Source organism: Scyliorhinus torazame, chromosome 14 (genome assembly GCF_047496885.1).
Source record: "Scyliorhinus torazame isolate Kashiwa2021f chromosome 14, sScyTor2.1, whole genome shotgun sequence".
Taxonomy (NCBI): Eukaryota; Metazoa; Chordata; class Chondrichthyes; order Carcharhiniformes; family Scyliorhinidae; genus Scyliorhinus; species Scyliorhinus torazame.
In genome coordinates this window covers 212,780,952-212,902,847 of record NC_092720.1, presented here as the reverse complement: position 1 = coordinate 212,902,847, position 121,896 = coordinate 212,780,952, and the positions used below count along the sequence as shown (strand labels likewise).

General features: G+C 53.7%; 1 protein-coding gene across 1 annotated transcript; it reads left to right on the top strand.

Annotated features, from left to right (window-relative positions):
* The first annotated feature begins 2,418 nt into the window (after positions 1–2,418).
* On the top strand, positions 2,419–105,789 carry LOC140390472 (butyrophilin subfamily 1 member A1-like). Its single transcript, XM_072475626.1, has 9 exons — positions 2,419–2,810; positions 14,345–14,432; positions 17,556–17,906; positions 19,901–20,185; positions 25,179–25,298; positions 26,791–26,823; positions 29,930–29,956; positions 100,794–100,820; positions 102,965–105,789. The coding sequence occupies exons 2-9, from the start codon at positions 14,375–14,377 to the stop codon at positions 103,486–103,488; spliced, it is 1,425 nt and encodes a 474-aa protein (XP_072331727.1). The 5' UTR covers positions 2,419–2,810; positions 14,345–14,374; the 3' UTR covers positions 103,489–105,789.
* The last annotated feature ends 16,107 nt before the right edge of the window (positions 105,790–121,896 follow it).

Sequence of the window (121,896 nt, the reverse complement as noted above, 5' to 3'; positions counted from 1 at the left end):
CTTGGCAGATACCCTCTGGAGGGCCTGGAACCAGGGGGCCCTGGCCAACTTACCGGTGTCACTGGCATGGCTGTGCCACCCTGTTCTGCCCACTGCTCTTGGGATGCACCGGTGTCAGGAGGGGGGGGGGGGGGGGGGCGTGAGTCGGTAGAAATGGAGACTGCCGTAGTCAGGCCCCAGGTTGGCCTCCAGCGCTCCTCCCTGAGGGTCCACTTGGGCCCTCGGGGACTCTATGGAATGGAAGGGCAACTGGAGTGAGCTGCAGAGGCCTCTGAGTCATCTGGCACGTCCAGTCCTGGAGTTTCCCATTACCTGCACCATGGTGTTGAGGCCCTGAGCGATGCTCCTCAGTGACTGGGCCTTGCTCTGCAGAGCCTCAGGACTGACCATCTGTCTGGGACACACCCCTCAGTGACTGGGCCCTGCTCTGCAGAGCCTCAGGACTGACCATCTGTCTGGGACACACCCCTCAGTGACTGGGCCCTGCTCTGCAGAGCCTCAGCAATGACCATCTGTCTGGGACACACCCCTCAGTGACTGGGCCCTGCTCTGCAGAGCCTTAGCAATGGCCATCTGTCTGGGACACACCCCTCAGTGACTGGGCCCTGCTCTGCAGAGCCTTAGCAATGGCCATCTGTCTGGGACACACCCCTCAGTGACTGGGCCCTGCTCTGCAGAGCCTCAGCAATGGCCATCTGTCTGGGACACACCCCTCAGTGACTGGGCCCTGCTCTGCAGAGCCTTAGCAATGACCATCTGTCTGGGACACCCCCCTCGGTGACTGGGACATTTTTTTGAAGTTCTCAGCTATGGCCGTCACGGGCTGAGCCATTCCTCGGACCCACCAATCAAGACTCGGACGTCGTGCTGTAGGTTTTCCGCTGTGGTTGCTGCCCGAGCAGTGTTGGCCACAGTGCAGTCAGCATCATCTCCTGTGCCTGAAGCCTTTGGGACTCCTCCAATCGGCCTTGCAGTTGCCGGAATGTCGCTGCCGCCCCCTCCTGAATCTCAGCCGTGACCTATCATCTGCATCAGCTCTGGGAGAAGCTGGTCCAGAGGCTCAACATCTGGCTGGGAGACAGCTGTGTCCCGGCATCCAGCAGACCTCTGACTGCTGTCTGCCTTGGATGTTCTTGCCTCCACCTGATGTCCATCAGCAACTGTGTGGTGCTCACCAGATTGTGCCTCAGAAGCCTGTCCACGAATGTCGCCCACGGAGGTGTGTGTCTCTGCGCTGGGGGAGGTGGGGTGATAGCTGTGACGCCTCGCCGATGCTCTCCTCGGAGCTCTCCTCCGAGGTGTTCTCTTGGGTGGCGGAGGGGGATACAACTCCGGATGACCCGGCCTCATCAGATGGTGATCGTGCGAGACAATGTACATGTGGTCAGTGAGAAGGATCATTTTGTCTGACAGGAACAACTCACTTGAGACAGGCCATATGGGTGCAGAGGCAGCCTCTCTGGGGCAGGCCGACCTAGCTGTCAGTGACTGTTCTCTCCTCGGGTAACCCTGCGATTTCCACCGCCTGTTCTTCAGGGGGGGTGAGGACTCGAATTTCTGGGATTCCTCCCCCCTGTCTTGGCCCTTTCCCATTAATTATAGTCTCTCTTCTCCTGCGGAGACAACGAGAGGGCAATGTGAACCACACACTAGATGGATCGGGGGGTCTATAGCAGGTGGCATGTGTGGGCACTGGACGTGGCAATGAAGAGGTTTTGTTGGTGGGTGCCGGGGGTTCTGAGGAAGCACAGAGATTGGATGTGAGGAGGGTGTATGGTGTCAGCCAGTCGATTGGGGGGGAGTTTGGGAATTTGAGGTGTGCCAGGATGAACCAATGCCAGGAGCGATGTGGTAACTTCCCCTTGCAGCTCGTTGGAGATCGTTGGTCTTCTGATATTGGACGTGGGTCCTCCTGGTCATGCTGCCCACAATGACAGCCGCTGCCTCCCAGACGGCACTGCTGACCCTGCTGCAGCTCTCTGACCCCCCTTGGGGGAATAGGGTGCCCCGCCTCTCATCCACAGGGTCGAGAAGCCTCAGGAGGTCAGCATCCCCAAAGTGAGGCGCAGGTCTGTGCGCTGCCATGCTGTGTGTGACTGGGAGTGAATGGTGAGGGGGCGTTTAAAAGCAGCCCCGCCCCTGTTAGCGGCAAGCCGCTGAGTACCAGTCGGGTGAATCGGGCGAGGGAGCCAGTAATGTTGAGAATCTCGTGGGGGCTCATTTTTGGCACAAAGTGCGGTTGAATCCTGGCCACGATCTCGCCAACGCAGCCACCGCGAAACTCCTCGGCAAACACGCCCAAAACAGACTTTGAGTTTGCTGAATCGAGCCCTTAGAATCAAACAAAATAAACCAATTCTTCACACAGTGTTGTGAGGCTGTGAGATTGTGAGGCTGTGAGATTGTGAGGCAGGGTCAGTGATTGAGGGAGAATGTTCTGGAATTCTGCACACCTGCTTCTCAGCCTCTTACCCAATCCAGATCTCAGTGCAAAGTGTGGAATTCAAATAGCCCCGAAAATAATGATGGTGCCGCCGTGAAATATATTCAACAACCTTCACTTTGCGAATGAAATCCTTGTTTTGAGGCGACACAGAGTGAATAGTCCGGGGATTATTATGAAATAGTGATTGATGTGCGATTACAGACTGGGTCCAAACCAGGACCCATCCCTCAATTCAGGAAGTCAGTGAAAAGCGAAAGTGAAAGTTTCCAGGGCGGGACGAGCTGTTGTCGGGAACATTTTTCCTCTTCACAGATCTGTTGGGAAAAGGCGGAAAGTCTTGGATCAGGTTGTGGGAAAGTCCGAGGTGAGTCCCAAATCTTTATTTTGGGGAGGGTTTATTTCCTGTGGGATTGGGTGTTTTTTATTCAGGCTGAAAGGTGCCGATCAAATGGAAGGAATTGAAGTGGGAGCGGCTGCAGGTTGTCCAGGGAGAAACTTTCCAAACTGTGCAGTGCTGGAGAGAGGAAGTGGCTCCTCTCAGGAGAAGGGAGCGGGAGCCAGAGGAGATTTCCAACCTGAAACCGTCAGAGTCAAACCCGCGACCAGAGAGAGAGACGGAGATGAAAAGGAGGAACAGAGTCTTGTGACGGTCATTCCATTAAACTTGACACATTTCTATTTCTAATAACCCAACCCTGTCGGTAGTTGTGGCGCCTCCTTTCTGGAAACAAATCTTTAATTTCAGAGTTTCTCTTGTGCTAAAACCTCCGATTCTTCTTCTTCCATATTAAAAAATATTTATTTCCGGGATGTGGGCTGGGTAGACCAGCATTTATGCCCAACCCTAGTTGCCCTTCAGAAGGTGGTGGTGAGCTGTCTTCTTGAAGCCGCTGCAGCACCTGAGGTGTAGGTACACCCACCATGCTGTGAGAGAGGGAATTCCAGGATTTTTACTCCGCGGCGGTGAAGGAGCGGCGATATATTTCAGAGTCGGGTAGTGAGTGGCTTGGAGGGGAACCTCCAGGTCGTGGGGTTCCCAGGTATCTGCTGTCCTTCTAACTGGTAATGGCCGTGTGATTGGAATATGCTGTCTAAGGACCTTGGTGAGTCACTGCACTGCATCTTGTAGATGGTACACACGGCTGACACTGTTTGTTGGTCATAGATCATAGAATTTACAGTGCAGAAGGAGGCCATTCGGCCCATCGAGTTTGCACCGACTCTTGGAAAGAGCACCCTACCCAAGGTCAACACCTCCACCCTACCCCATAACCCAGTAACCCCATCCAACACTAAGGGCAATTTTGGACACTAAGGGCAATTTATCCTGGCCAATCCACCTAACCTGCACATCTTTGAACTGTGGGAGGAAACCGGAGCACCCGGAGGAAACCCACGCACACACTGGGAGGATGTGCAGACTCCGCACAGACAGTGCGACCCAGACCGTGACCCAAGCCGGAATCGAACCTGGGACCCTGGAGCTGTGAAGCAATTGTGCTATCCACAATGCTACCGTGCTGCTGGTGGTGGACGGTTTGAATGTTTGTGGAAGGAGGAGCAATCAGTGCTGCTTTTTCCTGGATGGTGTTGAGCTTCTTGAATGTTATTGGAGCTGCACTCATCCAGGCAAGTGGAGAGTATTCCATTACACTCCTGACTTGTGCCTTGTAGATGGTGGACAGGCTTTGGAGGGTCAGCAGATGGAATTACTTGCTGTAGGATTCCTAGTCTTTGACCAGTCTTTGGGCGCACGGTAGCACAGTGGTTAGCATGGTTGCTTCACAGCGCCAAGGTCCCAGGTTCGATTCCTGACTTGGGTCACTGTCTGTGCGGAGACTGCATGTTCTCCCCGTGTGTGCGTGGGTTTCCTCCGGGTGCTCCGGTTTCCTCCCACAGTCCAAAGATGTGCGGGTTAGGTGGGTTGGCCATGCTAAATTGCCCTTAGTGTCCAAAAAAGGTTAGGTTGGGTTACGGGGATAGGGTGGAGGTGTGGGGCTTAAGCGGGGTGCTCTTTCCAAGGGCTGGTGCAGACTCGATGGGCCGAATGGCCTTCATTGTAAATAAATTCTAATTCTATGTTCAGTGTTGATGTGGCTAGTCAAGCTCAATTTCAAATTCAGGAATAAACGAATGACTAGGGTAAGAGTAGGGCCAGTCAAGGACAGTAGTGGGAAGTTGTGCTTGGAGTCCGAGGAGATAGGAGAGGTGCTAAATGAATATTTTTCGTCAGTATTCACACAGGAAAAAGACAACGTTGTCGAGGAGAATACTGAGATTCAGGCTACTAGACTAGAAGGGCTTGAGTTTAATAAGGAGGAAGTGTTAGCAATTCTGGAAAGTGTGAAAATAGATAAGTCCCCTGGGCCGGATGGGATTTATCCTAGGATTCTCTGGGAAGCTAGGGAGGAGATTGCTGAGCCTTTGGCTTTGATCTTTAAGTCATCTTTGTCTACAGGAATAGTGCCAGAAGACTGGAGGATAGCAAATGTTGTCCCCTTGTTCAAGAAGGGGAGTAGAGAACCCCGGTAACTATAGACCAGTGAGTCTTACTTCTGTTGTGAACAAAATCTTGGAAAGGTTTATAAGAGATAGGATGTATAATCATCTGGAAAGGAATAATTTGATTAGAGATAGTCAACACGGTTTTGTGAAGGGTAGGTCGTGCCTCACAAACCTTATTGAGTTCTTTGATAAAGTGACCAAACAGGTGGATGAGGGTAAAGCAGTTGATGTGGGAGTTGCCACCCAGGTTGAGAGGGGTGTTCAGAGGGCGTACGGTGTGTTAGCTTTTATTGGTAGAGGGATTGAGTTTCGGAGCCTTGAGGTCATGTTGCAGCTGTACAAAACTCTGGTGCGGCCGCATTTGGAGTATTGCTTGCAATTCTGGTCGCCGCATTATAGGAAGGATGTGGAAGCATTGGAAAGGGTGCAGAGGAGATTTACCAGAATGTTGCCTGGTATGGAGGGAAGATCTTATGAGGAAAGGCTGAGGGACTTGAGGCTGTTTTCGTTAGAGAGAAGAAGGTTAAGAGGTGACTTAATTGAGGCATACAAGATGATCAGAGGATTGGATAGGGTGGACAGCGAGGGCCTTTTTCCTCAGATGGTGATGTCTTGCACGAGGGGACATAGTTTTAAATTGAGGGGAGATAGATATAGGACAGATGTCAGAGGTAGGTTCTTTACTCAGAGAGTAGTAAGGGCGTGGAATGCCCTGCCTGCAACAGTAGTGGACTTGCCAACACTAAGGACATTCAAATGGTCATTGGATAGACATATGGACGATAAGGGAATAGTGTAGATGGGCTTTAGAGTGGTTTCACAGGTCGGCGCAACATCGAGGGCCGAAGGGATTATACTGCGCTGTAATGTTCTATGTTCTAATTTCTGATCAATGGTAACCACAGGATGTTAATTGTGGGAGATTCAGCGATGGTAATGCCATTGAATGTCAAGGGTGATGGTTAGATCCTCTCTTGTTGGAGATGGTCGTTGCCTGGTACTTGTGTGACGTAACTTGCTACTTGTCAGCCCCGGGCCTGGAGATTGTCCAGGGCTTGTTGCATTTAAACATGGACTGCTTCCTTTTTTGAGGCGTTGTGAATGTTGCTGAACTTGCATAGTCATCTGCGAATATCCGACTTCTGAACTTATGATGGAAAGGAGGTCATAAATGAAGCAGCTGAAGATGGTTGGGCCTAGGACACTACCCTGAAAAACACCTGTTGATTCACCTCCCAAAACATGACCACCTTTCTTTTTTTTCGCTATATCTCCATCCAGTGGAATATTTCATCATAGAATTTACAGTGCAGAAGGAGGCCATTCGGCCCATCGAGTCTGCACCGGCTCTTGGAAAGAGCACCCTACCCAAGGTCAACACCTCCACCCTAACCCAGTAACCTCACCTAACACTAAGGGCAATTTTGGACACTAAGGGCAATTTATCATGGCCAATCCACCTAACCTGCACATCTTTGGACTGTGGGAGGAAACCGGAGCACCCGGAGGAAACCCACGCACACACGGGGAGGATGTGCAGACTCCGCACAGACAGTGACCCAAGCCGGAATCGAACCTGGCACCCTGGAGCTGTGAAGCAATTGTGCTATCCACAATGCTACCGTGCTGCCCAGATTCCCATTGACTTCAGTTTAGCGAGGGTTCATTGATGCCATACTCAGTCAAATGTTGCCTTGATGTTAAGAGCAGTTACTCTTACCTATGGTTCTGAAAACCTCTCACTTTGAACAAACGTTTGCTCAAGTTGACGTGACATCTCTTGAGGCGTTCGTTCACCTCAGCTTCTTATATCCTTGTGCTGTTAATTTTTTTAAAACATATTTCTCGTGTGACAAAATATATCCAAGAATCATAAAGCCAGCAAGGTGAAAACAGAATTCTATCAATCTGGAGAATGTTTTCAGAATTATTGAATACATTCATACATTTGGTCATAAAATGGTTACATTTGTTTTACATGTCACCAGACACTTGGTAGAAGTGACACAAAGCCTGTTTAACAATGATATGTTCCGGACTTCCGGTGGCATCATGTAGGAGGAGGTTGCACGTTGGATATCTCCCGCCAGAGTCCTCAGCCTTTGGCCCTTTTCACCTGATCTTTGGGGAAGAATTTGGACACAAACTCGTCCCAATTGAGATTTGGTTGTTAAAAGATGTCTAAGATCCAAAGAAAGACTATTAGGAAGAAAGGCGTGAACGCTAGCCCACCGGCAGAGTCGAGCTCAGTGCGGAGTGCATTGGGAGGGAAGATGGCAGGGGCAAGCTGACTGGTTGGGGCTGCTCCTAACACAGTGGATACGTTGGCAGAGGTGACTGGTGGCTGAATTTGAATGGATCCTGGGATTATATTCATTGGAGTTTAGGAGGTTGAGGGGAGATCTAATAGAAACTTACAAGATAATGAATGGCTTAGATAGGGTGGATGTAGGGAAGTTGTTTCCATTAGCAGGGGAGACTAGGACCCGGGGGCACAGCCTTAGAATAAAAGGGAGTCACTTTAGAACAGAAATGAGGAGAAATTTCTTCAGCCAGAGAGTGGTGGGTCTGTGGAATTCATTGCCACAGAGGGCGGTGGAGGCCGGGAAGTTGAGTGTCTTTAAGACAGAAGTTGATAAATTCTTGATTTCTCGAGGAATTAAGGGCTATGGAGAGAGAGGGGGTAAATGGAGTTGAAATCAGCCATGATTGAATGGTGGAGTGGACTCGATGGGCCGAATGGCCTTACTTCCGCTCCTATGTCTTATGGTCTTATGGCAGTTCAGCAAACACTTTGAAAGGCATGGGAGGGAAATGCTGGAGACTCTCACGCAGTCGGTGGAAGACTCACTGGCCCCGATAAAGGAGGCACTTGGAAGGAGGTTGAAGATGGTGCGGGAGCCTCATGAGGTGTTGAAGGGGGTGGAAGAAGCACTGTCAAGGCACAGTGACCAGATTGCCTTGCTGGAAGTAGAGCTAGTGAGGGTGGAGGACAGGAATAAGGGCCTCACCGCAAAGGTCGAGGAAAATAGATCATGGCGGTGGAACCTAAGGATCGTGGGGCTGCCTGAGGGGGTGGAGTGCCTGAGCCTCCCTCTGTCTTTTTGATGATGTTTGCGAAACTGATCGGGGTGGAGGACGATGCCCCTCTTCGAGGTGGATAGAGCCCATCGGTCGCTCCGGCCGAATCCATGGTCAAATGAGCCACCAAAAGTCTGATGAGTCTGTTTTCACAGCTACCAGATGAAGGAGAAGGCTCTGAAATGGGCCAAGCAGAATCGGGAAGTGAGGTGGGAAGGCAGTGGTATTTGAAGACCAAGATGTTAGGGTGGAGCTGGCGAGAAGGCAGCACTTTATAAGAGCGGAGTGGTCTGCCTGGCAAAGCTGAGGGTCACACAGAACTCCGGGATCACTTCTTTCAGATGGCGCAAGGGGCTGAGGCGTCGTGAAAGCTGAAGGCTTTGGACTGAACTAGGGAGGCAGTGGTATTGTGACTAAACTAATAATCCAGACACCCAATGCAAGCTCTGGGGACCCAGGTTCAAATCCCACATGGCAAATGGTGACATTTGATTAAATATCTAGAATGGCCCATTGTTGTTAAAAACCCATCTGCTTCACAAATTTCCTTTAGGGGCGGCATGGTGGCATAGTGGTTAGCACTGCTGCTCACAGCACCAGGGATCTGGGTTAAATTCCGGCCTTGGGTCACTCTGTGGTGTTTGCTCTTTCTCCCCATGTCATCGTGGGTTTCCTCCGGGTGCTCCGGTTTCCTCCCACAGTCCAAAGATGTGCAGGTTAGGTGGATTGGCCATGATAAATTGCCCCGTAGTGTTCAGGGATGTGTAGATTAGGTTAAGGGGTTACTGGAATAGGGTGGGGAAGTGGGCTGAGGTGAAGTGTTCTTTCAGAGGGTCGGTGCAGACTCAATGGGCTGAATGGCCTCCTGTCCTGTTGGGATGCTATGGATGGTGGAAGAGGGACTGTTGTTCGGGATGGGTGTGTTTGGGGATATTGTTGTAATAGGGGGATATTGTTTCTGGTGTCCCTTATTCTCTTTGTACATAGTTATTATCAATTCAAAATATGTTTGGGGTTTGTTCTTTTTGCTTTGGTTATTTCTCTCCTTTCTTTGAGGTTCCATGGGTTTGTGAGGATGTCTGGAAGCGGAAAGGGGATTAGCAGTTGCTGGGGTGGTGTGGGGGTCGGAGTTGTTTCATTACTTTGAGGTGGATGGAGTGGGTGTGAAGCATTTGTTTTTCCTTTGTTGTAAATTTGGGGGAGGGGGGCTTTGGCGGGAGTGGAGGTTACGGGAGCGACCTTGTGAGCAAACTGCCATTCGCTAGTAAATGGGGTGGGGAGAGGGGATGCAGCCAGTTGAACCTGTTCAGGTGGGTTTCAACATGCCGAGGTGGTGTTAATGGTGGGGGGATGGGTTAGCAGAGAAAGGTGCTGTTTGAAAGGAAGTGGTTGGGGGCTTTCTGGGGAAGGGGAGGGGGTGGGAAGGCTGACAGTGACTGGGATCTGTGTTTTGTCCCATTCGAAGGTGTGGGGGGTGGGTGGCATCTTAGGTGTGCGCTAGTTTTTGGAGATTGGTGTGGGGGTGGGAGCATCCAAAAAAACAAATGTTAAGTTACGGGGATAAGGTAGATACATGGGCTTCAGTAGGGTGTAAGGGCCAGTGCAGACTCGATGGGCTGAATGGCTTCCTTCTGCACTGTAAATTCTATGGTGGTGATAGGAGTGTCGGGACTTTGCGAGGATGGTCTTCCCGTCTTTGCCGGTAGTGCCACTATTGCCGCTGTTGGAAAGGGTCCAGATACTTGAGGGGACGGAGGAAGGGAGTACGTCGGGACTTTCCGGGAGGATCCTGGCGGAGGATACATAGAACATAGAACGTTACAGCGCAGTACAGGCCCTTCGGCCCTCAATGTTGCGCCGACCTGTGAAACCACTCTAAAGCCCCTCTACACTATTCCCTTATCGTCCATATGTCTATCCAATGACCATTTGAATGCCCTTAGTGTTGGCGAGTCCACTACTGTTGCAGGCAGGGCATTCCACACCCTTACTACTCTCTGAGTAAAGAACCTACCTGTGACTCCCCTCTATCTCCCCTCAATTTAAAGCTATGTCCCCTCATGCTAGACATCACCATCCGAGAAAAAGGCTCTCGCTGTCCACCCTATCTAATCCTCTGATCATCTTGTATGCCTCCATTAAGTCACCTCTTCACCTTCTTCTCTCTAACGAAAACAGCCTCAATTCCCTCAGCCTTCCCTCATAAGATCTTCCCTCCATACCAGGCAACATTCTGGTAAATCTCCTCTGCACCCTTTCCAATGCTTCCATATCCTTCCTATAATGCTGCGACCAGAATTGCACGCAATACTCCAAATGCGGCCGCACCAGAGTTTTGTACAGCTGCAACATGACCTCATGGCTCCGAAACTCAATCCCTCTACCAATAAAAGCTAACACACCATACGCCTTCTTAACAACCCTCTCAACCTGGGTGGCAACTTTCAGGGATCTATGTACATGGACACCGAGATCTCTCTGCTCATCCACACTACCAAGAATCTTACCATTAGCCCAGTACTCTGTCTTCCTGTTATTCCTTCCAAAATGAATCACCTCACACTTTTCTTCATTAAACTCCATTTGCCACCTCTCAGCCCAGCGCTGCAGCTTATCTATGTCCCTCTGTAACTTGTAACATCCTTCCGCACTGTCCACAACTCCACCGAGTTTAGTGTCATCTGCAAATTTACTCACCCATCCTTCTACGCTCCTCCAGGTCATTTATAAAACTGACAAACAGCAGTGGCCCCAAAACAGATCCTTGTGGTACACCACTGGACATCAACCACCTCCCTTTGTCTTCTTCCAGCTAGCCAATTTCTGATCCAAACTGCTAAATGACCCTGAATCCCATGCCTCCGTATTTTCTGCAGTAGCCTACTGTGGGGAACCTTATCAAACGCTTTACTGAAATCCATATACACCACATCAACTACTTTACCCTCATCCACCTGTTTGGTCACCTTCTCAAAGAACTCAATAAGGTTTGTGAGGCACGACCTGCCCTTCACAAAACAGTGTTGACTATATCTAATCAAATTATTCCTTTCCAGATGATTATACATCCTATCTCTCTAACTGAAGGTTCCCTAACTGAACCCTCACATCTCATCTTTACATAAGCCTCCTTCTTCCTCTTGACAAGTGTTTCGACTGCTTTAGTAATCCATGGTTCCCTCGCTCGACCACTTCCTCCCTGCCTGACAGGTACATACTTATCAAGGACACGCAGTAGCTGTTCCTCGAACAAGCTCCACATTTCCATTGTGCCCATCCCCTGCAGTTTTCCTCTCCATCCGATGCATCCTAAGCCTTGCCTCATCGCATCATAATTGCCTTTCCCCCAGATATAACTCTTGCCCTGCGGTATATACCTATCCCTTTCCATCACTAAAGTAAACGTAATCGAATTGTGGTCACTATCACCAAAGTGCTCACCGACATCCAAATCTAACACCTGTCCTGGTTCATTACCCAGTACCAAATCCAATATGGCCTCGCCTCTCGTTGGCCTATCTACATACTGTGTCAGGAAACCCTCCTGCACACATTGGACAAAAACGGACCCATCTCAAGTACTCGAACTATAGCGTTCCCAGTCAATATTTGGGAAATTAAAGTCCCCCATAACAACTACCCAGTTACTTTCGCTCCTATCCAGAATCATCTTTGCAATCCTTTCCTCTACATCTCTGGAACTTTTCGGAGGCCTATAGAAAACCCCTAACAGGGTGACCTCTCCTTTCCTGTTTCTAACCTCAGCCCATACTACCTCAGTAGACGAGTCCTCATCAAACGTCCTTTCTACCACCGTAATACTGTCCTTGACTAACAATGCCACCCCTCCCCTTCCCTGAGCTTACTGAAATATCTAAACCCCGGCACCTGCAACAACCATTCCTGTCCCTGCTCTATCCATGTCTCGGAAATGGCCACAACATCGAAGTCCCAGGTACCAACCCATGCCGCAAGTTCACCCACCTTATTCCGGATGCTCCTGGCATTGAAGAAGACACACTTTAAACCACCTTCCTGCCTGCCGGTACACTCCTGCAACTTTGAAACCTTACTCATGATCTCACTACTCTCAACCTCCTGTATACTGGAGCTACAATTCAGGTTCCCAATCCCCTGCTGAACTAGTTGAAACCCTCCCGAAGAGCATTAGCAAATTTCCCCCCCAGGATATTGGTACCCCTCTGGTCCAGGTGTAGACCATCTCATTTGTAGAGGTCCCACTGACGCCAGAATGAGCCCCAATTATCCAGAAATCTGAGACCCTCCCTCCTGCACCATCCCTGTAGCTACGTGTTCAACTCCTCTCTCCCTATTCCTCGTCTCGTTGGCATGGGTAACAACCCAGAGATAATAACTCTGTTTGTCCTAGATCTAAGTTTCCACCCTAGCTCCCTGAATTCCTGCCTTACATCCCTATCCCTTTTCCTACCTATGTCGTTGGTACCTATGTGGACCACGATTTGGGGCTGCTCCCCCTCCCCCTTAAGGATCCTGAAAACACGATCCGAGACATCACGATCCCTGGCATCTGGGAGGCAACACACCAACCGTGAGTCTCTCTCGTTCCCACAGAATCTCCTATCTATCCCCCTAACTATGGAGTCTCCAATGACTAATGCTCTACTCCTCTCCCCCCTTCCCTTCTGAGCAACAGGGACAGACTCTGTGCCAGAGACCTGTACCCCATGGCTTACCCCTGGTAAGCCCCCCCCCCCCCAACAGTATCCAAAGCGGTATACTTGTTACTAAGGGGAACGACCACAGGGGATCCCTGTACTGACTGCTTCCTCCCAGCCCCTCTCACCGTCACCCATCTATCTTTATTCTTTGGAGTAACTACATCCCTGAAGCTTCTATCTATGACCACCTCTGCCTCCCGAATGATCCGAAGTTCATCCAGCTCCAGTTCCCTAACACGGTTTCTGAGGAGCTGGAGATGGGTGCACTTCCCATATATGAAATCAGCAGGGACACTGACGTCATCCCTCACCTCAAACATTCTACAGCATCCCTTAAGGGGATTAAGGCCAAGTGGGAGGAGTTGGGGTGTAATTGGCGGTGGGGGTGTGGTGTGAATCCCTCCAAAGGGTGAACGCCACTACTTTGTGTGAGACTTTGGACTTATGCAGTTAAAGGTGGTACACCAGGCACATTTAACAAGGTCTAGGCTGAAGTGGCTGTTTGAGGGAGTGGAGGATTAGTGTGAGTGCTGTTGGAGGAGGGGGTCAGGCAAACCATTGCATATGTTCTGGGCGTGTCCTGAGCTGGTGAGATTCTGGATCTCCTCCTTCAGCACCATGTTGGCGATTCTACAATTGAATTGGAGCCCAGTCCCTCGGGTGTGTATTTGGGGTGTCAGACCTGCCGGAGCTGCAGACGGGAGCCAAGGGGATGGCGGGGGGGAATGTCTTAGCCTTCGCCTCTCTGGTCACACACAAATGGGCTCTGTTGGAGTGGAGGTCAGCTTCTCCACCCAGCGCCTCAGTATGGCTGGGGGATCTTATGGAGTTTTTATACCTTGAGAATGTACAGCATAAGGGTTACAATTGAAGGGTTCTACAAAAGATGGCAGCGTCTTATTTTGTACTTTGAAGAGCTTGTCACCGTCAGCAGTTGGGAGGGACAGGGCTCTTGGGGGCGACGGAGGGGGGGGGGGGGGAATTATAATTTTTTGTTTGTTATCTTGTTTTATCATTTTGTAGTTATCAAAAAATGTTCAATTTTTTTTTTAAAATGGTATGTTACACGTAGAATCATAGAATCCCTATAATGCAGAAGGAGGCCATTTGGCCCATCGATCTGCACCAACCCTCCGGAAGAGCACACTAACCTAGGCCCACTACCCCACCCTATCCCCATAACCTGACCTAACCTTTGGACACTAGGGGCTGGATTCTTCGGCCGTGCCCACCACAAGATCGCCATGGACGGGATGGGGACTATGTAAAGGCCCGTTGACTCAGGCTGGAATTTCTGGTCGCCGGCCGGCGCGGATAAAGAATCCCGCCCTCGGGGGCAATTTAGCATGGTCATTCCATCTAACCCGCATCTGTTGAATGTGGGAGGAAACCGGAGAGTCCGGAGGAAATCGAAGCAGCACAGGTGAGATTTTGAGATTTTTAACAGCACAGAAAGATGCCCTTCGGCCCATCCTGTCTGTGCCAGCCATCAGGCACCTATCTATTCTAATCCAGTTCGCCAGCACTTGGTCCTTAGTCTTCTGCACTCTGGCGTTTCAAGTGCTCATCTAAAGCCAGAGCTATATTGATTTTCTATGTTTCTACGTTTCAGGGATGTTTATTGTGCTAAAATCTCACAAAGATGGAAATAATAGACCTCATTGTGCTTTTTCTCTTTGGGATGCCACTGTCCATACATGGTAAGGAACATTAACATTTATGAATATAATTATGCTTATAGATAATATGCAATAAACAACATTGCATTTTGGCTGTGTAGGTGGAACTGTGTCTCTAACATCTAATTATTAAATTATTAGGGGCTGTTTAGCACAGGGCTAAATCGCTGGCTTTGAAAGCAGACCAAGGCAGGCCAGCAGCACGGTTTAATTCCCGTACCAGCCTCCCCGAACAGGCGCCAGAATGTGGCGACTAGGGGCGTTTCACAGTCACTTCATTTGAAGCCTACTTGTGACAATAAGCAAGTTTCATTTCATTTTATTTCATTGAAGTTAGCACCAGCTATTGGAGAATTTAGCTGTTGTTTGGTCAGTTGGTTAACTGTGGAAAAACACCCAACAGCCTCAGGCTGCAAACTAGAAAGGCAATTCAGCAACAGCCTGCATTGCAAGGTTCTCGTTCAGGTATAATAAATGCAGAGTGTATCCTGTTTCAAGATACTTTACCTGTAAGGAGAGGGAGGAGTGACGAGGGTTAGACTGGTGAGAATATTAGTGTTTCATACACTGAAAATGACTCCTAGGAAGGGTTGATGAGTATGTATTATGTTCCATTTAGAGAGCTGTCCCCATCATATTGATCACTGATAAGGCTGGATCTCATCATTTTGTTATCACTCTCCACCCACACTCCCCTTTCACATCCCGACTCTATCCCCTTCTCTATCTGTCTCTCGGGGCTGCGGATGGGACGGTGGGGAAACTATTCACCAACAACAGCACATTGCAAATCTCACCTGCCAAGTCTTTGGCCATCCGGTCATCACCACAGATACTGAGTTGCTCAATCACACCTTCAGCTTTGGTGCCGCAGTTATTACATGATGATAAAATCATAACCCTCTCTTTCACCCTTCCCCTTAGGCTGGTACTGATCTTCACTCTGTTAATGCGGCACGGTGATTAGCACTGTTGCTTCACAGTGCCAGGGTCCCAGGTTCGATTCCGGCTTGGGTCACTGTCTGTGCTGAGTCTGCACACTCTCCCCGTGTCTGCGTGGGTTTCCTCCGGGTGCTCCGGTTTTCTCCTACAATTCCCGAAAGATGAAATGAATGAAAATCGCTTATTGTCACAAGTAGGCTTCAAATGAAGTTACTGTGAAAAGCCCCTAGTCGCCACATTCCGGCGCCTGTTCGGGGAGGCTGGTACAGGAATTGAACCCGCGCTGCTGGCCTGCCTTGGTCTGCTTTAAAAGCCAGCGATTTAGCCCAGTGTGCTGTTTAGCCCAGTGTGCTTGTCAGGTGAATTGACATTCTGAATTCTCCCTCAATGTACCCGAACAGTACGCCGGAGCGTGGTGACTCAGGAATTTCACAGTAACTTAATTGCAGTGTTAATGTAAGCCTACTTGTGACACTAATAAAGATTATTATTATAATCCAGACTTGAATGGATATGGTGGACAATTGGTTTAAACTTTCACCATCAGATCCAGCCAGAGCACATTAAACACCATTGGATCCTGCTGTTGTCTGCTGAAACTGCTCAACATTTCAGGATCATCCTCGAAGGCAAAGATAACCCCAAACCTATTTTCTCTACTTCAAACCACCTCTGCTGCTCGTGTCCTTCCTTACTCTGAGGCCTGTTCGCCTATCAGCCGTGTGCCCCCTGACCTACACTGGCTCTCCATTAAGTGAATGCTTGATTTTAAAATTCTCGCCCCGGTTATCAAATCCCTCCATGGCCTCACCATCTAGGTCATTTCCTCTAGCCCCACAATCCTCTGAGATATCTGCGTGCATTAATCATGGCTTTTTTATTTATTTAATTATTTTTCTTTTTTTCCAATTAAGGGGCAATTTAACATGGCCAATCCACCTACTCTGCACATCATTTTGGGTTGGGAGTGAGATCTACGCAGATTTGGGGAGAATGTGCAAACTCCACAAGGACAGTGACCTGGGGCTGGGATCGGCAGCGTGAGGCAGCAGTGCTAACCACTACACCACTGTGTTGCTCCCATATTCCCGATTTATAATTGCTCTCCCATTAGTGGCTTTCTGTGATCTAGGTTTCAAACTCTAGAACTCCTTCCTAAATCACTCCAATTTGCACCTTTTTTTCATAGAATTTCTACGGTGCAGAAGGAGGCCATTCAGCCCATTGAGTCTGGGCAAATCCTCCAAAAGAGCACTCCCCTGCATCCCCACAACCCTATAATCTACGCTGTTTTGGACACTAAGGGCAATTTAGCATGGCCAATCCACCTAACCTGTACATCTTTGGACTGTGGGAGGAAACCGGAGCACCCGGAGGAAACCCACGCACACACGGGGAGAATGTGCAAACTCCATAACAGATAGTCAACCAAGGTTGGAAGCGTACCCGGGTCCCTGACGCTGTGAGGCAGCAGTGCCAACCACTGTGCCACTGTTCCGCCCCATTCCTTTCAGACATTTCTTAAAATCCTCTTTGCCCAATCTTCTGGCCATCTTCCAATATCTTCTAATATGGCTCTGTGCCTAATTGTTTACTTAATGTCACCATGGTGTCTTTATCTCATTAAACTTACAACAAGGGAAATGGTGGCACAGTGGTAATGTCACTGGACTAGTAATCCAGAGGTCCAGGCTAATGTTCTGGGGCGCACAGGTTCAAATCCCATTATGGCAGCTGGGAAGTAATACATTGGTCCATGAAACCTTGTTAATTGTGATAAAACCCCATCTGGTACATTAATGTCCTTTAGGGAAGGAAATCTGCCATCCTTACCTGGTCTGGCCTACATGTGACTCCAGACTCATTGATTGATTCTTAATTGCGGGTGTGGCAAGCCACTGTGGCCGTTAGGATAGGCAGCGATGCCACATCGCAGAATAAATAATAAAAAACATAAACAAAAGTTGTTTCTGTACAGAATCTAAACAGCCATTTGTCAACAATCTAAGTTAGTCATTGGTCCGACAATCCTTATTTCAATTCAGCACAAAATCTAGGTTGACACAATGCATTTAATTCTCTATTCAAATTGGGCAGCTTTGTTTATAGCTGTTTGAGAAGGGATGGTAACAACAATTTTTTTAAGTTTAATATTTAAGACACTGGGAGTTGAAGTAATTTCATTGGATCATAATTCCACAGGTAAATTCACAGTTAATGGGCCAAGTCATCCTGTTGTGGCCATTGTGGGCGAAGATGTTCTACTAGAATGTTGGCTTAAGCCAGAAATGTCTGTCGTCCGCAACGTGGTGGTGCGATGGCTTAAATCAAACCTGGGTTCAGCAGTACACACGTACAGAAATAGGGAAGATAACACTGCTGATCAGGATCTCAATTACAGAGGACGGACTGAACTGTTTAAAGATGAATTGACCAAAGGAAACATTTCTCTTAGAATTAAGAACACAAGGGTGCAGGATGAAGGGAAGTACATATGTTCAGCTGACGGTGAAACAGATTTTAAAGAAACTACGATTGAGCTGAAGCTTGGAGGTTAGTGAACACACCTGCTTAAAAATGACTAACATGGGAAAATAACCTACTTTTTAAAAACTGTTTTTTGGTCAAAATTCAAGTGTTTTCTTTTTGAACAAAGATCTTCACTCCCTCTTCCAATGTTTGTGCACTGGTACATTTCATTCAGAAAATACTCTCAGCCCAGATTGCTTCAATGAGAATGTTCAAAAGGACCCAAACCAAGGGAAGTTCAAGTTAAGTTTATCATTCTTTAATTGAAGAGAAAACTGAGGTTTTATTGGTATGAAGTTAAAGTAAGGCCATCAGAAAATAATTCCTGACAATCATTGCTGGTTGTATCCTAGTGCGTTTGGAAAATGAAGATTGAGGAAGTAAGATAGTTGCTTTCAATGCTGCCCACGAATATGGCTAGTCGCCCGGATATCTAATCTTCATGTTTTGTTCATTACTGTTTACCTGTTTTTAACCTTTAAAGACAGAATTAGCTACACTGTTTGCGTTTTGCCCCACAAGCCGACTAATGAAATAATTGAGGAGGAGATTCCTCCTTTTCTGTTTTGGCAAAGAGTCATCCAGACTGGAAACGTTAGCTCCCTTCTCTCGCCACAGATGCTGTCAGACCTGCTGAGATTGTCCAGATTTTCTGTTTTAGTTTCAGATTCCAGCATCTGCAGTAATTTGCTTTTATTTTTATCCTTCTTTTGCACTTGTTGTTCGTTTTTTTGTCAGCTAATTGCACAATGCTGGTTGGAAGGGTGCCTCATCAGGCAAGTGTGATCATTGCAAAGTTGGCACTGGTGATGTTGGTGTTATTTAAACATTTGACATGAGAATGATCGTCGCTGATCCAAATATCCACAGCATTAGGCAACATCACTGCACCTTCCAGAGCCCCACAATCCCGAAGGAAGTGCTTAATGTTTCCTTCAAGAAACCAACACAGCCGGAAGAGAGAGAATCAACTGGATCTTGCAGTGAGTGGAGCAGAACCACCTGACCACACATTTCTGTGTGGCGTCCAACTGCTTTACTCCAATTTTAGAGATATTGGTCTCTCAGAAGGTAGTGAATTGTCTCTTTGTTTCACTTTGACTTCGCAGTGAAATGATGCTTCACCCATTGAACCTGCATGTCCTGTATGTTGGTACAGAGCGAGTATGCTTCTTTACCAGGTGTGCACCCATTTCAATGCCATTGATGTTAGAAACTGTGTGCTGCCTGATAGGGGTTTCAACTGCATGAAGTTTGATCTTGGAATCATAGAATCATAGAATTTACAGTGCAGAAGGAGGCCATTTGGCCCATTGAGTCTGCACCGGCTCTTGGAAAGAGCACCCCACTTAAGCCCACACCTCCACCCCATCCCTGTAACCCAGTAAGTCCACCTAACCTTTTTGGACACGAAGGGCAATTTATCATGGCCAATCCACCTAACCTGCACATCTTTGGACTGTGAGAGTGTACCGGAGCACCCGGAGGAAACCCGCGCACACACGGGGAGAATGTGCAGACTCCGCACAGTCAATTCCAACTTCACTCGGTGCGATGGTGGGATTTGAACCCGGGTACTCTGGGCATTGTCCCAAGTCTCTGCATTACTAGACAAGTGACAACGCCATTACGCCAAGGCTTCCCCCAGATAAGCATGTATCATTATTGGAAAAGTTGCAAGACCTGGTTCAGGTTTTCACATTGGGGGGTTTTCACAGTAACTTCATTGCAGTGTTAATGTAAGCCTACTTGTGACAATCAAGATCATTTAAAAAACAAATTAAATCCTATGCTGCCTGCTGCTCTTTAATGTGAATGAAGGTTGGAGCCAGCCAATTGATACAATCAGATGAGAATCAATTGCTTTTGTATCTTCAGTGTTTTCTTTCTGCTTTCTGGGTGCACCCAGTTACGTCACAAAAAATGATCCCATTATATCACTACCGCAAGATAATATTTTCCATAGGTTAGAGTGTGTTAATAACAAATGTTATTCTTAAATATATGTATTGTTGCAGGTTTGGGACGTGAGCATTGGGTCCAGATAGAAGGATATCAGAAAAATGGAATCCAGCTCGTGTGTGAATCTAATGGATGGTTCCCTGAGCCGGAGCTGCTGTGGACTAGTGGAAATGGACAGGATCTCACTGCACAGTCTGAAATAAGATTCCAGGAGGACTCGAAAGGTCTTGTAACTGTACAGAGCAATGTTGCTGTAATGAGAGATTCATCAAACAGGTTCAAGTGCCTCATACAAAACAAACTGTTGCGAAAAGAACAAGAAGCAACTATCCAGATATCAGGTCTGTAAGTTATAAAATAAGGGAATAGTGATTGATTTATAATTTCAGTAATGCCATAAAGCAAACTGGGATTAAGGTATTTGTAATGACTTAGGCCAGGCCTTTGAGATTGGCCAATTAGAATATGAGTTCCCTGATTAGTGGTGCAATCAGGGAACCCCTTTCTCTGTATATAAAAGGGAGTGTCAGATCCTCTGCACTCACGGTTTAGACAGCAAGCTGAAAGCACATGGTTGCTTGGCTGTTGGTTTTGTAAATAAAAGGAATTCTGGTGAAGGGACTTCTGCCTCCGTGAACTTATTACAGTGGCGACGAGGAAAACGGAACGACCTGAAGGAACTTGCTCGTCAGCAGCCGCCACATATTGAGGGTAAGCCACTGACAGGCAAAATGCCTTTATTCGGGAAGTTGGACTCTTTTGACCCTGCAGTGGAAGACTGGGCCCAATATGTCGAGGGGATGAAGTACTTCTTTAGAGCAAACGATATAATTCCGGATGAAAAGCAACGGGTCATTCTGCTGACCGCGTGTGGGCCAGCAGCCTTTGCCATTATGCGCAGTCTCACTTTTCCGGAGGCACCGGACACACAGACTTTCCAGGAATTGACAGATTTAGTAAAAGAGTACTATGGCCCTAAATCACCTCGGATCCTGCGAAGGTACCGGTTTTACTCAGCATTCCGAGACACTGGGGAGTCAGTTACAAACTTTTTAACAAGATTAAGGTGATTAGCAGAGGCTTGCGAATTTGGCCTGACGCTAAATGAGATGCTCCGACACCGGTTGGTATACGGAATAAACAATTTAGCAATACAGAAACATCTGTTAGCAGAGGCCGAGCTGGATTGCAGACTAGCATTGCAGCTGGCTTTGTCCTTAGAAAAAGCGTCAAGCGGAGCGCATGAGTTACAGGGTACTCCGATGGAGGTAGACGCCCATACCAGTGAAACTGAGTTAAAGGACTACCACTGGGGGATAGGCAACTGCATAGCCACCCTCAGGAACGACTTGGATACTAAGTTACCCAGGCCCACTCACAGAGCCGCTCCCAAGAAAGGGAAAATTAGGTCCAGACAGATGGCAGCCCCTGCAGCTTTTCACCCGGCAAAATATTGTAGTTGTTGCCAGAGATCGGAGCCAGAAAGGAGAAATAGAAGCCGGAAACCAACATCTTGGAGAAGGAGACGTAGGCCGGGGTACAGGAGAATGCACACCCTAGCAGCCCCACCTACCTCCGACGAGGAACAACTAAATTATGTAACGATGGTTAAATCAAAACCAATTAAATTATCCATAAGGTTGAATGGACATCCCACACTGATGGAAGTCGACACGGGAGCAGCCGTATCAGTGATAGGGGAAACAGTATGTAATAAAATTCGCACTGCACTCCAACCCTTATCCCTAACCAGGAACTCGGCAAAACTGAGGACATACACTGGGGAACCACTGAGGGTGTTGGGAACAACACGTGTACCTGTGGCTTATGGAGAGCAACTGGTTGGGCTGCCTTTAATGGTAGTGAAGGGTGCGGGACCAAGCTTATTGGGCCAAAACTGGCTAAAAGAGATCCATCTGGATTGGGTAAACAATCCTGTGCAGATACCCAGAGGTTTTCCGAGAAGGGCTCGGAACAATAAAGGGAGCAAAGGCGACATTGCATGTAGATCCGGAGGCAGTCCCAAAATTCTACAAGGCCCGACCAGTACCCTTCGCATTAAGGCAGAAAGTCAATACGGAAATCAAAAGATTGGAGCGTGAGGGAATAATAAAAACCGGTCCAGTATGCAGAATGGGCGGCATCCGTGGTGCCTATCCTTAAGCCGGACGGCTCGGTCCGCCTTTGTCAAGATTTCAAACAAACAATTAATCGTTACTCCAACTGGACAAATACCCAATTCCCCAGATTGAGGATTTGTATGCAAAGCTGGCTGGAGGACTCCTATTCTCAAAGCTGGATATGAGCCACGCATATCTACAGCTGAAGCTGGACGAAGAGTCGCAATAAATTCTCAATGATAAACACCCTGAAGGGCCTTTTTCAGTATACAAGGTTACCCTTCAGGGTATCGACAGCCTGTGCGATATTCCAGAGAACAATAGAGAATATATTACAAGGGCTACCACAAGTCTCCATTTACCTGGACATCGTCCTCATTATGGGAAAAACAAAGGCAGAACACCTGCAAAACCTGGAGAAAGTCCTTGGGAGGTTTTCAGCAGCAGGTGTTCGTCTGAAGCACGGTAGCATGGTGGTTAGCACAATTGCTTGGTACACTGTGCGGAGTCTGCACATTCTCCCCGTGTGTGCGTGGGTTTCCTCCGGGTGCTCCGGTTTTCTCCCACAGTCCAAAGATGTGCAGGTTAGGTGGATTGGCCTTGATAAATTGCCCTTAGTGTTCAAAATTGCCCTTAGTGTTGGCTGGGGTTACTGGGTTATGGGGATAGGGTGGAGATGTGGGCTTGGGTAGGGTGCTCTTCCAAAGAGCCGGTGCTGACTCGATGGGACGAATGGCCTCCTTCTGCACTGTAAATTCTATCTATCTATAAAGAGGGAGAAATGTCTTTTTCTAGCACCTCCAGTAGCTTATCTGGGGTACAAGGTTGATAAATCAAGTTTACACCCTTTGAAGGATCGGGTAAGAGCGATTAAAGATGCCCCGGCCCCCACCACAATCCAGGAGTTAAGGTCATTTTTAGGACTGGTGATATACAATGGAAAGTTCATGCAGAACAGGACTTCCATCCTAGACCCCTTACACCAATTACTAAAAAAGGGGCAAGCCTGGGAGTGGTCCCCCTACCAAGACAGGGCTTTCAAGAAGATCAAAGAACAGTTCTCCTCAGAAAATGTCTTGGCGCACTGGCCCCAGGAAAGAGTTGGTGCTCACTTGCGACACATCTCCATATGGCGTTGCTGCAGTTCTGGCACACAGGGCAAAACGGACAGGAACGGCCTATAGCATTCGCTTCCAGGACGTTTACAGAACGGAAGAATGCCGAAATTGAAAAGGAAGGACTGGCTGTGATCTTCGCGGTGAAGAAATTTCACCAGTATTTGTACGGGTCACCACAGTCACAGACCACAAGCCATTGCTGGGTTTTTTTGAAAGAAGACAAAGCGGTGCCACCAATAGCTTCGGCCCGGATCCAACGCTGGGCCCTACTACTGACGGCGTGCCAGTATCAACTGGAGCATTGGCCGGGAACCTGGGTGCCAAACGCCGATGCACTAAGCTGGCTGCCATTACCGGACGCCACGCCGTTAGTACCCAGAACAGAGGAAACGGTAATGACGTTACATTCTCTGGACACCCTTCCAGTGGCCGCACAAAACATTTGTTTGTGGACCCGGTTTTATCAAAAATAAAACACATGGTGCTAACAGGTGAGATGGAAAGACCGGTCCACACTGGAGCAGGAGAGAGTGGATCACTGTGGAAGACGGGATACTGCTTTGGAAGGATTTCTGCCATTCGGGTTTCCTCCCACAAGTCCCAAAAGATGTGCTATTAGGTCACTTGGACATTCTGAATTCTCCCTCTGTGTACCAGAACAGGCGCCAGAATGTGGCAACTAGGGAATTTTCACAGTAATATCATTGCAGTGTTCATGTAAGCCTGCTTGTGACAATAAACAGGAGGAAGTCCACGCAGATACGGAGAAAACGTGCAGACTCCGCACAGACAGTGACCCAAGCCGGGAATCGAACCTGGGACCCTGGCACTGTGAAGAAACAGTGCTAACCATTGTGCTACCATGTTGTTGCTATTCCTTCCTGGAATGAGCAGGAAGCAGCTGCAGGCCTGTGGAATATTGGGCAACCAATCGCTGCTGACCAACTTGGAAGTGGCTCTCGGGGATTGGGTGGCAAGTGGACTATCTCGGGTAAGGGAGGCCTAAACATTCCTGTGGGGCCTGGACGAGCACTGCAGCTTCTCCTGGCCCCAGAAAGATGAGTAAATAACTTAGCCATCAGAATCTCTTCACACCCCGTCCTCGACATTCTGACTTGATTCAGTTTGACTTCCCAAGTTTAAAATTGCAGTCTGGGCCCAATAATGCTTTCCAACCCTCATCCACTTATTTAAAGAAGCCAATTTTGGGAGGGTGGATTAGCTGTGGGAAGTCTGCGCAGAAATCAGGGGCGGGATTTTCCGACCCCCCCCGCCGGGTCGGGGAATCGGCGGGGGGGCGTCGTGAATCCCGCCCCCGCCGGCCGCCAAATTCTCCGGCACCGGAGATTCGATGGGGGCAGGAATCGCGCCGCGCCGATTGGCGGGCCCCCCTGCGATTCTCCGGCCCGCGATGGGCCGAAGTCCCGCTGCTGTAATGCCGGTCCCGCCGGCGTGAATTAAACCACCTCCCTTACCGGCGGGACCAGGCGGCGTGAGCGGGCTCCGGGGTCCTGGGGGGGGCGCGGGGTGAGCTGGCCCCGGAGGGTGCCCCCACGGTGGCCTGGCCCGCGATCGGGGCCCATCGATCCGCTGGCGGGCCTGTGCCGTGGGGGCACTCTTTCCCCTCCGCGTCGGCCATAGCCTCCGCGATGGCCGACGTGGAGGTGAAACCCCCCTGCGAATGCATGGGGATGACGTCAGCAGCCGCTGATGCTCCCGCGCATGGCGGACTTACACCGGCCGGCGGAGTCCCTTGGGCCCCGACTGGTGTGGCGCCAAAGGCCTTCCACGCCAGCCGGCGGGACGGCAACCACTCCGGCGCGGGCCTAGCACCTAAAGGTGCGGAGAAATCCGCATCTTTGGGGTGGCCCGACGCCGGAGTGGCTCACGCCACTCCATTACGCCGGGACTCCCCGTCCCGCCGAGTAGGGGAGGATCCCGCCGCAGATTAGTGGAATGCCTACTCAACTGGTTAAAAACTCTAGCATAACCCAGAGGCTAGAAACCTCTGGTTAATATCAGGCATTCGATAAGAATGATTGCTATGGAATATATTGGAAGTAATATTATCTAATTCAACAACATTTACTTTGCAGACGATTTCTTCCCAACTGTCTCAGGCTGGCTGGTGTTTTTATCTGTGATACTCTGTCTTCTAATAGCAACTTTTACTGCTGGGATTGTTTGGATTGGGAAAAAATACAGATATGCCAAAGGTATGGTCTCCGCTTCAGTGACAATGGTGAATACAGGTCCGGATTTAACGTGTGGTAACAGAGACAGCGTTTTAATGTTAAAGTCGGATGAACAGTTTGTGTTTGTGTTCATATCTTTTAATAATTTAGACATTTTATTTTTTGATCGGGGGGGCGGGAGAGACTGTTGTCCCACAAAGAGCCAGTGGCTTTCCCAAGTGATCAGGTTATTTTAATGTTTCATGGAGATAACTTTGCTTTTAATTTTGTTTAATATTTTTTTTTCCAATTTAGCGTGGGTAATCCACCTAAACTGCACATCTTTTGGGGGGTTGTGGGGTGAGACCCACACAGACACAGGGAGAATGTGCAAACTCCATCGAACCCGGGTCCTCAGTGCTGTGAGGCAGCAGTGCTAACCACTGTGCCGCCCATTTGCTCAATATCTTCAACAGTATTTTGTTCAATTTGCTCTTCCATCTAATCCTCTCCAGTGTTATGATCCCAGCTATGTTATTAGTGGACAAGTCCGATCCCAGAATAGAACCTGGCTTGACAGATCATAATTTTTTTTTTAAACGGTAGAAGGTACTTACTGAAATAGATTCACAGGAGTCTGCTCTGTTCTTTTCAGCATTTAATAAACAAGAACCATTAATTATATTACACTGGACAACAAGAAAAAAATTATGCAAATTCATGCTATCCCTTTATCTTAGCAATATCCTCACAGACTCAGCACCCATTCAGAAGTCAAACCTCTATTTCAACACCACAGGTAGAATTCATTTCAGTTGACAAGCGGTTTATTTTCCAGTAAACTTCTGAACATTCACTAGAAATCCTTCCACAATTGGTGCCTTCCTTGAGATATCCAGAAAATGAGCTCTAAATTTCTTATTACTTTCATAACGAGTTCCTCAATTTCCAACGAGAGAATCTGAGACCATTGTCACTGTGGTACACACTATAAATCTGAACTAAAAACTGCTGTCCTTGTCTCTCCCTGCATACCCTGTTGCTCGGCAACAGCACAGTTTTTTCTACTTTGTGTTTTTGTTCACTTCTCTAAAATTCTAATGCCTTGGTAACCTATCTCTTCACTTCAAGAATCATAAAACCTAATTTAAAATGAATGGATACAAACAGAACCCCAGACTTTCTGGCTTCATGTCACAAAACTCCAAACTGAAATCAAGCCCAGTTTTCACCTTTGTTCAACACATACATCAAAAAATTAAACTTAAAGCTATATCTTGTTCCTAACACCCACAGATACACATATAACATAGTTCCTAACACCAGAAAGAAAGCAATTAACAGTGTAGCACCACATGCACTGTAGTACAGTCTATCATTTAAACACTTCAAGGTGATAGATGCGGATGAATGGTATTCTGGAGAAAACGCTGATGATGGTTTTTCTCAAATTAAATGAATACCATTATTTGCGTTAGTAAGCAAAAGCATGTCTGTTTGATATCAACTGAACTGTTTATTATATTTATTCCAGGTCTTGAAGTCGACAAATCTGTCAAACAATTTGGTAAGGTTTTAACATTTAAATATCCACAATGCAGCAACGTTGGGCGTGGGAATTAACATGTACAGGAGGGCATAGTTATACTACTAAATGAAGACTAAAAAACTGACTCTTTAATATCAGTTTGTACATTTCACCATATGAGCAGTATATTTGCATCTCCTTCCAGTGTTTGACATAAATAAAATAAGAGCCTGGATTCTCTGGTCCCCCAATCGCATGTTTCTCGGCGGTGCGGCACTCGCCTGTGGCGGGATTCTCCCTTCCCACTGATTATCAATGGGATTTTCTATTGAAGCCCCCCCATGAATCCCTTCTCCGGCCAAGTTTTAAAGCACATGAATAACTTCTATTAGCTACGTTATATCAACCTATATCTCTCACATCTTTGAATATTAGCACACACTGTTATTACAATTATGTACATTATTTCCATTTTCAACTCCTGTACCAGAGGCAGATCAGACCCATTCCAACCCAGCCTCAACCCACCCCCCACATTCCCCTTCTCTGCATCTCGCCTTCCCTCCCCACATTGAGACCCCCACACTCAGTGTAAAATCTTTACCTTATGTTTTAGGGAGCATTTAAGGACAGGTGGGTGGTGGGAAGGCAGGCAAAATGGCATGGACAGTGTGCCTGATGTCGTCCTGATGCTAAGTCATTTGGCCATTGGCCAGATCGGTGGCAGATGGCTCACCGACCTGGCACTGTTCTGAAGGGATTTGGCTCACAAAGGGACTTGCCAGTGGCAATGGCTACCCCTGCCCCCACCCCTCACCAGGGCCTGCCAGGCTGGCCCATAGATCCCACTTAGCTGGCTGTGATGGTGCATATTCATTGATTGCATAGTGGTATTGTCACTGGACAAGTAATCAAGAGGCTGTGGGGACCTGGGGGACCCGTTCAAATCCCACCAGGACAGATGGTGAAGTTTGAATTCAATAAAAATCCAGAATTTAAAAAGAAGTTTGTCAAGCCACTCATTTCAAGGACAATTCGGGATGGGTAATAAATGCCGGCCCAGACAGATGCCCACATCCCATGAAAGAATAACGAAACTGTGCTGCTGACGATCAGTTTGGGCTGACAGCACGTGGGAATGGCTGTTGTGCTTCATTGGACTGCTCCCTGTAAAATGCAGCCCCCAGGTCGAGCTGCTTGCTGAAGTGGGGCTGTCTCCCCTGCCTTCAGCCCTGAAACATCCCAGCTATTGTCCAATATAATAGTGAGCCGTTTGGAGTCTAAAGCTGAAATTGCATGAGGGAAATGCGGAGAAAGAAAATCAACCAGGGTTCGCCCTGTGAATGTCATTCAGTGAAACCTGATGGCCTCGGTGGCTGAATCATCTGGTGCTATTTGTCGAAACTCATGAATGAAGAATGACCTCTTGAGCAAAAGACGATAGGGCAACCCTTTAATATACACAGGGAGACAAGAAGGGAGAAAATGGAAAGAGTAAATCACGTGACTAATAGGTTTTATAATTGCTTGCAAGTATATAATAACAGTGATTTTTTTTCAGTTGTTTGCTTATCTTATGAGGGTTACATAAAGAACAATCTTGTGTTTATCTAGTGTCTTTCTCGTTTCAGAAAGCATTTTTTCTGAAGGGCAGTAACTGTTGTAAAGTAGGAAATACAGGAGCCAAATTGTGTACAGCAATCACCCCAGAAACAGCCACGAGATTCATGAGCAACTAAATGTCACTGTCATGTTGGTTGAGGGACAAACCATGACCAAGACTCGAGGAAAACACCTCTTGTCATTGGACCTTCACCCACCTGACAGACCTCAGTTTAATATCTCACCTGAAAGATGGCATCTCAAAAGGTGCAGCACTCCCTCAATACTGCACTGGGAGTCATCTGTGAAAGTGCAGCACTCCCTCAATACTGCAGTGGGAGTCATCCGTGAAAGTGCAGCACTCCCTCAGTACTGCACTGGGAGTCATCCGTGAAAGTGCAGCACTCCCTCAGTACTGCACTGGGAGTTATCCGTGAAAGTGCAGCACTTCCTCAGTACTGCACTGGGAGTCATCTGTGAAAGTGCAGCACTCCCTCAGTACTGCACTGGGAGTCATCCGTGAAAGTGCAGCACTCCCTCAGTACTGCACTGGGAGTCATCTGTGAAAGTGCAGCACTCCCTCAATACTGCACTGGGAGTCATCCGTGAAAGTGCAGCACTCCCTCAGTACTGCACTGGGAGTCATCTGTGAAAGTGCAGCACTCCCTCAATACTGCACTGGGAGTCATCCGTGAAAGTGCAGCACTCCCTCAGTACTGCACTGGGAGTCATCCGTGAAAGTGCAGCACTCCCTCAGTACTGCACTGGGAGTCATCTGTGAAAGTGCAGCACTCCCTCAGTACTGCACTGGGAGTCATCTGTGAAAGTGCAGCACTCCCTCAGTACTGCACTGGGAGTCATCTGTGAAAGTGCAGCACTCCCTCAGTACTGCAGTGGGAGTTATCCGTGAAAGTGCAGCACTCCCTCAGTACTGCACTGGGAGTCATCCGTGAAAGTGCAGCACTCCCTCAGTACTGCACTGGGAGTCATCTGTGAAAGTGCAGCACTCCCTCAGTACTGCACTGGGAGTCATCTGTGAAAGTGCAGCACTCCCTCAGTACTGCACTGGGAGTCATCTGTGAAAGTGCAGCACTCCCTCAGTACTGCACTGGGAGTCATCTGTGAAAGTGCAGCACTCCCTCAGTACTGCACTGGGAGTCATCTGTGAAAGTGCAGCACTCCCTCAGTACTGCAGTGGGAGTTATCCGTGAAAGTGCAGCACTCCCTCAGTACTGCACTGGGAGTCATCCGTGAAAGTGCAGCACTCCCTCAGTACTGCACTGGGAGTCATCTGTGAAAGTGCAGCACTTCCTCAGTACTGCACTGGGAGTATCAGCTTGGACTATGCCCTCAAGTCCTTAGATGAGGACCTACAACCTCTGATTTGGAGGTGAGAGAGATACAGCTGAAATCAAGGCTCATACCTATGTGTTAAAATGTCATTGTTCAAACCATTTCAAATATGGAGAGCTTGCCAATATTTTAATGTTTGCGGTGATAAAATTAATCAAATGTATTTATCATATTTCTTTTATTTTTTTAGATGAGTGGAAAGTTCTTATTGAATCAGGTAGGACATCCTTTTTTACGTAAACAGCTACTGTATATGAATATACTGAGCAGGTTCCAGCATTAGTTGTAATCACCAATGCATCTGCAACAATAACAACAATAATCTGATGTGAAATAGAGGGATGGATTTTCAGTCAGGTTAGAGTTTGGATCAGAGGCGGGCAAGCCCATAATTTGGCACCAGTCATCGTGGCATTTCTCTGCCATGACCCTGATCCCGAGCCATCTTCAAACAGGCCAAGCCAGGACCAGATTGGCTGTGCACCGTCAAGCGGTAGCTAGGCAATTATTAGCAAACTGATTTAATTAAGGATCCTATTAATGAAAATTGCAGTGTTCAGCACCATTCACGACTCTTCAGGCACTGAACAGTCCATGTCCAAATGCAGCAAGGCCTGGACACTATCCAGGCTTGGGCAGTTACATTTGCACCACACAAGTGTCAGACATTGACCATCTTCAATAAGAGAGAATCAAAGTATCGCCCATGACATTCAATGGCATTACCCTCAATGAAGCCCCTACTATCAATGTTTCCATAGATCAGAGACTAAATTGGACTAACCAGATGGATATTGTGGCTACCAGGGCAGGTCAGAGGCTAGGAATTCTGGGGGTATCTCTCCTCCTGACTCCCACCACCACTTACAAGGTACAAGTCAGGAGTGTGATCGAATACTCCCCACTTGGCTGATGAATGCAGCCCCAACAACAGTCAAGAAGCTTGATGTTGTCCAGGTCAAAGCAGCCTGCTTGATTGCTCCCCTTCCACAAACATTCAAACCTTCCACCACCGATGAAAAGTAGCAGCCATGTGTACAATCGACAGGGTGCACTGCAGGAACTTGTCAGGGCTCCTGAGGCAGCACTTGCCAATCTAGAAAGACAAGGGCAGCGGATACCTGGGAACACCACCACTTGGACATCACATCCAAGTCACTCACCACCCTGACTTGGAAATATATTGGCGTTCCTTCACTATCGCTGGGTCAACATCCTGGAACTCCCTCCCTAACAGCACTGTGGGTGTACCTGCACCTCAGGGGCTGCAGCGGTTCAAGACGGCAGCTCACCACCACCTTCTCAAGGGCAATTAGGGATGGGAAACAAATGCTGGCCTCACCAGCGAAACCTTCATCCCATAAAAAATATATTTTTTAAAAGGCCTCAGTCCTGTAGCAATGCGATTAATCTGGAGCATGTTAACGGGGAACTGGCACGGTGCAGCCCATGATTCTTCCTGTGAACCCATCGTACTGCTAGGAAACAGGTGTGACTTTTGGCTGTCCCACAAAGGGGGTGCCCCTCCAGGGTCACATCCAGACAGCTGTGGCCATTTAAAACGTTAAAAATTGGCCGCCTTCACCATCTCCACCTCCAGTGGACCTGCCAATCTGTGTCTGCTGTCGGGCCTCCCATTGGCCCTCTGGCTTTGTGATCTCGCCCAGGGTGGCAAACCTGCTCGCTGCTTTTTCAAAATCATGGTGGGTGTGTCGAGAACACCATGCCACTCGGGACCTGGAACTCGCACCCATGTTGGGTACTTATCCCCTGAATGAAACTTCAACCCAGAGAGTCAGACGTTGCTGCAGCCGGACTTGGTGAGAATTCTCCTGAACCTTGCACCTCAAATATGCTTCACCCACAAAAGTTACTGAAGATGCCAACTGATAACAGTAAAAGGAGGGACTTCCGGTTGCGGTGATGCCTTGCTAGCCGCACGTTTCGGCGGCTCAAGCTCCGACGGACCTTCGGGCTCTTTTAAGTGCCCCAACGGGAAATATTTTGACGACGCAACCCGGTGTGGGGTGAGTGAGAAGGGAGTCCCCCCCCCCCCCCCCCCCCCAAACGAAGGAGGAAAAAACCGGCGGTGGCGGCTGCAGCGCGAGGAATCGTCGACCAAAGAGACAGAAAGGGAGAAGCACAAGATGGCGGCGGAGAAAGCGCAGGCGACATGGGGGCCTGAGCAGGATGAATTTTTGAGACGGTGCGTGGAGCTGCTGAAGAGGGAGGTGCTGACCCCGATGCTACAGGCAATTGAGGGGCTCAAGGAGACACAAAAGACCCAGGAGACAGAGCTCCGCGTGGTGGAGCAGAAGGTGACAGATAATGAGGACGAGATCCTGGGCATGGCGGTTAAGACACAGACGCACGAGGCACTTCATAAAAAGTGTACTGAAAGGATCGAGGCCCTAGAAAACGGAGCGCGAAGGAAGAACCTTCGGATACTGGGTCTTCCTGAGGGTGTGGAAGGAGTGGACTGTGGAGCTTTTGCAAGTACGATGCTGAGCTCACTGATAGGTGCTGAGGCCCCTGCGGGCCCCTTGGAGGTGGAGCGGGCACATCGGATCCCAGCGAGAAGACCAAAAGCGGGAGAACCACCCAGGGCGATAATCGTGCGATTTCACCGCCTTAAGGATAGAGAAGAGGTCCTGAGATGGGCTAAAAAGGTGCGGAGTAGCAGATGGGAGAATGCAGTGGTACGGGTGTACCAGGATTGGAGTGCGGAGATGGCGAGAAGGAGGGCGAGCTTTAACCGAGCCAAAGAGGTGTTGCATAAAAGGAAGGTGAAGTTCGGGATGCTGCAGCCGGCAAGACCATGGGTCACGTATCAGGAGAGACACCATTATTTCGAGACGGCGGAGGAAGCATGGACCTTTTATCAAAGAGGAGAAATTGGATCGGAACTGAGGGACTGATGCTGCAGGAAATGTTATTGTCAATGTTATGGTTGAAGTTAATTGAGAAGTAAATTGGGAAGGGGGGAGACATTGGGAAATGTGGGCGCCGGTGAGGGGGGAAAGACGGGACATAGTTGGAGAATGGGGAGGGGGAGGGGAAAGGGAGCTGCGCCATAAGAGGCGGGTCAGGTAAAGGGATGTTCCCGCGCCAGAAAGAATATGGCGGGAAGACAGGCGCAAGGCGTGTGGGGGGGGGGGGGGGAACTGGGTTGCTGCTGCGGAAATCCAAAAGGAAATGGCTAAAGAGTGGGTGGACGGGGATGGTATGCGACGCTGGGGGAGCGAGTGGGAGCGCGGAGGCGGGATATGGGACTGGCCTAGAGAAGGTAATGGCTAGTCGACACGGGAGGGGGCAGGTAGCCCCCTAGTGAGGCTGATCATGTGGAACGTGAGAGGCCTGAACGGACCGATAAAAAGGGCCCGAGTGCTGGCGCATTTGAAAGGACTAAGGGCAGACGTGGTTATGCTCCAAGAGACGCACCTAAAGGTGGCGGACCAAGTTAGGTTAAGGAAAGGATGGGTGGGACAGGTGTTCCACTCAGGACTAGACGCAAAGAACAGAGGGGTGGCCATTTTGGTGGGGAAACGGGTAGCATTTGAAGCAAAGAACATCGTAGCAGATAGCGGACGTAGATATGTAATGGTGAGTGGCAGGCTGGAGGGAATGGAGGTTGTGTTGGTTAATGTGTATGCCCCAAACTGGGACGATGCGGGATTTATGAGACGGATGCTGGGGCGTATACCGGACCTGGAGGTAGGAAACTTGATTTTAGGAGGGGACTTTAATACTGTGCTGGACCCGGGGCTAGATAGATCCAGCTCAAGGACCGGAAGAAGGCCGGCAGCGGCCAAGGTACTTAAGGAGTTTATGGACCAAATGGGGGGAGTGGATCCATGGCGATTTCTTAGACCTAGGGCTAGGGAGTTCTCCTTCTTCTCCCATGTCCATAAAGTGTACTCCCGGATAGATTTTTTTGTTTTGGGAAGGTCGTTGATCTCTAGGGTGGAAGAAGCTGAGTATTCAGCCATAGCGGTTTCGGACCATGCCCCACATTGGGTGGACCTGGTATTAGGAGAGGAAAGGGAGCAGAGAGCACTCTGGCGATTAGATGTGGGATTGATGGCGGATGAGGGAGTGTGTGCAAGAGGGCGGGGGTGTATTGAGAGATACCTGGAGGTCAATGACGACGGCGAGGTCCCTGTGGGAGTGGTATGGGAAGAACTAAAAGCGGTGGTCAGAGGAGAGCTGATCTCCATTGGGGCCCACAAAAGGAAAACAGAGGCCAAGGAAAGGGAAAGATTACTGGGGGAGATTTTAAGGGTGGATAAGGAATTTGCAGAGACCCCGGAGGAGGGACTGTACAGGGAGAGGAGACGACTCCAGACGGAGTTTGACCTTCTGACCACCAGAAAGGCGGAGGTACTGTGGAGGAAGGCACAGGGGAGGAGGTATGAATATGGGGAAAAGGCTAGTCGCCTGTTGGCTCATCAATTGCGAAAGAGGACAGCAGCGAGGGAGATAGGAGGAATTAGAGACGAAAAGAGAGACACGGTGCGAAGAGCAGGAAAGATAAATGAGGTGTTCAAGACCTTCTGTGAGGGACTGTATAGGTCTCAACCCCCAGAGGGAGAGGAGGGGATGCGGCAGTTCCTGGACCAATTGAGGTTCCCGAAAGTGGAGGAGCAGGAGGTGGTAGGCCTGGGGGCACCGATTGGGGTGGACGAGGTTATTAAGGGACTGGGAAGCATGCAAGCAGGGAAGGCTCCGGGACCAGATGGGTTCCCGGTGGAATATTACAGAAAATATGTGGATTTGTTGGCCCCGTTGATGGTGAGGACGTTCAATGAGGCCAGGGAAGGAGGGACTTTACCCCCGACGATGTCGGAGGCGACGATATCGCTAATTTTGAAGAGGGATAAAGATCCGTTGCAGTGCGGGTCCTATAGACCTATTTCATTATTGAACGTGGACGCCAAATTGTTGGCAAAGGTACTGGCATCGAGGATAGAGGACTGTGTCCCGTGGGTGGTGCACGAAGACCAGACAGGGTTCGTAAAAGGGAGACAACTGAATGTTAACGTGCGACGACTATCAGGGGTGATAATGATGCCCCCAGTGGAGGGGGAGGCAGAGATAGTGGCGGCAATGGATGCAGAGAAGGCATTTGATAGGGTGGAGTGGGTGTATTTATGGGAAGTGTTAAGGAGGTTTGGGTTCGGGAACGGGTTTATTAGCTGGGTTAAACTTCTTTATGGGGCTCCAACGGCAAGTGTAGTTACGGGTCGACAAAGATCGGAGTATTTCCGACTATATAGGGGAACAAGACCGGGATGCCCGCTGTCTCCATTGTTGTTCGCGTTGGCAATTGAACCTCTGGCCATGGCGTTGAGAGACTCCAGGAAATGGAGAGGGGTGATTAGAGGGGGAGAAGAACACCGAGTCTCGTTATACGCAGATGACCTATTGTTATACGTGTCGGACCCAGCGGGGGGATGATAGAGGTTATGCGAATGTTGAGGGAGTTCGGGGATTTCTCGGGGTATAGGCTAAACATGGGGAAGAGTGAATTATTTGTGATACATCCAGGGGACCAGAGTAGAGAGATAGAAGGCCTGCCTCTAAGGAAAGTGGAAAGAAACTTCCGATACCTGGGGATTCAGATTGCTAGGAGCTGGGGAACCTTGCACAGACTTAATCTGACACGGCTGGTAGAACAAATGGAGGAGGACTTCAAGAGGTGGGACATGCAGCCTCTGTCGCTGGTGGGCAGGGTGCAAGCAATTAAGATGATGGTCCTCCCGAGGTTCTTATTTGGATTTCAATGTCTCCCTATACTAATCACTAAGACCTTTTTTAATAAAATAGACAGGAGCATCACGAGCTTCGTGTGGGCAGGGAAAGTTCCGAGAGTAAGGAGGGGGTTCCTTCAGCGTAGTAGGGACAGAGGAGGATTGGCACTACCGAACTTGGGCGATTACTATTGGGCCGCCAATGTGGCAATGATACGTAAATGGATGATGGAGGGTGAGGGAGTGGCGTGGAAAAGACTGGAGAGAAAGTCCTGTAAAGGGACGAGTTTTGAGGCGCTGGTGACGGCGCCGCTACCGTTCTCGCCAAAAAAGTTTACCACGAACCCGGTGGTGGCGGCAACATTGAATATCTGGGGACAATGGAGGCGACAGAGAGGGGTGTGGGGTGCCCTGGTGGGGTCCCCAATTAGGAACAACCATAGGTTCGCCCCAGGAAGAATGGATGGAGGATTTCAGAGCTGGCACCAGTTGGGAATTAGGAGGGTGGGAGATTTATTTATAGATGGGACTTTTGCGAGCTTGAGAGCATTGGAGGAAAAGTATAAGTTGCCCCGGGGAAATTTCTTGAGATATATGCAGGTGAGGGCGTTTACTAGACAACAGATGAGGGAATTTCCGTTGCTCCCGACACGGGATTCAGGACAGAGTGCTTTCAGGGGTGTGGGTCGGAGAGGGCAAGGTGTCAGAGATATACCGAGAGATGAGGGAAGAGGGGGAGGAGTTGGTGGGCGAACTAAAAGGAAAGTGGGAAGAAGAACTAGGGGAGGAGATAGAGGAGGGTATGTGGGCTGATGCCCTAAGCAGGGTAAATTCCTCTTCCTCATGCGCCAGGCTTAGCCTGATTCAATTTAAGGTGCTACATAGAGCACACATAACGGGAGCAAGATTGAGCAGGTTCTTTGGAGTGGAGGACAAAAGTGGGAGGTGTGGCGGGAGCCCGGCAAACCACGCACATATGTTTTGGGCGTGCCCGGCACTGGAAGGGAGTGACGGGAGTGATTTCAAAGGTGGTGAAGGCCCGGGTCAAACCAGGCTGGGGGTTAGCTCTATTTGGAGTTGCGGAAGAGCCGGGAGTGCAGGAGGCGAAAGAGGCCGACGTTGTGGCCTTTGCGTCCCTAGTAGCCCGGCGCAGGATCCTACTCATGTGGAAGGAGGCGAAACCCCCCGGACTGGAGGCCTGGGTAAATGATATGGCGGGGTTCATTAAATTGGAGCAGATAAAGTTTGCCCTGAGAGGATTGGCTCAAGGGTTCACCAGGCGGTGGCAGCCATTTCCCGACTACCTAGGGGAACGTTAGAGGGAAGACAGATGACCAGCAGCAGCAACCCAGGGGGGAGGGGGGGGGGGGGGGGGTTAGTTTAGTTTGTGTCAAAAGATTATGGGGTTTCGTTATTTGTGTATTGTTAAAAATGTCTTTACTGTTACGTTTGCTTTGTAAGAGGGAAAAAATTGTTGTTTGGGAAAAAATTTTCAATAAAATATATATTTTTTTAAAAAACAGTAAAAGGAGGGAAACACCATCTGGGACCTGAGAGAACTATGGAGCAAACAGTCAATCTCCTTAACCAACGAGATTGAGGAATAAACTCAGAAACGTTGAGGAGGGTAAATGCAAGGGGATAAATTCAATATTGAATTGTATACAGAAAAGAGAGGGGAAGAAAAATTGGATTAACAAGAGAGGAGTGAAGAGGTGGAAAGAAAGGAATGCACTTTAAAGATTTAACATTTTTAAAAGTCTCTGGAAAATTAAAAACCTGAAAGACTGAGATTGTTTTGGTTAAATTTGGATTTGGGTTTATTGTCACATGTACCGAGGTACAGTGAAAAGTAGTGTTCTGCGTACAGTGCTGACAGATCATTCCATACATGAAAAAACATCGGACATACGAGATATACATAATGTAAATACATAGGCACAAGCATCGGTTGAGCATATGGAATGTAGTATTACTCAGTCGAGAAGATGTGAGGAGAGATCAGTTCAGTACAGAAGAGGGTCATTCAGGGGTCTGGTAACAGTAGGGAAGAGGCTGTTTTTGAATCTGTTAGTGCGATTTCTCAGACTTTTGGATCTCCTGCCCGGTGGAAGAGGTTGGAAGAGTGAGTAAGCTGAGTGGGAGGGGACTTTGATTTTGCTGCCCGCTTTCCCAAGGCGGCGGGAGGTGTAGATAGAGTTGATGGATGGGGGCGGTTTTGCGTGATGGACTGGGCTGTGTTCATGACTCTATGTAGTTTCTTACAGTCTTGGGTCGAGCAGTTGTCATACCAGGCTGTGATGCAGCCAGATAGGATGCTTTCTATGGTGCGTCAATAAAAATTGGTAAGAGTCAATGGGGACACGGAAATTTCCTGAGGAAGTATGGGCGCTGTTGTGCTTTCTTGGTCGTAGCGTGACGTGGGTGTAGTATTATCAGGTATTACGGTACCTGAGAGGCTGAAGTACCATTGGTTAAATCTAGGGGTTTACCATTGGCTGTATAGTATAGTGACTCCGCCCTGATAGGTGGGGTATAAGAACCCGTGTCATCCCAGCAGCCCTCCTTCTGTACCTGAGCTGCTGGGGAACAGTTCTAGCTTATTAAAGCCTTCAGTTGTACTACAACCTCGTTTAGTAGTTATTGATCGTGCATCAATTTAATAAGCTAGAACTGAGTAGAAAGAATGGACCTCCGAATCAAGCCGGAGTGTCTGCAACTCAGTCCCCACGCAACAAACTCAGCGGCGATTTTTAAACACTGGCTGGCGTGTTTTAAAGGCTACCTTGAGACGGCTGGAGGCACACCCTTGGGGGAGCAGAAACTGCACGTCCTGCACTCAAGAGTAAGCCCAGAGATCTACACCCTCATCGAGGAGGCGGAAGATTTTGATGCAGCAATCGAACTTTTAAAAGGACACTATATTCGCCTCGTAAATCAGGTCTATGCTCGTCACCTGCTTGCAACAAGACAACAAACCCCCGGGGAATCGTTGGAGGAATTCTACCGCGCGCTATTGGTGCTGGGCAGAAGCTGTGGCTGCCCGCAAGTTTCGGCGAGCGAGCACACGGAACTCCTAGTCCGGGACGCCTTTGTAGCAGGTATGAGCTCTTCAGAAATCCGCCAGCGACTTTTAGAAAAAGACACCCTGGGACTTAGGGAGGCACGGGCCCTTGCAGGGTCCATGGACATTGCCTCCAAGAACGCCCGATCCTACATGCCTGACCGCGCGGCGGCCCCCTGGGCAGCGTGGAATCCAACAGCGGCCGCCCCAGAGACCTTCCCCGCTTCCCCGCAGGCCTGCACTGTAAGGTGGCCCGCCAATCCTGATGGACCACGCTGCTTCTTTTGTGGGCAGGAAAAACACCCCCGCTAGCGCTGCCTGGCCCGCGCATTCATCTGCAGAGGGTGCGGTAAAAAGGGCCATTTTGTGGGGGTCTGCCAGGCACGAGCGGTGGCCGCGGTCTCCAGCGGCAACTCTGGACCACCATAGCGAACTTCTCCAGGGGCCCCGGGCGGCCAGCGGTCACCGCCACCCCCGTATCCCAAGCCCACGTGCGGACCGCGGGCGCCGCCATCTTGTCCCTCGGACACCACGCTGGACGGATGGGCGCCGCCATTTTGTCCACCGCCGACCACCATGTGCGACCAATGGGAGACGCCATCTTGGATGCCCCACGACCCCAGCTCGGCCGACCACGCACTGCCTGAACGAAATCCACAACTACTGCGTCTGGCCTCGGTGACCCTGGACCAAACTCGACCTCGAACTCTCTCAACAGCAACGATGACCGTCTTCATCAACAGCCACGAGACGTCCTGCCTGATCGACTCTGGGAGCACGGAGAGCTTTATACACCCCGACATGGTAAGGCGCTGTTCCCTCTTTATCCACCATGTTAATCAAAGAATCTCCCTACCCTCCGGTTCTCACTCTAGGGATAAAGGGGTTCTGTTTAGCAAACCTCACAGTCCAGGGAAGGGAATTCAAAAATTTCCGCCTTTATGTTCTTCCCCACCTCTGCGTGGCTACACTCCTGGGTTTAGACTTCCAGTGTAACCTGCAAAGTCTGACCTTCCAATTCGGCGGCCCTATACCTCCCCTTACTGTCTGCCGCCTCACGACCCTTAAGGTCGACCCGCCTTCGCTGTTTGTGAACCCCACCCCGGATTGCAAACCCGTCGCCACCAGGAGCAGACGGTACAGTGCCTAGGATCGGATCTTTATTAGGTCAGAGGTCCAAAGGTTACTGAGGGAAGGGGTCATTGAAGCCAGCAACAGTCTCTGAAGAGCTCAAGTAGTGGTGGTAAAGACCGGGGAGAAGCATAGGATGGTCATCGACTACAGTCAGACCATCAACAGGTTTACGCAGCTGGACGCGTACCCTCTTTCCCACATATCCGACCTGGTAAACAGGATCGCGCATTATAAGGTCTTCTCCACAGTGGACCTCGAGTCCGCCTACCACCAGCTACCCCTCCGTACTAGTGACCGCAAATACACTGCCTTCGAGGCAGATGGGCGGCTCTATCACATCTTAAGAGTTCCCTTTGGTGTCACTAACGGGGTCTCGGTCTTCCAGCGCGAGATGGACCGAATGGTTGACCGGTACGGTTTACGGGCAACATTCCCGTATCTCGATAATGTCACAATCTGCAGGACCACGACACCAACCTCCGAAAATTTCTCCAGACCGCTAAAATCCTTAACCTAACATACAATAAGGATAAATGCGTGTTTAGCACTGACCGCCTAGCCATCCTCGGCTACGTAGTGCGAAATGGAGTTATGGGCCCCGACCCTGAACGCATGCGGCCCCTTATGGAGTTCCCCCTACCCCACTGCCCCAAAGCCCTGAAGCGCTGCGTAGGGTTTTTCCGTTACTACGCCCAGTGGGTCCCCAACTACGCAGACAAAGCCCGTCCCCTGATCCAGTCCACAACTTTCCCCCTGTCGATAGAGGCCCACCAGGCCTTCAGCCGCATCAAAGCAGACATTGCAAAGACCACGATGCACGCCATCGGCGAGTCCCACCCCTTCCAGATCGAGAACGATGCGATCGACGTAGCTCTGGCGGCCACCCTCAACCAAGCGGGCAGACCCGTGGCCTTCTTCTCCCGTATGCTCCATGCTTCCGAAATCCGCCACTCCTCAGTCGAAAAGGAGGCCCAGGCCATAGTAGAAGCTGTGCGACATTGGAGGCATTACCTGGCCAGCAGGAAATTCACTCTCCTCAGTGAACAACGGTTGGTTGCTTTCATGTTCGATAATGCACAGTGGGGCAAGATAAAAAAACGACAAGATCTTGCGGTGGAGGATAGAACTCTCCACCCACAACTACGAGATCTTGTATCGTCCCGGGAAGCAAAACGAGCCTCCTGACGCCCTATCCCACGACACATGTGCTACCGCACAAGTGGACCGCCTCCGAGCCCTCCACGAGGACCTCTGCCACCCGGGGGTCACTCGCTTTTTCCATTTTGTTAAAACCCGCAACCTACCCTATTCCATCGAGGAGGTCAGGACTGCCACCAGGGACTGCCAAATCTGTGCGGAGTGCAAACCGCACTTCTACCGACCAGAGAGGGCGCACCTGATTAAGGCTTCTCGCCTCTTTGAACGCCTCAGCATGGACTTCAAAGGCCCCCTCCCCTCCACCGACCGCAACACTTACTTCCTGAACGTGATTGACGAGTACTCCCGGTTCCCATTCGCCATCCCCTGCCCCGACATGACCGCAACCACCGTCATCAAGGCCCTACATAGCATCTTTGTATTGTTCGGTTTCCCTGCGTACATACACAGTGATAGGGGGTCCTCCTTTATGAGCGACGAATTGCGTCAATTCCTGCTCAGCAAGGGCATCGCTTCGAGCATGACGACCAGTTACAACCTACGGGGGAACGGACAGGTAGAGAGGGAGAACGGAGCAGTCTGGAAGACCGTTCTACTGGCCCTACGGCCCAGGAACCTCCCAGTCTCCCGCTGGCAGGAAGTCCTCCCGGAGGCCATCCACGCCATCCGGTCACTGCTTTGTACGACCATCAATCAGACACCTCACGAACGTCTCCTTGTCTTCCCCAGGAAGTCCTACTCCGGGACCTCGCTCCCGACGTGGTTAGCAGCTCCCAGACCCATCCTGCTCCGAAAACACGTGCAGGTGCACAAGTCGGACCCGTTGGTCGAGAGAGTCCATCTGTTGCACGCTAACCCCCAGTACGCCTAAGTGGCGTTCCCTGACGGCCGACAAGATACGGTCTCCCTTCGGGACCTGGTGCCCGCCGGAATCCCACGTACATCCCAGCCACCAGTCCCACCCTCCCCTTCACTGCAGCACCTTACAGGAGGATCAGTCCTTCCGCCGCCCCTGCCTAGGCCCCCCCACCCAACGACGCCCCCTGCCCAGGTCAGCCATTTTTCCCACCAGCGCCGTCTAGGGGTGACGAAGCTGCCATGGAGGCCGAAACCACACTCCCGGAGTTGCAGACGCCCAGGCCTCCACCGGAATCACCACCGAGGCTCAGACGATCATAGAGGCCGACCAGGACACCCAACCGACTGATTGCTTCATTTTAATGAATGTATATACCCGCCATGCTTGTAAATATTCGCTGTAAGGAGGTATCACGGTACCTCCATATCTGATCATACCATGTTGTTACATTTTGTTGTTACTGGCCACCACCCCCGCCGGACTCTTTTAAAACAGGGGGTGAATGTGGTATTATCAGGTGTTACGGTACCCAAGAGGCTGAAGTACCATTGATTAAACTTAGGGGTTTACCATTGGCTGTATAGTATCGTAGCTCCGCCCTGATAGGCGGGGTATAAGAACCCGTGTCGTCCCAGCAGCCCTGAGCTGCTGGGGAACAGTTCCAGCTTATTAAAGCCTTCAGTTGTACTACAACCGCGTTTAGTCGTTATTGATCGTGCATCAGTGGGTGAACCAGGACAGATTGGTGGTGATGTGCACACCTTGTTGGTGTATTTGTAGGTGACGTGTTCATTGTTGGAAAGGTTGATTGCAGTCTTTAACAATTGTCAGTTTTGAAAGTGCGCTGCGAATGACCAGACATAACCTTCTGTGGCTAATTGAATGGGGAAATAGAGCAGAGAGGTTTGAGGCGTTTCCATGGAGTAAATAAGGAGAAACTATCGGCAGGAGGGATGGAAAAGAACCAGAAGGGAGATGTGGAAACATTTTACACCGTGAGTTTGTGATCTTGAATGTGTTACTAAAAGGGTGGTAGAAGCAGCATCTAATAATCTTTATTGTCACAAGTAGGCTCACATTAACACTGCAATGAAGTTACTGTGAAAAGCCCCAAGCTGCTGCATTCTGGTGCCTGTTCGGGTACACAGAGGGAGAATTCAGAATGTCCCATCCGTCTAACAGCAAGACTTTTGTTACTTTCTAAAGAGAGCTGGATATATCAATCAGCCATGATTGAATGGCGGAGTGGACTCGATGGGCCGAATGGCCTTACTTCCGCTCCTGTCTTATGGTCTTATGGTCTATATATCTAAACAGGAAAAATGTGGAAGTCTACAGGGAAAGAGTGGGAGAGTGGGACATTGGGTAACACTTTCAAAGAACCAGCTCAGTCAAGATCACCGAACGTTCTGTAACATTCAATGACATATTTCTTTCCCAGAGACTGTGACCAAAATTCCCAGCCGTTCACTGGCGACAGGATTCTCTGGTCCCGTTTTCCCAGTGATGTGGGGTGACTTCAATGGGAATACCCACCGCCGAGAGAACAGAGAATCCCGCTGCCAGTGAACAGCACACCGCCTCCCACCCCCGAGAGAACAGAGAATCCCGCTGCCAGAGAACAGCACACCGCCTCCCACCCCCGAGAGAACAGAGAATCCCACTGCCAGTGAACAGGACACCGCCTCCCACCCCCGAGAGAACAGAGAATCCCGCTGCCAGTGAACAGCACACCGCCTCCCATCCCCGAGAGAACAGAGAATCCCGCTGCCAGAGAACAGCACACTGCCTCCCGCACCCGAGAGAACAGAGAATCCCGCTGCCAGTGAACAGCACACCGCCTCCCACCCCCGGGACAACAGAGAATCTCGCTGCCAGTGAACAGCACACCGCCTCCCACCCCCGGGAGAACAGAGAATCCCGCTGCCAGTGAACAGCACACCGCCTCCCACCCCCGAGAGAACAGAGAATCCCGCTGCCAGTGAACAGCACACCGCCTCCCACACCCGAGAGAACAGAGAATCCCGCTGCCAGAGAACAGCACACCGCCTCCCACACCCGAGAGAACAGAGAATCCCGCTGCCAGTGAACAGCACACCGCCTCCCACCCCCGAGAGAACAGAGAATCCCGCTGCCAGAGAACAGCACACCGCCTCCCACACCCGAGAGAACAGAGAATCCCGCTGCCAGTGAACAGCACACCGCCTCCCACACCCGAGAGTACAGAGAATCCCGCTGCCAGTGAACAGCACACCGCCTCCGACCCCCGAGAGAACAGAGAATCCCGCTGCCAGTGAACAGCACACCGCCTCCCACACCCGAGAGAACAGAGAATCCCGCTGCCAGTGAACAGCACACCGCCTCCCACCCCCGAGAGAACAGAGAATCCCGCTGCCAGTGAACAGCACACCGCCTCCCACCCCCGAGAGAACAGAGAATCCCGCTGCCAGTGAACAGCACACCGCCTCCCACCCCCGAGAGAACAGAGAATCCCACTGCCAGTGAACAGCACACCGCCACCCACCCCCGAGAGAACAGAGAATCCCGCTGCCAGTGAACAGCACACCGCCTCCCACCCCCGAGACAACAGAGAATCTCGCTGCCAGTGAACAGCACACCGCCTCCCACCCCCGAGAGAACAGAGAATCCCGCTGCCAGTGAACAGCACACTGCCTCCCACCCCCGAGAGAACAGAGAATCCCGCTGCCAGTGAACAGCACACTGCCTCCCACCCCCGAGACAACAGAGAATCCCGCTGCCAGTGAACAGCACACCGCCTCCCACCCCCGAGAGAACAGAGAATCCCGCTGCCAGTGAACAGCACACCGCCTCCCACCCCCGAGACAACAGAGAATCCCGCTGCCAGTGAACAGCACACCGCCTCCCACCCCCGAGAGAACAGAGAATCCCGCTGCCAGTGAACAGCACGCCGCCTCCCACCCCCGAGAGAACAGAGAATCCCGCTGCCAGTGAACAGCACACCGCCTCCCACCCCCGGGAGAACAGAGAATCCCGCTGCCAGTGAACAGCACACTGCCTCCCACCCCCGAGAGAACAGAGAATCCCGCTGCCAGTGAACAGCACACCGCCTCCCACCCCCGAGAGAACAGAGAATCCCGCTGCCAGTGAACAGCACACCGCCTCCCACCCCCGAGAGAACAGAGAATCCCGCTGCCAGTGAACAGCACACCGCCTCCCACCCCCGAGAGAAAAGAGAATCCCGCTGCCAGTGAACAGCACACCGCCTCCCACCCCCGAGAGAACAGAGAATCCCGCTGCCAGTGAACAGCACACTGCCTCCCGCACCCGAGACAACAGAGAATCCCGCTGCCAGTGAACAGCACACCGCCTCCGATACCCGAGACAACAGAGAATCCCGCTGCGAGTGAACAGCACACTGCCTCCCGCACCCGAGACAACAGAGAATCCCGCTGCCAGTGAACAGCGCACCGTCTCCCACCCCCGAGAGAACAGAGAATCCCGCTGCCAGTGAACAGCACACCGCCTCCGACACCCGAGAGAACAGAGAATCCCGCTGCCAGTGAACAGCACACTGCCTCCCACACCCGAGAGAACAGAGAATCCCGCTGCCAGTGAACAGCACACCGCCTCCCACCCCCGAGAGAACAGAGAATCCCGCTGCCAGTGAACAGCACACTGCCTCTCACCCCCGAGAGAACAGAGAATCCCGCTGCCAGTGAACAGCACACCGCCTCCCACCCCCGAGACAACAGAGAATCCCGCTGCCAGTGAACAGCACACCGCCTCCCACCCCCGAGAGAACAGAGAATCCCGCTGCCAGTGAACAGCACACCGCCTCCCACCCCCGAGACAACAGAGAATCCCGCTGCCAGTGAACAGCACACTGCCTCATACCCGCGAGAGAACAGAGAATCCCGCTGCCAGTGAACAGCACACCGCCTCCCACCCCCGAGACAACAGAGAATCCCGCTGCCAGTGAACAGCACACCGCGTCCCACCCCCGAGAGAACAGAGAATCCCGCTGCCAGTGAACAGCACACCGCCTCCCACCCCCGAGACAACAGAGAATCCCGCTGCCAGTGAACAGCACACTGCCTCCCACCCCCGAGAGAACCGAGAATCCCGCTGCCAGTGAACAGCACACCGCCTCCCACCCCCGAGAGAACAGAGAATCCCGCTCCCAGTGAACAGCACACCGCCTCCCTCCCCCGAGAGAACAGAGAATCCCGCTGCCAGTGAACAGCACACCGCCTCCCACCCCCGAGACAAAAGAGAATCCCGCTGCCAGTGAACAGCACACCGCCTCCCACCCCCGAGACAACAGAGAATCCCGCTGCCAGTGAACAGCACACCGCCTCCCACCCCCGAGACAACAGAGAATCCCGCTGCCAGTGAACAGCACACCGCCTCCGACGCCCGAGAGAACAGAGAATCCCGCTGCCAGTGAACAGCACACCGCCTCCGACGCCCGAGACAACAGGGAATCCAATGCCAGTGAACAGCACACCGCCTCCGACGCCCGAGAGAACAGAGAATCCCGCTGCCAGTGAACAGCACATCGCCTCCCACCCCCGAGACAACAGAGAATCCCGCTGCCAGTGAACAGCACACCGCCTCCCACCCCCGAGACAACAGAGAATCCCGCTGCCAGTGAACAGCACACCGCCTCCGACGCCCGAGAGAACAGAGAATCCCGCTGCCAGTGAACAGCACACCGCCTCCGACGCCCGAGACAACAGGGAATCCAATGCCAGTGAACAGCACACCGCCTCCCACCCCCGAGAGAACAGAGAATCCCGCTGCCAGTGAACAGCACACTGCCTCCCACCCCCGAGACAACAGAGAATCCCGCTGCCAGTGAACAGCACACTGCCTCCCACCCCCGAGAGAACAGAGAATCCCGCTGCCAGTGAACAGCACACCGCCTCCCACCCCCGAGAGAACAGAGAATCCCGCTGCCAGTGAACAGGACACCGCCTCCCACCCCCGAGAGAACAGAGAATCCCGCTGCCAGTGAACAGCACACCGCCTCCCACCCCAGAGACAACAGAGAATCCCGCTGCCAGTGAACAGCACACCGCCACCCACCCCCGAGAGAACAGAGAATCCCGCTGCCAGTGAACAGCACGCCGCCTCCCACCCCCGAGAGAACAGAGAATCCCGCTGCCAGTGAACAGGACACCGCCTCCCACCCCCGAGAGAACAGAGAATCCCGCTGCCAGTGAACAGCACACCGCCTCCCACCCCAGAGACAACAGAGAATCCCGCTGCCAGTGAACAGCACACCGCCTCCGACACCCGGGGGAACAGAGAATCCCACTGCCAGTGAACAGCACACCGCCTCCCACCCCCGAGAGAACAGAGAATCCCACTGCCAGTGAACAGCACACTGCCTCCCACCCCCGAGAGAACAGAGAATCCCGCTGCCAGTGAACAGCACACCGCCTCCGACACCCGGGGGAACAGAGAATCCCACTGCCAGTGAACAGCACACCGCCTCCGACACCCGAGAGAACAGAGAATCCCGCTGCCAGTGAACAGCACACCGCCTCCCACCCCCGAGAGAACAGAGAATCCCGCTGCCAGTGAACAGCACACCGCCTCCCACCCCCGAGAGAACAGAGAATCCCGCTGCCAGTGAACAGCACACCGCCTCCCACCCCCGAGACAACAGAGAATCCCGCTTCCAGTGAACAGCACACCGCCTCCCACCCCCGAGAGAACAGAGAATCCCGCTGCCAGTGAACAGCACACCGCCTCCCACCCCCGAGAGAACAGAGAATCCCGCTGCCAGTGAACAGCACACTGCCTCCCGCACCCGAGACAACAGAGAATCCCGCTGCCAGTGAACAGCACACCGCCTCCCACCCCCGAGAGAACAGAGAATCCCGCTGCCAGTGAACAGCACACCGCCTCCCACCCCTGAGAGAACAGAGAATCCCGCTGCCAGTGAACAGCACACCGCCTCCCACCCCCGAGAGAACAGAGAATCCCGCTGCCAGTGAACAGCACACTGCCTCCCGCACCCGAGACAACAGAGAATCCCGCTGCCAGTGAACAGCACACCGCCTCCCACCCCCGAGAGAACAGAGAATCCCGCGGCCAGTGAACAGCACACTGCCTCCTACCCGCGAGAGAACAGAGAATCCCGCTGCCAGTGAACAGCACACTGTCTCCCACCCCCAAGACAACAGAGAATCCCGCTGCCAGTGAACAGCACACCGCCTCCGACCCCCGAGGGAACAGAGAATCCCGCTGCCAGTGAACAGCACACCGCCTCCCACCCCCGAGAGAACAGAGAATCCCGCTGCCAGTGAACAGCACACTGCCTCCCACCCCCGAGAGAACAGAGAATCCCGCTGCCAGTGAACAGCACACCGCCTCCAACCCCCGAGAGAACAGAGAATCCCGCTCCCAGTGAACAGCACACCGCCTCCCACCCCCGAGAGAACAGAGAATCCCGCTGCCAGTGAACAGCACACCGTCTCCCACCCCCGAGAGAACAGAGAATCCCGCTGCCAGTGAACAGCACACCGTCTCCCACCCCCGAGAGAACAGAGAATCCCGCTGCCAGTGAACAGCACACTGCCTCCCACCCCCGAGACAACAGAGAATCCCGCTGCCAGTGAACAGCACACCGCCTCCCACCCCCGAGAGAACAGAGATTGCCGCTGCCAGTGAACAGCACACCGCCTCCCACCCCCGAGAGAACAGAGAATCCCGCTGCCAGTGAACAGCACACCGCCTCCCACCCCCGAGAGAACAGAGAAACCCGCTGCCAGTGAACAGCACACCGCCTCCCACCCCCGAGAGAACAGAGAATCCCGCTGCCAGTGAACAGCACACAGCCTCCCACCCCCGAGAGAACAGAGAATCCCGCTGCCAGTGAACAGCACACCGCCTCCCACCCCCGAGAGAACAGAGAAACCCGCTGCCAGTGAACAGCACACTGCCTCCTACCCCCGAGACAACAGAGAATCCCGCTGCCAGTGAACAGCACACCGCCTCCCACCCCCGAGAGAACAGAGAATCCCGCTGCCAGTGAACAGCACACCGCCTCCCACCCCCGAGACAGCAGAGAATCCCGCTGCCAGTGAACAGCACGCCGCCTCCCACCCCCGAGAGAACAGAGAATCCCGCTGCCAGTGAACAGCACACCGCCTCCCGCCCCCGAGAGAACAGAGAATCCCGCTGCCAGTGAACAGGACACCGCCTCCCACCCCCGAGAGAACAGAGAATCCCGCTGCCAGTGAACAGCACACCGCCTCCGACACCCGGGGGCACAGAGAATCCCACTGCCAGTGAACAGCACACCGCCTCCCACCGCCGAGAGAACAGAGAATCCCGCTGCCAGTGAACAGCACACCGCCTCCCACCCCCGAGAGAACAGAGAAACCCGCTGCCAGTGAACAGCACACCGCCTCCCACCCCCGAGAGAACAGAGAATCCCGCTGCCAGTGAACAGCACACCGCCTCCCACCCCCGAGAGAACAGAGAAACCCGCTGCCAGTGAACAGCACACCGCCTCCCACCCCCGAGAGAACAGAGAATCCCGCTGCCAGTGAACAGCACACCGCCTCCCACCCCCGAGAGAACAGAGAATCCCGCTGCCAGTGAACAGCACGCCGCCTCCCACCCCCGAGAGAACAGAGAATCCCACTGCCAGTGAACAGGACACCGCCTCCCACCCCCGAGAGAACAGAGAATCCCGCTGCCAGTGAACAGCACACCGCCTCCGACACCCGGGGGCACAGAGAATCCCACTGCCAGTGAACAGCACACCGCCTCCCACCCCCGAGAGAACAGAGAATCCAGCTGCCAGTGAACAGCACACCGCCTCCGACACCCGAGAGAACAGAGAATCCCGCTGCCAGTGAACAGCACACCGCCTCCCACCCCGAGACAACAGAGAATCCCGCTGCCAGTGAACAGCACACCGCCTCCCACCCCTGAGAGAACAGAGAATCCCGCTGCCAGTGAACAGCACACTGCCTCCCACCCCCGAGAGAACAGAGAATCCCGCTGCCAGTGAACAGCACACTGCCTCCCACCCCCGAGAGAACAGAGAATCCCGCTGCCAGTGAACAGCACACTGCCTCCCACACCCGAGAGAACAGAGAATCCCGCTGCCAGTGAACAGCACACTGCCTCCCACACCCGAGAGAACAGAGAATCCCGCTGCCAGTGAACAGCACACTGCCTCCCACCCCCGAGAGAACAGAGAATCCCGCTGCCAGTGAACAGCACACCGCCTCCCACCCCCGAGAGAACAGAGAATCCCGCTGCCAGTGAACAGCACACCGCCTCCCACCCCTGAGAGAACAGAGAATCCCGCTGCCAGTGAACAGCACACCGCCTCCCACCCCTGAGAGAACAGAGAATCCCGCTGCCAGTGAACAGCACACTGCCTCCCACCCCCGAGAGAACAGAGAATCCCGTTGCCAGTGAACAGCACACTGCCTCCCACCCCCGAGAGAACAGAGAATCCCGCTGCCAGTGAACAGCACACTGCCTCCCACCCCCGAGAGAACAGAGAATACCGCTGCCAGTGAACAGCACACCGCCTCCCACCCCCGAGAGAACAGAGCATCCCGCTGCCAGTGAACAGCACACCGCCTCCCACCCCCGAGAGAACAGAGAATCCCGCTGCCAGTGAACAGCACATCGCCTCCCACCCCCGAGAGAACAGAGAATCCCGCTGCCAGTGAACAGCACACCGTCTCCCACCCCCGAGACAACAGAGAATCCCGCTGCCAGTGAACAGCACACCGCCTCCGACCCCCGAGAGAACAGAGAATCCCGCTGCCAGTGAACAGCACACTGCCTCCCACCCCCGAGAGAACAGAGAATCCCGCTGCCAGTGAACAGCACACCGCCTCCCACCCCCGAGAGAACAGAGAATCCCGCTGCCAGTGAACAGCACACCGCCTCCCACCCCCGAGAGAACAGAGAATCCCGCTGCCAGTGAACAGCACACCGCCTCCCACCCCCGAGAGAACAGAGAATCCCGCTGCCAGTGAACAGCACACCGCCTCCCACCCCCGAGAGAACAGAGAATCCCACTGCCAGTGAACAGGACACCGCCTCCCACCCCCGAGAGAACAGAGAATTCCGCTGCCAGTGAACTGCACACCGCCTCCCACCCCCGAGACAACAGAGAATCCCGCTGCCAGTGAACAGCACACCGCCTCCCACCCCCGAGAGAACAGAGAATCCCACTGCCAGTGAACAGGACACCGCCTCCCACCCCCGAGAGAACAGAGAATTCCGCTGCCAGTGAACAGCACACCGCCTCCCACCCCAGAGACAACAGAGAATCCCGCTGCCAGTGAACAGCACACCACCTCCCACCCCCGAGAGAACAGAGAATCCCGCTGTCAGTGAACAGCACACCGCCTCCGACACCCGGGGGAACAGAGAATCCCACTGCCAGTGAACAGCACACCGCCTCCCACCCCCGAGAGAACAGAGAATCCCACTGCCAGTGAACAGCACACTGCCTCCCACCCCCGAGAGAACAGAGAATCCCGCTGCCAGTGAACAGCACACCGCCTCCGACACCCGGGGGAACAGAGAATCCCACTGCCAGTGAACAGCACACCGCCTCCCACCCCCGAGAGAACAGAGAATCCCACTGCCAGTGAACAGCACACTGCCTCCCACCCCCGAGAGAACAGAGAATCCCGCTGCCAGTGAACAGCACACCGCCTCCGACACCCGAGAGAACAGAGAATCCCGCTGCCAGTGAACAGCACACCGCCTCCCACCCCCGAGAGAACAGAGAATCCCGCTGCCAGTGAACAGCACACCGCCTCCCACCCCCGAGAGAACAGAGAATCCCGCTGCCAGTGAACAGCACACTGCCTCCCGCACCCGAGACAACAGAGAATCCCGCTGCCAGTGAACAGCACACCGTCTCCGACCCCCGAGACAACAGAGAATCCCGCTGCCAGTGAACAGCACACCGCCACCCACCCCCGAGAGAACAGAGAATCCCGCTGCCAGTGAACAGCACACTGCCTCCCACCCCCGAGAGAACAGAGAATCCCGCTGCCAGTGAACAGCACACCGCCTCCCACCCCCGAGAGAACAGAGATTGCCGCTGCCAGTGAACAGCACACCGCCTCCCACCCCCGAGAGAACAGAGAATCCCGCTGCCAGTGAACAGCACACCGCCTCCCACCCCCGAGAGAACAGAGAAACCCGCTGCCAGTGAACAGCACACCGCCTCCCACCCCCGAGACAACAGAGAATCCCGCTGCCAGTGAACAGCACACCGCCTCCCACCCCCGAGAGAACAGAGAATCCCGCTGCCAGTGAACAGCACACAGCCTCCCACCCCCGAGAGAACAGAGAATCCCGCTGCCAGTGAACAGCACACCGCCTCCCACCCCCGAGAGAACAGAGAAACCCGCTGCCAGTGAACAGCACACCGCCTCCCACCCCCGAGAGAACAGAGAATCCCGCTGCCAGTGAACAGCACACCGCCTCCCACCCCCGAGACAGCAGAGAATCCCGCTGCCAGTGAACAGCACGCCGCCTCCCACCCCCGAGAGAACAGAGAATCCCGCTGCCAGTGAACAGCACACCGCCTCCCACCCCCGAGAGAACAGAGAATCCCGCTGCCAGTGAACAGCACACCGCCTCCCACCCCCGAGAGAACAGAGAATCCCGCTGCCAGTGAACAGCACACCGCCTCCGACACCCGGGGGCACAGAGAATCCCACTGCCAGTGAACAGCACACCGCCTCCCACCGCCGAGAGAACAGAGCATCCCGCTGCCAGTGAACAGCACACCGCCTCCCACCCCCGAGAGAACAGAGAAACCCGCTGCCAGTGAACAGCACACCGCCTCCCACCCCCGAGAGAACAGAGAATCCCGCTGCCAGTGAACAGCACACCGCCTCCCACCCCCGAGAGAACAGAGAAACCCGCTGCCAGTGAACAGCACACCGCCTCCCACCCCCGAGAGAACAGAGAATCCCGCTGCCAGTGAACAGCACACCGCCTCCCACCCCCGAGAGAACAGAGAATCCCGCTGCCAGTGAACAGCACACCGCCTCCCACCCCCGAGACAGCAGAGAATCCCGCTGCCAGTGAACAGCACGCCGCCTCCCACCCCCGAGAGAACAGAGAATCCCACTGCCAGTGAACAGGACACCGCCTCCCACCCCCGAGAGAACAGAGAATCCCGCTGCCAGTGAACAGCACACCGCCTCCGACACCCGGGGGCACAGAGAATCCCACTGCCAGTGAACAGCACACCGCCTCCCACCCCTGAGAGAACAGAGAATCCCGCTGCCAGTGAACAGCACACTGCCTCCCACCCCCGAGAGAACAGAGAATCCCGCTGCCAGTGAACAGCACACTGCCTCCCACCCCCGAGAGAACAGAGAATCCCGCTGCCAGTGAACAGCACACTGCCTCCCACACCCGAGAGAACAGAGAATCCCGCTGCCAGTGAACAGCACACTGCCTCCCACACCCGAGAGAACAGAGAATCCCGCTGCCAGTGAACAGCACACTGCCTCCCACCCCCGAGAGAACAGAGAATCCCGCTGCCAGTGAACAGCACACCGCCTCCCACCCCCGAGAGAACAGAGAATCCCGCTGCCAGTGAACAGCACACCGCCTCCCACCCCTGAGAGAACAGAGAATCCCGCTGCCAGTGAACAGCACACCGCCTCCCACCCCTGAGAGAACAGAGAATCCCGCTGCCAGTGAACAGCACACTGCCTCCCACCCCCGAGAGAACAGAGAATCCCGCTGCCAGTGAACAGCACACTGCCTCCCACCCCCGAGAGAACAGAGAATCCCGCTGCCAGTGAACAGCACACCGCCTCCGACCCCCGAGACAACAGAGAATCCCGCTGCCAGTGAACAGCACACCGCCTCCCACCCCCGAGAGAACAGAGAATCCCGCTGCCAGTGAACAGCACACCGCCTCCCACCCCCGAGAGAACAGAGCATCCCGCTGCCAGTGAACAGCACACCGCCTCCCACCCCCGAGAGAACAGAGAATCCCGCTGCCAGTGAACAGCACATCGCCTCCCACCCCCGAGAGAACAGAGAATCCCGCTGCCAGTGAACAGCACACCGTCTCCCACCCCCGAGACAACAGAGAATCCCGCTGCCAGTGAACAGCACACCGCCTCCCACCCCCGAGACAACAGAGAATCCCGCTGCCAGTGAACAGCACACCGCCTCCGACCCCCGAGACAACAGAGAATCCCGCTGCCAGTGAACAGCACACCGCCTCCCACCCCCGAGAGAACAGAGAATCCCGCTGCCAGTGAACAGCACACCGCCTCCCACCCCCGAGAGAACAGAGAATCCCGCTGCCAGTGAACAGCACACCGCCTCCCACCCCCGAGAGAACAGAGAATCCCGCTGCCAGTGAACAGCACACCGCCTCCCACCCCCGAGAGAACAGAGAATCCCGCTGCCAGTGAACAGCACACCGCCTCCCACCCCCGAGAGAACAGAGAATCCCACTGCCAGTGAACAGGACACCGCCTCCCACCCCCGAGAGAACAGAGAATTCCGCTGCCAGTGAACTGCACACCGCCTCCCACCGCCGAGAGAACAGAGAATCCCGCTGCCAGTGAACAGCACACTGCCTCCCACCCCCGAGAGAACAGAGAATCCCGCTGCCAGTGAACAGCACACCGCCTCCGACACCCGGGGGAACAGAGAATCCCACTGCCAGTGAACAGCACACCGCCTCCCACCCCAGAGACAACAGAGAATCCCGCTGCCAGTGAACAGCACACCGCCTCCGACACCCGGGGGAACAGAGAATCCCACTGCCAGTGAACAGCACACCGCCTCCCACCCCCGAGAGAACAGAGAATCCCACTGCCAGTGAACAGCACACTGCCTCCCACCCCCGAGAGAACAGAGAATCCCACTGCCAGTGAACAGCACACCGCCTCCCACCCCCGAGAGAACAGAGAATCCCGCTGCCAGTGAACAGCACACCGCCTCCCACCCCCGAGAGAACAGAGAATCCCGCTGCCAGTGAACAGCACACCGCCTCCCACCCCAGAGACAACAGAGAATCCCGCTGCCAGTGAACAGCACACCGCCTCCGACACCCGGGGGAACAGAGAATCCCACTGCCAGTGAACAGCACACCGCCTCCCACCCCCGAGAGAACAGAGAATCCCACTGCCAGTGAACAGCACACTGCCTCCCACCCCCGAGAGAACAGAGAATCCCGCTGCCAGTGAACAGCACACCGCCTCCGACACCCGGGGGAACAGAGAATCCCACTGCCAGTGAACAGCACACCGCCTCCCACCCCCGAGAGAACAGAGAATCCCACTGCCAGTGAACAGCACACTGCCTCCCACCCCCGAGAGAACAGAGAATCCCGCTGCCAGTGAACAGCACACTGCCTCCCACCCCCGAGAGAACAGAGAATCCCACTGCCAGTGAACAGCACACTGCCTCCCACCCCCGAGAGAACAGAGAATCCCACTGCCAGTGAACAGCACACTGCCTCCCACCCCCGAGAGAACAGAGAATCCCACTGCCAGTGAACAGCACACTGCCTCCCACCCCCGAGAGAACAGAGAATCCCGCTGCCAGTGAACAGCACACCGCCTCCGACACCCGGGGGAACAGAGAATCCCACTGCCAGTGAACAGCACACCGCCTCCCACCCCCGAGAGAACAGAGAATCCCACTGCCAGTGAACAGCACACTGCCTCCCACCCCCGAGAGAACAGAGAATCCCGCTGCCAGTGAACAGCACACCGCCTCCGACACCCGAGAGAACAGAGAATCCCGCTGCCAGTGAACAGCACACCGCCTCCCACCCCCGAGAGAACAGAGAATCCCGCTGCCAGTGAACAGCACACCGCCTCCCACCCCCGAGACAACAGAGAATCCCGCTTCCAGTGAACAGCACACCGCCTCCCACCCCCGAGAGAACAGAGAATCCCGCTGCCAGTGAACAGCACACCGCCTCCCACCCCCGAGAGAACAGAGAATCCCGCTGCCAGTGAACAGCACACCGCCTCCCACCCCCGAGAGAACAGAGAATCCCGCTGCCAGTGAACAGCACACCGCCTCCCACCCCCGAGAGAACAGAGAATCCCGCTGCCAGTGAACAGCACACTGCCTCCCGCACCCGAGACAACAGAGAATCCCGCTGCCAGTGAACAGCACACCGCCTCCCACCCCCGAGAGAACAGAGAATCCCGCTGCCAGTGAACAGCACACCGCCTCCCACCCCTGAGAGAACAGAGAATCCCGCTGCCAGTGAACAGCACACCGCCTCCGACCCCCGAGACAACAGAGAATCCCGCTGCCAGTGAACAGCACACCGCCACCCACCCCCGAGAGAACAGAGAATCCCGCTTCCAGTGAACAGCACACCGTCTCCGACCCCCGAGACAACAGAGAATCCCGCTGCCAGTGAACAGCACACCGCCACCCACCCCCGAGAGAACAGAGAATCCCGCTGCCAGTGAACAGCACACCGCCTCCCACCCCCGAGAGATCAGAGAATCCCGCTGCCAGTGAACAGCACACCGCCTCCCACCCCCGAGAGAACAGAGAATCCCGCTGCCAGTGAACAGCACACCGCCTCCCACCCCCGAGAGAACAGAGAATCCCGCTTCCAGTGAACAGCACACCGCCTCCCACCCCCGAGAGAACAGAGAATCCCGCTGCCAGTGAACAGCACACCGCCTCCCACCCCCGAGAGAACAGAGAATCCCGCTGCCAGTGAACAGCACACTGCCTCCCACCCCCGAGAGAACAGAGAATCCCGCTGCCAGTGAACAGCACACCGCCTCCCACCCCCGAGACAACAGAGAATCCCGCTGCCAGTGAACAGCACACTGCCTCCCACCCCCGAGAGAACAGAGAATCCCGCTGCCAGTGAACAGCACACTGCCTCCCACCCCCGAGAGAACAGAGAATCCCGCTGCCAGTGAACAGCACACTGCCTCCCACACCCGAGACAACAGAGAATCCCGCTGCCAGTGAACAGCACACCGCCTCCCACCCCCGAGAGAACAGAGAATCCCGCTTCCAGTGAACAGCACACCGCCTCCCACCCCCGAGAGAACAGAGAATCCCGCTGCCAGTGAACAGCACACTGCCTCCCACCCCCGAGACAACAGAGAAACCCGCTGCCAGTGAACAGCACACCGCCTCCCACCCCCGAGAGAACAGAGAAACCCGCTGCCAGTGAACAGCACACCGCCTCCCACCCCCGAGACAACAGAGAATCCCGCTGCCAGTGAACAGCACACCGCCTCCCACCCCCGAGAGAACAGAGAATCCCGCTGCCAGTGAACAGCACACAGCCTCCCACCCCCGAGAGAACAGAGAATCCCGCTGCCAGTGAACAGCACACCGCCTCCCACCCCCGAGAGAACAGAGAATCCCGCTGCCAGTGAACAGCACACCGCCTCCCACCCCCGAGAGAACAGAGAATCCCGCTGCCAGTGAACAGCACACCGCCTCCCACCCCCGAGAGAACAGAGAATCCCGCTGCCAGTGAACAGCACACCGCCTCCCACCCCCCAAAACAGCAGAGAATCCCGCTGCCAGTGAACAGCACGCCGCCTCCCACCCCCGAGAGAACAGAGAATCCCACTGCCAGTGAACAGGACACCGCCTCCCACCCCCGAGAGAACAGAGAATCCCGCTGCCAGTGAACAGCACACCGCCTCCGACACCCGGGGGCACAGAGAATCCCACTGCCAGTGAACAGCACACCGCCTCCCACCCCCGAGAGAACAGAGAATCCAGCTGCCAGTGAACAGCACACCGCCTCCGACACCCGAGAGAACAGAGAATCCCGCTGCCAGTGAACAGCACACTGCCTCCCACCCCCGAGAGAACAGAGAATCCCGCTGCCAGTGAACAGCACACTGCCTCCCACCCCCGAGAGAACAGAGAATCCCGCTGCCAGTGAACAGCACACCGCCTCCCACCCCCGAGAGAACAGAGAATCCCGCTGCCAGTGAACAGCACACTGCCTCCCACACCCGAGAGAACAGAGAATCCCGCTGCCAGTGAACAGCACACTGCCTCCCACACCCGAGAGAACAGAGAATCCCGCTGCCAGTGAACAGCACACTGCCTCCCACCCCCGAGAGAACAGAGAATCCCGCTGCCAGTGAACAGCACACCGCCTCCCACCCCCGAGAGAACAGAGAATCCCGCTGCCAGTGAACAGCACACCGCCTCCCACCCCTGAGAGAACAGAGAATCCCGCTGCCAGTGAACAGCACACCGCCTCCCACCCCTGAGAGAACAGAGAATCCCGCTGCCAGTGAACAGCACACTGCCTCCCACCCCCGAGAGAACAGAGAATCCCGCTGCCAGTGAACAGCACACTGCCTCCCACCCCCGAGAGAACAGAGAATCCCGCTGCCAGTGAACAGCACATTGCCTCCCACCCCCGAGAGAACAGAGAATCCCGCTGCCAGTGAACAGCACACCGCCTCCCACCCCCGAGAGAACAGAGCATCCCGCTGCCAGTGAACAGCACACCGCCTCCCACCCCCGAGAGAACAGAGAATCCCGCTGCCAGTGAACAGCACATCGCCTCCCACCCCCGAGAGAACAGAGAATCCCGCTGCCAGTGAACAGCACACCGTCTCCCACCCCCGAGACAACAGAGAATCCCGCTGCCAGTGAACAGCACACCGCCTCCCACCCCCGAGACAACAGAGAATCCCGCTGCCAGTGAACAGCACACCACCTCCCACCCCCGAGAGAACAGAGAATCCCGCTGCCAGTGAACAGCACACCACCTCCCACCCCCGAGAGAACAGAGAATCCCGCTGCCAGTGAACAGCACATCGCCTCCCACCCCCGAGAGAACAGAGAATCCCGCTGCCAGTGAACAGCACACTGCCTCCCACCCCCGAGACAACAGAGAATCCCGCTTCCAGTGAACAGCACACCACCTCCCACCCCCGAGAGAACAGAGAATCCCGCTGCCAGTGAACAGCACATCTCCTCCCAACCCCGGGAACAGAGAATCCCGCTGCCAGTGAACAGCACACCGCCTCCCACCCCCGAGAGAACAGAGAATCCCGCTGCCAGTGAACAGCACACCACCTCCCACCCCCGAGAGAACAGAGAATCCCGCTGCCAGTGAACAGCACATCGCCTCCCACCCCCGAGAGAACAGAGAATCCCGCTGCCAGTGAACAGCACACCGTCTCCCACCCCCGAGACAACAGAGAATCCCGCTGCCAGTGAACAGCACACCGTCTCCCACCCCCGAGACAACAGAGAATCCCGCTGCCAGTGAACAGCACACCGCCTCCGACCCCCGAGACAACAGAGAATCCCGCTGCCAGTGAACAGCACACCGCCTCCCACCCCCGAGAGAACAGAGAATCCCGCTGCCAGTGAACAGCACACCGCCTCCCACCCCCGAGACAACAGAGAATCCCGCTGCCAGTGAACAGCACACCGCCTCCCACCCCCGAGAGAACAGAGAATCCCGCTGCCAGTGAACAGCACACCCCCTCCCACCCCCGAGAGAACAGAGAATCCCGCTGCCAGTGAACAGCACACCCCCTCCCACCCCCGAGAGAACAGAGAATCCCGCTGCCAGTGAACAGCACACCGCCTCCCACCCCCGAGAGAACAGAGAATCCCGCTGCCAGTGAACAGCACACCGCCTCCCACCCCCGAGAGAACAGAGAATCCCGCTGCCAGTGAACAGCACACCGCCTCCCACCCCCGAGAGAACAGAGAATCCCGCTGCCAGTGAACAGCACACCGCCTCCCACCCCCGAGAGAACAGAGAATCCCGCTGCCAGTGAACAGCACACCGCCTCCCACCCCTGAGAGAACAGAGAATCCCGCTGCCAGTGAACAGCACACCGCCTCCCACCCCCGAGAGAACAGAGAATCCCGCTGCCAGTGAACAGCACACCGCCTCCCACCCCCGAGACAACAGAGAATCCCGCTGCCAGTGAACAGCACGCCGCCTCCCACCCCCGAGAGAACAGAGAATCCCACTGCCAGTGAACAGGACACCGCCTCCCACCCCCGAGAGAACAGAGAATTCCGCTGCCAGTGAACTGCACACTGCCTCCCACCCCCGGGACAACAGAGAATCCCGCTGCCAGTGAACAGCACACCGCCTCCGACACCCGGGGGAACAGAGAATCCCACTGCCAGTGAACAGCACACTGCCTCCCACCCCCGAGAGAACAGAGAATCCCACTGCCAGTGAACAGCACACTGCCTCCCACCCCCGAGAGAACAGAGAATCCCGCTGCCAGTGAACAGCACACCGCCTCCGACACCCGGGGGAACAGAGAATCCCACTGCCAGTGAACAGCACACCGCCTCCCACCCCCGAGAGAACAGAGAATCCCGCTGCCAGTGAACAGCACACCGCCTCCGACACCCGAGAGAACAGAGAATCCCGCTGCCAGTGAACAGCACACCGCCTCCCACCACCGAGAGAACAGAGAATCCCGCTGCCAGTGAACAGCACACCGCCTCCCACCCCCAAGACAACAGAGAATCCCGCTTCCAGTGAACAGCACACCGCCTCCCACCCCCGAGAGAACAGAGAATCCCGCTGCCAGTGAACAGCACACCGCCTCCCACCCCAGAGAGAACAGAGAATCCCGCTGCCAGTGAACAGCACACTGCCCCCCCACCCGAGACAACAGAGAATCCCGCTGCCAGTGAACAGCACACCGCCTCCCACCCCCGAGAGAACAGAGAATCCCGCTGCCAGTGAACAGCACACCGCCTCCCAACCCTGAGAGAACAGAGAATCCCGCTGCCAGTGAACAGCACACCGCCTCCCACCCCCGAGAGAACAGAGAATCCCGCTGCCAGTGAACAGCACACTGCCTCCCGCACCCGAGACAACAGAGAATCCCGCTGCCAGTGAACAGCACACCGCCTCCCACCCCCGAGAGAACAGAGAATCCCGCTGCCAGTGCACACTGCCTCCTACCCGCGAGAGAACAGAGAATCCCGCTGCCAGTGCACAGCACACTGTCTCCCACCCCCAAGACAACAGAGAATCCCGTGCCAGTGAACAGGACACCGCCTCCCACCCCCGAGAGAACAGAGAATCCCGCTGCCAGTGAACAGCACACCGCCTCCGACACCCGGGGGAACAGAGAATCCCACTGCCAGTGAACAGCACACCGCCTCCCACCCCCGAGAGAACAGAGAATCCCGCTGCCAGTGAACAGCACACCGCCTCCGACACCCGAGAGAACAGAGAATCCCGCTGCCAGTGAACAGCACACCGCCTCCCACCCCCGAGAGAACAGAGAATCCCGCATCCAGTGAACAGCACACCGCCTCCCACCCCCGAGAGAACAGAGAATCCCGCTGCCAGTGAACAGCACACCGCCTCCCACCCCGAGACAACAGAGAATCCCGCATCCAGTGAACAGCACACCGCCTCCCACCCCCGAGAGAACAGAGAATCCCGCTGCCAGTGAACAGCACACTGCCTCCCGCACCCGAGACAACAGAGAATCCCGCTGCCAGTGAACAGCACACCGCCTCCCACCCCCGAGAGAACAGAGAATCCCGCTGCCAGTGAACAGCACACTGCCTCCCACCCCTGAGAGAACAGAGAATCCCGCTGCCAGTGAACAGCACACTGCCTCCCACCCCCGAGAGAACAGAGAATCCCGCTGCCAGTGAACAGCACACTGCCTCCCACCCCCGAGAGAACAGAGAATCCCGCTGCCAGTGAACAGCACACTGCCTCCCACACCCGAGAGAACAGAGAATCCCGCTGCCAGTGAACAGCACACTGCCTCCCACACCCGAGAGAACAGAGAATCCCGCTGCCAGTGAACAGCACACTGCATCCCACCCCCGAGAGAACAGAGAATCCCGCTGCCAGTGAACAGCACACCGCCTCCCACCCCCGAGAGAACAGAGAATCCCGCTGCCAGTGAACAGCACACCGCCTCCCACCCCTGAGAGAACAGAGAATCCCGCTGCCAGTGAACAGCACACCGCCTCCCACCCCTGAGAGAACAGAGAATCCCGCTGCCAGTGAACAGCACACTGCCTCCCACCCCCGAGAGAACAGAGAATCCCGCTGCCAGTGAACAGCACACCGCCTCCCACCCCCGAGAGAACAGAGAAACCCGCTGCCAGTGAACAGCACACCGCCTCCCACCCCCGAGAGAACAGAGAATCCCGCTGCCAGTGAACAGGACACCGCCTCCCACCCCCGAGAGAACAGAGAATTCCGCTGCCATTGAACAGCACGCCGCCTCCCACCCCCGAGAGAACAGAGAATCCCACTGCCAGTGAACAGGACACCGCCTCCCACCCCCGAGAGAACAGAGAATTCCGCTGCCAGTGAACTGCACACCGCCTCCCACCGCCGAGAGAACAGAGAATCCCGCTGCCAGTGAACAGCACACCGCCTCCCACCCCCGAGACAACAGAGAATCCCGCTGCCAGTGAACAGCACACCGCCTCCGACACCCGGGGGAACAGAGAATCCCACTGCCAGTGAACAGCACACTGCCTCCCACCCCCGAGAGAACAGAGAATCCCACTGCCAGTGAACAGCACACTGCCTCCCACCCCCGAGAGAACAGAGAATCCCGCTGCCAGTGAACAGCACACCGCCTCCGACACCCGGGGGAACAGAGAATCCCACTGCCAGTGAACAGCACACCGCCTCCCACCCCCGAGAGAACAGAGAATCCCACTGCCAGTGAACAGCACACTGCCTCCCACCCCCGAGAGAACAGAGAATCCCGCTGCCAGTGAACAGCACACCGCCTCCGACACCCGAGAGAACAGAGAATCCCGCTGCCAGTGAACAGCACACCGCCTCCCACCCCCGAGAGAACAGAGAATCCCGCTGCCAGTGAACAGCACACCGCCTCCCACCCCAGAGAGAACAGAGAATCCCGCTGCCAGTGAACAGCACACTGCCCCCCCACCCGAGACAACAGAGAATCCCGCTGCCAGTGAACAGCACACCGCCTCCCACCCCCGAGAGAACAGAGAATCCCGCTGCCAGTGAACAGCACACCGCCTCCCACCCCTGAGAGAACAGAGAATCCCGCTGCCAGTGAACAGCACACCGCCTCCCACCCCCGAGAGAACAGAGAATCCCGCTGCCAGTGAACAGCACACTGCCTCCCGCACCCGAGACAACAGAGAATCCCGCTGCCAGTGAACAGCACACCGCCTCCCACCCCCGAGAGAACAGAGAATCCCGCTGCCAGTGCACACTGCCTCCTACCCGCGAGAGAACAGAGAATCCCGCTGCCAGTGAACAGCACACTGTCTCCCACCCCCAAGACAACAGAGAATCCCGTGCCAGTGAACAGGACACCGCCTCCCACCCCCGAGAGAACAGAGAATCCCGCTGCCAGTGAACAGCACACCGCCTCCGACACCCGGGGGAACAGAGAATCCCACTGCCAGTGAACAGCACACCGCCTCCCACCCCCGAGAGAACAGAGAATCCCGCTGCCAGTGAACAGCACACCGCCTCCGACACCCGAGAGAACAGAGAATCCCGCTGCCAGTGAACAGCACACCGCCTCCCACCCCCGAGAGAACAGAGAATCCCGCATCCAGTGAACAGCACACCGCCTCCCACCCCCGAGAGAACAGAGAATCCCGCTGCCAGTGAACAGCACACCGCCTCCCACCCCGAGACAACAGAGAATCCCGCATCCAGTGAACAGCACACCGCCTCCCACCCCCGAGAGAACAGAGAATCCCGCTGCCAGTGAACAGCACACTGCCTCCCGCACCCGAGACAACAGAGAATCCCGCTGCCAGTGAACAGCACACCGCCTCCCACCCCCGAGAGAACAGAGAATCCCGCTGCCAGTGAACAGCACACCGCCTCCCACCCCTGAGAGAACAGAGAATCCCGCTGCCAGTGAACAGCACACTGCCTCCCACCCCCGAGAGAACAGAGAATCCCGCTGCCAGTGAACAGCACACTGCCTCCCACCCCCGAGAGAACAGAGAATCCCGCTGCCAGTGAACAGCACACTGCCTCCCACACCCGAGAGAACAGAGAATCCCGCTGCCAGTGAACAGCACACTGCCTCCCACACCCGAGAGAACAGAGAATCCCGCTGCCAGTGAACAGCACACTGCCTCCCACCCCCGAGAGAACAGAGAATCCCGCTGCCAGTGAACAGCACACCGCCTCCCACCCCTGAGAGAACAGAGAATCCCGCTGCCAGTGAACAGCACACCGCCTCCCACCCCCGAGACAACAGAGAATCCCGCTGCCAGTGAACAGCACACTGCCTCCCACCCCCGAGAGAACAGAGAATCCCGCTGCCATTGAACAGCACACTGCCTCCCACCCCCGAGAGAACAGAGAATCCCGCTGCCAGTGAACAGCACACTGCCTCCCACCCCCGAGAGAACAGAGAATCCCGCTGCCAGTGAACAGCACACCGCCTCCCACCCCCGAGAGAACAGACCATCCCGCTGCCAGTGAACAGCACACCGCCTCCCACCCCCGAGAGAACAGAGAATCCCGCTGCCAGTGAACAGCACATCGCCTCCCACCCCCGAGAGAACAGAGAATCCCGCTGCCAGTGAACAGCACATCGCCTCCCACCCCCGAGAGAACAGAGAATCCCACTGCCAGTGAACAGCACACCGTCTCCCACCCCCGAGACAACAGAGAATCCCGCTGCCAGTGAACAGCACACCGCCTCCGACCCCCGAGACAACAGAGAATCCCGCTGCCAGTGAACAGCACACCGCCACCCACCCCCGAGAGAACAGAGAATCCCGCTGCCAGTGAACAGCACACCGCCTCCCACCCCCGAGAGAACAGAGAATCCCGCTGCCAGTGAACAGCACACCGCCTCCCACCCCCGAGAGAACAGAGAATCCCGCTGCCAGTGAACAGCACACCGCCTCCCACCCCCGAGAGAACAGAGAATCCCGCTGCCAGTGAACAGCACACCGCCTCCCACCCCCGAGAGAACAGAGAATCCCACTGCCAGTGAACAGCACACCGCCTCCCACCCCCGAGAGAACAGAGAATCCCGCTGCCAGTGAACAGCGCACCGCCTCCCACCCCCAAGAGAACAGAGAATCCCGCTGCCAGTGAACAGCACACCGCCTCCCACCCCCGAGAGAACAGAGAATCCCGCTGCCAGTGAACAGCACACCGCCTCCCACCCCCGAGAGAACAGAGAATCCCGCTGCCAGTGAACAGCACACCGCCTCCCACCCCCAAGACAACAGAGATTCCCGCTGCCAGTGAACAGCACGCCGCCTCCCACCCCCGAGAGAACAGAGAATCCCGCTGCCAGTGAACAGGACACCGCCTCCCACCCCCGAGAGAACAGAGAATTCCGCTGCCAGTGAACTGCACACCGCCTCCCACCGCCGAGAGAACAGAGAATCCCGCTGCCAGTGAACAGCACACCGCCTCCCACCCCCGAGAGAACAGAGAATCCCGCTGCCAGTGAACAGCACACCGCCACCCACCCCCGAGAGAACAGAGAATCCCGCTGCCAGTGAACAGCACACCGCCTCCCACCCCCGAGAGAACAGAGAATCCCGCTGCCAGTGAACAGCACACCGCCTCCCACCCCCGAGACAACAGAGAATCCCGCTGCCAGTGAACAGCACACCGCCTCCGACACCCGGGGGAACAGAGAATCCCACTGCCAGTGAACAGCACACCGCCTCCCACCCCGGAGAGAACAGAGAATCCCACTGCCAGTGAACAGCACACTGCCTCCCACCCCCGAGAGAACAGAGAATCCCGCTGCCAGTGAACAGCACACTGCCTCCCACCCCCGAGACAACAGAGAATCCCGCTGCCAGTGAACAGCACACCGCCTCCGACACCCGGGGGAACAGAGAATCCCACTGCCAGTGAACAGCACACCGCCTCCCACCCCGGAGAGAACAGAGAATCCCACTGCCAGTGAACAGCACACTGCCTCCCACCCCCGAGAGAACAGAGAATCCCGCTGCCAGTGAACAGCACACCGCCTCCGACACCCGGGGGAACAGAGAATCCCACTGCCAGTGAACAGCGCACCGCGTCCCACCCCCGAGAGAACAGAGAATCCCACTGCCAGTGAACAGCACACTGCCTCCCACCCCCGAGAGAACAGAGAATACCGCTGCCAGTGAACAGCACACCGCCTCCGACACCCGAGAGAACAGAGAATCCCGCTGCCAGTGAACAGCACACCGCCTCCCACCCCCGAGAGAACAGAGAATCCCGCTGCCAGTGAACAGCACACCGCCTCCCACCCCCAAGACAACAGAGAATCCCGCTTCCAGTGAACAGCACACCGCCTCCCACCCCCGAGAGAACAGAGAATCCCGCTGCCAGTGAACAGCACACCGCCTCCCACCCCCGAGAGAACAGAGAATCCCGCTGCCAGTGAACAGCACACTGCCTCCCGCACCCGAGACAACAGAGAATCCCGCTGCCAGTGAACAGCACACCGCCTCCCACCCCTGAGAGAACAGAGAAACCCGCTGCCAGTGAACAGCACTCCGCCTCCCACCCCCGAGAGAACAGAGAATCCCGCTGCCAGTGAACAGCACACTGCCTCCCGCACCCGAGACAACAGAGAATCCCGCTGCCAGTGAACAGCACACCGCCTCCCACCCCCGAGAGAACAGAGAATCCCGCTGCCAGTGAACAGCACACCGCCTCCCACCCCCGAGAGAACAGAGAATCCCGCTGCCAGTGAACAGCACACTGCCTCCTACCCGCGAGAGAACAGAGAATCCCACTGCCAGTGAACAGCACACTGTCTCCCACCCCCAAGACAACAGAGAATCCCGTGCCAGTGAACAGCACACCGCCTCCCACCCCCGAGAGAACAAAGAATCCCGCTGCCAGTGAACAGCACACCGCCTCCGACCCCCGAGACAACAGAGAATCCCGCTTCCAGTGAACAGCACACCGCCTCCCACCCCCGAGAGAACAGAGAAACCCGCTGCCAGTGAACAGCACACTGCCTCCCACCCCCGAGAGAACAGAGAATCCCGCTGCCAGTGAACAGCACACCGCCTCCCACCCCCGAGACAACAGAGAATCCCGCTGCCAGTGAACAGCACACTGCCTCCCACCCCCGAGAGAACAGAGAATCCCGCTTCCAGTGAACAGCACACTGTCTCCCACCCCCGAGAGAACAGAGAATCCCGCTGCCAGTGAACAGCACACCGCCTCCCACCCCCGAGAGAACAGAGAATCCCGCTGCCAGTGAACAGCACATCGCCTCCCACCCCCGAGACAACAGAGAATCCCGCTGCCAGTGAACAGCACACCGCCTCCCACCCCCGAGACAACAGAGAATCCCGCTGCCAGTGAACAGCACACCGCCTCCCACCCCCGAGAGAACAGAGAATCCCGCTGCCAGTGAACAGCACACCGCCTCCCACCCCCGAGAGAACAGAGAATCCAGCTGCCAGTGAACAGCACACCGCCTCCCACCCGCGAGAGAACAAGAGAATCCCGCTGCCAGTGAACAGCACACCGCCACCCACCCCCGAGAGAACAGAGAATCCCGCTTCCAGTGAACAGCACACCGCCTCCGACACCCGAGAGAACAGAGAATCCCGCTGCCAGTGAACAGCACACTGCCTCCCACCCCCGAGAGAACAGAGAATCCAGCTGCCAGTGAACAGCACACCGCCTCCCACCCCCGAGACAACAGAGAATCCCGCTGCCAGTGAACAGCACACTGCCTCCCACCCCCGAGAGAACAGAGAATCCCGCTGCCAGTGAACAGCACACCGCCTCCCACCCCCGAGACAACAGAGAATCCCGCTGCCAGTGAACAGCACACCGCCTCCCACCCCCGAGAGAACAGAGAATCCCGCTGCCAGTGAACAGCACACCGCCTCCCACCCGCGAGAGAACAAGAGAATCCCGCTGCCAGTGAACAGGACACCGTCTCCCACCCCCGAGACAACAGAGAATCCCGCTGCCAGTGAACAGCACACCGCCTCCCACCCCCGAGAGAACAGAGAATCCCGCTGCCAGTGAACAGCACACCGCCTCCCACCCCCGAGAGAACAGAGAATCCCGCTGCCAGTGAACAGCACACCGCCTCCCACCCGCGAGAGAACAGAGAATCCCGCTGACAGTGAACAGCACACCGCCTCCCACCCCCGAGAGAACAGAGAATCCCGCTGCCAGTGAACAGCACACCGCCTCCCACCCCCGAGAAAACAGAGAATACCGCTGCCAGTGAACAGCACACCGCCTCCCACCCCCGGGGGAACAGAGAATCCCGCTGCCAGTGAACAGCACACCGCCTCCCACCCCCGAGACAACAGAGAATCCCGCTGCCAGTGAACAGCACGCCGCCTCCCACCCCCGAGAGAACAGAGAATCCCACTGCCAGTGAACAGGACACCGCCTCCCACCCCCGAGAGAACAGAAAATCCCGCTGCCAGTGAACAGCACACCGCCTCCGACACCCGGGGGAACAGAGAATCCCACTGCCAGTGAACAGCACACCGCCTCCCACCCCCGAGAGAACAGAGAATCCCGCTGCCAGTGAACAGCACACCGCCTCCGACACCCGAGAGAACAGAGAATCCCGCTGCCAGTGAACAGCACACCGCCTCCCACCCCCAAGAGAACAGAGAATCCCGCTGCCAGTGAACAGCACACCGCCTCCCACCCCGAGACAACAGAGAATCCCGCTTCCAGTGAACAGCACATCGCCTCCCACCCCCGAGAGAACAGAGAATCCCGCTGCCAGTGAACAGCACACTGCCTCCCGCACCCGAGACAACAGAGAATCCCGCTGCCAGTGAACAGCACACCGCCTCCCACCCCCGAGAGAACAGAGAATCCCGCTGCCAGTGAACAGCACACCGCCTCCCACCCCTGAGAGAACAGAGAATCCCGCTGCCAGTGAACAGCACACTGCCTCCCACCCCCGAGAGAACAGAGAATCCCGCTGCCAGTGAACAGCACACTGCCTCCCACCCCCGAGAGAACAGAGAATCCCGCTGCCAGTGAACAGCACACTGCCTCCCACACCCGAGAGAACAGAGAATCCCGCTGCCAGTGAACAGCACACTGCCTCCCACACCCGAGAGAACAGAGAATCCCGCTGCCAGTGAACAGCACACTGCCTCCCACACCCGAGAGAACAGAGAATCCCGCTGCCAGTGAACAGCACACTGCCTCCCACCCCCGAGAGAACAGAGAATCCCGCTGCCATTGAACAGCACACTGCCTCCCACCCCCGAGACAACAGAGATTCCCGCTGCCAGTGAACAGCACACCGCCTCCCACCCCCGAGACAACAGAGAATCCCGCTGCCAGTGAACAGCACACTGCCTCCCACCCCCGAGAGAACAGAGAATCCCGCTTCCAGTGAACAGCACACTGTCTCCCACCCCCGAGAGAACAGAGAATCCCGCTTCCAGTGAACAGCACACCGCCTCCGACCCCCGAGACAACAGAGAATCCCGCTGCCAGTGAACAGCACACCGCCTCCCACCCCTGAGAGAACAGAGAATCCCGCTGCCAGTGAACAGCACACCGCCTCCGACCCCCGAGACAACAGAGAATCCCGCTGCCAGTGAACAGCACACCGCCTCCGACCCCCGAGACAACAGAGAATCCCGCTGCCAGTGAACAGCACACCGCCACCCACCCCCGAGAGAACAGAGAATCCCGCTGCCAGTGAACAGCACGCCGCCTCCCACCCCCGAGAGAACAGAGAATCCCGCTGCCAGTGAACAGCACACCGCCTCCCACCCCCGAGACAACAGAGAATCCCGCTGCCAGTGAACAGCACACCGCCTCCCACCCCCGAGAGAACAGAGAATCCCGCTGCCAGTGAACAGCACACCGCCTCCCACACCCGAGAGAACAGAGAATCCCGCTGCCAGTGAACAGCACACTGCCTCCCACCCCCGAGACAACAGAGAATCCCGCTGCCAGTGAACAGCACGCCGCCTCCCACCCCCGAGAGAACAGAGAATCTGACTGCCAGTGAACAGGACACCGCCTCCCACCCCCGAGAGAACAGAGAATCCCGCTGCCAGTGAACAGCACACCCCCTCCGACACCCGGGGGAACAGAGAATCCCACTGCCAGTGAACAGCACACCGCCCCCCACCCCCGAGAGAACAGAGAATCCCGCTGCCAGTGAACAGCACACCGCCTCCGACACCCGAGAGAACAGAGAATCCCGCTGCCAGTGAACAGCACACCGCCTCCCACCCCCAAGAGAACAGAGAATCCCGCTGCCAGTGAACAGCACACCGCCTCCCACCCCGAGACAACAGAGAATCCCGCTTCCAGTGAACAGCACACCGCCTCCCACCCCCGAGAGAACAGAGAATCCCGCTGCCAGTGAACAGCACACTGCCTCCCGCACCCGAGACAACAGAGAATCCCGCTGCCAGTGAACAGCACACCGCCTCCCACCCCCGAGAGAACAGAGAATCCCGCTGCCAGTGAACAGCACACCGCCTCCCACCCCTGAGAGAACAGAGAATCCCGCTGCCAGTGAACAGCACACCGCCTCCCACCCCCAAGACAACAGAGAATCCCGCTTCCAGTGAACAGCACACCGCCTCCCACCCCCGAGAGAACAGAGAATCCCGCTGCCAGTGAACAGCACACCGCCTCCCACCCCCGAGAGAACAGAGAATCCGGCTGCCAGTGAACAGCACACTGCCTCCCGCACCCGAGACAACAGAGAATCCCGCTGCCAGTGAACAGCACACCGCCTCCCACCCCTGAGAGAACAGAGAATCCCGCTGCCAGTGAACAGCACACCTCCTCCCACCCCCGAGAGAACAGAGAATCCCGCTGCCAGTGAACAGCACACTGCCTCCCACCCCCGAGAGAACAGAGAATCCCGCTGCCAGTGAACAGCACACTGCCTCCCACACCCGAGAGAACAGAGAATCCCGCTGCCAGTGAACAGCACACTGCCTCCCACACCCGAGAGAACAGAGAATCCCGCTGCCAGTGAACAGCACACCGCCTCCCACCCCCGAGAGAACAGAGAATCCCGCTCCCAGTGAACAGCACACTGCCTCCCACCCCCGAGAGAACAGAGAATCCCGCTGCCAGTGAACAGCACACTGCCTCCCACCCCCGAGAGAACAGAGAATCCCGCTGCCAGTGAACAGCACACCGCCTCCCACCCCCGAGAGAACAGAGCATCCCGCTGCCAGTGAACAGCACACCGCCTCCCACCCCCGAGAGAACAGAGAATCCCGCTGCCAGTGAACAGCACACCGTCTCCCACCCCCGAGACAACAGAGAATCCCGCTGCCAGTGAACAGCACACCGCCTCCCACCCCCGAGACAACAGAGAATCCCGCTGCCAGTGAACAGCACACCGCCTCCCACCCCCGAGAGAACAGAGCATCCCGCTGCCAGTGAACAGCACACCGCCTCCCACCCCCGAGAGAACAGAGAATCCCGCTGCCAGTGAACAGCACATCGCCTCCCACCCCCGAGAGAACAGAGCATCCCGCTGCCAGTGAACAGCACACCGTCTCCCACCCCCGAGACAACAGAGAATCCCGCTGCCAGTGAACAGCACACCGCCTCCCACCCCCGAGAGAACAGAGCATCCCGCTGCCAGTGAACAGCACACCGCCTCCCACCCCCGAGAGAACAGAGAATCCCGCTGCCAGTGAACAGCACATCGCCTCCCACCCCCGAGAGAACAGAGAATCCCGCTGCCAGTGAACAGCACATCGCCTCCCACCCCCGAGAGAACAGAGAATCCCGCTGTCAGTGAACAGCACACCGTCTCCCACCCCCGAGACAACAGAGAATCCCGCTGCCAGTGAACAGCACATCGCCTCTCACCCCCGAGACAACAGAGAATCCCGCTGTCAGTGAACAGCACACCGCCTCCCACCCCCGAGAGAACAGAGAATCCCGCTGCCAGTGAACAGCACACCGCCTCCCACCCCCGAGAGAACAGAGAATCCCGCTGCCAGTGAACAGCACACTGCCTCCGATACCCGAGACAACAGAGAATCCCGCTGCCAGTGAACAGCACACCGCCTCCCACCCCCGAGAGAACAGAGCATCCCGCTGCCAGTGAACAGCACACCGCCTCCCACCCCCGAGAGAACAGAGAATCCCGCTGCCAGTGAACAGCACATCGCCTCTCACCCCCGACAGAACAGAGAATCCCGCTGCCAGTGAACAGCACACCGTCTCCCACCCCCGAGACAACAGAGAATCCCGCTGCCAGTGAACAGCACACCGCCTCCCACCCCCGAGAGAACAGAGAATCCCGCTGCCAGTGAACAGCACACTGCCTCCGATACCCGAGACAACAGAGAATCCCGCTGCCAGTGAACAGCACACCGCCTCCAACACCCGAGAGAACAGAGAATCCCGCTGCCAGTGAACAGCACACCGCCTCCCACCCCCGAGAGAACAGAGAATCCCGCTGCCAGTGAGCAGCACACCGCCTCCCACCCCCGAGAGAACAGAGAATCCCGCTGCCAGTGAACAGCACACTGCCTCCGACCCCCGAGAGAACAGAGAATCCCGCTGCCAGTGAACAGCACACCGCCTCCCACCCCCGAGAGAACAGAGAATCCCGCTGCTAGTGAACAGCACACCGCCTCCCACCCCCGAGAGAACAGAGAATCCCGCTGCCAGTGAGCAGCACACCGCCTCCCACCCCCGAGAGAACAGAGAATCCCGCTGCCAGTGAACAGCACACTGCCTCCGACCCCCGAGAGAACAGAGAATCCCGCTGCCAGTGAGCAGCACACCGCCTCCCACCCCCGAGACAACAGAAAATCCCGCTGACAGTGAACAGCACATCGCCTCCCACCCCCGAGACAACTGAGAATCCCGCTGCCAGTGAACAGCACACCGCCTCCGACACCCGAGAGAACAGAGAATCCCGCTGCCAGTGAACAGCACACCGCCTCCCACCCCCGAGAGAACAGAGAATCCCGCTGCCAGTGAACAGCACACCGCCTCCCACCCCCGAGAGAACAGAGAATCCCGCTGCCAGTGAACAGCACACCGCCTCCCACCCCCGAGAGAACAGAGAATCCCGCTGCCAGTGAACAGCACACCGTCTCCCACCCCCGAGAGAACAGAGAATCCCGCTGCCAGTGAACAGCACACTGCCTCCGATACCCGAGAGAACAGAGAATCCCGCTGACAGTGAACAGCACACCGCCTCCCACCCCCGAGAGAACAGAGAATCCCGCTGCCAGTGAACAGGATACCGCCTCCCACCCTCGAGAGAACTGAGAATCCCGCTGCCAGTGAGCAGCACACCGCCTCCGACCCCCGAGAGAACAGAGAATCCCACTGCCAGTGAACAGCACACCGTCTCCCACCCCCGAGAGAACAGAGAATCCCGCTGCCAGTGAACAGCACACCGCCTCCCACCCCCGGGAGAACAGAGAATCCCGCTGCCAGTGAACAGCACACTGCCTCCGATACCCGAGAGAACAGTGAATCCCGCTGCCAGTGAACAGCACACCGCCTCCCACCCCCGAGAGAACAGAGAATCCCGCTGCCAGTGAACAGCACACTGCCTCCCGCACCCGAGAGAACAGAGAATCCCGCTGCCAGTGAACAGCACACCGCCTCCCACTCCCGAGAGAACAGAGAATCCCGCTGACAGTGAACAGCACACCGCCTCCCACCCCCGAGAGAACAGAGAATCCCGCTGCCAGTGAACAGGATACCGCCTCCCACCCCCGAGAGAACTGAGAATCCCGCTGCCAGTGAGCAGCACACCGCCACCCACCCCCGAGAGAACAGAGAATCCCGCTGTCAGTGAACAGCACACCGCCTCCCACCCCCGAGAGAACAGAGAATCCCGCTGCCAGTGAACAGCACACCGCCTCCCACCCCCGAGAGAACAGAGAATCCCGCTGCCAGTGAACAGCACACTGCCTCCCACCCCCGAGAGAACAGAGAATCCCGCTGCCAGTGAACAGCACACCGCCTCCCACCCCCGAGACAACAGAGAATCCCGCTGCCAGTGAACAGCACACTGCCTCCCACCCCCGAGAGAACAGAGAATCCCGCTGCCAGTGAACAGCACACCGCCTCCCATCCCCGAGGGAACAGAGAATCCCGCTGCCAGTGAACAGCACACCGCCTCCCACCCCCGAGAGAACAGAGAATCCCGCTGTCAGTGAACAGCACACCGCCTCCCACTCCCGAGAGAACAGAGAATCCCGCTGCCTGTGAACAGCACACCGCCTCCCACCCCCGAGAGAACAGAGAATCCCGCTGCCAGTGAACAGCACACCGCCTCCCACCCCGAGGGAACAGAGAATCCCGCTGCCAGTGAACAGCACACCGCCTCCCACCCCCGAGAGAACAGAGAATCCCGCTGTCAGTGAACAGCACACCGCCTCCCATCCCCGAGGGAACAGAGAATCCCGCTGCCAGTGAACAGCACACCGCCTCCCACCCCCGAGAGAACAGAGAATCCCGCTGCCAGTGAACAGCACACTGCCTCCGATACCCGAGAGAACAGAGAATCCCGCTGCCAGTGAACAGCACACCGCCTCCCAGCCCGAGAGAACAGAGAATCCCGCTGCCAGTGAACAGCACACTGCCTCCCGCACCCGAGACAACAGAGAATCCCGCTGCCAGTGAACAGCACACCGCCTCCCACCCCCGAGAGAACAGAGAATCCCGCTGCCAGTGCACACTGCCTCCTACCCGCGAGAGAACAGAGAATCCCGCTGCCAGTGCACAGCACACTGTCTCCCACCCCCAAGACAACAGAGAATCCCGTGCCAGTGAACAGGACACCGCCTCCCACCCCCGAGAGAACAGAGAATCCCGCTGCCAGTGAACAGCACACCGCCTCCGACACCCGGGGGAACAGAGAATCCCACTGCCAGTGAACAGCACACCGCCTCCCACCCCCGAGAGAACAGAGAATCCCGCTGCCAGTGAACAGCACACCGCCTCCGACACCCGAGAGAACAGAGAATCCCGCTGCCAGTGAACAGCACACCGCCTCCCACCCCCGAGAGAACAGAGAATCCCGCATCCAGTGAACAGCACACCGCCTCCCACCCCCGAGAGAACAGAGAATCCCGCTGCCAGTGAACAGCACACCGCCTCCCACCCCAAGACAACAGAGAATCCCGCATCCAGTGAACAGCACACCGCCTCCCACCCCCGAGAGAACAGAGAATCCCGCTGCCAGTGAACAGCACACTGCCTCCCGCACCCGAGACAACAGAGAATCCCGCTGCCAGTGAACAGCACACCGCCTCCCACCCCCGAGAGAACAGAGAATCCCGCTGCCAGTGAACAGCACACCGCCTCCCACCCCTGAGAGAACAGAGAATCCCGCTGCCAGTGAACAGCACACTGCCTCCCACCCCCGAGAGAACAGAGAATCCCGCTGCCAGTGAACAGCACACTGCCTCCCACCCCCGAGAGAACAGAGAATCCCGCTGCCAGTGAACAGCACACTGCCTCCCACACCCGAGAGAACAGAGAATCCCGCTGCCAGTGAACAGCACACTGCCTCCCACACCCGAGAGAACAGAGAATCCCGCTGCCAGTGAACAGCACACTGCATCCCACCCCCGAGAGAACAGAGAATCCCGCTGCCAGTGAACAGCACACCGCCTCCCACCCCCGAGAGAACAGAGAATCCCGCTGCCAGTGAACAGCACACCGCCTCCCACCCCTGAGAGAACAGAGAATCCCGCTGCCAGTGAACAGCACACCGCCTCCCACCCCTGAGAGAACAGAGAATCCCGCTGCCAGTGAACAGCACACTGCCTCCCACCCCCGAGAGAACAGAGAATCCCGCTGCCAGTGAACAGCACACCGCCTCCCACCCCCGAGAGAACAGAGAAACCCGCTGCCAGTGAACAGCACACCGCCTCCCACCCCCGAGAGAACAGAGAATCCCGCTGCCAGTGAACAGGACACCGCCTCCCACCCCCGAGAGAACAGAGAATTCCGCTGCCATTGAACAGCACGCCGCCTCCCACCCCCGAGAGAACAGAGAATCCCACTGCCAGTGAACAGGACACCGCCTCCCACCCCCGAGAGAACAGAGAATTCCGCTGCCAGTGAACTGCACACCGCCTCCCACCGCCGAGAGAACAGAGAATCCCGCTGCCAGTGAACAGCACACCGCCTCCCACCCCCGAGACAACAGAGAATCCCGCTGCCAGTGAACAGCACACCGCCTCCGACACCCGGGGGAACAGAGAATCCCACTGCCAGTGAACAGCACACTGCCTCCCACCCCCGAGAGAACAGAGAATCCCACTGCCAGTGAACAGCACACTGCCTCCCACCCCCGAGAGAACAGAGAATCCCGCTGCCAGTGAACAGCACACCGCCTCCGACACCCGGGGGAACAGAGAATCCCACTGCCAGTGAACAGCACACCGCCTCCCACCCCCGAGAGAACAGAGAATCCCACTGCCAGTGAACAGCACACTGCCTCCCACCCCCGAGAGAACAGAGAATCCCGCTGCCAGTGAACAGCACACCGCCTCCGACACCCGAGAGAACAGAGAATCCCGCTGCCAGTGAACAGCACACCGCCTCCCACCCCCGAGAGAACAGAGAATCCCGCTGCCAGTGAACAGCACACCGCCTCCCACCCCAGAGAGAACAGAGAATCCCGCTGCCAGTGAACAGCACACTGCCCCCCCACCCGAGACAACAGAGAATCCCGCTGCCAGTGAACAGCACACCGCCTCCCACCCCCGAGAGAACAGAGAATCCCGCTGCCAGTGAACAGCACACCGCCTCCCACCCCTGAGAGAACAGAGAATCCCGCTGCCAGTGAACAGCACACCGCCTCCCACCCCCGAGAGAACAGAGAATCCCGCTGCCAGTGAACAGCACACTGCCTCCCGCACCCGAGACAACAGAGAATCCCGCTGCCAGTGAACAGCACACCGCCTCCCACCCCCGAGAGAACAGAGAATCCCGCTGCCAGTGCACACTGCCTCCTACCCGCGAGAGAACAGAGAATCCCGCTGCCAGTGAACAGCACACTGTCTCCCACCCCCAAGACAACAGAGAATCCCGTGCCAGTGAACAGGACACCGCCTCCCACCCCCGAGAGAACAGAGAATCCCGCTGCCAGTGAACAGCACACCGCCTCCGACACCCGGGGGAACAGAGAATCCCACTGCCAGTGAACAGCACACCGCCTCCCACCCCCGAGAGAACAGAGAATCCCGCTGCCAGTGAACAGCACACCGCCTCCGACACCCGAGAGAACAGAGAATCCCGCTGCCAGTGAACAGCACACCGCCTCCCACCCCCGAGAGAACAGAGAATCCCGCATCCAGTGAACAGCACACCGCCTCCCACCCCCGAGAGAACAGAGAATCCCGCTGCCAGTGAACAGCACACCGCCTCCCACCCCGAGACAACAGAGAATCCCGCATCCAGTGAACAGCACACCGCCTCCCACCCCCGAGAGAACAGAGAATCCCGCTGCCAGTGAACAGCACACTGCCTCCCGCACCCGAGACAACAGAGAATCCCGCTGCCAGTGAACAGCACACCGCCTCCCACCCCCGAGAGAACAGAGAATCCCGCTGCCAGTGAACAGCACACCGCCTCCCACCCCTGAGAGAACAGAGAATCCCGCTGCCAGTGAACAGCACACTGCCTCCCACCCCCGAGAGAACAGAGAATCCCGCTGCCAGTGAACAGCACACTGCCTCCCACCCCCGAGAGAACAGAGAATCCCGCTGCCAGTGAACAGCACACTGCCTCCCACACCCGAGAGAACAGAGAATCCCGCTGCCAGTGAACAGCACACTGCCTCCCACACCCGAGAGAACAGAGAATCCCGCTGCCAGTGAACAGCACACTGCCTCCCACCCCCGAGAGAACAGAGAATCCCGCTGCCAGTGAACAGCACACCGCCTCCCACCCCTGAGAGAACAGAGAATCCCGCTGCCAGTGAACAGCACACCGCCTCCCACCCCCGAGACAACAGAGAATCCCGCTGCCAGTGAACAGCACACTGCCTCCCACCCCCGAGACAACAGAGAATCCCGCTGCCAGAGAACAGCACACCGCCTCCCACCCCCGAGAGAACAGAGAATCCCGCTGCCAGTGAACAGCACACTGCCTCCCACCCCCGAGAGAACAGAGAATCCCGCTGCCAGTGAACAGCACACCGCCTCCCACCCCCGAGAGAACAGACCATCCCGCTGCCAGTGAACAGCACACCGCCTCCCACCCCCGAGAGAACAGAGAATCCCGCTGCCAGTGAACAGCACATCGCCTCCCACCCCCGAGAGAACAGAGAATCCCGCTGCCAGTGAACAGCACATCGCCTCCCACCCCCGAGAGAACAGAGAATCCCGCTGCCAGTGAACAGCACACCGTCTCCCACCCCCGAGACAACAGAGAATCCCGCTGCCAGTGAACAGCACACTGCCTCCGACCCCCGAGACAACAGAGAATCCCGCTGCCAGTGAACAGCACACCGCCTCCGACCCCCGAGACAACAGAGAATCCCGCTGCCAGTGAACAGCACACCGCCTCCCACCCCCGAGAGAACAGAGAATCCCGCTGCCAGTGAACAGCACACTGCCTCCCACCCCCGAGAGAACAGAGAATCCCGCTGCCAGTGAACAGCACACCGCCACCCACCCCCGAGAGAACAGAGAATCCCGCTGCCAGTGAACAGCACACCGCCTCCCACCCCCGAGACAACAGAGAATCCCGCTGCCAGTGAACAGCACACCGCCTCCCACCCCCGAGAGAACAGAGAATCCCGCTGCCAGTGAACAGCACACCGCCTCCCACCCCCGAGAGAACAGAGAATCCCACTGCCAGTGAACAGCACACCGCCTCCCACCCCCGAGAGAACAGAGAATCCCGCTGCCAGTGAACAGCGCACCGCCTCCCACCCCCGAGAGAACAGAGAATCCCGCTGCCAGTGAACAGCACACCGCCTCCCACCCCCGAGAGAACAGAGAATCCCGCTGCCAGTGAACAGCACACCGCCTCCCACCCCCAAGACAACAGAGATTCCCGCTGCCAGTGAACAGCACGCCGCCTCCCACCCCCGAGAGAACAGAGAATCCCACTGCCAGTGAACAGGACACCGCCTCCCACCCCCAAGACAACAGAGATTCCCGCTGCCAGTGAACAGCACACCGCCTCCCACCCCCGAGAGAACAGAGAATTCCGCTGCCAGTGAACTGCACACCGCCTCCCACCGCCGAGAGAACAGAGAATCCCACTGCCAGTGAACAGCACACTGCCTCCCACCCCCGAGACAACAGAGAATCCCGCTGCCAGTGAACAGGACACCGCCTCCCACCCCCGAGAGAACAGAGAATTCCGCTGCCAGTGAACTGCACACCGCCTCCCACCGCCGAGAGAACAGAGAATCCCACTGCCAGTGAACTGCACACCGCCACCCACCCCCGAGAGAACAGAGAATCCCGCTGCCAGTGAACAGCACACCGCCTCCCACCCCCGAGACAACAGAGAATCCCGCTGCCAGTGAACAGCACACCGCCTCCCACCCCCGAGAGAACAGAGAATCCCGCTGCCAGTGAACAGCACACCGCCTCCCACCCCCGAGAGAACAGAGAATCCCACTGCCAGTGAACAGCACACCGCCTCCCACCCCCGAGAGAACAGAGAATCCCGCTGCCAGTGAACAGCACACCGCCTCCCACCCCAGAGACAACAGAGAATCCCGCTGCCAGTGAACAGCACACCGCCTCCCACCCCCGAGAGAACAGAGAATCCCGCTGCCAGTGAACAGCACACCGCCTCCCACCCCCAAGACAACAGAGATTCCCGCTGCCAGTGAACAGCACGCCGCCTCCCACCCCCGAGAGAACAGAGCATCCCGCTGCCAGTGAACAGCACACCGCCTCCCACCCCCAAGACAACAGAGATTCCCGCTGCCAGTGAACAGCACACTGCCTCCCACCCCCGAGAGAACAGAGAATCCCACTGCCAGTGAACAGGACACCGCCTCCCACCCCCGAGAGAACAGAGAATTCCGCTGCCAGTGAACTGCACACCGCCTCCCACCGCCGAGAGAACAGAGAATCCCGCTGCCAGTGAACAGCACACCGCCTCCCACCCCCGAGACAACAGAGAATCCCGCTGCCAGTGAACAGCACACCGCCTCCCACCCCCGAGAGAACAGAGAATCCCGCTGACAGTGAACAGCACACCGCCACCCACCCCCGAGAGAACAGAGAATCCCGCTGCCAGTGAACAGCACACCGCCTCCCACCCCCGAGAGAACAGAGAATCCCGCTGCCAGTGAACAGCACACCGCCTCCCACCCCCGAGACAACAGAGAATCCCGCTGCCAGTGAACAGCACACCGCCTCCGACACCCGGGGGAACAGAGAATCCCACTGCCAGTGAACAGCACACCGCCTCCCACCCCGGAGAGAACAGAGAATCCCACTGCCAGTGAACAGCACACTGCCTCCCACCCCCGAGAGAACAGAGAATCCCGCTGCCAGTGAACAGCACACTGCCTCCCACCCCCGAGACAACAGAGAATCCCGCTGCCAGTGAACAGCACACTGCCTCCCACCCCCGAGAGAACAGAGAATCCCGCTGCCAGTGAACAGCACACCGCCTCCGACACCCGGGGGAACAGAGAATCCCACTGCCAGTGAACAGCGCACCGCGTCCCACCCCCGAGAGAACAGAGAATCCCACTGCCAGTGAACAGCACACTGCCTCCCACCCCCGAGAGAACAGAGAATCCCGCTGCCAGTGAACAGCAGACCGCCTCCTACCCCCGAGAGAACAGAGAATCCCGCTGCCAGTGAACAGCACACCGCCTCCCACCCCCGAGAGAACAGAGAATCCCGCTGCCAGTGAACAGCACACCGCCTCCCACCCCCAAGACAACAGAGAATCCCGCTTCCAGTGAACAGCACACCGCCTCCCACCCCCGAGAGAACAGAGAATCCCGCTGCCAGTGAACAGCACACCGCCTCCCACCCCCGAGAGAACAGAGAATCCCGCTGCCAGTGAACAGCACACTGCCTCCCGCACCCGAGACAACAGAGAATCCCGCTGCCAGTGAACAGCACACCGCCTCCCACCCCTGAGAGAACAGAGAAACCCGCTGCCAGTGAACAGCACACCGCCTCCCACCCCCGAGAGAACAGAGAATCCCGCTGCCAGTGAACAGCACACTGCCTCCCGCACCCGAGACAACAGAGAATCCCGCTGCCAGTGAACAGCACACCGCCTCCCACCCCCGAGAGAACAGAGAATCCCGCTGCCAGTGAACAGCACACTGCCTCCTACCCGCGAGAGAACAGAGAATCCCACTGCCAGTGAACAGCACACCGCCTCCCACCCCCGAGAGAACAAAGAATCCCGCTGCCAGTGAACAGCACACCGCCTCCGACCCCCGAGAGAACAGAGAATCCCGCTGCCAGTGAACAGCACACCGCCTCCCACCCCCGAGACAACAGAGAATCCCGCTGCCAGTGAACAGCACACTGCCTCCCACCCCCGAGAGAACAGAGAATCCCGCTTCCAGTGAACAGCACACCGCCTCCGACCCCCGAGAGAACAGAGAATCCCGCTGCCAGTGAACAGCACACCGCCTCCCACCCCCGAGACAACAGAGAATCCCGCTGCCAGTGAACAGCACACCGCCTCCCACCCCCGAGAGAACAGAGAATCCCGCTGCCAGTGAACAGCACACCGCCTCCCACCCCCGAGACAACAGAGAATCCCGCTGCCAGTGAACAGCACACCGCCTCCCACCCCCGAGAGAACAGAGAATCCCGCTGCCAGTGAACAGCACACCGCCTCCCACCCGCGAGAGAACAAGAGAATCCCGCTGACAGTGAACAGCACACCGCCTCCCACCCCCGAGAGAACAGAGAATCCCGCTGCCAGTGAACAGCACACCGCCTCCCACCCCCGAGAGAACAGAGAATCCCGCTGCCAGTGAACAGCACACCGCCTCCCACCCCCGAGAGAACAGAGAATCCCGCTGCCAGTGAACAGCACACCGCCTCCCACCCGCGAGAGAACAGAGAATCCCGCTGACAGTGAACAGCACACCGCCTCCCACCCCCGAGAGAACAGAGAATCCCGCTGCCAGTGAACAGCACACCGCCTCCCACCCCCGAGAAAACAGAGAATACCGCTGCCAGTGAACAGCACACCGCCTCCCACCCCCGGGGGAACAGAGAATCCCGCTGCCAGTGAACAGCACACCGCCTCCCACCCCCGAGACAACAGAGAATCCCGCTGCCAGTGAACAGCACGCCGCCTCCCACCCCCGAGAGAACAGAGAATCCCACTGCCAGTGAACAGGACACCCACTCCCACCCCCGAGAGAACAGAAAATCCCGCTGCCAGTGAACAGCACACCGCCTCCGACACCCGGGGGAACAGAGAATCCCACTGCCAGTGAACAGCACACCGCCTCCCACCCCCGAGAGAACAGAGAATCCCGCTGCCAGTGAACAGCACACCGCCTCCCACCCCCAAGAGAACAGAGAATCCCGCTGCCAGTGAACAGCACACCGCCTCCCACCCCGAGACAACAGAGAATCCCGCTTCCAGTGAACAGCACATCGCCTCCCACCCCCGAGAGAACAGAGAATCCCGCTGCCAGTGAACAGCACACTGCCTCCCGCACCCGAGACAACAGAGAATCCCGCTGCCAGTGAACAGCACACCGCCTCCCACCCCCGAGAGAACAGAGAATCCCGCTGCCAGTGAACAGCACACCGCCTCCCACCCCTGAGAGAACAGAGAATCCCGCTGCCAGTGAACAGCACACTGCCTCCCACCCCCGAGAGAACAGAGAATCCCGCTGCCAGTGAACAGCACACTGCCTCCCACCCCCGAGAGAACAGAGAATCCCGCTGCCAGTGAACAGCACACTGCCTCCCACACCCGAGAGAACAGAGAATCCCGCTGCCAGTGAACAGCACACTGCCTCCCACACCCGAGAGAACAGAGAATCCCGCTGCCAGTGAACAGCACACTGCCTCCCACCCCCGAGAGAACAGAGAATCCCGCTGCCAGTGAAGAGCACACCGCCTCCCACCCCCGAGAGAACAGAGAATCCCGCTGCCATTGAACAGCACACTGCCTCCCACCCCCGAGACAACAGAGATTCCCGCTGCCAGTGAACAGCACACCGCCTCCCACCCCCGAGACAACAGAGAATCCCGCTGCCAGTGAACAGCACACTGCCTCCCACCCCCGAGAGAACAGAGAATCCCGCTTCCAGTGAACAGCACACCGCCTCCGACCCCCGAGACAACAGAGAATCCCGCTGCCAGTGAACAGCACACCGCCACCCACCCCCGAGAGAACAGAGAATCCCGCTGCCAGTGAACAGCACACCGCCTCCCACCCCCGAGAGAACAGAGAATCCCGCTGCCAGTGAACAGCACACCGCCTCCCACCCCCGAGAGAACAGAGAATCCCGCTGCCAGTGAACAGCACACCTCCTCCCACCCCCGAGAGAACAGAGAATCCCGCTGCCAGTGAACAGCACACTGCCTCCCACCCCCGAGAGAACAGAGAATCCCGCTGACAGTGAACAGCACACCGCCTCCGACACCCGAGAGAACAGAGAATCCCGCTGCCAGTGAACAGCACACTGCCTCCCACTCCCGAGAGAACAGAGAATCCCGCTGCCAGTGAACAGCACACCGCCACCCACCCCCGAGAGAACAGAGAATCCCGCTGCCAGTGAACAGCACACCGCCTCCGACCCCCGAGAGAACAGAGAATCCCGCTGCCAGTGAACAGCACACCGCCTCCGACCCCCGAGACAACAGAGAATCCCGCTGCCAGTGAACAGCACACCGCCACCCACCCCCGAGAGAACAGAGAATCCCGCTGCCAGTGAACAGCACACCGCCTCCCACCCCCGAGAGAACAGAGAATCCCGCTGCCAGTGAACAGCACACCGCCTCCCACCCCCGAGAGAACAGAGAATCCCGCTGCCAGTGAACAGCACACCTCCTCCCACCCCCGAGAGAACAGAGAATCCCGCTGCCAGTGAACAGCACACTGCCTCCCACCCCCGAGAGAACAGAGAATCCCGCTGCCAGTGAACAGCACACTGCCTCCCACACCCGAGAGAACAGAGAATCCCGCTGCCAGTGAACAGCACACTGCCTCCCACCCCCGAGAGAACAGAGAATCCCGCTGCCAGTGAACAGCACACTGCCTCCCACCCCCGAGAGAACAGAGAATCCCGCTGCCAGTGAACAGCACACTGCCTCCCACCCCCGAGAGAACAGAGAATCCCGCTGCCAGTGAACAGCACACCGCCTCCCACCCCCGAGAGAACAGAGCATCCCGCTGCCAGTGAACAGCACACCGCCTCCCACCCCCGAGAGAACAGAGAATCCCGCTGCCAGTGAACAGCACACCGTCTCCCACCCCCGAGACAACAGAGAATCCCGCTGCCAGTGAACAGCACACTGCCTCCCACCCCCGAGAGAACAGAGAATCCCGCTGCCAGTGAACAGCACACTGCCTCCCACCCCCGAGAGAACAGAGAATCCCGCTGCCAGTGAACAGCACACCGCCTCCCACCCCCGAGAGAACAGAGCATCCCGCTGCCAGTGAACAGCACACCGCCTCCCACCCCCGAGAGAACAGAGAATCCCGCTGCCAGTGAACAGCACACCGCCTCCCACCCCCGAGACAACAGAGAATCCCGCTGCCAGTGAACAGCACACCGCCTCCCACCCCCGAGACAACAGAGAATCCCGCTGTCAGTGAACAGCACACCGCCTCCCACCCCCGAGAGAACAGAGAATCCCGCTGCCAGTGAACAGCACACCGTCTCCCACCCCCGAGACAACAGAGAATCCCGCTGCCAGTGAACAGCACACCGCCTCCCACCCCCGAGACAACAGAGAATCCCGCTGCCAGTGAACAGCACACCGCCTCCCACCCCCGAGAGAACAGAGAATCCCGCTGCCAGTGAACAGCACACCGCCTCCCACCCCCGAGAGAACAGAGCATCCCGCTGCCAGTGAACAGCACACCGCCTCCCACCCCCGAGAGAACAGAGAATCCCGCTGCCAGTGAACAGCACACCGCCTCCCACCCCCGAGAGAACAGAGAATCCCGCTGCCAGTGAACAGCACATCGCCTCCCACCCCCGAGAGAACAGAGAATCCCGCTGTCAGTGAACAGCACACCGTCTCCCACCCCCGAGACAACAGAGAATCCCGCTGCCAGTGAACAGCACATCGCCTCTCACCCCCGACAGAACAGAGAATCCCGCTGCCAGTGAACAGCACACTGCCTCCGATACCCGAGACAACAGAGAATCCCGCTGCCAGTGAACAGCACACCGCCTCCCACCCCCGAGAGAACAGAGCATCCCGCTGCCAGTGAACAGCACACCGCCTCCCACCCCCGAGAGAACAGAGAATCCCGCTGCCAGTGAACAGCACATCGCCTCTCACCCCCGACAGAACAGAGAATCCCGCTGCCAGTGAACAGCACACCGTCTCCCACCCCCGAGACAACAGAGAATCCCGCTGCCAGTGAACAGCACACCGCCTCCCACCCCCGAGAGAACAGAGAATCCCGCTGCCAGTGAACAGCACACTGCCTCCGATACCCGAGACAACAGAGAATCCCGCTGCCAGTGAACAGCACACCGCCTCCAACACCCGAGAGAACAGAGAATCCCGCTGCCAGTGAACAGCACACCGCCTCCCACCCCCGAGAGAACAGAGAATCCCGCTGCCAGTGAGCAGCACACCGCCTCCCACCCCCGAGAGAACAGAGAATCCCGCTGCCAGTGAACAGCACACTGCCTCCGACCCCCGAGAGAACAGAGAATCCCGCTGCCAGTGAACAGCACACCGCCTCCCACCCCCGAGAGAACAGAGAATCCCGCTGCTAGTGAACAGCACACCGCCTCCCACCCCCGAGAGAACAGAGAATCCCGCTGCCAGTGAGCAGCACACCGCCTCCCACCCCCGAGAGAACAGAGAATCCCGCTGCCAGTGAACAGCACACTGCCTCCGACCCCCGAGAGAACAGAGAATCCCGCTGCCAGTGAGCAGCACACCGCCTCCCACCCCCGAGACAACAGAAAATCCCGCTGACAGTGAACAGCACATCGCCTCCCACCCCCGAGACAACTGAGAATCCCGCTGCCAGTGAACAGCACACCGCCTCCGACACCCGAGAGAACAGAGAATCCCGCTGCCAGTGAACAGCACACCGCCTCCCACCCCCGAGAGAACAGAGAATCCCGCTGCCAGTGAACAGCACACCGCCTCCCACCCCCGAGAGAACAGAGAATCCCGCTGCCAGTGAACAGCACACCGCCTCCCACCCCCGAGAGAACAGAGAATCCCGCTGCCAGTGAACAGCACACCGTCTCCCACCCCCGAGAGAACAGAGAATCCCGCTGCCAGTGAACAGCACACTGCCTCCGATACCCGAGAGAACAGAGAATCCCGCTGCCAGTGAACAGCACACCGCCTCCCACCCCCGAGAGAACAGAGAATCCCGCTGCCAGTGAACAGCACACCGCCTCCCACCCCCGAGAGAACAGAGAATCCCGCTGCCAGTGAACAGCACACTGCCTCCGATACCCGAGAGAACAGAGAATCCCGCTGACAGTGAACAGCACACCGCCTCCCACCCCCGAGAGAACAGAGAATCCCGCTGCCAGTGAACAGGATACCGCCTCCCACCCTCGAGAGAACTGAGAATCCCGCTGCCAGTGAGCAGCACACCGCCTCCGACCCCCGAGAGAACAGAGAATCCCACTGCCAGTGAACAGCACACCGTCTCCCACCCCCGAGAGAACAGAGAATCCCGCTGCCAGTGAACAGCACACCGCCTCCCACCCCCGGGAGAACAGAGAATCCCGCTGCCAGTGAACAGCACACTGCCTCCGATACCCGAGAGAACAGAGAATCCCGCTGCCAGAGAACAGCACACCGCCTCCCACCCCCGAGAGAACAGAGAATCCCGCTGCCAGTGAACAGCACACTGCCTCCCGCACCCGAGAGAACAGAGAATCCCGCTGCCAGTGAACAGCACACCGCCTCCCACTCCCGAGAGAACAGAGAATCCCGCTGACAGTGAACAGCACACCGCCTCCCACCCCCGAGAGAACAGAGAATCCCGCTGCCAGTGAACAGGATACCGCCTCCCACCCCCGAGAGAACAGAGAATCCCGCTGTCAGTGAACAGCACACCGCCTCCCACCCCCGAGAGAACAGAGAATCCCGCTGCCAGTGAACAGCACACCGCCTCCCACCCCCGAGAGAACAGAGAATCCCGCTGCCAGTGAACAGCACACTGCCTCCCACCCCCGAGAGAACAGAGAATCCCGCTGCCAGTGAACAGCACACCGCCTCCCACCCCCGAGACAACAGAGAATCCCGCTGCCAGTGAACAGCACACTGCCTCCCACCCCCGAGAGAACAGAGAATCCCGCTGCCAGTGAACAGCACACCGCCTCCCACCCCCGAGAGAACAGAGAATCCCGCTGTCAGTGAACAGCACACCGCCTCCCACTCCCGAGAGAACAGAGAATCCCGCTGCCTGTGAACAGCACACCGCCTCCCACCCCCGAGAGAACAGAGAATCCCGCTGCCAGTGAACAGCACACCGCCTCCCACCCCGAGGGAACAGAGAATCCCGCTGCCAGTGAACAGCACACCGCCTCCCACCCCCGAGAGAACAGAGAATCCCGCTGTCAGTGAACAGCACACCGCCTCCCATCCCCGAGGGAACAGAGAATCCCGCTGCCAGTGAACAGCACACCGCCTCCCACCCCCGAGAGAACAGAGAATCCCGCTGCCAGTGAACAGCACACTGCCTCCGATACCCGAGAGAACAGAGAATCCCGCTGCCAGTGAACAGCACACCGCCTCCCACACCCGAGAGAACAGAGAATCCCGCTGCCAGTGAACAGCACACTGCCTCCCGCACCCGAGACAACAGAGAATCCCGCTGCCAGTGAACAGCACACCGCCTCCCACCTCCGAGACAACAGAGAATCCCGCTGCCAGTGAACAGCACACCGCCTCCCACCCCCGAGAGAACAGAGAATCCCGCTGCCAGTGAACAGCACACCGCCTCCCACCCCCGAGACAACAGAGAATCCCGCTGCCAGTGAACAGCACACCACCTCCCACCCCCGAGAGAACAGAGAATCCCGCTGCCAGTGAACAGCACACCGCCTCCCACTCCCGAGAGAACAGAGAATCCCGCTGCCAGTGAACAGCACACTGCCTCCCACCCCCGAGAGAACAGAGAATCCCGCTGCCAGTGAACAGCACACCACCTCCCACCCCCGAGAGAACAGAGAATCCCGCTGCCAGTGAACAGCACACCGCCTCCCACCCCTGAGAGAACAGAGAATCCCGCTGCCAGTGAACAGCACACCGCCTCCCACCCCCGAGAGAACAGAGAATCCCGCTGCCAGTGAACAGCACACCGCCTCCCAACCCCGAGACAACAGAGAATCCCGCTGCCAGTGAACAGCACACCGCCTCCCACCCCCGAGAGAACAGAGAATCCCGCTGCCAGTGAACAGCACACCGCCTCCCAACCCCGAGACAACAGAGAATCCCGCTGCCAGTGAACAGCACACCGCCACCCACCCCCGAGAGAACAGAGAATCCCGCTGCCAGTGAACAGCACATCTCCTCCCAACCCCGGGAACAGAGAATCCAGCTGCCAGTGAACAGCACACCGCCTCCCACCCCCGAGAGAACAGAGAATCCCGCTGCCAGTGAACAGCACACCGCCTCCCACCCCCGAGACAGCAGAGAATCCCGCTGCCAGTGAACAGCACACTGCCTCCCACCCCCGAGAGAACAGAGAATCCCGCTGCCAGTGAACAGCACACTGCCTCCCACCCCCGAGACAACAGAGAATCCCGCTGCCAGTGAACAGGACACCGCCTCCCACCCCCGAGAGAACAGAGAATCCCGCTACCAGTGAACAGCACACCGCCTCCCACCCCCGAGAGAACAGAGAATCCCACTAGTAACCACTAGTCCTGTTACTAGTGGTGTACCACAAGGATCTGTTTTGGGGCCACTGCTGCTTGTCATTTTTATAAATGACCTGGAGGAGGGTGTAGAAGGATGGGTGAGTAAATTTGCAGATGACACTAAAGTCAGTGGAATTGTGGACAGTGCGGAAGGATGTTACAAGTTACAGAGGGACATAGATAAGCTGCAGCGCTGGGCTGAGAGGTGGCAAATGAAGTTTAATGCAGAAAAGTGTGAGGTGATTAATTTTGGAAGGAATAACAGGAAGACTGAGTACTGGGCTAATGGTAAGATTCTTGGCAGTGTGGGTGAGCAGAGAGATCTCGGTGTCCATGTACATAGATCCCTGAAAGTTGCCACCCAGGTTGAGAGGGTTGTTAAGAAGGCGTACGGTGTGTTAGCTTTTATTGGTAGAGGGATTGAGTTTAGGAGCCATGAGGTCATGTTGCAGCTGTACAACACTCTGGTGCGGCCGCATTTGGAGTATTGCGTGCAATTCTGGTCGCCGCATTATAGGAAGGATGTGGAAGCATTGGAAAGGGTGCAGAGGAGATTTACCAGAATGTTGCCTGGTATGGAGGGAAGATCTTATGAGGGAAGGCTGAGGGACTTGAGGCTGTTTTCATTAGAGAGAAGAAGGTTAAGAGGTCACTTAATTGAGGCATACAAGATGATCAGAGGATTGGATAGGGTGGACAGTGAGAGCCTTTTTCCTCGGATGGTGATGTCTAGCACGAGGGGACATACCTTTAAATTGAGGGGAGAAAGATATAAGACAGATGTCAGAGGTCGGTTCTTTACTCGGAGTGTAGGAAGGGCGTGGAATGCCCTGCCTGCAACAGTAGTGGACTTGCCAACACTAAGCACATTCAAATGGTCATTGGATAGACATATGGCCAACAAGGGAATAGTGTAGATGGGCTTTAGAGTGGTTTCACAGGTCGGCGCAACATCGAGGGCGGAAGGGCCTGTACTGCGCTGTAATGTTCTATGAGTGTGGTAGTACTGTGAAAGTGTACAAACTCAGCAATAGCATGATGGGAAAAATAGCCAACTTATGTAACCAAGTGTACTACAGCTACAATTCACATTGAGGGTATTCCCGTCCCCTTCCTCATTGATACAGGGGCAACTGCTTCTACGTTGAATTTGACGTTAGTTAAACAGTATTGTTTTCCTCTCTCAGACGAATATGTGGAACTTTCTGGTTTTATGGGTGAGGGGGCTACATACCAACTCACGAAACCCCTTCTGGTTCAATTTAATGACCGTCAATGTTGTCTTCCCTTCACTGTCACGCGTACCCTCGTTGTTAATCTTGCTGGCCGTGATCTGTTATGTCCCTTACAAGTTGAGATTGTTTGCCTTGACGACGGCGTCACCATCTCCACGGCTCCACAAGTCCAGCCTCGAAATTTACCCCTTTTTTTCACTCCCCAATGGTGGTCCGTTGATTTTGATCCCTCCAATTTTTCACCTCCCTTGCATGTTCCTCATCCACACGTGACCCTTTGCTATGACCACACGGGGTGCTCGCCCGATTTGGAGACCATCTACCAGGACTCCCTCGGGTCCACGGTGGCGGTTACTTTCATCGCTCATGCTGAGGGAAAAGAGGGCTCTGCATTTCTTGTTGAAGTGCCCCTCGTATTCTGGAAACAGTCTGGACTAGTGGCACCCCATGTTACCCTCACTGTCAATGCAGGCTACAGTGCCAGGTCACTGGGCTTTCTGGTTGCTACCCTCCAAGGAAAATGTGATCCTTTTTATACTGGACGACAGACCTTCCCTGAAGGCACGTTACAGTATTTTTCACAGCCCTTTTTGTGTTGATGGTACATTGAACCACCATCGGACCAACCGTTCCTCATCCCCAGAGATTCCTGCAGACTTATGGGCTGCATCCAAACACGAAGTTGGTCTTACCAATGTGCCTCCAGTTCTCATTAAGGTTAAGTCCGGTGTGCCCCTGCCCTCCATTTCTCAGTACCCTATTCGCCCTGACGCTGAGGAAGGAATCTCCAGCATGATACAGTCCTTCCTTCAACAGGGAATTTTGGTTCCGTGCCAATCGCCCTGTAACACTCCTATTCTTCCGGTTCCTAAGGTTGGGCGGCCGTCTGAATGGCGTTTGGTCCAGGACCTCCGCCGTATCAATCAAATCGTTGAACCCTTGCATCCCCTGGTCCCGAACCCGGCTACAATCCTCAGTAATATCCCGCCTGAGGCAGCTGTCTTTACCCTTGTGGACTTACAACACGCCTTTTTTGCGATACCCCTTGCCGCTGAATCCCAGTATTTGTTTGCCGTCACATTCAAAGGGCACCAGTACACTTGGACTAGGCTACCGCATGGTTTCATTCATTCACCGACACTCTTCTCTCAGGCACTGCACTCCCAATTAGCTACTTTGACACCCCCGGGGGAATCTACTATTATACAGTATGTCGATGACTTACTCCTTGCTAGCCTTGACTTTGCTTCTAACGAATGCGACTCCATTTATCTGCTCACCCGTCTCCATTCCTGGGGATATGTAATACCACCTAATAAAGTACACAAAGGACAGAGGCAGGTTAAATTTCTGGGCGTTCTGATAAGCGCTACTGAACGTTCCCTTACGCAGGATCGTTTTACTCCCATTTTGCAAACCGCACTTCCTACCTCGCCAAAGCAGATGAGAGCCTTTTTAGGTTTAGTGAACTTTTGCAGACAATGGATTCCGAATGTTACTGCTCATACCAAGGAGCTTACTCCTTATTCCTCCCAGAATTCACCCCTTAGGTTTGAACTACCCGATTTAGCACAGCAATCTTTTGTTACTCTCAAGAACGCGCTGGCTTCCGCCCCGGCTCTAGGACGACCTCTTTATGACAGGCCCTTCCAGTTGTATGTTAATGTCCTTGACCTATGTGCCACGGGTGTCTTGACACAGGAACACGGTGACCAACGCCGTCCGGTTGCCTATTATTCTACTAAATTGGATCCAGTAGCTTGTGGTTTGCCCCCCTGCACTCAAATTCTCACTGCTGTACATGTGTTAGCTCAGGCAGCCTCTAATCTAACCCTTCATCAGCCCGTGCATGTGTATACCTCACACTCTGTTGTGGCTCTCCTTACATCTCAGCAGACCCAGCATCTGACACAGGCCCGCTTGAGCCGATATGAGGTCTCACTATTACAGAACCCATATCTGTCTTTCCAGTACTGTTCCACTTTAAATCCCGCAGCATTCCTCGAACATCCCCCTGATGTACTTGTTGATCCACCACATGATTGTTTGCTTAGGAATCACTTCCTTACCGCACCTCGTCCCGATTTAACTGACCACCCTCTTGATAATCCTGATCTCACTTTTTATGTTGATGGCAGTTCTTCTATTTCCCAAATGGGTGTCCCGCAATCGGGATATGCCATTGTTACAGACACTGACATTCTGGAAGCAGCTGCTTTCCAGATTCCAGTCTCGGCTCAGAAAGCTGAGCTATTCGCCCTTACTAGAGCTTGTGTTCTGGCCAAAGACCAAAGTGCGAATGTGTACACAGACTCTAGGTACGCTTTTGGTGTCACCCACGATTTTGGCCGCCTCTGGCAGCAACGTGGATTCCTTACCTCTGCAGGCTCTCCCATTCTAAATGCTCTTTGGGTTAAAAATCTCGTTGCTATTCAACTTCGTCGTCAACTGGCTATCATTAAATGTGCTGCGCACACTTCCGGGGACACTCCTGTGCAATTAGGAAACGCCCGTGCTGATTCAGCCGCTAAGGCAGCGTCTGCATCAGCCCCTATGATTGTTCCCGCAGGGTGTACACAGGCTTTAAATCAGCTACCTATTCTAGCAAAAAAGGGCATGCCAGAGTTAGCTGAAATTCAAAGGTTACAGAGGGACGCCTCTGATCCTGAGCGCACACTATGGAAGTCAATGGGGTGTTCGCACTCGTTGACACAACCTCTGGCTTACCCCAGTAGGTCAAGTTTGTGTTCCAGATTCGTTATTGCCGATACTTATTGATTATTTGCATTCTTGTACACAAGTAATCTACACTAGTAATGTTCTTAGGGTCTGGGACCCGGTTGTCGTTCAAAGCCTAAGGTCAGGGACCACCTGCTCTTGGTTTTTTTCCCCCCAGGACAGGGATACACAGGCTTGGCTAGGTCAGGGACCAGATTTGGATTTTTGACTTTTAAATTTACAAGGCAGTTTTTCCCCATTTTTTTTCTCTTCTCTCTCTTTTAATTTTTTTTCCACTCCTTAAAAGTCATGGGCCAGAGCCTGGACAAAACGGAGGACAATTCTCCCTTGCTTTTTATGTGCACCATGTTCCCTGATAAGGAACGCAATTTACGCCTCTTGTCTTCAGCTTTAAATAAGAAATTCGGATCTGAAATTTGACCACTAGGTGGTACCTGGAATTTAGAAAACTGCACCGCGGCAGAGACAGCCATTTGGTCTCGGAATGCCGGAGCCAAATGGAAGAAATTAATTACCAAATGGCAAAAAGAATCAGACAGATGACACAAACTGTCCTTGTTAATGAGTTGGAGGGACAATGCACGTAGGAGAGGGATTGCTGATTATAAAGACGGGGAAACCAAAGACTGGGAAACGTTGAAATTCGAATGTGAACTATGGGACAGGAAAGATCCTAAGAATCAAGGGGGGATAATACTGCATTGGGTGTTAAGCAGGTCGGAATAGTCCATCAGATTAAAAATCAGGAGGATCCTCCCACTACCTCTGGCATGCCGTTGTTTCCCTATTTGATTGATACAGAGGAGGAGGAGGAGGAATTAAATCCCACGATGCCCCCATGGCCACCTCTTCCCAGCTCCACGGTGCAGCAGCCCCGTTCTCCCCCTCCCCCTTGTAACAACCTTGCTGCCGATAATCTCCCTGCTCCTATTACTCCCATTGCAACACGCACTCGCTCAAAAGCACCAACCACCTTCCTCGATCAGCCCGTTACCTCTGTTAATCAGGCTTTCCAAGAATTAACTATCAGTACAGCACCGGTAGAGGAGCCTTTTCCACCACCGCCTCCCCCTGCAAATTTTCCAATCCGACGTCTCGTTAACCCTCGAGCGACTGATGACGACGACCAATTTATTGAGACATGGCAGGCTTTTAAACCTCAGGAGCTCTGTTTGATCATGGCTCACTGTCCGTCACATAAAACGGACCCAGAGGGCTTTACTGAATATCTGAGGAGAACTGCGACTGTGTATGGTGCTACCCCTAGGGATCAGTATTCCCTTATTTTTTCATCCCTTCCCCCAGATTTAGGTGAGAAATGGAAACGGGAATTAGGGGATCATGGGACCACATGGGATGCGTTTAAAACCAACAATCCATCAGATGAGGCTCAACTCGCTTTAATGTTCCCAGCACTTAAGCGTGCTCTCCGTAAACCTGTAGATATCTCCAAAATTCTTGATTGTACACCCACTCCTAAGGAGGAGGGTCCTGAATTTTTTGACCGCTTTTGTGAAATTTACACTCTTTATTCCGGTGATGAGACTTTTAATGCGGGCTTGAAATCTCCCCAGTTCAATGCGCTGCTTATGCAGGTCGTGCCTGACCGCATAGCAACCAGTATTAAAACTAATAATATGGATTGGTCTGATAGCTCCAAATCCCACATGCGACGTGCTATCTCTTATTACTGGAGCAATGGCCGTGACAGAGAAGCTTTCGGAAGGGACCCTCCTACACCCAAAATAAAGTCGGAGTTTGTCCAGCGACCCCCTCGCAGGAACCCCCCACCCTATGAACGTCACCATGGCCCTCCCCGGCCTTGTCCTCCAACCCGAGACAGTGTCACTTGCTTTAATTGCAGACGGATGGGTCACTACGCTAGGGATTGCCTTGCATCACGCAGAGACAGGGCACCCCCTCCACGGTGGTATGCTCCCTTCACTGACTCCCACCCCTATTGACTGTCCCGCTCCAATTTCCCGGTTCTCTCTGGCGACCACTCTGAGGAACCCACAGCTACAATTCACAGTACCAGGTATTGCGGTACCTAAGAGGCTGATGACCATTGGTTAGACCCAGGAGTCTACCATTGGCTGTATTCCATAGCTCCGCCCTGAAGGCGGAGTATAAGAGATGGTGCCGTCCCAGCAGCCTTCACTTCCTGTACCGAAGCTGCTGGGGAACAAGTTCTAGTAGATTAAAGCCTTCAGCTATGAAATCACTTTTTCTTGAGTGTAATTGATCGCGCATCAATTTAATCTACTAGACTTAAGCTGGAAGGATGGATCTCTGAATCAAACCGGAGTGCCTTCAACTCAGCCCCCATGTGGAGAACTCGGCTGCAATATTTAAACACTGGCTGGCGTGCTTTAAAGGCTACCATGAGACCGCCGGAGTCACCCCCTCAGAAGGACAGAAAATGCATCTCCTGCGCTCAAGGGTCAGCCCTGGGATCTACCCCCTTATCGAGGAGGCAGAGAACTATGATGCCGCGATCGAACTGCTAGAAGGACATTATATCCACCCTGTAAATCAGGTCTACGGACGTCACCTGCTTGCAACTAGATGGCAAAGCCCCGGGGAATCGTTGGAAAATTTCTACCGGGCGCTACTGGTGCTGGGCCGAAACTGTGGCTGCCTGCAAGTTTCGGGGAGCGAGCACACGGAACTTTTAATTAGGGATGCTTTCGTAGCAGGTATGAGCTCCTCAGATATCTGCCGAAGACTCCTAGAAAGGGACACCCTGGGACTTAGAGAGGCACGGGCCCTGGCAGGGTCCATGGACGTTGCCTACAAAAACGTGCAGTGCCATGCGCTCGACTGCGCGGTGGCCCCCTGAGCTGCGTGGCACCCCGCAGCGGCAGCCCCACAGACTTTCCCCCTGACCCTGCAGGCCTGCGCTATGAGACGGCCCACTAACGCCGCCAGGCCCCACATGGGTTTTAGAACGAGTCGCGGGACCTCCTTGCGACGGTGGAGGTGGTGATAGTGGCGGGGGAGCGGTGGATAAAGGGCTTGAATGTACATATCTTTAATGTAATTTCTAACATGGCCACACCAGAGGAATAGAGTTTTTTTTTTTCTGAAACATCATTTGTTTTAGAACAGTTTAAACTACAATCAGAACCCTGGGAATGTAAGGTGGAGGCGGTCGTAGTGACGGTGTAACGGTCGGTCGTCCCATATAGTGCCAATTTTCAGGGTCATCCTCATCGTCTCCCTTGGTCAAGGCAAGGCCGGCCATTTGACCGTACGGTCCTGATTTAGAAATGGGGTTTTTACAGACTTAGGTCTTTTTCTATGGTGGGCACATTCCTTTTTCAAAACCTCCCCCGCAGTCTTAACAATTCCCCCTTTTGTTAATTCAATACCCAATTTTAAAGCGTTAGCCTGCCAATTAGCCAATAAAGATTCATCTTTTAATTAATTATTTTTTTTGCAGTACTCCCGCCATAACTCAATCAATTTCTTAGCCGTGGAGCTACGGTTATGTTGCCAAATAATCTGCTGTGCCTCTATAACCGTAGGCAAATCTTTTGATCCAGGGCCATTTCCCCTTTCCCAAATTTTTATGCAATTCTCCCGATAACTGCCGCAGCTGCTGAGAATGTTCCGGATACTGTTCACAAAGAGTTTGAAGCGCGCATCCACTATCAGCTGTGCTATCTAAAGTATTACCCATTTGTCTCGTATCCTCGGATGATCCTTGTGGTTTCCTATTTAATTTTGGTAGCGATCCTAAATCGCCTATTTAATCAAGAATTTAAACGAGGTTATCCTGCCCCATTGCCCAATCAAAAGGCTAAATCAAACTGTTCGAAAGTGATTTTTAGAAGGTCAAAGTCTGGAAATGAAACATGAAAGGAGAGAGAGAGAGGGGACTGATTTAAACAGAGAGAGAGGGGACTGATTTAGATAGTCTGACAGGGAATCAAAGACAGAACTAACAGACAGACAGACTCAGAGAATTAAAGGCAGAACTAACAGATTTAAGTACGAAGTCTTACAACACCAGGTTAAAGTCCAACAGGTTTGTTTCGATGTCACTAGCTTTCGGAGCGCTGCTCCTTCCTCAGGTCCACATCATAACAGATTTAAGAAATTGTTTGAGTGTTCCGACAGGGCACGCAATGGTTAAGCCCTGTTTATTATGTTTCCTTTAGGTGTTATCCGCACCCTCATTTAAATTTTATGATATATAATTTGGACAGTTATCCGTTCTCCGTAATATTCAATCTGATCAACCCGAAGTGTCAAACAAGTCTAGACACCGGTTGATATACTTATTTATCGAAAATCACCTTTTATCGCGAAGGTATTAAGCAACCCTAAGGATCATCATCACTCATTTACCTACCCAGAGATTTAAGGAGCCCTGGTACTCCAACTCGGACTACTTAGGGGAAGGACTCTAAACCCCCAAGGTTTCCAACCCGGTTCTTTAGGAAGGATTTTAACCTCCCAGGGACTCCAACCCGGTCTGTTTAGGAAGATTCTCTAATTCTCTTCCCTGATTCCTTTACAGGGAACTTTATTCTCTTATTCTCTTCTCTTTTTCTCTTATTCTCTTCCCTGATTCCTTTCCAGGGAACTCTAACACCAACCCTTCTTCGTAACGGGTTCGCCGGACTGCTTTAATTTCGTCAGAGTCTCCACCGAAACCGAACAGCAGGGCGTGGCCACACTCGGGACAGCAGAGGGGGAAACCAAAGTGGTAACAAGGGTACTCGCGTTTGGTGCGCAATTCCCTCCTCAGCGTCCGAATGCGATCAGTCTGTTACGCCGTCAGGTTCCAGGAAGGCTCTTTTGAAATCCCACTTCTGACACCAAATGAGGATTCTCTTGCAGCCAGTCCGGATGAAATGATCAGTCGAACACCTTGTTACTTTAACATGTTTATTTCTCGGCCGGGGCTAAAACCACTGTATCTCTTGAGAGTTACACCAGCAAGCCAAAGTCAATACATCTAACAGCAGTTCTTCTACAGTTTTTGGCTCATTTCTGAGGGCAGCTCCCTCGCATTCCTATATGTGCTCTCAGTCAATTATAATTCAGCCCCCCTCAATTATAATTATCTTTAAGCCTAGTGCACCCATTCCCAAGGCCGTTACTGCAGTTTGTCTGGTTCAAAAACAAGTGATACATTTTGCTACCAGAAGCCTGTCTTGACATTTCTTCACACAAAGCTTTATCTAACATTTTGTTTTTCCCCTAAAGCTTGATTCTAGTGCCAGACTACGTCATTCTATAGCTTGAGCCTGCTTGAGCCATATTCTCATTTATCGATCAACAGCCAAACTCTCAGTCGCAGGCATTCAAGAGCCTGCGTACAGACGGAGGATCCGAGCAGAAGACGGCGATGTCGTCCATGTACAGGGAGGCCTTGACTTCCTGGGATCGTCACTCCTCTTATACCCGGATCCTTCCTGATGGACTCGGCAAAAGGTTCTATGCAGCACACAAACAGGGCAGAAGAGAGAGGGCAGCCCTGCCTGACTCCGGATTTGATCTGGAACTTTTCTGATTCCCACCCATTGATTGAGACTGCGCTACAGATGTTTGTGTAGAGCAGTTTGATCCAATTGCGAATTCCCTCCCCAAACCCCATTTTGGAGAGCACATCCATCATGTAGGTGTGCGATATTCTGTCAAATGCCTTCTCCTGGTCAAGGCTGATGAGGCAGGTGTCCACCCTCCTGTCCTGCACGTAGGCGATCATATCCCTGAGTAGCGCGAGGCTATCGGAGATCTTCCTGCCAGGTACAGCACAGGTTTGGCAGGGTGGATCACCGACTCCAGAGAAGACCTGACCCGATTGGCGATGACCTTGTCTAGAATTTTGTAATCCACATTCAACAGTGAAATGGGTCGCCAATTTTGAATTTCTTCCCTTTCCCCCTTCTGCTTGTAGATGAGGGTGATGATGCCTTTCCTCAAGGACTCTGACATGCTGCCTTCCAGAAGCATACTCTCGTACACTTCCAGCAGGTCTGGGCCCATCCAGTCCCACAGAGCCGAATACAACTCAACCGGTAAGCCGTCGCTTCCGGGAGTTTTACTCGTCTCGAAGGACTTGGCGGCCTTTGTCAGCTCATCCAGAGTTAGTGGTTTGTCCAGGTTTTCCAGCTCGCTGTCGCCTATGACCTCCGTGATAGTCGACAGGAAGATCTGGGAAACAGTGCTATCTGTTGGCTTCAGGTCATACAGTCCGGCATAAAAGGATTGGCTGATCCTCAGGATGTCAGACTGCGATGACTTTACAGAGCCATCTTCTTCCTTCAGGCTGCTGATCACAGAGGTCTCTCTGTGCACCTTTTGGAAGAAGAAGCGTGAGCACTTTTCATCCTGCTCCACGGAGCGGACTCTGGAACGGAAGATAACCTTGGAGGCCTCCGAGGTGTAGAGCGAGGCTTGCTGGCTCTTCACCTCTTGGAGATCCTCCTTGACATCCACCCCCATCGACTGCAGCTGGAGCAAATTCTGCATACTTTTCTGGAGCCTGGACATGACCCCTCGTCTCTCTCTCTCACCTTTTGAACGCCCTTGAGGATGAAAAACCTTTTGATATTCCCCTTGGTTGCTTCCCACCAGAGATGTGGAGACTCAAAGAGGGGTTTCACGGTTCTCCAACCTTTGTAATCCCTCCTGAGTTCCTTGAGGTTCTCAGGGATCAGCAGTTTTACATTCAGCTTCCATGTCCCCCTGCCTACCCCCTGGTTTTCCTGCAGGTGGCAGTCGGCCAGTAGGTGGCAGTGGTCAGAGAAGAACACCGGCTTTACATCGGTGGACCTGACCGTGAAAGCACGGGGCACAAAGAAGAAGTCTATCCTGGAGCGGACGTACCCGTCTGGCCGTGACCATGTGTATCTACGCTGCGCTCCGTCTGCAGGGTTGCTGCAGGCGTCGAGCAGCTTGGCGTCTTTTACCGTTTCCATCAGGAATCGGGACATAGCGTCTAGTTTGCTTTGTAAATATCCTCGACACCACGGTACCTCCATACCTGGTCATACCATGCTAAAGGCGACTGTTACCACTGGCCACCCCCCCGCCGGACTCTCTTTTAACAGGGGGTGAATGTAGTAGTACCAGGTATTGCGGTACCTAAGAGGCTGATGACCATTGGTTAGACCCAGGAGTCTACCATTGGCTGTATTACGTAGCTCCGCCCTGAAGGCAGAGTATAAGAGATGATGCCGTCCCAGCAGCCTTCACTTTCTGTACCGAAGCTGCTGAGGAACAAGTTCTAGTAGATTAAAGCCTTCAGTTATGAAATCACTTCGTCTTGAGTGTAATTGATCGCGTATCACCGAGACAACAGAGAATTCCGCTGCCAGTGAACAGCACACCGCCTCCCACCCCTGAGAGAACAGAGAATCCCGCTCTGTCTTCTGAAAACATTAAAGGATTTACAGTGAAGGCAATTTTATACACTTAGAATTGATGTAATTAATTCAGCCCCTTCCTGCAATGTATGTGGTGTGTTTATATATGTGTGTGAACAATTGTGCACCGTTAGCAGTATGTGTAAAATGTAAGGTGTGTCTTGTTGTGGCTGCCCACATCAATTCTGAATATCAGGAAATTCGTAACACAGACATTGAAATTCATGGTGTTTTGTTCAGACACACAAATTTTAAATCTACTAACCCACTTCCCCTGGGACCAAGTCCTGGGAGGCTGGTACGCAGTAGTGTGTAGTGTTCAGAGAAACTATCAGGGTCTCTGGCTGATAATGTTAGCCGGTCTGTCCCATCTCCTTCCATGTCCCCAACAGCAGCAGGCCACACAACGCACCTGCCCCAATTGCCATGAAATTTGATGCAATGTTGAAAAGGACAGTGACCCAGTGGGACGAGATTATGCTTAACATTTCTCCCTTGCTGACTCGGATAGTGGCTCTGCTGCATCACCGGGGTCCCACTCATTTTGAATCATACCATCATGGAAAGTTTACAGCACCGAAAGAGGCCGCTTGGCCCATCATGTCTGCGCCAGCTGAAAAACGAGCCGCCCAACCCGAGAGGTGTATGTGTTCCTTTTACGGCCATCAGTTAAAAATGCACATGAATTATTTTTCTGTGGAATTCTTTACATGCTGATTTCTTCAGTTTAATTGTTTATTACCTCTGTTTTCAGATTGGAAGAGGATTTCTGAGTGTGAAGGTAAGATCCTCAAGTTATGGTGATGAATATTTAGGTCAATTTGACTGCAACTGATCTCCCCCCCCCTTCGTAGTGCTGGATGAGAGTCTTAAACAACAGCATATTAGCAAACAGCAGGTATCCGGATCACAGTTTTCCATCTGTCAACTGGAATGGATGGCAAATTGAGGGCAGTGTGCTTAAAATGACCCTGTGTGCATGGCTGGGGGTCTATCCAGGCAGCAAACCCAGAAAAAGCCAGCTCTCTAATGTGCAGAAATCACGGTTTTCTTTAATGAAAAGCCAAGGTCCTTCACACATCAGCCTCTGCCTCTTTCATCCTTTCCATTCCTGAGCAGACATTTCCTCTACTCAGTCCTGTGCTCACTGACGATGTATCTTTCTTCTCCAAGGCTCAAAATAATTCTTGCCTTTTCGAGGGCAGTTTCTGAGAAATGTTTAGTTTGATTTTCTAAAGGGCTTTTTCTTGATTTTGTGAGGGACACTTGAATTATTGTCATTCGCTCCTTTAAGGGCTCCAAGCATCATCTATGTTGGTGGTTAGAGCCTTTTTAAAAAATAAAATCACTAAAATTGCTTCTAAGATGTTGTAATCACCCTCTCTCTCCACCCCCACGGCAACAATAGACATCAGGAGAGAACAGGTGCCCTGCTTCCCAACGCTGCTATGGCACAAATAACAGCGAATATGTAGGATCACGCTTAACCATCATCATTGTGATACCTTATGTGTGTTGTAGTGACTGTCATAAAAATAGGCCGGCATCTGGGAGAAGAGGTCCTTGACCCATTCCCATCTTGGCCTGTTCAGCTCCCCCAAATAAAAGTGGAGAGCAGCTGGTAAACCTTGACCATTTCAACCCCTGAAGTTATTTTTCCAATATTTATTGAATATTTTTCTGTGACATCAATCAGAAGAACACTTTCGGTCATGAAGACAGTGCACAGTCAATACAATCTTTTTACTCCTTTCTCACACTGCTTTCAGAGGGAGTGGTTTAAACTATTTACTCACGGTTTCTGTCTACTTTGCCCTTTGACATTCTTAGTGGATCTACTTTCAGTGGAAGATTATGATGGTTATGATTTTATGGGATACAAGTGCTACATTCAGATTCAATTGTTACTGAACTGTCTGTTGTACTGACATATACAGGAAATCATTTTAAGGCAGGTTGTCATTACCTATTCTGAAAATATAGTTCAGCAACTAAATGTTTCAGAATGAGAAAAATGATACAAAATAGTAATTTCAGGAAGGCCCTCCCGTGATGTTCCACCGGCCGAGTTCCAGACTTGTGGTCTGAGCGATCGGGATCACAGCATGGTGGCTGCGGACTATGTCCAGCTCCACCACGGTTGGCCGGGAGCCATGCCGCTGGCCGGGGAGGGGGGGGAGGGGGCTTCCACGATGACTGGGAGGGGACTGGTGCGGGTGGCCAGGAGATGGCCTGTAGGACCGTATTTGGAAGGTTGGGTCCGCACATGGCCAACGCCATGTTGTACGGCGCAACCGCTGCAGGTCATCGCCTTGCGCATGCGAAGTCACGGACCCGACCATTCTCCGGCTGTTTTTGGCACGGAGGTTTTACCCGGTGCCGCTGCTAGCCCCTCACCATTGAGGGTTCAGCTCCGATTTTGGTACCGTAAAACGCCCGGGAATTCTCCATTTCAGCTGGCACGTAGCCGCTGAGATGGGAATCCAACCCAATCTTTATTATTTTGACCATCCCTGTTACATTGACCACTTAGAATTATACATTCCTGCCGTCACCGCTATTATGTTCATCTGCATTTTTGTCAACTTGAGCCTTGCTTTCTCCTTTCTTCACAAATTAAACTCTACTGGCCGTTCTTTTATCAACCACATCCTGTCCCTTTGGATCTCTCTCCTCAAATATGTCCATTCTGACACTTTTCTCCAAACTTCCTGTTGAAATCCTGTTGTCCCCTATTTGCTGCCTTTCTTTAAAGTGTTTTCTATCAGCCAGGAATGCTATCGAAATGTAAATGGTTATTCTCCTAGTTGTGATTATTGTTACAATATCTCTTGTTTCATTTGGTTTTTCAAACATTCTTGTTGAGTGATTTAAACAACCTCAGTCTGTATTTAAGCTCTCAATAATTCTCCCTTTTCATCCCAGTCCCTGTAACCCTGGATACAGAAACAGCTAATCCAAAGCTCGAGGTGTCTAAGGATCTGAAGAACGTTAGATTGACCCGGACAGAGAGGCGTGTCGATGAGAATGATGAGAGGTTTACAGTCTGGGAATCTGTGCTGGGATCAGAGGGATTCACATCAGGTGCACACTACTGGGAGGTAGAGGTTGAGGGGAATCGACATTGGACTCTGGGAGTAGCCACAGAGTCCGTGGAGAGGAAAACAGATACTGAACTAATACCAGGAAAAGGGTTCTGGACAATTGGGAGGGCAAAGGATAAATTTCAGGCAAACTCTGACAATAAATCCGATATCTGTGTCCATGAGATTCCCAGGAAGATTGGGGTTTATCTGAGTTGTGATTCCAGTATAGTTTCTTTCTATAGTGCAGACACAAAGTCTTACGTCTACACTTTCACCGGGTGTGAATTCACAGAGAAACTTTATCCTTTCTTCAGTACGACGCATTGTGACAAATGGCTGAGAATCTGCCCAGTTGAAGATTAGCTCTTTAAAAAGACACTGACCTTGAGGCTTCTATAAAATACTTTCCAAGAAAGCACAGTCAGTCAAAGAAATCTGTCAAGTATTGAAGTTAATCTTTCATTTGAAGATAAGATTTAAAATGCTTATGAGTGATGCTGACAATTATTGTGGGTCTTTGTTGGAATGGTCCCTGTTATACTGGCTGTTGGTCTGGGTTTTTAACAATGTAAATTCAGTTTCCAGCTGGACAGTCCATTCCAAGTTTGTGTTTCAAGTAAAATCAAAGTTGGTCACAGATTAAAGATCCCATATTTTTAAGATTAACATCGAGGAGCGGAGGTTTCACCCACATCAACCAAGATTGGGTAGCAGTGAAAATGTTGCATTATTGCAACAAAACAAATAGGTGTGGCCAATTTTAAAGGGAAATCTGCAAAATGTTTTAGTTCTATATTTTCTTCCAATTAAGGGGCAATATAGCATGGCCAATCCACCTACCTTGCACCTCTTTGGGTAGTAGGGGTGAGACTCACACAGACAGGGTTGCAAAATGTTTTATATTCACACTTGGTGAGCTAACTGTTAAAAAAAGGAGTAGTGAGACAATTGGAAAGAGGGAGAGGTCTGCATATGCAGGTTTAATAATAATAATTTTTATTAGTGTCACAAATAGGCTTACATTAACACTGCAATGAAGTTACTGTGAAAATCCCACAGTCGCCACATTCTGGCGCCTGTTCGGATACACTGAGGGAGAATTCAGAATGTCCAATTCACCTAACAACACGTCTTTCGGGACTTGTGGTGGGAGGAAACCGGAGCACCCGGAGGAAACCCACACAGACACGGGGACAATGTGCAGACTCCGCACAGACAGTGACCCAAGCCGGGAATCGAACCTGCGTCCCTGGCGCCGTGAAGCAACGGTGCTATATTAATTTTAAAAACTGCTGAGCTAAAGTAATCTGATAGATTAGAAAGAGTAATTAATAAAAATGACCAGGTGAGAGGGTGCGTGTCGGGTTCATTCACAGTCTCAGGGTGCTCACTCACTCACCCACTCTGAGGGAGTGCATGTCTATATGCTTGTGTGGGATGGTGAGAGAGTGATAATCCTGAAACTCTCCTGCTCACTCTGTCACTGCCACAAATGCACATCCACTCTCACTGCCCTCACACTCATTCAATTGCACTGCCACACACCCGCTCTGCCACCCACACATACACACTGTAACTACTACCCACAGATACACACACTGTCACTGACAGTCTAGACTCCTAAGTCCAAAGATATGCAGGCTGCCATGCTAAATTGCCTCTCGGGGTGCGATCCATCGGCCACACTGCACCTGAAAAGCAGCTCACTGCAGTGCGGCATGGACGTTGAAAGCCAGGAGGCCCCACTCCCGGGATCTACCGGCTCGTGAGATTTACCGCGAGACATGTAGATGCGAATCCTGTCGATTATGGGCGGGATCACTTTCTGGCAAATCTGCATATTAGAGTGAGGCAGTAAGCCTTACTCTAATGTGCAGATTCCTGAGGCTTTGGGATTCAATCCCTTTTCCTTGGAGACCTTGGGTGAGAACTGTTCAGCACTGGTCTCCACAAATGGGGACCAGAGGAACGGCATTTGTGGGGGTCTCCAAGGGGATCGGAGGCCCCAACTGCATGCCCTTTTGGCAGGGTTGTGCCCTACCACTGCTGGTGCCACCTGAGTTCCCTGGCACTGCCAAGTTGCCCAGGTGAGATTGCCAGTTGGCATGGACACTGCCAGGTCACGTTGAATAGCCATGAGTTTGTTAGCATTGCGAGAGCCACGGAACACGCAGCTAAATGTGCTTGCTAGGGGACTTTGTTTCCTTTTGGGAGAGTAGCGCCCTTAGCACCCAAAGATGTGTCGATTGGGCGGGATTACTGGGATAGGGCGGGCAATGGGCCTAGATCGGGTGCTCTTTCGGAGGGTCGGTGCAGACCCGATAGGCCGAGTGGCCTCCCTCTGCATTGTAGGAATTCTATGATTCTACTCCTGAGCTCAACCAACTCAGCACAAATCCACAGCAGAGGTGTTACATGGAAGTAGTTTGAAAACAGCACCTTCCTTGTCGTCCCATTAATATTGTGACAATCACTGAGAACTACAACTGCAGTAGAGATTTTTAAACACTTCAATCGCTTCAAATCCCTGATTGACATTTACAACTTAGTGCCACATTAAATGTTTTCAACCATTTATCTTTTCCTTTGCAGTTCCTGTACTGGATTTTAAAAATATGTTTTATTACAGATGGTGTGTATATATAAATCCTACATTCTTTTTTGTCTGTCTGAAATAAAAAAAACTATTTTCCAACCTGCTTGTTTCCCGCTATGGAATTGTAACTTGTGCAGGTAATAGATGAATCTGATATTGCAGTTAACTGTGGTTCAATATTGTGAAAGAGGATTGCATGTTTAAATATTTCAAAACCTTTTCCTTCATTTCCAATGAGGCTCTGCGCTCTCCAATGAGTAATTAGACCAGCTCAAAATAGAGCCATCCTCCCCACTGCGCATGCTCAAGGCTTTTCCCGCGCCCCTCAGCCGCTCGCGCGGTGACCGTTGGTGTTTGAACGCCTCGACATTCCATCACCTACTCGGCCTCGCGCTCTTCGCCGCTCCTCCAATCACAGCCTGGCACATCCCGCTCTCTCGGGCCGCTCGCGCGGGCTGCGACCGTTGAAGTTTGAATATTCAGCCCGCAACCGCTCTGCAGTCTGAGCGGAGCTTTGGTCTGGAGCGGTTGTGTTCGCTCTGCCGGTTAATAAAAAGGCATTTAAAATGAGAGAAAACCCGATGACATTTGACAGGATGAAGAGTATAGATTATACTACCAGAAGTGAGATGATAGTTTGACTGAAGAACTTGATGAAGAATCGAGGAAGATAAAGATAACCAAGTGGTTATTGAAAACCTCCGAACGCGATGCTGCCAATCAGTTACGTTGCCACAAAACGCACCGAAAATATTCTTTATTACAGGTTTATTCTCAATGTTTTAACTTTCTTTTCGTGGCTCTTATCAGGGGGCACTTTCATGTCACTTATAGTTGATCATGGGACAACGCAACGCCTCAATTTTAAGTCGCATGAACTCGAGGTTGATTCTGTTTCTCTCCCCCAGATGCTGCCAGACCTGACTTTTTCCAGCATTTTCAGTTGTTAGCCTCAATTTCTGGTTTATTTCGAAGAACAAATCCATAAATGGAGTGTAGTAGTACTCAATAGAGAAGATGTGTGCAGAGATCAGCTCAATCCATAATAGGGTCATTCAGAAGTCTGGTAACAGCGGGAGAGAAGCTGTTTTTGAACCTGTTCGTGCGTGTTCTCAATCTTTTGTATCTCCTGCCCGATAGAAGAAGTTTGAAGAGTGAGTAAGCCAGGTGGGAGGGGTCTGAGTTTGCTGCCCGCTTTCCCAAGGCAGCAGATTGTTGGTGATGTACATCCCTAGGAATTGAAAGCTGTCAACATCTCCACCTTGGTACCATTGTTGCAGACGGGTGTGTACAGTACTTTGCTTCCTGAAGTCAATGACCAGCTCCTTAGTTTTGCTGGCATTGAGGGAGAGATTGTTGTTGTTACACCAAACCACTTTCTGGTAAATCTGCATATTAGAGCGAGGCAGTAAGCCTCACTCTAATGTGCAAATTCCTAAGGTAACGGCGGCTTTGGGATTTAACCCCTTTTCCTTGGGTGAGAACTGATCAGCACTGGTCTCTGCAAGCGAGGACCAGAGGAACGGCATTTGTGGGGCTCACCAAGGGGATTGGAGGCCCCAGCTGTATGCCCTTTGGGCAGGCTGTTAGCCTGGCACTGCCAAGCTGGCATTTTCTGCGTGTGGATGGGCAAAGGGTTGCCTGGCTTGGGTATGGAGGGAGTGTAGGGGGGAGGGGGAAGCTGGATCGCGTTGAATAGCCATGAGCTTCTTAGCATTGTGAGCGCCACGGAACACGCGGCTAAATGTGCTTGCTCGGGGACTTTGTTTCCTTTTGGGAGAGTAGCGCCCTTAGCACCCAAAGATGTGTCGATTGGGTGGGATTACTGGGATAGGGCGGGCAATGGGCCTAGATCGGGTGCTCTTTCGGAGGGTCAGTGCAGACCCGATAGGCCGAGTGGCCTCCCTCTGCATTGTAGGAATTCTATGATTCTACTCCTGAGCTCAACCAACTCAGCACAAATCCACAGCAGAGGTGTTACATGGAAGTAGTTTGAAAACAGCACCTTCCTTGTCGTCCCATTAATATTATGACAATCACAGAACTACAACTGCAGTAGAGATTTTTAAACACTTCAATTGCTTCAAATCCCTGATTGACATTTACAACTTAGTGCCACATTAAATGTTTTCAACCATTTATCTTCTCCTTTGCAGTTCCTGTACTGGGTTTTAACAATGTATTTATTACAGATGGTGTGTATATATAAATCCCACATTCTTTTTTACTGTCTGAAATTTAAAAAAAACTATTTCCAAAATGCCTGTTTCTCTCCGTGAAATTGTGACTTTAATGTGCAGGTAAGAGATTAACCTGATTTTTATTGCAGCTAACGGTGGTTCAATATTGGGAAAGAGGAATACATTTTTAATTTTAAAATCTCTTCATTTCCAAATGAGGCTCTGCGCGCTACAATGCATTGAGCAATGCAGAGCCACCCTTCTTCAATGCGCGTGCGCAAGGCCTTTCCCGCGCTCCTCAGCCGCTCGCGCGGTGACCGTTGGTGTTTGAACGCCTCGACATTCCATCACCTACTCGGCCTCGCGCTCTTCGCCGCTCCTCCAATCACAGCCTGGCTCGGGCCGCTCGCGCGGGCTGCGACCGTTGAAGGTTGAATATTCAGCTCGCAACCGCTCTGCAGTCTGAGCGGAGCTTTGGTCTGGAGCGGTTGTGTTCACTCTGCCGGTTAATAAAAATGCATTTAAAATGAGAGAAAACCCGATGACATTTGACAGGATGAAGAGTATAGATTATACTACCAGAAGTGAGATGATAGTTTGTCTGACTGAAAAACTTAATGAAGAATCGAGGAAGATAAAGATAACCAAGTGGTTATTGAAAACCTCCGAACGCGATGCTGCCAATCAGTTACGTTGCCACAAAACGCACCGAAAATATTCTTTATTACAGGTTTATTCTCAATGTTTTAACTTTCTTTTCGTGGCTCTTATCAGGGGGCACTTTCATGTGACTTATAGTTGATCATGGGGCAACGCAACGCCTCAATTTTAAGTCGCATGAACTCGAGGTTGATTCTGTTTCTCTCCCCACAGATGCTGCCAGACCTGACTTTTTCCAGCATTTTCAGTTGTTAGCCTCAATGTCTGGTTTATTTAGAAGAACAAATCCATAAATGGAGTGTAGTAGTACGCAATAGAGAAGATGTGTGCAGAGATCAGCTCAATCCATAATAGGGTCATTCAGAAGTCTGGTAACAGCGGGAGAGAAGTTGTTTTTGAACCTGTTCGTGCGTGTTCTCAATCTTTTGTATCTCCTGCCCGATAGAAGAAGTTTGAAGAGTGAGTAAGCCAGGTGGGAGGGGTCTGAGTTTGCTGCCCGCTTTCCCAAGGCAGCAGATTGTTGGTGATGTACATCCCTAGGAATTTGAAGCTGTCAACATCTCCACCTTGGTACCATTGTTGCAGACGGGTGTGTACAGTACTTTGCTTCCTGATGTCAATGACCAGCTCCTTAGTTTTGCTGGCATTGAGGGAGAGATTGTTGTTGTTACACCAAACCACTTTCTGGCAAATCTGCATATTAGAGCGAGGCAGTAAGCCTCACTCTAATGTGCAAATTCCTAAGGTAACGGCGGCTTTGGGATTTAACCCCTTTTCCTTGGGTGAGAACTGATCAGCACTGGTCTCTGCAAGCGAGGACCAGAGGAACGGCATTTGTGGGGCTCACCAAGGGGATTGGAGGCCCCAGCTGTATGCCCTTTAGGCAGGCTGGTAGCCAGGCACTGCCAAGCTGGTATTTTCTGCGTGTGGATGGGCAAAGGGTTGCCTGGCTTGGGTATGGAGGGAGTGTAGGGGGGAGGGGGAAGCTGGATCGCGTTGAATAGCCATGAGTTTCTTAGCATTGCGAGCGCCACGGAACACGCGGCTAAATGTGCTTGCTCGGGGAATTTGTTTCCTTTTGGGAGAGTCGTGTCCTTAGCATCCAAAGATGTGTCGATTGGGTGGGATTACTGGGATAGGGCGGGCAATGGGCCTAGATCGGGTGCTCTTTCGGAGGGTCGGTGCAGACCCGATAGGCCGAGAGGCCTCCCTCTGCATTGTAGGAATTCTATGATTCTACTCCTGAGCTCAACCAACTCAGCACCAATCCACAGCAGAGGTGTTACATGGAACTAGTTTGAAAACAGCACCTTCCTTATCGTCCCATTAATATTGTGACAATCACTGAGAACTACAACTGCAGTAGAGATTTTTAAACACTTCAATCGCTTTAAATCCCTGATTGACATTTACAACTTAGTGCCAAATTAAATGTTTTCAACCATTTATCTTCTCCTTTGCAGTTCCTGTACTGGGTTTTAACAATGTATTTATCACAGATGGTGTGTATATATAAATCCCACATTCTTTTTTACTGTCTGAAATTTAAAAAAAACTTTCCAACATGCTTGTTTCTCTCCGTGAAGTTGTGACTTTAATGTGCAGGTAAGAGATTAACCTGATTTTTATTGCAGCTAACGGTGGTTCAATATTGGGAAAGAGGAATACATTTTTAATTTAGAAAACGTCTTCCTTCATTTCCAAGTGAGGCTCTGCGCTCTCCAATGCATTGAACAATGCAGAGCCACCATCCCCACTGCGCGTGCGCAAGACCTTACTCGCGCTCCTCAGACGCTTGCGCGATGACCGTGGTGTTCGAATGCCTCGCCATTCAATCCCCCACTGAGCCTTGTACTCTTTGCCGCTCCTCCAATCACAGCCTGGCACATCCCGCTCTCTCGGGCAGCTCGCGCGGGCTGCGACCGTTGAGGTTTGAATATTCAGCTCGCAACCACTCTGCAGTCTGAGCGGAGCTTTGGTCTGGAGCGGTTGTGTTGACTGCCGGTTACAAAAAGGCATTTAAAATGAGAGAAAACCCGATGACGTTTGACAGGATGAAGAGTATAGATTATACTACCTGAAGTGAGATGATAGTTTGTTTCTCTGACTGAAGAACTTAATGAAGAATCGAGGAAGATAAAGTAACCAAGTGGTTATCGAAAACCTTGGAAGGCGATGCTGCCAATCAGTTGCGTAGCCTCAATTTCTGGTTTATTTAGAAGAACAAATTCATGAATGGAGTGTAGTACTACTCAGTAGAGAAGATGTGTGCAGAGATCAGTTCAATCCATAATAGGGTCGTTCAGAAGTCTGGTAACAGCGGGAGAGAATCTTTTTTTGAACCTGTTCGTGCGTGTTCTCAAACATTTGTATCTCCTACCCGATAGAAAAGGTTTAAAGAGTGAGTAAGCCAGGTGGGAGAGGTCTTTGATTTTGCTGTCCACTTTCCCAAGGCAGCAGGAGGTGTAGACAGTCAATGGATGGGAGGTAGGTTTATGTGATTGATTGGGCTGTTTCACAACTCTCTGTAGTTTCTTGCGGTCTTGTGCCGAGCAATTGTCATACCAGGCTATGATACAGTCAAATAGGATGCTTTCAATGGTGGATCTGTAAAAATTGGTCAGTCAATGTGGACATGCTGAATTTCCTTTGTTTCCTGAGGAAGGATAGGTGCTGTTGTGCTATCTTGATCGTAGTGTCGACACGGGTGGATCAGGACAGATTGGTGGAGATGTGCATCCCTAGGAATGTGAAGCTGTCAACATCTCCACCTAGGTACCATTGTTGCAGACAGGGGTGTGTAGAGTACTTTGCTTCCTGAAGTCAATTACCAGCTCCTTAGTTTTGCTGATGTTGAGGGAGAGACTTGTTATTCCACAAAGCCACTAGGTTGTCTATCTCCTCCAGTACTCTGCCTCATCGTTGTTCAAGATCCGACCCACTGCGGTCGTGACATCAGCACACCTGTAGATTGAGTTGGAGCCAGATTTTGCCACACAGTCCTGTGTGTATAGGGAGTATAGTAGGAGGCTAAGTATGCAGCTTTGCGGGGCCCCGGTATTGAGGACTATCGTTTTTCGACGATTGTTTATCCTGACTGATTGGTCTATAGGTCAGGAAGTCGAGGATCCAGTTGCACATGGAGGAGCCATGTCCTTGATTTTGGAGTTTTGATATGAGCTTGGTTGGGATTACGGCTGAAGGCAAGCTGTCGTCAATGAATAGGAGTCCCATGTTGTCAAGATGCTCCAGGGGTGAGTATAGGGCCAGGGAAATGGTGTCTGCTGTGGACCGGTTGTGATGTCATGTGAATTGCAGTGGATCAAGGCATTCTTGGAGTATGGAGTTGATGTATCTTGTGACCAACCCCTCGAAACACTTCATATGATAAATGTCAAGGCCCCTGGACAGTAGTCGTTGAGGCACATTGCTTGGTTTTTCTTTGGAATCGGTATGATGGGATCTTCTTGAAGCAGGTGGGAACCTTGGAACGGAATCGGGAGGTTGAAGATGTCCACGAACATACCCGCCAGTTAGTCCATGCAGGATCTGAATGCGTGACCAGGGACACCGTTAGGACCCGTTGCTTTCCGAGGGTTCACTTTCAAGAAGAACGATCTGACTTCGGAAGCTGTGATGGTAGGTATGGGATGTCCAAGGCTGCTGGGACAGTTGACAATGGTTTGAGGGTTTTCTGCTCGAACCGAGCATAGAATGCATTGAGTTCATAGGGGAGGGATGCATTGCTGCCAGAGATTCTAATCGAGTTTACTTTGTAGCCTGTTATGTTTAAGCCTTGCTACAACCGACGAGAATCCGTGCCGTTAGTTTGTGACTCTAGCTTAGTCTGATATTGTCTCTGAGCATCCTGATGACTTTGTGGAAGTAGTACATGAATTTCTTGTATAGGTCAGGGTTGTGAACGCCTCAGACTTGGCCTTCAGTTGGGAGTGAATCTCCTGATTAAACCATGGTTTCTGGTCGGGGAATGTACGTACTAACTTCTTTGGCACGCAATCTTCTACACACTTGCTGAAGAAGCCTGTGACGGTGGTGCTATAATTGTTCAGGTTGGCCACTGAGTGCTTGAATATGGACAAGTCCACTGATTCTAAGCAGTCGCGTAGGAGTTCTCCTGTTTCCTCGGACCAGCATTGCACGACCGTCTTAAGTTTCTGCTTGTATGCCGGGAGAAGGAGCACCATCTTATGGTCCGATTTTCCGAAATGCAGTCGGGGGATGAATTGGTCGGTCCCGTTGATGTTTGTGCAGCAGTGGTCGAGAGTGTTGGCGCTCCTGGTGGAACAGGAGATGTCTTGGCCTGGTTAACACGATGAACAAGGCCTTGGGGTATTCTGTTTCACTTATCTATAGAGATGTACAATTCATCAAGCGCCTCCTTAACTTCTGCCTGGGGTGGGGGGGGGGGGTAGTAGATCGCCGTGATAATGGCAGGAGTTCACTCCCATGGGAGGTTGTATGGGTGGCACTTCACAGTCAGGTATTCCAGGTCCGGGGAACAGTAGTACGCCAGGGTTGCCATGCCCAAGCACCAGGAGGAGGTGATTAGGAGGCAAAACCCTCCAGCCTTCACTTTGTCGTTGATGTGTGGTCCACTCAGTACTGAGTGTGATGATAGGTAGACTATCATCTGCATATAATGAGTAGTTCATCATCACTATAAATTCTATGATCCGCATGTGTATCATAAGTTATATGTTTTACTGTTGTAGTTCTGCCATCCGACCAGCAGGTGGGGCAAGTACGGAGTCCCAGACGAACCATGTGCTCCTTCAGAAGGTATATGTAAGGAGTTGATAGCTGTCGCAGATTAGATGACTCCCAGCCAACTGTTCATGACTGGTAACGTAGATGTGAACTGGCGTGCTTTCAAACAACATTTTTACGTGCAAGTTCTTAGTCTCCAAGAAGCTTCAGATGAGAGAAAAACAGCACTCCTAATGACAGTAGCCGGTCCCCAAGCAATTGGTCTGTATATACTTTTCAGTTCACTTCAGAGGAAGACAAGAGCTACTGAAAAGTAATCGAGCAATTCAATAACTATTGATATCCGGAAAAAAATGAAACCTTCGAGCACTACGTATTTAGGATGAGTCATGAATCTGCAGAAGTCGGGTGAAACCTTTGACTGTTTTGTCACGGATCTACGTCTCAAAGCACAATCCTGCAATTTTGCAGACCTCCATGATTCATTGATAAAAGACCAAATTGTATATGGCCTGCAATGTGATAAATTACGCAAGCAATTGCTGATGGAAAATGATTTAAAACTAGCAGTGTCATAAAAATATGTAAGGCCTGTGAGATTGCACAAAAGCAAATCACAGATCCAGCCACAAGAAAATGGTGGGAAAAAAGAGGGCATGACTAATGTCATCTTTGCTGTGTCACGGCGGGATCAAGAACGTAGATCAATATTCAGAGAATGCCATTTTGTGCCGGAGGTGTGGCAGAACGCATGGTCTGAGAAAATACGGCAAAACCTGTGCCAGAAAAACACATTTTGCCCAGCAATACCTGTCGATTGCCAGAATGCAGCAATCTAAGTGTATTAATGTGATAACTGAGGCTAAAAAAAATGAGTGATTTGTCAGTCATGCAAAGTGCACCACTGAACGGGCAAACTGAGTTTAATGACCATGATCAATGAAGGTGCTGAACAATGAAACACAGAAATAGAAGAAAAATAGCAAACCACTTGGATAGTTGGACTATTCCGCTCATAATTAATCAAACCAGCACAAACATCAACAAGAGCACAGGTGCCAGAGAGAATTTAATCAACGAAGCAGACCTGCGGAAAATGTGGATTCAACCACGAATAGAGGATAACGATTGCAATCTCACCGACTATCATGGCGCACCAATCAAGACGTTGGGAAAGTGTAACCTGCAAGTTGAGGTGAATGCATAATTGTTCAGTTAAATTTGCAATTGTGGAAGCAGACAAGCGATCACTGCTAGGTGCAGCAGCATGTGAGTCACTGCAGCTAGTACAGCGATTTATACGATACTGACGGCGACTAGACAGACACCGACGATGAAGACATAGACACCGACTATATATCAATGGCATATACGGCAGCCATAGATGCAAAGTCAGAACAGACTCCGGGGAGAACAATCCAAGACTCAGGCTGCAGCTCTGCACACAGCGCATCAAGAAAGCGGTTCTACTGAAAGGGTGGTGGACCTAGAAGATACGGGTGCCCTCGAGAGTGTGAAACAATGCATAGACACCAAGTCGGAAGCTGACAGAAACAAAGTCTTCAAAGTGATGCCAGAGGCTCTTTCAGTGGGTGACTCTCCAGGCACTGGAGGCAAATGCCTTCTCGAAGAGCAACACGGCGGTGATGTCGATGGCTGCTCGTCAAACATCGGATGGAAACACTTGAAAACAAGAACGAATGGCCCGGCGAGCAGGACAAACAAGGGTTTGAAAAGCACGGAAAGAAATCAAATATGCCTAGAAGCACTGATCCTAAACAACAAACCAGAAAAAACTGGCAAAGTGTAGCGTATGATGGCCTCGCAAAAGAAAATGATGAGCTTTTGAAATTGAAACAGCACCAGGAGCTAAACATGAAGGAACTGGAGAGGACAGGAGTTGTGCTACTCGAGGAGAAGAGGGAACTAGAAACCCTGCAACTGGCTTCTCTGTTTCAACAAGCAGAGTTAGCACACCAGAAACAGCTTATGGGTAAGAGAAAAAAAATCGGCAAATCATAAACCTGCTTAACACAAAAATGAACTCCCTTCATCAAATTATTGAGTCTCTAGAGAGAGAAAAACCACATGAAAAGGAATTGCCTTGAATTGAAGAACAAACTTATTCAGTCAAAAAAGCAGTTGGAGCAAGTGAAAACAATAACAGAAATGCTGTGTGTGGTAGTATGTATTGGGGGTCATGTGGGACTGGAAGCTCTAATGTCATTGGCTGACAGATCCCGGGTCCTGGTTTTAAACTGCAAAAGCTACACACTGAGATAGGTGAATTGTGTCAGGAAATCAAGCAACTGAACACCAAGAAGAAAAGCAAAATAGAAAGACAGGAGATATGGAAACTTGCCTGCAAGAGAAAAAGACTGAGCTGCAAGTGGTGATGGATAATCTCAGAGATAACAAAGAACAGCCGCTCAGTGCAAAGAACAGCATACTCGAGCAACTAGATGAAAAGCTGAAAGGGCAGACTGACCATGAAGAGGTTAAAAAGGAGTTGAGTATCCTGAAATCGATGGGAAGTGTAGCATCAGAAGGGTCTGGATCACAGGACACATCCAAAGCCCTGGAGGTATTTCTCTTGGAGAAGAACCGCTCATTGCAGTCTGAAAATGCAACTCTGCGGATCGGCAACAGTGACCTCAGTGATCCCGTTGCATTAGATCTAGGACAACAGCTCACGCTCATAGTCCAGCATATGCAAGATATAGAAACCGAGAATCAGAAACTGGGATACACTTGAGGAATACAACAAGGGGTTTGCAGAAGTCAAGAATCAGGAAGCAACAATTAAAGAACTTAAAGAAACAATCAACGAGTATGAGCCGACCTTGAGCAGCAAAGCAGAAAGCCTTACTCTTGGGAAAGAGCAGACATTACGGAATGACTTAACGAAAAAGGACAGGAAATTGCAGAAGACACAAACATTTTTGGCCTCCAAATTTGAGGAGGCTGATCACAAGGTCCAAGTATTACAGACAGCCCTGAAATCAACTCCGACTGAGCCATGCGATTTAAAAGCAAAGTATGATACAGAATCAACTGCCAAAGTGGATGAAGTTTAAGTTGTCAGGACAGATCTGGAAAGAGCCAATCAGAGGGCAGAGGTGGTTCAAAGAGAGACAGACCTTACGTGGGCAACTTTTCTCAGCTACCAAATTCCTGCAGCTGGCCACCCAGATCCAGAAAGCTCCTGGTGGGGCACAAGCTATCGAAATGTTCACACGATCAAGTCAGGAAGTTGAACTGGCAGCAAATGACCTTGAGATAATACAATTAGTTGAGGATGTACAGAGGTGTCAGGCAAACCTATCCAAACTTCGTGAAACCTCTCAACTGGACCAGTTCACGCTCAAGAAAAATATAGATCAAGGTGCATATAAATGCCAAACCTGTCATGAGAGAGAAAACAGAAAGGAACACAAGTTCTTCATACTTTAGCATTAGATCTTTCAAGAAACAAGAAGTCAATGGTTCTTCAAAAATAGACCAAAGAAAACAAGAAGTCAACACTTATTTCAAAACCAGAAGCAGAGGAAAAGTCCACATCAGGCAACAACGGCAGTTCAGCAGCAGAATCAGTCGGAAGCCTAATCGATTGAACTGATGAACAGTCACGTTTGCATGGATGCAGTTTTACATGACCAAATCAATGTATATGTATACTGTTTGAATGTAGATGCCTATGATTCAAAATCATTTCAAAAGAAAGGAGGATGTGATGATTGGTCGACTATCATCTGTATATAATATGAATAGTTCATCATCACTGTAAATTCTATGATCTGCATGTGAAGTATAAGTTATATCCCTGACAGGAAATGTGTGGTCAAATACGTCTCCCCGTGTGTGCGTGGGTTTCCTCCGGGTGCTCCGGTTTCCTCCCACAGTCCAAAGATGTGCAGGTTAGGTGGATTGTCCATGCTAAATTTCCCTTGGTGTCCAAAATTACCCTTAGTGTTGGGTGGGGTTACTGGGTTATGGGGTAAGGGTGGAGGTGTGGGCTTGGGTGGGGTACTCTTTCCTCCTTCTGCACTGTAAATTCTATGATTCTATGTTTTACTGCTGCAGTTCTATCATTCAACCAGCAGGTGGGGCGAGTATGGAGTCCCAGGACCCGGGCACACCATGTTTTCCTTCAGAAGGTGTTTGTAAGAAGTTGATAGCAGTCGCAGATTAGAGCAGCACATTGTATCTTAGTGTAAGTTAGTGGGATATTTATTTCCAACTCTATTCATCTTAAACATTTTAGTTATTTGTTAATGTGGTGTTAATAATAAATAGCTTTTGTTTATAAAACAAAGTCTATATGTTTTTCACATCACTATGATGTTCTTCACATCAGCCCAATCAAAGAACATTACATTGAGAAGCCGTCAGGTTGTATTGCACAGTCTGGTGAGGCAGGGGTGAGGCATGTCTCCATGAAACAGAGCACACAGCAGTATCTTACTTTCCTCTGAGAAGTAAGTCTAGCATTAAGGTCATCCAGATTGTTTTCAATCACTTGGACGTATGCCAGGAGTATGCTGGGGAGAGAAGACTTGAAACCGGGTTGTTTTAGTCTCAGCTGCAGACCACCGCGTTTCCCTCACTTCCTCAGTTGGAGGCTGCTTCTGGATGGTCCTGGGATCCGATGGGAAAAGTCTAACCCTGTGGAAGGTAAGTGGTTGCGTGTAGCAGGGTCCTGAGCATTGGTTGCAATTTTGTGGTCGTATTTGGCAGGGTCCCAGGCGCTGATTGCAATTTTGTGGTTCGCCGGGGGCATGCTCGCGATCCGGTCAGACCCTGGTGTTCCGCAAGGATGGTTCTACCTTTTGGCATTTTTGGGTCCTCGTGTGGGGTCTTCGATGTTTTGGGGGTCTTTCGCTCGGGTTTGGGTTGTTTGCAGGATCTTCCTGGGTCGGGTTGGTCCAGGTCCCGTGTTCGGTTCAAGCGTTGATCTGGTCGGGCGCTCCTGGAATCGGGCCTTGGAGTAAGCCTGGTCGGTTCTCCACGTGGATTCTTCTCCTTTCCTCCATGTGGCAGTAAGTCGGAGTGCTGGGCAGGCCTCTCCAGGTCGGGCTAGGTCTCATGGCCGGGTCAGGTGTTCAGGCAGCTGGATCGGCTGCTCCAGGGGCTGGCCTCGCTTAACAGGCTGGGTCGTGCGCTCAACAGGCTGGGTTGTGCGCTCCTGAAGTCGGGTCCTACTCGTGGTCGAACTTCTGGGTCGGGTCATTGGAAGAGTGCTGCCAGTTCAGGTCATGTGGGCCGGCACACGGACGATCAAGACTTGCATGGGAACATAATATCCCCACAATCAACATCCTGGGGGTTACCATTGATCAGAAACTGAACTGGACGAGCCACATTGATACTGACTACTCGGGCAGGTCAAAGGCTAGGAATCCCATGGAATGTAACTCACCTGACTCTGAGCCTATCAACCATCTACAAGGATCAAGTCAGGAGTGTAACGGAATACTGTCCACTTGCCGAGCTGAGTGAAGCTCCAGCAACACAAGATGCTCGACACCATCCTGGACAAAGCAGCCCGCATGAATGCTCCTCCTTCCACAAACATTCACACCCTCCACCACTGACGAACAGTGGCAACCTTGTGTACCATCTCCAAGATGCACTCACCAAGATTCCTTAGACAGCACCTTCCAAACCCATGACCACTACTACCTAGAAGGACAAGAGCAGCAGATACCAGGAAACCCCACCACCTGGAGTTTCCCCTCCAAGTCACTCACCACCCTGACTTGGAAATATGTCGCTGGGACAAAAGGATGAAAGACAAACAAGATTCACACATGCATTTCAGAGAGGAAGGCTGAAAGGTTTTAAAAATTCATTTACAGTACTTCTGATGGCGACCATGGATGAGTGGTCACACATTTGGTGGCTCCCGCTCGTGGAGGTTTTTTTTCCGGACCTTTTCATCTCACTCTCCTGCACCTTTATTCCGCCTCACATCCACTTTTTAGTGAAAAGATTTACCCTCTGGTGTATGGAGCTGAGGGCCAGAATCGGTCGAAAGAGAGGGAACCAATTGTTTGGAGCTGGTGCCTGCGACACACACGGAAATGGCAGAGGGGCAGAGAGCGACCGTGTTGGATCAGTGGTTGATGGAGCAACTGGTGAGTTTCTTGAACGAGAAGTTCACCCAGCAACGGAAGTAGAGTCTGGAGGACTTGCCCGGGCGGTGGAGTCGATTAGGGCGGTGGTCGACCGAGTTAAGACGAGGTTGGTGGGCCAGGGTCAGGCGATCGAGAAGATAGAGGAGGTGGTGGGGGCACAAGGAGCAGTTTGCATCAATGGCAGCAGAGATGGGGCTGATGCAAGATCAGCAGAAGCGGCTCCAAGCGAAGGTCGAGGATCTAGAGAACAGGTCACACATGCAGAATATGAGGATTGTTGGCCTGCCGGAGGGGAGTGAAGGAGCTGATGCTGACGCATATGTGGGGAGGGTGCTGGAGAAGCTGCTTGGAGAGAGTGCGTTTGCACGGCCGTTGGAAGTGGATCAAACGCACAGGGTGCTAATAAGGAAGCCCCAGGGGCGAGAGCCGCCGAGGGCTATGGTGGTGGGGCTGTACCGTTTCCTGGACAAGGAGCAGATTATGAGGTGGGCCAGGCAGATTAGGCGCTCCACCTGTAGGGCAGTGAAATTCTCGGCGCAGAGTTGGCCAAGAGGAAGGCGAGTTTCAGCAAGGTCAAGGCAGCTCACTAAAAAAGGGGGTGATGTTCGGACTGTTGGACCTGGCACGTCTGTGGGTGACCTACGAAGGCTGGGAATTGTACTTTGGATTGACGGAGGAGGCAGTAGAATTTGTCAGAGACAATGGACTGGCAGGAGAAGGTGGACCTTGAACTTTCTGTGGAGATGTTATGCTGTTGCTGTTAACTTATGTGCCAGGCCATTTCTTTTCCGGCTTCAGGTTTGTTTTTTGTTCTTTGTTAGGGGACGGGGAGTTGGTCTCTTTGTTTGGGCTTGGGAGAGGATGTTTTTGGTTTTGCACTAATGTTCGAGCGGGGGAGGGTAATCAGCGGAGGGTAGGATGCTAGGCGCCATGGGTGCGAGCCGCCAGGCTAGCTGGGCGGGCTTGTTCACGGAAGCGCAATGGGGGATGAGAGGAAGGTCAGTGGGGGGGGATGGATGGAGGCAGGGGTTATTGCTGGGGTCTCGAGGATGGGGGGGGGGGGGGTGGTACAGCTGACGGGAATAGGGCTTGTAAAATGTATGAGGAGGAGGATCAATGGTGATGGGCGCCCGGCGGGCCTGGAGAGGTGCGGGGCATGGGCCAGAGGCTGGCCCAAGAGGGGCTATGGTTGATCGGCAGGTTGCCCCCCGACCAGGCTGGTCACGTGGAACATGCAAGGGTTGAATGGGCTGGTCAAGAGGGCCCGTGTGTTTGCACACTCAAAGCGATTAAAGGCGGATGTGGCCATGCTGCAAGAGATGCACCTGCAGGTGGGGGACCAGATTAGGATGAGGAAAGGATGGGTGGGACAAGTGTTTCATTCAGGGTTGGATTCTAAAACGAGGGGGTGGCGATTTTGGTCAAAAGGCGGATGGCATTCGAGGTGGCAAGTATAGTGGTGGACTCTTGGGGGGAGCGGGGGTATGTTGTGGTAAGTGTGAAACTGGAGGGATGCCTGTGATGTTGGTAAACATCTATGCCCCGAACTGGGACGATGTGGAATTTATGAGGTGGGTGCATCGGCTGATTATGGGAGGGGACGTTAATACGGTCCTGGTCTGAGACTGGACTGGTTGAGCTTGAACGAGGAGGGAGTTGGCTACAGCTAAGGAGCTCCGGGGGTTCATGGAGTACATGGGGGTAGGTGGACCCATGGAGATTTGGGAGGCAGAGGGTGAAAGAATTTTTGTTTTCCTCCCATGTACACAAGGTGTACTCCCGAATAGATTTTTTTCATGGTAGATAAGACGTTGGCAGGGATGATGGATGTCGAGTATTCGGCAATAGTGGTGTCGGACCCTGCCCCACACTGGGTAGATTTACGAGTGAGTAAGTGGGTGGGGAGGGAGGGGACGCAAGGGGGCCAGCGCCCGCAATGTGGGACTGTTAGCGGAGGAGGAGGTGTGTGAGCGGGTGAGGAAGGCCATCTGGGGATACGCTGAGATTAATGACATAGGGGAGGTTTCGGCTGATATGGTCTGGGAGGCACTGAAAGCAGTGGTCCGGGGAGAGTTCATTTTGATTCAGGCACATAGGGAAAAGGTGGAGCGGGTGGAAATAGAAAGGCTAGTGGAGAAAATCCTGAAGGTGGACCGGAGATATGCAGAGACCCCGGAGGAAGGGCTGCTAAAGGAGCGCCAGAGGCTGAAAATGGAATTTCGGTTAGTAACCACGGGTAAGAGAAAGCGAACAGGATGTTAGCGCACCAGTCGAGGAAGCAGGAGGCAGCGAGAGAAATTGGGAAAGTGAAGGACACAGGAGGGAACATGGTCTTGGACCCGGCGGGGGTGAATGGGGTGTTTAGGGAGTTTTATAGTAAACTGTATAAGTCAGAACCCCCGGCCAGGGAGGAGGGGATGAGGAGGTTTCTGGGAGAGTTGGAGTTCCTGAAGGTGGACGAGGAGTTGGT

Coding starts and splice junctions, on each gene's coding strand:
- LOC140390472 (XM_072475626.1), top strand. CDS start 14,375: ATGGAAATAATAGACCTCATTGTGCTTTTTCTCTTTGGGATGCCACTG. Junction 14,433..17,555: donor GATGCCACTGTCCATACATG/GTAAGGAACATT, acceptor ATAATTCCACAG/GTAAATTCACAGTTAATGGG. Junction 17,907..19,900: donor GATTGAGCTGAAGCTTGGAG/GTTAGTGAACAC, acceptor GTATTGTTGCAG/GTTTGGGACGTGAGCATTGG.